At 42.1% G+C, this 143,751-nt stretch overlaps 1 protein-coding gene across 8 annotated transcripts; it reads left to right on the forward strand.

Moving 5' to 3' along the window:
* Positions 1–9,573: 9,573 nt before the first annotated feature.
* On the forward strand, positions 9,574–117,008 carry ARNT2 (aryl hydrocarbon receptor nuclear translocator 2). Of its 8 annotated transcripts, none has more exons than XM_083851288.1 (20): positions 9,574–9,829; positions 34,517–34,628; positions 40,778–40,825; positions 43,981–44,025; positions 46,373–46,586; positions 48,834–49,047; positions 68,233–68,335; positions 70,998–71,063; positions 71,517–71,602; positions 80,394–80,470; positions 82,546–82,680; positions 83,554–83,628; positions 89,831–89,982; positions 97,807–97,879; positions 98,039–98,162; positions 102,157–102,256; positions 104,798–104,936; positions 107,073–107,238; positions 109,865–110,001; positions 112,421–117,008. In XM_083851288.1, the coding sequence occupies exons 1-20, from the start codon at positions 9,799–9,801 to the stop codon at positions 112,517–112,519; spliced, it is 2,196 nt and encodes a 731-aa protein (XP_083707414.1). In that variant the 5' UTR covers positions 9,574–9,798; the 3' UTR covers positions 112,520–117,008. The 8 variants fall into 8 exon arrangements, with proteins under 8 accessions (XP_083707414.1, XP_083707417.1, XP_083707413.1 ...); XM_083851287.1 differs by having other exon boundaries at positions 9,596–9,829; positions 102,160–102,256; XM_083851290.1 differs by lacking the exon at positions 9,574–9,829 and adding an exon at positions 28,562–28,710.
* The last annotated feature ends 26,743 nt before the right edge of the window (positions 117,009–143,751 follow it).

Here is a 143,751-nt window from a genome sequence, read left to right on the forward strand (position 1 = left end):
GGTTCATCGGGCAGTTTAGTGAATACAAAAACTAACACATTTTTTTTCCTCCTTATAATCTTTGAAGGCCTAGAGCTACATTTTTTAAAGGGAAATTCATTTTGGAAAGCACTTGGACTGTGGAACCATAGGATGTATGTGGCATCAGGCCAAGTGCTTGGTATTAGCTGTTAATTGGAACTCAAATTCTTACTCCTCTTTGCAGGCGTGTGTGCCTGAAAAGTGATAAAACCAGAGCAGTTCTATGCAGCACTGTATGCTACAGAAATTCCTTAAAACCTTTCTTATAAACTGCCTTACCTTACTAGCAAGAGGTCTACTTACGAATCCTGGTAGACTAGAAACTTAAGAGTTCATTTATCTTAGACTGTCCTAGGTATTAAGAGAAAGCCCAGCTGCCTAGAAAATGTGCTCCCATGCTCTTCTGCACAAAAAGATGACGCCGATGAGCTATGCAATTGATGTCAGATGATCTGAGAGTGAAGCTCTAACTCCATGTGATCCAGTGGCGAGGAGAAGTCATGAATTTACCGAGCATTATTTCTTCTGCCTGGCAGCGAAGACAGGAATAAATGAGCAATTACCACTGAGTTCCTCTCCTCTATTTTAATCCTGAGACATGCCCTGCAGCATCACACTTAAGAATTTGAAAACATTGAATCACAATATTTAATTGTGGTTGCTTAAACCTCCATTTGATTGTGGTAGAGTTTTGATTCTGAAGACACAATGCAAAAAACAAAGAAACATTAAAAAGAGTTAATCTATACTTATAATTGTGGGGTAAATATTGTGTGAACTCCAAGAACAAACAAACAAAATCATTAGTAATTTAAGAAATGGCTTTTCTTCCCTGTTACTGCCATTCTGTTGTAACACAACCTGGTGGAGTGGGTTTTGCATGTGGCTGTGTGTTTCCAAGGGATGGTTAGATGATTAGTAATTCAACATGACCCTGAATGCTATCACCCACAAGCTGGTAATCACACAGCTTATGTCTATTTTGCTATTGCTTTGAACAGGGGAAGATGGAAGGATTTCCCTTCTTCATGAATATTTTAGCAGCAGGGCTAATCTGATTCCATATGGTATTAATAGAAGTTCACTTTTTTATTTTTAATTCAAATAATGTCTGGGAACAGCATTTGATATTAGTCATGATAGCATGAAAATATTGTGTCAATATGTTGTCCATGAAAAATATTGCAAGAAAAGATGTATTTTGTGGATGCTGGTCTCCAAGACACATCCCTACTGTTCTGTCACTGCTGCTCCTGTGGTAAGGCACTGTCTTGTACATCAGATACCCCAAACACATGCCAAAGGTTGTGTTCACAGGAAATGAGAAGAAGAGGATGTTCTTAATTGGGAACATAATTTTTAATGACCACCTTTCATTCCAGGCCGAGATTCTCAAAGTCCTGATTTGCTCGCGCCTTTTGAAGATCCTAAATTCAGTGACGTAGCTGAGGGTAAATGGAAGGATTCAGCGTTTATCCAATTCTCATTTTGGCATGGGACAGTGTCAAAACTGTGCACACATTTCTCCCTACCAGGCATTGACTACTGAAGCGGTGAATCCACCTACGTGTCTCTACAAACATTCAGCAGCTTTTGGGCAGCCAGACCCTGATTTGGAAGTCTGTCTATTTGCTATGGAAATCATCTGTTTCGGGCAACAGGGACAGCAGAGGAAACACTAGTCAGATGCTGAGTTTGATTAAAGGCAAATTTAGACCAGGATCAGCTGTGTCAAGCACCATTCCAGGAAGCACTGGGAGCAGTGCTTTCCTGTGATCCCGTATTATAACCGACGCTCTGGCTAATCACATTTCACATGGCTCCCTCCTGCACTTGCTCGGTGTTCTGGTCTGTCTTCATCATGCACGGTCAGTGCCAGAGACGCTGGTGATGTAATTGCAACACGGGGAACACGTGTAGTCCCGTCCAGATGGACACAGCTGTGTGACCTTAATATCCTCCCTAGCTGGGTCTGGAAATTAGCATCATCTCTGCGGTCCTCAATAGCTCTAATGCACCAAGGGCATTTCTTGAAAGTTCTTTTCTCTGATTTTGCTTTCCATCACCATACAATACTCTAATTGATGGATTGTAACTTTGAAGAACAGCGTGCCTAGAATGGAAAATCCCTAAAAAAATCTGGAAACATCACATTGTGAAATGATAGCTCAGGCTCTGAAGAATGTCACCAATCCATCATTCTTCTTCTGATCTCTCTGTCTTTATCTGTCCTTCTGCCTCACACCCATGGACATGATAAAGCACATCACGGAAGAGGCAGTATGAAAAAACAGTGATTTGCTTACATCCCATTGACAAAGTTTAAAAGGCACCTCCTTTCCAAGTTTTTTGCCAGGATGCTGCCTTGGAGTGAATTTCATGCACACCGAGGGAGAAATGCTGCTCTGGAGTGGGTCTTCCAGAAGTCTGAATTGATCTTCTTGCCAAACAGGACAAGTCCAAAGTAGCATCCCAGCCCTCATCACATTGTATTCCACAATACGGTGATTGAATTGTGAAAAAGCCAACTACTCGATCTTTTTTTTCTTCTTCTTCTTTTCTTTTTTTTTTCTTAAACAGAGATGCGTGGGAAAAGGAAGAGGCTTATATTTCCACTTTCAACACCCCCAAACACATTTACTTACTATTGTCCAGGAGGCTTATCTTCAACAAGCCTCTATGGATGTGAGTCAGGCATAGTGAATACACATGGAATGAACCCAGGAAATGCATTTCAACCTCAGGATACCAGGATATTTTGCGATAGATTTCCCTACTCTTTTGTCCAGTTCACAGGACACACCTCAGGCATTACTATTCCACAATCTTTTTCTTATAAGCGTTTATCTCAGTGTGCCTTTCAGTGCTATTTGCACCGTATCGTTTCCTCTTACACCAAAAGATGCAGCTATGAAACAGCAATCTGTGTGCCAACTCTATCACTCCACTGTTTAAAATCCTGATACTGAGCCTCCTATTTCAGGGGATCAATGCACAACACAGCCCAGGTGGGTGGAAATTAATTGATGTGACATTTTACAATTAATTCAGAACACTGGGCTAATGTTAAGAGGGGTTTTAATTATGCAGATGAAACCTCTAAGGTTTCAGAGTATGGCAGACACAAGTATAACTCAGTATTTGCCTTGTCTTTGCCCTTTCTTCTCAGGCATTGCAGAGTTAGTGGACATTGTCAGAAACAAAATGCTTGGGCAGGTGGAGCTTTGCTCTGATTAGTTCTTGTATATTGACAACTTTTTTCAACGTAAGTATTTTAATGCACCTTTATTTTTACATGTTAGCAGGTACAGTAAAAGAATTAGATTATATTTGAAGTGACCTAGAAGGGCTGAGAAGAAAGAAAAATGTTCTGTGGCTATATATCCAGCCATTAAAATATTCAAGATGGTTGTTCCTTCTTTGTAAATGCAAATGCAAGAACCATAAAGCATATGGTAAGGGATGCTCCGTCACTCTTAAAGCACACTTTTGCTAATGTAGAAATGAATTATGTCGCATCCCATAATTCAGGGATAAGATTTTTGAACATAATTAAGAATGTACTGTCTGGTCTTTGAGACACAGGTGCACGTATTCACTTTGTCTATTTCAGAAATAAAATCAAGTGGGAAGCTACCAAAAATATTTTGCGCAAGCTTTTAAATGCAAGGGTCTGCAGAGAATTTGCATAATATCTTACTTATGAAATGTAAAACCTGTCATAAATCATAATTCAATTTATAACACAATTAAATGCATGTGGTTCTGTTCTCTTTTATGGTTCTTGGAAATTGTTATCTTGCATAGCTGAAGAAAGGGGAGCCGCAGAAAGCAGAGAATGAGCATATTAGAATAGAGGGCAACTATCAGACAGCCATTTCCTTACATATTTGGGTTTTGTTGTTGTTGCTGTTGTTTTTCCAGCTGTCCACTCTGGACTCTGAAATAGTGCTGCATATTTCAGATTCCTCCTAATTTCTTATTTTATTTAGGACACAGAGTGCCATTTGTATCTTGTGGAACTCAGGCTGTTTTGCTGCAATTATTTCTGAGAAATTTTCTGCCTTTTTAGTCTTTTTGCAGCTTATGATCCTCAGCAAATCTCTCTGGTAAGATAAAGCAATTCTTATCCTCTGTAAAAGGGATAAGATGATGTTTATAAAATTTACCAAAATACCCTTCATAAATTCTCATTTCAAACCAGGCGAAGGCCTCAATTAAGTTGGCAGTAGTATTTTTCTAATACACTGTGTTTTTAAAGTATACTTTTAAAAATGCATTGCCAAAAATGTAAACTTGTTCTAGTCCTACCATTAGTTTTATTGTTATGACAGAACGCATTAGCCTTTTGTGGATTATAGAAAGATCAGTTCTACAAATATTGTTGATACCTAGAAAACCTGAACTGAGAAATGAAAATACTTTTGTCAAAATGTGGATGTTACATTACTTGAATCTTTACATTTTATTGCATTCATGAACTTTGCTATTGAGCAGATGGGGCAGCAGGAATCTGGGAAAATGGTAGTTTGCTCCTACCCTAAGCACTGAATGTGAAAAAGGCCCTTTTTCCATGCAAAAGACAACCTCTGGCTTTACTGATCATTTTTATTAAACTGACTAAGGTAGTTTTTTAATCCAACTAGTATTTTAGAACTAGTGAGCTGGAGGGTTGTCACACAGAGGCAGAATTGCTAATGAAAGCCTTCATCTTGCTGTGCAAATTGGTTTCAGCAGAATTTAGCTTAGGCTCTTATTTCTGAAGGTGGAAAGGGATAAAAGATGTTGAGGAGGATCTAGTGATGTGGAAGTCCACTTCTGTGACTCAAACCCAGAAGGTCTCACTTCATGTTTTAAATCACAGTGTTCTAACTACAATATATCACACACACAAACAAAATCCCTTAAAATGGATAAACTTTTATTGTATTCCAAAGTAAGACGTGGCATTTTGGTGAAAAGGGCGTTACTTCCATAGTTCTGATCTCTGCGTCATTTTGCTGATTCAGATCCCGGTGTTATTTCTGGGATCTATCCTGTTGTTTGTGTCTTGGCATTTTGGTGAGGAGAACAGTACTGTTTATTCCTTTTTGGTTTTTTGCCCAGTTGCTTCACAGAAAGGTTTCAGGGACGTAATTAAGTATGCAACATGGAAACTATATTCCTGTATGCTCTGTGGTCTGTTCTGCCCGAGGTAACCAGCAGCAGCCTCTATCACCCTAAGGATGCCACTTGTTGGCAGTGCTTCTGTCAGTAAGTCATGTTAACGTTAGGAAAGAAAAGTATAATCAGCTTAGTAAACCTTGTACAGCAAACAAGTGGTCTGTTAATGTGTTTGTGCCAGCTACTGCTCTCTTAGGCTTGATAATCATCAAGTTTCATCATTCGAATTTTGGTTGTTGTTTAATATGTGGTTAAATTTGCATAGACTTCCATAGACTTGGGATATGTAGAATGTTAGAGCTGATGATATGAAATGAAGGACACCTGTGTGCTTGGTTCCTAGTACACACTAGCACAGGAATATTTATGTGATCTCAGTTACATTTCTTAGGTAAGGGGAATTCTGCCACAGACATTTCACCTTTAGGAGGATTTCTCCAATACTCAGTGTCATTTTCCCTAAAGGAAAAGCACCATAGAATTTAACAGCACTAACTAGAGAACATCATAGAAATTGCATTTCTATACCTCCAGGACTGAATAGAGATTAATGTATCTTCTACATTCTTATCGAGGTATTTCATTGCATTTTATAGGAATAATAAAATTTTCTCTTAGATTATATGGGATAGTTTAAAGAACAAGGTTGTAATTTCCTTAACAAATGCTTTTAAGACCTTCCTATGATTGTTCATTTAAAAAATTTCATTATTTTCTCTATAGCTTATTTAGGCAAGTGTGGTCATCCATATGTGACGAAACAAATTTAAAAAGGGCACTTTATGTTCCAGTTGCCAACAGTTGGGTGGATGGGGTTGCTTAATATCCAAGACTTTTGGATGAATTACGAGCAATATATTAACACAATTACAATGGTAACACAGATCAAAGAATGTAGCTGGGAGGTCTTATTAAAGTATGAGACTTTATTAAAATGTCCTGGTTTTGATTATATTAGATTAAAATATCTGAAATATCACCTAGTTTCTTCATGTCCCTGGAAAAGTAAATTCTGCTGGGGAACTGAATCTTCAAGGTTTCATACCTTGACTTTTAATTCTTTTAAAGTGGAATTGTCATAAATTAGAATAGCCATATGACCTTTTTTTTTAATCTATTTTTTGACATTCAACACATTCTCATTCACTTTAAATTATTACCTTCTTCTTTTGTTTCTGGACTTTATTGATTCAGATGGAGTAAACCAGCTTGGAAAGACCTAATTTCTTCAAAGGAAATAATTTAACAAACAAACAAACAAAATAACTTTCCACTATTTTTAAATAAATAAATATTTAGAAATTATTAGTGCATTGCATGGAATGAAAACACATGGGAAGACGCAAGTTCAAGTTTTCCATCTCACAGGTCAGTGTGCTGTAGTGCTTATCTATTTCTAGTTCTTGTGCCAAGATGCAGAAAATACATCTATGCTGAACACTAGTATCAGTGATAATAGGCCTCTAAATTGGAAACAGTCACTGTAAAGACAACTAACAGAGTCTTCCTCTGGTACATAATAACTGGATTGAGATAAAAATCACTTTTCGTAGTTCATTCACTTTCTGTTGCTACACATCGTGCCAACGTTTGTAATCATGTTAATATGGTAAGTAAAGCATCCTGTTGTGCCACACAAACAGTATATATTTTTTTAATATTGCTGTATTGCTTACATATTACATTTTGTAGTTGGTATTGATAGAGTGCTGTTTAATCTCTCAGCAAGTGTACGGGTAGAGACTGGCACTGCCCTTGCTTTTGCTGAGGAACCCCATTCCCTATGAATTTTGCTTTCAAATTGCACATCTAGGCGTAAGCTTGGGGAAACAGCAACTAATTTATTTCATGCTGTACTGTATACCTGTTCTTTGTATTGCAGCAAAAGTAAACACACACCGTGTATTTCCACAATTACTAGAACATACTTTTAATAGCAGTGGTGATTTCTTTCTTCAGTTACCGGCGTTACAGATCTCGCCACAGATATGGAAAGGCTCAGAATGAGATAGCAAGGAAGTAGTTTATTACAGACAAATAGAGGTCAGTTTCATTCACCTATGGATTGTTTCTGGGATTCTGAAAACCCTGGTAAAACTACCTAATAAGACAGAGAAAATGGGAAGGAGGGAAAATCAATCTCATTTCTCAGTCTATCTAAGCGAACAAAGAATTGCATGTGAAACAGAACACCGTGAGTCAACAAAGCTCACACTGAACCAAAAAGAAAAAAAAAGCCTTACTTTGCATAATTATGTCTGAATTACAGTAGATTTGACAGAACATGTTCCATTCTAAGCTCTAAGGTCTTATTTAGATGGAGCACGATATCAAATGTACTGGCTGCAATGTGCTCTTTCTGGGCTAATCTAAAGTCTCATGGGATATCATGCATGGAGACAGCACACAGTGTTGTATGGCTTCGTTGGTTTATACTCGGCTGTTTGGCTTATTCGATACATGTGTTGAAAGCTGGGATAGCGCACTGTCAGATCTCTGTAGGCTTGTTTCTTCCGGGGTGGCTTCCCTATCTCTAAAATAGAAATGAAATAGAAATTATTAATGCTATTCTGATAAGAGAGGGATAAGGCTTAACCCCTGAATACTTGAAAATTGCTTCAGAGGACACTTCAAAAGTGCCTAATGCTATAAATCATGTTTTTATCAAATGGTATTTTATCAACATTATTTTGTTAGGGGTTTGGCTGTTTCACCTTTATGCACGTATTGAACTTGATGCCACGTGGCTCACGGCAAGGCTTTCATGAGCAGCATTACCTGTACAATTTGAATAAGGGACTTTATAGGAACCTAAAGGAACTGAGCTATGCCCTATTTCCTGCTGCAGGGTAAGCTACTCGGAACATGGCTTTTCCTCACGAAAGGTAAGAATCTAGAAATACTGTGACCAAGGTTCTCTACAATCACAGTAACACAGTTTTATCTGAATGAAAATAAGTTATATTTACAAAATTGCTGATGCTAACAAAGTCTTCTAGTATTATCAGCATATGTGCCTTAAACCACAGGAATTAGAATGACTGTAGAATATCCCAAACTCCACAGCATCAGGAGGCACTACGGCAGTAAGATGCTTAGAAAAACAGCTCAACATCTCACAGGCAAAAGCACAATAAATCAAAGATAAAGTAAACTTTCTAGATAAGCAAGAGCATTTTAACGCCATGCTGATTAAACTTATCTACAGGAAATGAGTAAACACAGCCTCCATGCTTTCTCGGTCTTTCTGCCAATTTACATCTTAATGGCGAAACTGGTGCAGGTTACTTATTCAGCAGAGCAAGGGACTGATTTGCAACTTTTTGCTCTGAGTGCTGCCCTTAAAGTCTGCAGGACTGTTCAGGGCAACTGCGCACGGCGAATGGAGCCGCTTAACGATTAACAGGCCTTCGCAGCGTTACGGGGGCACGACAGAGGCATTGCAAGACAGGCATGCTTTTTTAGTGTTATACATCATGTGTCTGCTGCAGTTATCACACTGAGGGCTTTCAACGAGTCTTGAAGTTTGTTAATTCTGTGATACTGGTTTATATTAGAGCCCTGAGGTATGAGATTACGAGAAAAATCTCTGATTTCATTAAAAAGCATACATTTATGGTCCTTGTGTTTGTACCAGAAAGCCTTAAAATGCCAACTGAGTAATAAAGATCAGTTGTTCAGCTATACTTATGCTTGAATGTGAACACAGAGTAAGGCAAACTGTTGATTTTTAAAAGGACGCAACACAACTATAATCTGTATAGATCCCATGAGGAGCGGAGTGGCCCGTCTGAATTCTTTGTGTTTGTCATCTTTTTCATACTGAGGAACTCCATCAGTTACTACATTTTGATTAGTAATACGTGAAAATCATATTATTAATAATGGACCGAGAAGTTTCTGTATACTATGATCCGTTTGAAGCCCCAGATCTTCCATCTTGAGCCCAGACACAGGCGAGGCACACCACCACGCCTCAAAACCTCTGGGGCATGCTTCACACCTGACCCACACCCGACTTCACACCCGACCCACCCCAAGGCCACCCCCGTGCCCAGGGCTGCATTTTTGGCTGGGACCCCCAGAAACAGCGCTGCCAAGCGGAGAAAGCCCCCGCGGCATGGCGCTGCCGGCGCCCCCTCAGCGGCGCCCACACGGCCGCGCCTCATCGCCCGCGCGCGGGCCTGGGCTCGAGACCTCTCCCTCAAGGGGCTGCGCGCCGGGCGAGGAGCCGCTCCCGGGGCCGCGGGTTCGAGTCCCGAGCGGGGCCGCTGCTCCGGGACCGGCGACGGGCGTTCGCCCGCCGCTCTTCCCGGGGGGCGGCGGCCGGGGGTCCCGCTCGGGCGCGGTCCCAGCGCACATGTGCGGCCGCCCGGCACATGCTCACTGAGCGCGGCGCATGAGCAGACGCGGCGCGGGGCCGTCGGACATCTTGGGCCGCCCCGCACGGAGCGGGGAGCGCCGCCGCCGCCGGGTCCCCGGGGCGGGAGCAGCCGCGGCGCCCCTCTCGCCTCGCCTCGCCCCGGCTGCCTCTCCCTCCCCCGCCTCCCCCGGGCTGCTCAGAGCATCCCTCCTCCCCTCTATGCATTTGTCTTAATCCTTCTCAGAGACAAGATGGCAACGCCGGCGGCTGTAAACCCTCCCGGTGAGTAGCTGCCGTTGCCCCCCTGCGCCGCAGGGTCTCCGTCTCGCCCCACGTTGGCCCCGCCGCACCACACGCCCCCGGCCCGCCGTAGGCACACACCGCCCGTGGCGACCGGGACCGGGACCGGGACGGGGACAGCCCCGCGGCTCTCCCCGCTCCCCCGCGGCTCGGAGCGGGCTCGCCCCGGGACCGGCGGCGGCCGTCGGCAGCCGGGAGGAGCGGGCGGGCGGGCGGCCTCGCACCGAGCCCGGGGGAGACCTCGGGAGCCCGGAGGAGTTGTGCATAAGCACCTGGGGGCAGAGGGGAGCGGGGAGAGGCTGAAGGCCGGGGTCTGCTGTCAGTGTATGGTGCCCTACGCCCAGTCTCTGGTGCCCTATGCCAGGTCCTTGGTGCCCTGCGCCCGGTCTGTGGTGCTCTGTGCCCGGTCTCTGGTGCCCTACGCCCGGTTTTTGGTGCCCGGCTGCTGTCCCAGCCACGCTATCTGAAGGGAAAGCAACACGTCGAAACCCAAGGAAAGCACCTCAGGGCTGGCAGGTTCTTTGGTGTGCTCCCGTTTCCCTGCCAAAAGATGCCATAAATCAATTTTCCAATAATAATTTATTAGCAGAAGGAACTCACTAAAGTTTTCTCTTCAAATTCTTTGTGGGGCTAAGACGTTCCCTGAGGCGACGTGTTTCTGTGAGGCGCAATGTCTGGTTTGTTAAGTGTGTGGTGGAGTAGAGTGGGCTCATGTGATGCGCCGTAGTACGTGTTTCGGTAAGGTACTTTGGTCAATGAAGTGTTGTATCGTCGAGTATCTAACATTAAACACAAATGGAACAGCGGATTTTGCGCTGGGCACAATACGAATGAGGAACACTTTCATCAAAAGTGGATTCCAGTCCTATTTGTTTTGATGCTGGGTTGCTTTGCCATTTTTCGGTCAGTTTCAGTTCTGACTGTTAAGGGCTTCCTGGAGGAAATGTCAACAGTCCTTCAAATGTTCTTGTAGCTTTCACGCTGAAGGTAAACCTTTTGGCGTACACAGTTTGTTTGTTTCAGTAAGTGTCAATAAAGTAAGCAGGAACAACAAACCTTTGCCAATCAGATTGAGTTTTCATTTCAGAATTCTACGTATTAAATGAAAATCAATATTTAATGACAGGTTATTAAACGAGTGTTATTTAGCTTCCAGGCTACCATGTCATGCATGATAACGGAGAATTTCTGTGCGTGCACATGTAGCTAGAATCAGTGAGCGGTTTTGCAGGCACGGGCGGATACAAACAACTTTTTTGGGGGAAAAGTTTGGTTTGCCTTCATCCAGTCTGCTCCTCCAAGCTCTGCACAGAAGGAACAGCACTGATCGCTTAGAGGTCTGTGCAGAAACTGCTGAGAATTTGTAGAGCCTGGCGGCCCTTTGGCACCACCCTTTTCCACCTCTTTTTCTACCTACCTGCAGCTGGAGTCACCAAAAACGTGGTTGCAGGAGTTTGGGTACACACGCACTGCAGGGTAGCCTTGGAGCAGGGCTTCCCGGTCGTTCCCCTGTGCCCCAGGGAGCGCTTGTGTTGTGAACTCAGGGAGAGCAATGGGAAACATACTGAATGTGAGCGCCAAGCGTGCTGGCAGTGCAGTGATCCAGCACAACGAGGCTGGCTTGCCGTGCGGTCGTCAAGCGCTTCCAAGCACAGATTGCCGTCCTCCGGAAGGATGAGGAAGCGTGTTGGTTTCCTGGCACGAGCCTACACGTGCGTCCGCGAGGCTGAGGTTGCAGAGCGTCTTCTCACTCCTCGTCTAGGCAGCTGGAGCAGATCTGGGCTGACAGACAATTCACCAGCGATTAACGACCCTCCCATGTTATCTGCGCATGAGCATTGCTGTCAGACAAACGTAGCTGTGCATGGGCAAAGTCAAAATGAGGAGACTTTGAGCTGTGAAGAGGTGAGAACAGTAGACTTCACTCTGCAGTGCAGTGCTACGTTTGCTCTACCACGGACAGCAGAAGATAGAGCTGTGTGCGTGACATATCTTGACTTGTATTGTTTTTAACATGATAATCTGTTTCTTTTGTTATTCTATTTTTAGATTAACCACAAAGCAGTATAGAGAAGCAGAATCAAAAGCTTTACTGGGAGGATTTTAAGGCTGCTTTTTTCTTTTGGGGCCGGATCCTCAGCTGGTGTAGAACAAAAGTAGCCCTATTAGTATTGGTGAAGCTGTGCTGCCTTACGCCAGCTGACTTTCTGATCCACGATGTTAGGGGAGCACAATAGAGAGATTAACTTGTTAAGCATCTTTAATGATGATTAGAAATTACAATATGATTAAATTTTTATTAAGCAATTGTCTGGGGTTCTAATAACATTTGATAATTTAGGCAGGACATTAACCTACAGCTACCACAATACAAATACATGGGGCATTAGTCATATTCTAGGTAGTGGAATGGGGATTATCAGACACAGAAAAGCTGGGTATTCTGTAATTCTGGACGTGGAAATCTTTCCCTGTGGTATCTCCTGGTACAGAATTGTGCACTGCTCTGTGATGTTCTGTTCTCTCCCACGTTAGATGCAGATTTATCCATTTCCCTGCTCTTTTTGCAACAGGGTGGGAGCAGTTTGCAGCCTGTCCATGTTAGGGCTCGCAGGAGCTGCAGTGTCAGGACCGGATTGTGACAGGGATACGGCCACATCTGCTGACAGGTCTTTGTGGTGAAGGTGCTCGTCCATTCTGCAATGAGACATTGCTCTGAGAACTGGGGGCTCTGTAAGATAATCTCTTTTCTTGCTCTTCCTGCACGCTTAACCTCAGGAATAGGATCTGGTTAGAAGTACTTTGTTCGTTTGTCGTAATCTGGATGACTAACCGAAGTGTGAAACACAATACAAGTGTGTGGGAAGCTCATCTGCATTGGCACAAAGCATCAGAGTTAATTTATTTCCTCCTGAAATAAGATTGGCATATTAAATGGGTTTTAAGAACAAAAAAATTGTGGAGGTGTAACAAGCATTTCATAAATTACTGCTTGCAGCAAAGTAACTTAGTGCCACGTCTGTTTTAAATACATATATTTTTGGAATGCAAACTTGTCCGTAACTGTTGCTACTTCGGGGTCAAATTTTGCTTAACTTGTGATGAAGTATGTGATGTGGTGGTTCTTGTAGGAGCCCAATTGGGATGAAAACGTGAAATTCTTAATGAAATCAACATTTTCTTTTCCTGAGACTTTATGTGGCCTTGGGTGACTACGTTGGCTCAGTCTTACGGATGGTGCCAGAGCAGCAACTTTGTTGTGCTTAGGAGATGGGAAATGGGCTGGCTTTACCGCTTCAGCTCTTCCCCAGGTGGAAGGGGCAACCTGGGTAGTACCCACAGATACACTGCCAAATGCCACACACTCATACACCGAATCTGTAGAAATATTGAGATTAAACACTCAGAGCTTATCCAGAGTTACACCAGAGGGCAGTTCCCTTAGGGTGGTTTTGGCCATCTTTGAAGCTTTTGTGAATCTTTAGGATTGTATTCTTATATTTAATTGAAAAAACAATACCAAACAGTAGCTGAGTTGTTCACATAGTCACTAAAGCTCCTGTAATGATTTCTTTTTCAGCAGAGCGCCCAAGGTCTGACAGTATGTACAGCAACCTACCTGGCTCGCAAGGGCATCCGTCAGAGCTGGGTTGAGATTGAGAGAGGTGCTGGGCAGCGGCAGAAGTGTGCTGCTGGGGCTTAAAGCCTCCCTCTCACAACCACAGCAGCTGACTGCACATCCTTCTAGCCGATGGCTAATGCAGGATTTAAAAAAAAACAAACGCCTGAGGTTGATCCTCAAGGAAAGACAATTAAATGAGCACTTTCCACTTGCAGTTTGTAACGAGTTAGCAGCAAACTTCATGTTGTATGAATGAACACGTGTAACTCAGCCCTGCATCTGGCTTCTTGTCTTAGGCAAGTGCGTGGGTTCTGGGAGCTGGTTTGGTCGGTGTCCATTCGCTTCTCGTGGGAGTTCAAGGTGGAGATAAATCATTCTCCCGTTCCAGCTGGTCCCTCTGGGAATGAAGTGGGTTGTTAGCCCGCCTTGCATTGCACTCAGGGTGCTAAGATGTTAGAAAATGTGGAAGGGGTTTATTGCTGCCACGTTCCATGTTCCCACAAAGGAATTGGCTTTGACAGCCTGGCAATTCTTTTTATTTTTTTAGCTTTGGTAGGGCTTAAAAATTGATGATTAAAAAATCTAATTTGGTGTTTTAGATTTCAAAAGTGTCTATTCAATGCTGAGCCCCAAATTTGTTGTGTTTTATTGCTACGGTAGTAACAGCTTTGCCCATCATTACAATATAGACTATCCAGTAAACTCCAAAATCAATTTGACAGCATCCTGGGGAGTAAATGGAGTGTTCTACTGATGGGGATTATAATGGGCCCTAATGTTTCTGGGATGCAAAAACGTAGTCTTGTTTCTAGGATAATGCTGAAACTCAAAAGCTGAACACTCATTAGCTAATGGGATCCTTAAACTACAGATCTTTTCCTTCTGTTTTCATTTCTTTCTTTCTGCAGAACTTGTCCTTACTTCAGTCAAACAGTGGGGTGAGGTGATAATGCCTATTGAACTGTTCTGTGATAATGTTTTGACCGTCAGGACTGTGTACAGAACAGTAACTTGCATTGAAGAAATGTAATTTTTTGGTGTTTCTAATCTACAGGGATTCCAAAGCATTATATTTTAAAGTATCTCTTCTATCACAGAATATTTATTTAAAATTTGCATATGCAGCTTGTGGTTAGTTTCAAATATTTTTTTCAAATAGAATAATGTTTCCCCGTTCCTCTTAATAAAAATGCAAAACAAAACAGATATTGCTGATTCCTGTGATACCAGATGGTACTGCTGTTTTTTCTTTCCAGTAAGAAAAATTGCTGTAGAGATTAGGTAGGAAAGGAAAAAACAGCCATTTCAAAACAATCAAGGCAAAATAACACCTTTGAGTTAGTGATTATTGCTATTAAGAGGACAGAAATGGGGCTGTCATTATGAAGATGAATTCAGAGATTATGCTTAAATGGCTTGTGAAGATCAGATGTGTGTATAGTTTAGGGTAATTTTTTTAGACTTACTGCTTCATAACTGACAAGTAAGAATGGAAATGCGTTAATTCAGTGCTAACTGAAGAAAGTATAATGCTATTAACATTTTGCAATAGAAGGGGGAAAGAGGGGCCTTGAGTTTAGGACGTGGGGATGTAGATCTCAGTTCTTGTAGGTCTTCTGCAGATTTTGCAGTCCGCCTTGTGGAAGCATCCCTTTGGGTGGCCAGCAGCATTCAGAGGTGGATGAGGATGGGGCTGCTCTGCCTGGCCAGCACCACGGATCCCTGCACACCAGCCCAAACTAGGTTCTGCTGCTGACTGAAGAGCAGGCTCAATAACAGCCATGGGGGAAAGAAATCTGAAGATACAAAGGTGCTCCTTCACCCATTTGCTAAGATAGTTTGTGCAAGAAAACAGATGCGTTGGACCAAAGAGGCAGAAATTCTGAAATTTCGGAGAACTTGGGTGGCCGCTCAGTATATAAACAATTGGTACTTGTTTATTCTTGCCGACAATGTTTCCTTTGTTCGAATGCAAAGCATTTCCTGCCGCCCCACGTGTAGCCTGCATTCTGTGTAACAAGGAAGAGAAAAATTGCGTAAGGCTGTTGCCCTACGTTTTAGCTTTTGGTTATAATCCAAAGTGGATGCACATTGTAACCAAAGAAAAAGAATGCTAAAAGTGAATCATTCTTCATCTTCTATTGTAAAAGTAAAAAAACAAAAACAAAAACAAAACCACCACAATATCAAATTAGATAACTGCTTATCCAAATTAATTTGAGTATGGAAGGAATACTTTTGGTTGATGAAATAAAAACAATTGACCTATTTAGTCAGAGCATGCTCTTGGAAGATCTTCGAACTGGTAGATCTGATGCTCTCATACCTGTCTTTGGTTTTCTTGCTTTTTCAGTCATTGTTGTTTATATCAAGTTAGTAGTGAAAAGGAATTGGTTGGATAAACTCACGTGGACCAAATTCCCCCTTCTTGCCTACTTCTGAAGGAGTATTTTTGTCACAAAGTGTTGCAGGATTTCAGCAAATACTGGCCTTTTAGATGAGTAAGTTGCGTGGTTTGGAGCTTCAGTACCGGGCATAGACTACCATGTTTTTCAGAAGAGGTGATTGCAACTTTACCTTGAGTAGTCAGCATTTCAAATGGATTTATGTTGAAAAAGGCAACATTAATAAACTATCCTTCATCTGTCTTGGGTTTATCGTTTACGTGAATTAATGACCATAGTCATGCAATGGGTAATGAATTAGAAGCTGCTTTCAGGATAGATGTAATTTCCTTTTTTTGTACCCGAAGCATGCTAGTCCTCCTTGGGCAATGCCATCTGCACGTGGAGAAAGAGAAATGCTTTCTTTTGGATGTTCTGCATTTTCACGAATGTTTCTAAATTTTCTGCTTCCTCCTGTCTTCTGTCAGTTTTTATTTCCATTCTGCCGATCTACCTCCCACATTTCTGTCCCCCGGTTTTGATTCTGCGTTCCACTTGCGTGCCCCTGCCTCTCGGACGACTCCTGTGACTGCCACAGTTTGACTGTGGTGCTGAGCTGAGCTGTGCATTGGCTTCTCAGTTACTCTTGTCTAAATGTAAATGAGTCCTGGCATTGTACTGCTGCTTCTCTCAAATCTTTCAACAGTTTATAAGTTGTCTCCATTCCATTGATAGCAACTCCTTAAAGAAAAGTCCGTCTTCTTCCGAGTAGCAACTGTGAAGCCTTTTATGTAATGAAGCAGCTACTACAAGGTATAATCAATTGGCTCAAATTAGGACTATCTATTAGTTTACATATTCTCTACATGTATATATGTTGCTGTTTTGTTCTAGGACAGCTCATAACATTAATTTTAAATGTTTAGATTTGGGCTGCTGCTGTTTTTCTCATCTAAATGTCAACTGCATGTGACAAATAGAATAATATAAAATAATTACATATTTTTTCTCCAATCGAGGAAAAGGGGTGTTGAATTGTTTAATTACTGGCTTTGCCAGCATACAGATGGGAAGGCTTTTCAGGTAAGTTGCTCATACAGAATGCCTGAAATGGGTAGTAATTAACAACTGGCTCTTCATTGGTATGTTAATTATGCTGCCATTTGTCCTGGTGCCTGTCCTTGTTTTAAATGTTCAGTTACACTGAACTGAAGCGTTCACTTCCTGGCAAACACAGAATGTATCAGAACAGTTCGACTCTCAGATATATGCAAATATTTTATGGGAAGAGGCATGCCAGTAAATCACTGAGCTGCAAAGGACAAAAACACTGCATATTTGTATTCCTCAGAGGTAAAAGCAAAATCTGTTTCTATGGAATACACAGGCCTGGTTTTGAAAAATGTTCTCCAGTGCTTTCCCAGTAATAATCCAGAACACAATTTCATGCAGGTAAATAACCTGAGGGACTGGTTGCTGCTGGCTCTCTCCATTAGGAAGGGTAGGTGGACATCTGGGTGCTGTGACATGTTCTTGCAATGCATGTATTTTTAAAACTGCATTGCCTATAATGTCTGGATGGAAAATCAAGCAGAGCTGGAAACAATTTTAAAATTTGAGGTAAAACAGGCTATTTTGAATGCAAAGAGAATTAAAGTAACATCTCGTGTATAGATCACGTCAGTAGTTTCAAATCGTATTTAATTTACAGTTCAGTTCTTTTGAGAATGCAGGTTGTCCTCTGTTACTTGGGTGGTGCTTTGCCCAGCGCATCCCCAATCTCCACATATTACCACGACAGGTAAAAACAGACTGCATCCAGCATGAATCTTTAAGTTATTCAGCGATGTCCTGAAGAGGGCCGGGGTGGTAGTTCGGTGGCTGACCAGCATGTCAGAATGAGACCAGTGTTTGAACTTGCTGAGCCTCTGTCACTTGGAAGGTGGTTCGTCTTCCTAAAGCCCTGTGACCCTCGTCGTCACAGGGCAAGTCAGACACCTGAAATTAGGTGCTGGTTTTGTAACAGGAGCTGTAGGAAGAGGATTCTAGTCATAAAATTAGCTATAAAATGGCACTAGCTACTGTGTGTCACTGCCCTCTGAGTCATGTTTGAGCTGTTTATTGACCAAAAAAATGTGGTGCTGTTGGTACTGCAGAGCCTGTATGGCTCCAGAAGAGCTGGAGATCCCTTGTTCCGTGTCCAGCAGGCAAAGCTGCTAGCTCCGTTTGGAGTCCAGCTTCAGAGCCTGGAATTATTGTCAGCTAGAAAAGCTTGGTTTTGAGATGTTGAATTCCTGTGTTCACAGCCACGGAGAGGCAGCTCATCTAGTAGAGGCCTGCGGAGGCTCAGAGAAACAGGGGTCGGTCTGACTGCCCCCATGAGTCCTGTTCATGTCACAGTATATGGGGACACCGGTGGTTTCTGACAATTTATTTTTTTAGGGCATCTTAAGAGATTGACTGGTTGTCTGTGCATAGCTGTGTCACCTTGCTCTGCACTTTCTGTAATAAGAAGTGATTTGACCAGTAGAAAACAAGGCTGCATAATGAAAACTTCCCTTTATTTTTCGGGATTTTCAGCAGCCATAGGAATACAAAGGTAAATTATTGGAAGTATGTAAAGGTTTCGGTGTTCCTGGGATAAATATTCTTTTACTAATTCATCTTGTTGATGTTTTCATGGAAAAAAAGGTGAAATTTAATTTGCTGGGAGATCAGGTTTGTGGGAGCAGCAATTGCATCTTAGCTGCATTGTATTTTTACTTACCAGTGAAGGTTTGAAGTATGCACATTCATTGTTGAAATTAAAGTAAATGAACCATCACTGAGAAAAACACGGGAGCGTTTTCAAGCTCTTTTACGAAGACTGGAAAATAAGAATAGCTTCTGAATGTGTGGGCACGTTTAAAAGGTGGGCTGAAGTCCTAGTAATTATTCTTCAGCTCCTTTCTTGTAGAAATTTTATCAAGCCAAATAAGTTTCCCGTAAAAAATAGTCGTGGAGGGGGTATTGAGACCTTCTCTGGCCGTGAGGCACAGTTTGGCTGGAAGAGGTCGGTCTGTGCCTGCCCCACAGGAGGATGGATGGCTTCCCTCCTGCCCGGCTCTTGGAGGTGCCCGGCCGTGGTGCTGAGTGGGCTGGAGGTGCTGTGCTCCCCCTCCACTGCACCACTGCCCCCGTGTAAGCTAAAGGCTCATGGGGCAGGCTTGGGCGACGTCTGTCTCTGAGCACCGACTATTCGCAGTCGGTGTGTTGAGGGCATCTTCTGTTCTCTCATCATGGCGGTGGTTTCCAGCAAAGAGGACAGTGGACTGTGGGATTAAGGGTGTTTCAAATAAACATGAATATCTTCCCCAAAAGTCACGTGTTGAAGTCTGCAGAATCCAAATCTTACACTTGTGCTCAGGTGCTGAAAAATGTGGAAGGTCTCTGCAGGTTCTCTACCAGAAGTTGTCCATGCTATGAGTTAAGAAGAGAAATGTTCTCCTGTTACGCAGGTGAGGCTCAGCTGGATTTTCACTACCAACAAAACACGGCAGATCAGACTTGTGCTACATGGAACCCCTGTCCAAAATTTTGTCTTGTCACAAACATTTAAGAGTAAAGTGTAACACTTCCATTATGGATACTTACGGATTAAGACTGCAACAGAGAATTTTCTACCTTCTTTGTAGGTGATGGGCGTTGTGAAGTACGTAGGTTTATAAGAGTCTTTTGTTCCTCTTGTAGGTTATTTAAGCTTGAGAGTTGGTTCTTGAATGATAGCCGTTGTTAGTTTTATTTCTTCTAACAGAAATCAAGTACTCCTCTACTTGGCATAGTCTGTGATGTCTTCCTGATATAACAAATGAACCCGTGCTCTCTGAGATGTAGTAGTAAATCAAATAAATTTTGCTACTCTTCTGCTCAGCAAACAACTTACCATCCTGAGTTTCCAAAGTATTTGCTGGCTCAAGACTTACTTTTTTTATTTTATTTTTTTATTTTTTAAATGGTGTCCTCCTTCAGCTACTTTAGCCCTTTGGTTCTCAACAGTAAATGGAATTAAGGCTTAAGATTTCAACATTTTAGTGAAAGCTGCCAATCTGAATTTCTTTTGCCGTATTCCGATGACCTTGAGATAGGCATTCTAGCCACACATACTGTAAGCATACCAGCCAGATTTCTCCAGAGTTTTCCCTTTTGCTGTTTGTATTTCTCCCTCCAGGTTCCACGTGTGTTTTAAAAAAGGAGACCATGGAAATATCTAAGTAGTTTTTGAGGTGAGGCAGCTGTAGGAAGGTGCTGTAAAATAAAATCTTAATGCTGGGGTACAATAACCAAATTAAGGGATAGGTGGTTTTACTTGTTGGCATTTTGGTTGGATAGAATCAGTTGGAGATCTGTGGGTGGGTGGAAAGAACATTTACGTGAAGTTCATGCTGAATTATGTTTTGCTTGAGGAAAACTATTCATTACTCGCATAGCTGGCACATGCTTTCCTACTCCTCCTCTAAAGCGCTACCTGACTGCTTTGATGAAAAGGTTGAGATGTCATTAAGGAAGCGGCTCTGCCTCACCAACTGATGCTGTAAAAAACCTTTCCTGCCCTTGGTGTAACCAAGTAGGACGCAGGCAGAACCAGTCCTGGCTTTGCTCAAGGAGGACCGTACATGTGGTGAAGGTTTTGGGGTGTGTGGGGTCACGGCTCCATCTCTTGGGATGGAGTGTGTGGCTGTTCATAATGCACCAAAGCTCACTGCAGCTCCACCTGTACCCCCTTCTTGGGATTGGTTTTCCAAGATGATCTTCAGGACAAAATGTTCTTTCATCGTTGCTCAATTCAAAGCGACTGTGGTAATTATGAATAAGAGATTTGGAGACCAATAAATTCTCACAGTGCAGGAGAATTCTTGGCTGTTACAAGCTGCCTGCATTTTTCAGTTTTATTGCTGGCTGGCTACCTCCTGTCTGAGAAGTGACCGGGGAAAGAAGACAGACTTGTGATACAGTCACTAGCCAGGGTTCAAACTGATTTCAGACTTCTACTTAACCTCTGACAAGTCAAGTAATATCCGCGTGCCAGAGTTACCAGTCATTTGATTTTTGTTTCAGTTCTCTTATTTCCAATTTGCCTGTCCTGCTTATAAGTCTGTGTATTCTGGGATGGTTTTTTTATGTGCATCTGTGAAATCAGTTCAGTTACAATGGGTTATAAAATAACATATCTGTAGGACAGTGTGGAGTGCCTGAATATATATATTTTTTCATTGTTATGTAATTAATAATATTTTAATAACAGACCTGTATTATGTTGGTCTACCGAAGAATATTTCCCTCTCATTGGGAAGAAGGGGAGATAAAAAGCAAAATATACATTTTCTTTTGCCTTGGAAACAACAAATATTATTTATTCTAGGCACACTAATAACCATTAATTTGTATTTTCTTTATATGGTAGCTATGATGTTGGGATAACATGTTTTCTTAGTGTCTTTGGAAAGTATACCCACAAGCACAGATGGATAGCTATTTCATTGCTGAACTACCAATCATCGACCTGGCTATAAAATCTTAATATAGGCTTTACAACTCATTCCTTGCTCTCTTGACTTATGGTCACTCAATCTGCATTTGAAAATTGTTGGTTTGTTCTCAGCCAGGTACAGTTTGAATTAAGGTTGAGAGCAAAATATTGATTGCGTTGTGCACACGCACAAATTAAAAAACTGTATGAAAAATAGAGTGAATGAGTAATTTTTCAAGTGTAACATGTTTGAGAGCTGAATCCAAAAAGTAGGAAAATGCATTATAGGGGGTATTTGGTTGGTATGTTAACTCAAACTGTTCTTTCAGAGAAACTTGATTTCAAGTAAATACGTTTTCAGAAATCAAATCATGATTTGTCCTAATGTTGAAATGTAACAGTAAGGTATTTGTGGTGATTTTTTTTTTTGTTGGTTAATGCCTTGGGCTGCTAACAGTTGTTTGCTTTGTTCTGTAGAGTTCCAGTAGTAGCTGGGACACAGTTGCCACGTTTGGCATTCGGAGTAATTGTATATGTCCTTTGTACTCGTCTGTGCTGCTCTTCCATCAGCAAATATGAAAGTTAAAAATTGAATTTGATCAATATTTATAGACAAATACTCAGCTTGTTTTTTGACAAACATCCGATTTGTTTGTAGTGAGTTTTTTTCAGTGTCATTCTTCGCTCCCGTATTTGGTGTATCCACAGAACCGTCTGTATAGTTTTGTGAACAAGAGGCTTGTAACGGATGTCAGTCAGATCATATTTAACGTGAACATGAGGCCGTGAACATCCAGTAAATTCTTGAGCTTTGTAATTTTGAAAAAGCAACAAGAGTATCGCTTTTACAGCAGAACGCTTCTTGAAAGCCCAGCAGAGCTTACTTGGAACCATAATTGTTTTTGTTTTAAAATCGGTAATTCTGACAAAAGCAAAGTATAAGATTCAGTATTCATTCAATAAATGTAACACCAAGGAACCTTCTGCAGCAGAGCATAGCAGTATTTTGTATTTACTATATGCCTATCAAGATTTCCCTGACTCCATATTGTTGGGGTGTTCTCTTTGGGGCATGTGTGGGAATGAAACACTCTAGAAAGTAAAGCAAAAAAATGCAAATGCAGGTACTGTTGAATTTCCAAAAGCCTGTGGGCTTCTATTATATTTTTATTTGCAGACATGAAAGATGTAATGCTTGAAATTACCTAGAAGGCAGACTGTTCTAAACAGTGTAATTAATGATCCTGGGGCAGTGCTGGGTAGAAAAATCATTAAGACCTTTGTTTGTAGCCTTTTTGGAAGGTAGAAAAAATCAGCTTTTGGAGAAACTCTTCTTCAAAGACATGGGCTACTGCTAATACAGGTTGGTATGTCAGAGCGGTGGGAGTTTCAGAAGATGTTCCTAAGGCTGTCCTCTGCCGGAGGTTAAACTGAACACATCCAGGGCCCTGAACGGTGCAGTCTGTAGGCTGGAGGTAGACTGGTGGATACTTTTCAGGCATCTTTTTGAGGTCCAGTCAGATTTGAATCTGGAATTTCCCTGTCCACAGACCTTTTCCGTGATCTAAAGGCTGGACTACAGAGCTTCATAAATTGTGCCTGGAGTTTAGAAAAAGAATGGCTTGAAATAATGGATCACGACCAGTCTATTCACTTATGCATCTTGTTCAAGTGGTATGAAATTTTTGATCCTCGTCTCTGCTATGGGAAAGTGAAGATAGGTGTTTTTTCCCACCTCTAGAAAGAAAAATTAAAAGAGATGTCAGTCAGAAAACCTTTTTACTTGCAGGAATTTCAGTGAGGGATAAAATGAACATGGTATTTAATACTCAAGGCTCAGGCTGGGTTTTTAAAATGGAGCTAAGTGTGGTTTTTTTCCTCACCAATTTTTTCGCAGAGAACCTTGCTTAAGAAATTTTGAGGAAAAAGGAGAAACAGGAAGTCATACTATTTTTAGAACATATTTTGTGATGCATACTGATATTCTTTTTAGGGTATTTCACACAAATATTCTTACTTGTAGTAATAAATAGGGATGTGGAAACACCTGAAAGGCCAATTAATTATCGTAATATCAAATAGGCATCATTTGCTTGTTGATCGAGCAGAACTGAAGTCATTAGTGCTATCAATAAAATATTGTTTAATGGAAACAACAGAATTGTGATTACCCAACAGTGCCTAAGGACACTGTAAATACACTGATAATTAAGTATTTGGTAACAGGAGTAGTTGTTCTGAATAGAATTTAGAATTAACATACTCTTCTGAGGCAAACTTAAAAAAATCTTTGTAATAAATAATAATAAATTAATAAATAATAAAGGCATTTGAAGGATATGAGTAAGTGATTTACAACTAATAATTTAAATTGGAGTGGTCTAAATTTTGTATCTTTGTAGTTGGACTGTGTTGTTCCTGAGCTTTCTACACGCAGTGGGACTGGATTCCCTGTGTGTGGGCGCATCCAGAAGGCTCAGGTCTCTGACCCCATCTTAGTGGCTTGCAGGACAGCTCGTGGTCCACTGCCACAGCAGCGGTGGTCAGTTCAGTCTTACATTGTTGGACAGACATTGCTTCCTCAAAGGTACTTCGTTCAGATCTTTCATCGTCTTCCTTAGCATCCCTTGATGACTTGGCTCAGTGAACTGACCACCAGTGGTGGTTTCTCTGGGTGTTTGACCTGTGCTCTGTTGTAGTGGGCAGTTAAGGCACGAGACACCGCTTCTTGGTCTGGCTCTCAGAGTTGCAGTTTTAAGTTTAGGATAAATAATGTAAATACTTGTACCTGTGAGCTTAGACCATGCTTACTGTGCCTGTCCACCTCAATGAAAATGGATTAAAAGAATATTTATGTGAAACAGCTAAGAGGGGACCACACATGAATTCATTCACAAGAAAGTCTCTGCTCAATGTTTAAGAAAAGTCTTGTTAAAGTTCTTCCAAGTCAAATCAAAAACTATATGCATAAATACTGCCTTGCATGCTCATGAAATCTGAGAGCTGATTTACCATAGATAGCTTTACAGAAAATATGGACAAGAATCAAGTGATGTTGATTCTCAAGTCACGTAATCTGACTTTCATGTGCATTTCTGGGTCAGGATGAAAAGTGAAATAGTCAAGAGAAGGCTTTGGATTCCTAGGAAGGCTAGGCTACCCCAGTCTGCATTTCGTTAAGGTCAATCTTGTAGGCAGATTTATTACCCATTACCTTTATTTCATTGCATATTTACAGCTATTCGGTATGTTTTTATGAGGTCGATAGGAGCTCAGAGGAGGCTACCTCTGTGAAAGGAGAGCACTGTTGTATTGTTGATGTGAACTCCAGGGAACCATAGTGAGGCTTTTCTTGCTTGTACCATTATAATTACCTTAATGGTAATTTCAAAACAATTTTTGCAAATTGACATTTGAACTCAAATTGATTTTGTTCATGTGCAACCACTGAACTTTGGCCAAAATCTAAACCAGGTTCTGTTGCTGGAAAAAAAATGGCTAGACAGACAGCAAGAAGCCAGACTTCTTGACAGAAGTGAACTGTTGTTTTTATTCACTCATCTTCAGATTACTTATTTAATAGTGAAGTCACAAATGATGGCATAGTAACTGCTCAGTAGTTTATCTACACATATTGCTATTATTTATTTCTCATAAAACAGTTGCATAGGAATTTATTAAAGCATGTTAGCTTGTAAATATCTTTGGACAATTATCTTGCAGAACAGGAAAATGAAACAAGATGAAGAGCTTGAGGAAGGACAAATAGCAATGTCTATATAAAACAAGTAATCGGTCATCAAGAGTAAGGACGTGCTATGGCAAATAACTTAATTTGATTATTTATGAAATAAATTGGGAGTTGGCTAATTTCTTACCTCTGGAGAAGAAGCAAGCTTGAGAAACATGGTGTGCCCTGCTCATCATGTACAACCTGGCTGTTCTGTCCCAGACAAAAGGTTCATCCAGCTCAGCATGCCTTTTTCCAGCATTGGCCACAGCAGATGCTTGAAGGAGTATAAAATCAGAGCAAGCATGTGTGGTGCTCCCCTGGGTACGTTCCCACCCCTCAGCCATGCGTGACTCAGAGCCTTCCTGAGCCAGGCATGACATTTGTACTGAACACCTCTCAGCATGTTTCCTTTCCACTGTTTTGGGCAGGCTCGTACAGCCTTCTAGCATCCGCAGCTTCCTGTTGCAGGGAGCTTGGAGCATCCAGAGATGGTCATGGCTGGTCAGGATGGCACGGAAAGAAGTAAAAATGGTGCAGGGAGATTTAAAAGAAAAAAAAAAATTAAAAGGGACAATTTGTAGGACAGTTTGACTCAAATGGTTTCCCTTTGCACTTGATGAGTGGACAGGCTCGGGGCGGTTCCCAAGAGGGGACTGGCAGTGCAAGGAACCTCGATTCAGCTGTTCGGTTTGAGGCACAGTCACGGGGACATCCGGCACGTGGAGCAGTGCAGGAAATAAGGGGTGGTTGCATGAGAGCGTTTTGCTTTCTGTGCAGAAAGAATTCAAGTCTTAGTGCGGAGGCAGATGCAACAGAATTTAGACATAATCGGAATCCCGGTAGAGCTAATGGTGCAGTGACGCGTGTTGTTTGTTGGTGGTGGTTTTGTTTGTTTGGTTTTGTTATTTTAGCTTGTACTGGAACAAATTGAGAGCAACCCAGTTGGCTCTTTGCTTTCCTGCTGAGCCACAAAATGTCAGAGCCTTACCAAGCCCTTTTAACTAATAACGAGTGAGGATATTCTGGTGCAGCTCCACGTGCAGGTGTTTTGCCTAGGTCCGTGTTACCGTGCCTGGCTTCAGCGTAGCTCTGGCTTGTCTTGCAGCTTCCGCTTTCCCTCCTGGTGTTTACTGGTTGAAATACAGCAAGTGTTCTGTTTTAAAAAGGAAAAAAAAATATTCCTGTGCATGAATTTCTAATTGAATGCCAACCCAAACAAGCTAAATGAAACAGACTTGTTAAATGATGAGTTAATGGACTGAGCGTGATCTGTCTCTGAGAAACTTGAAGGAAAGTCATTGCACGTTATTATTTTTCATCTTGTTTGTTTGCCCAGGCTGGGCGTATGCTTCAATTTTTGTGAGTTCATAAATGGGTTAGCCTTGGCCCATTTTGCATAAAAGAATAGCCATAGATTGTATTTGCTAGTTCTGACACAGTAAGTAAAAAATATGGAAAATAACTTTGAATGTTACCTTCTGTTTCTTGCACACAACTTATAATTATGCAGTTATTTTTGGCAAATACAAAATGTCAGAGGAGGAGGGAGGATCACCATTCATTTTAAATGGAAATGATGCATTGTGTGGGAAGCCTAATTTTTTTGTAATGCAGAATCGTTTAATTAGTACTTTTGCCACGTGTCACTAATATCAACTGAAATAATATCAATAAAGCCAGAACAAATTAAGGCAGAAAAAATGAGGAATACGTGTTATCAGTGCATGATCGTGTATGCAATGGCCTAAGACCAGACAGGGTCAGATTCAAACGGTATAAACCATCCTGGCTGCAGTCTTACCATGACCCTTCGCGTAGGCTAAGCTTCTGCCTCCTTTGTTTTAATTAATGTTCCCTCCACCCTGAAACAGCCTTTCGAAGCCGGATTTTCATCCTCTCTGCAAACTGTCCTTTTACAGTGACTACCCTACTTCCCTGCTCGGTTTGCACCTACACTTTCCCACTTGCGACTATTTATACCCGAGAGTCTGTTGCCGTGTGGTTGAGGCTGAGGTTGGGTTTTCACTCCAAGGCTGGTCCGGGTCTTTGGATATGCTTCTGACCTGATTTTTGGTGCGCTTAACAGACCTTGGATGCGAGAAGCACTCCTTCCAGTGAGTCAGTCCATCGTAACATGTGGTGAAGTCCTAAGCGGTGTCCTGCTGGAGTTAAATCCACTGCGTATGCAGTGACAAAGCTTTACGGACGTTCAGAGGCAAGCCAGGTGCTCAGGTTCGGGTGACAGTCTTCAAAGCTCGTTCCGCAGTGAAGGTACAAGCCTTCTTCTAATACTGAGGGGTTTATTATTTTCTGAGACTAGAGACAAGCTTTTAGAACAGGAGCCACTGACGCCTCTCTTTAAGTGTTTCCTCCATATTTTGAATTCCATCAACCTCTCATTATGTGGTGGGGAGGGAGGGGGTTGAAGTGTACCATGACTTGTCAGCAAAGTTGGATTTGTTAGCTTGTTCCATGGAGTACAAGGAATAGTTCATCTGAGCCAGATACTGAATAGGCCAAGAAGAGATAGCAAAGAATTATGAATGAGAAATTGAAAAGCAGCTAGGGAAAAATACATAGGAATATGTGAGAAGGTGAATTGGTGTCATGCAGTTTGTCAGGAAGATGGGAGGAGTGAAGAAGCAGGTATCCATCCAGTCCTTCCCCAACTAGTTGGGCACTTAAAGGAAGAATTCCCATAAAGTAGACCAAAACTGTATCAGTTAAAATGAAAAGTAGAGCCCAAAAGTAAGGTTTTTGGACCCTACCTCCTTTTGCACATCCCCGTGATGGACTACAAGGCATGCAGAAGGCATGGTTAGTACTGAGATGCCAGGACTTCTGTAACTGCCCTTGGGACACAGCAGTGAGATGTGGAGGCACCACGCAGGATTTCAGCTCTTCGGATACGATAAATATCTCCTGGATTGGTTTCATTGTCCTAACAGCTGTTGGTGTCTCCTCCGGAGTCACAGCAAAGGCAGTGGGCACAAGATAGCTGGATTTGGCCTCCAGACCACCAGTTAGGGCATCTCTTAAAAGGTCTGTGACTGTCTCTGCCGTGTCCCAAAACGATGAGCTTAATCACATTGTTCCCCCCCCCCCCCCTTTCATGTATGCTTAGCGTTCATCTGTGATGCTGAAGGGTGATAAATCCCTGATATTAATTTTTTAAAAGGGAGCATTTCTCCAGTAACTACTCAAAATGTGCCCTAATTTTTCTTTGAGATTGTGAGAGACACCCCCCCCTCCCCAAAGTACAGGGCATTTTGATTTTGGTGGTGGAGAAATTTTAAAATTAAGTAGAATTTATATATTATTCATAAAAGCCCTCCCTTTCTTAGTAGCTGTTTCCAGAACCTAAATGGTTAAAGTAGAAAATGTTAGTAATTTTGCTGCAAATAAATTGATCAGTATGCAAGACGGTTGTCACTGGCTGAATCATGGTCCACAGTTAAGGTAAACAGATCTGTGATGACATTTTCTGAGCAGAATACCAATGCTGCTACATTTCTTCCCAGAGGTTTCTGACACTTCTTATATGCGGATAAAATTTCTCTCCAAGAAGGTTTTGTTCACAGGAAAGAAATAGCATCTTTGAAAGAGTCTTCTTTAAAGGTGGGATTTATTATATTTCCTGATTTATTTGCTATGATAATTGTGTTAGAGAGCATAGAAAAGGATATTTTTGCTTTTCTGCATATCCTCTCTGTACAGTAGATCTTTCTGATGTGGAGTCTATTTAAAGTATCTGGCAGTGAGCTGCAAAAAAACAGTATTGAACAGAGTTAACGGGAACAATGAAATGTTTTAATTCCAATATTCTCTGAAAGTCATCTCTTGTTTTATAATCTCCACAGATAACATGCAAAAGCAATGACTGAATATGCAGCTTTGTTTTAGCATAGGTGTTTCTGTGAAATATTTTTGGCTACATGATGGCTTCATACGTTCAGTGGCATATTCTAAAGTAAAGAGATGCAATTTAGTTTATTCCTACATGTCTCCGTGCTAGGCAGAAACCCTCCTTTGCAAATGACTGCAATCAGAACCTGTTTGCTGAGATGCATCTAACCCCTGAATGACTTCAGGGTATGGAAAGATGCAGTTTCCAAAGAACTTTGTGAAATCTGCTCTCTCGGAACACTTAAAATGTCTGTGGATGTTGCTGTTTGAGGGAGAGGGAACGTTCGTATTTCTGTATTTAGCCTGAGATCCATGTTTACTTGGAGGTGATTGACATCTCGGTCATTCTATGGATTAGCGGTCAGAAATCTGTTACATTTCTCCTTATATAAGGAGAATCCTGTTAGTCTAATCAGATGCTGGTATCTGACTTTAATCCCATCAATTACAGTAAGTGCTGAAGGATAAGAGAGCCTTGCTGAGAGCATGCTCCGTGATACCTGACATGTCATAGCAGACCTGGAGCTGGTCATTAAACTTGACGTCAGAGATTCAGAGCCCATTGAAGTCGGTGAGAGCATTTCTGTCACCTCCTGTAGGCTGTGGGTTTAATCCTGGCATGTGTAGTTGAGAAGAGCGCGGCTTGGCATGCTGGAAATAACGTGGCTAACAGCTCCTTCGGTAAGGTGGACTTGCAGAGCCTTGCTCCTCGGACGGGTGTCTGAGCCCGTGAGCAAGCCAGGAGGAGCTAGAGCTGGATTTCACTCTGTGGATTTTGGGCTTGAGATCTGGTGCTTGGGTTTAAGAGCTGTGGTTTAATAATTCCCGAACTCAAGAGGAAAGCCCAGATTCATCCAGGTGTGTTGTCCCATCCAGCGATTCTTGTGACTGCGGTTCACATGTGCTTTCAAGCAACATTTTCATGCAACATTTAGCTTGCTTTCTGTCTTCAGCTTTGTAATCCCTCTAGCTATTTTTGTACAGATCTCTGCAACAGTTTGAGATTAACTTGGAACTTACTGGGAGGAAATCCCTGTATTTTATCTGTATATCTTATGTACATTTGCAGATTATTTAAATTATTTTAAAATCCTTAAATATATCTGGTGTATATATCTGTATATAAATATATCTGGTATATACAGCACTGGAGAAAAGTTCGAGCAGAGCTTGATGTGTTCAGCAGTAAATTTAACTCTGGACAGAAGCGTAGGGATCAATTCTGCTGCTTTTACGATGCGCAGTGCTGTTGTCCCAGGATTAGCACAGCTCCTCGGGGGTCCCTGCGGTGACCGTGAGGATTATGGCAGGGTCAGGCCTGCGCCCAGGCATGGCAGTGATAAGACAAGGCCTCTTAGGTCATCTGGTCCGTAACTGGAAGAATATCCACTACAAATGTGAGTGTTGTGCTGAGTTTTATGTTAATAGCATTTCCGTGTTCTTTGGCTGATCTCTAGGTCACTTTCTAACCTTGAAATTAAATCCTGTGTGCAATTTTCAATAGAAGAGCGATTTCCATTTGGCACTAAGGAAGTTCTTTTAAACAAGTTATTTTTCAGAGCACTGCCACGAAGGTTATAGATGATTTTCTTGAACGTTCAGCTTGACATTGTTTTGCTTTCTGAACATTATACCTTTACACTTATGTTTTAATTTTGGGTACAGTGAGCAATGTTTGTCTTATTTCTGTTGGCAGAAGGAAAGTCTTCTCGAGAAGTCCAATCTCAGAAAGAGAACAGTTCGTTACCTATTGTTCGTTGCTGCTGAAACCCTCCTGTGAGCATCAGTATTAACATCTGTGTGGATGTGGGCCTTGAAATGTCATCTTTGATTGTTGACCACATCTTTTATTTTACATTATTTTATTTTTGGGGTAACTAACTTGACACCTGCTTCTGCATTGATGGGCTTTGGTACTAGTTTATGCTACAGCAGAATAGCTTCATTTACTTTAGGGGGCTGCCCAAAATGTGTTTTCATTAAACTTCAGACAATAGCATCTTCCTCTTATGATGATGATTGTTATTAGGTCTTGGACCAATACACACATTTTTTATTTTTATTTTTTTTTAAGGAAATAAGCTCCCTGGAGTACCCATCTACGACAATATTTCTGTCAGAGATTGTGATCTGTGGGTGGTTGCTTGTCCCCTGTCTTTCCTTCTGGAGCATGGACATACAGTTAGCTTCTCTGATCTCCAGTGCTTAGTCAGAGAAGAATCTGGCTGTTCTGTCGGGTTCTTATTCTGACTCTTCCACACTGGCCTTTGCTTTCTGAGATAACTCTTTCATCCGTTTCTTACCAGCCCGTTTTGTAGTTATCCCATCCTGTCTATAAAACCCTCTTTTACAAATGTGAATAACATCAAAGATCTGTTGCTTTTAGATGCTTGCTGATGAACAGAGATGGAACTAATTTGGGAAGCAACTCAAACCTCTTCCATCATCTCCCCAGACGTTCTTGCAACTTGGAGGGGAAGGCTGGGAGCAGCTCGGTTTGTGAGCAGAGTTTTTACAACCACAATCCAGTGCTCCCATTTCTAGAGCAGCTGTCCAGCCTGGGTGATGCTCAGCTGGGTGCTGGCAGCTGCAGTGGGGTCACTGGGTGATCCAAAGTACTGAGTACTGAATTGCTTTCCTCGTTGTGTTCCTTACGTGGCTTGGGGAGACCCAGCCCACCCTCTGGTTTCACCCTCTTCAGAACTCAGAAAAAATATTTGATGGCAGGAAAGAAAGCTTGGAAAGCTGACTGCTTTTATTAGCAGGGTGCAGCTACCCCCTGGGGTTTTGTGAAAGCTGTAATAGGTGACGCAGTGGCTGGTGGCGCCTTGGCATGGCGGGCTCGGGAGTGGAAAGGTAAATTGGGTGTCTTATGTGTGGTTGTGCGTGCAGGGCTGTCACACCTGGCTGTCCCTTAAGGGAAATCCTTCTGATTTTAAGGGCCTGAAACTATAGGCACTCTTAGCTGAGCTTTAATGTGTGTGGAGCCCCTGATTTTATTTTCCTGTGCGTGTATCTTGGAAATGGAAATTTTTGAATACATCCTTCTAGGGCAGTCAGCTCAATCAACTTAATTTTGTTCTCCCAGGACTGTGAAGACGTGTTTAAAGGCTATTTTGTGTAAGAAGTTGATTTCTTCATTTTGTTTTTATTGATGCATCATTCTGGAGATTGAAGATACCTACACAGTAACTCTTCATTTGTCTGTCAGGGTATAATCTGATTATTTGCTTCAAAATGTTTTCTTTCAGGTGTTTTTGGACACTGGTATGATTGAGTCTGTGGTTTGGTCATTCCTCTAGCCACTGCCTGTGTTTTTCTTTTTTTCCTTTTTAAAAACATGCAGTTCCTGTTTTACCATCCTATTTGAAATTCCCTAACTGCCCTTTCTTCTCATGCCTCCACATGTTAAAGGCTGAACATAGGAGCAGAAACCCAACTCATTTTCCCTAGCCACAACCACCTAAATTGGACGTCTGATTAGAACTATATGAGTCTGCCTGAGTAGTCAGTGACAAGAGCAAGGGCCCTACAAAAAGAGGGCTACTCAGCCTAACTCAGATACATCCCTAAGCACAGAATGCGTAGTAATGCAAGGATGGTGTTTCATTTCTATTTCTATCTATAAAGTTAACTTAAAAAATCTCTTTTACTTCTAGACTTTGAGAAGGAGATGAATCCAACCCTTGGCATGGTTTTCTTCAATTTTCTTTTACCCTTGAGGAAAATGAGACTACAAGAATTTCTTATTACAAATACAGCATTACGTTCAGTCTCTTCAAAATACCACTCAATTGATTTGAAATTGTTTTATGATTACTGATTAAAAAAAGCAAAAACTGATCTCCCAAATGATTTACACTGAAATGTGTTTCTGAGTGATGGGGACACTTTGCAGGTAGATTTATGGTTTTCACCATCTGTTTTAACAAATGAGTCAGCAGAGCATTTCAAAATAACCTTCGGTTATACCCATGAAATGTGAGTTTGAATGTTCCAAGTGAATTACCGGCATGAGAGTGCTAAAAGTACTTTTTCTGGAAATAGTGTTTTACCAGTTGTTTAGATGCTCTTGCTTTTATTTGTGTGGAAGTACACCAATATACATTCATGTAGTGATTCCACATACCAGAAGCTTTAGACACAGCAGGGCTTTTCATAGTATGGTAATGTAGGCAGAGGTCTTGTTGGTTGTCCTTGCACACTTTTTTGAAAAATATCGGATGAGTATTTTGCTCTGTTGCTTTTTGCTTGAAAAGGAGTTAATGAAAGTAAATGCACCAGAAGAAATTCATGGAATCAGTGAACAGATAAAATGTTACTATTTGAAATGCATAATGCTGCATAATGGATTTATATAAAGTGTGGCAGAGATGAAGTGCTGTACAGACATAATGAAAGAAACATGGATTCCTGCTTCCATAATTGAAGTTCTTTTGTATTGATCTGTTGGGAAAGAATAGCAGGATTTTTGAACAGATTTGCTTCCCATTAGTAAATATATTTATTTGTAGCTCCAGATACTCAGCCAAGTTTGAAAAAAGAAAAGTTGGAAGGAGGATGCATTTTCTTTCATGATAATTAAATGTTATGACTGTAGATTTTTACCTCCAGAGTAAGTAAAGTTTATCTGCATTTAAAAAGTTTTAATTACTCGCATACTTTACAGGAATCGCACAGAGACAAAACGTGCTTAACCTGTGAAGTAGGAAAAAATGATATAAATACGTTATATTCCATTTTTCTTTTTTAGAGTGTAACAGACTGTTACTGATAGCTTGTAGAAGTACTTGCCGGTAGTGGTCTGAAGGCAGTTGCACTGTTTTTGTTCCTCAGGTCAAGGATTTGAGATTTGGAGATCTCACTAAGCCTGGAGCACTGGCAGAGGGATGAGTGCCAGCCTGCGTTTCAGGCTCAGGTCAGCTCTGCAAGGTGCCACGCAGAAATGCAGGAAGACTTGGAGCTCTGCTAAGTTCAGTCTGGTCTACTGAGTGCTACCAAAATGTAAATAATAAAAAAACAGTGTTGCCCAATAATTAATTCGTGCTCTAAACTCTTGACCTCTTTGGCGAACTGGGAAGTCCTTGAAGTTTTATTTTCCTCAGTTCGTACAGCTTCATTTCTCTTGGGAATTCAGCCCCGCATATCTCTATGGGGCAATGTAACTACTGTTAAAGGTTGCTGGCCTTCCTCTGCCAGCCCCTCTGAGAAGCAGAACCGTGACGATCCCATAGGTAACCGTTAGTGCAGAGGCACCTACAGTATGCTGTGTTCTCTCAGCCATCTCCCAAGGCACACATAATGGTTATTTACAAACCTGCACTTGTTTTAAAGGAGCTGACAGCTTGCTAGGCTTTGATGGGAGAGCTTTACTTTTTCTTAGAAATAAAAAGGAAAGCTTTTCCCTGTTTATGTTTGAAAGGGCCTTTCCGTAATTTTGTCATCACTGGTTTCTCCTTGGAGGTAATGGATTAAAAGATCTTTTTCCCCTCCCTCTTTCCCTACTTCTGTATTACAGAAATGGCATCTGACATTCCTGGCTCGGTGGCCTTGCCGGTGGCACCAATGGCAAGTGGACAGGTGAGAATGGCAGGATCCATGCCTTCCAGAGGAGGAAAGCGCCGCTCTGGGTAAGCCATTTCCTTTTTTTCAGTGCTGAATGGAAACTATTTTTATTGAAAAACTGGAAATACATATTTGTATCTTTATTATATAACGTTTATATAGGTAAACCGTGTTATGGTATTAGTTGCTGGTGTTTTGCTTTGCTTTTCAATGTATCTGCTCTTACTGCAAGATCAAACTTGCTGATAGGGGTGGTGTTTGTTGTTTTGCACACTTCAAAGGACTTTGGGATTTGGCAAAGCATCCAGAAACAGAGTTTGGGTCCCATGGCTGTTTTTTGTGTAATGATTGTGTGTTGCCTACGTCTGTTTAATCTCAAAAGCGTTTATCATTTGAATAAAGGTAATAAGATGTGTTCTTACTTGTACATGCTGACTTATCCAGCTTCATCTGAAAATTGGACCTGGAATCTCTCAAATAAATGCCTTCTGTTAATAATGTGTTTTTTTTTTTTTTATAGTCCCAGGTACAGAAATAGCACAAGTAGTTTCTCTGTTCAGAGTTTGTGGTGTATGATATCCTAAACTTCATGGGAAATGTTGCATAGTCTCCCCACTTCTGGGAGAAAGGGCCTGAATCGAGTTCCTAACCTAGATGAAGGTTCTGCTAAAGAAGAGGATTTGTTTTATCCAAATATAAAGGTTGGCATGGTGTAGCCATAGCTTTTCCACATCACGTTGTTCTGTGGCAGCTGATAGTAATCTTCTGTATTAGAAGAAATACATATCAAGAGATGCAGAAGAGCAGAAAACCACTCTCTAATACTATCAGAAATACCAAAAATACCTTTCTTTTTTTTTTTTTTTTCCCTTAACAAATGGTTGATCACGAGTAATGGTGATTCTTTCCCAGAGATATCTCTGGTACAAGTGTGCCTGCAGAAGAGATTGGTTAGTATTATACTTAGCCCTAAATATTACAATGGTAGGACTTAACGGGATCGATAGTGTGAATAAAATCTTCACTGATAGGCACCTGGTGAGAAGACCTAATTCCCCGTGAGTGCTGCCCTAGGGATCGCTGGCCGAGACATGCTGCCTGTTCTGGGTGTCTGCCCAAGTACCGGTGCTGGAGTCTCATTCCTGGAACGAGTTGGGAGGAGAACGTGGACCTTGCCTTGGATGCAGAACTGAGCTGGTGTGAGCTGAGCACTTGGGGTGTTTGCTCTGAGGGAGGTTCCTTTGGGCAGGACAGTTTGGAGGTTGTTCCTCTTGGAGTGTGCTTCCGTATGCTGAGCTAACTGTATAGAACTGCTCTGAGAAATCCCTGAAATCCGTTTTTAACAGGCATCCCATTTTTAATTTGAAACTGTTCAGTGAAAAAGCCTTTTCAAAGTTGCCCTCAGAAGAGAAAACAAAGCATTAACATATTTTTATTGCTACATGGCTTGTATAACCTTCTGTGCTTTTGAGTTGCAGGATAGTTGATCTCTTTTTTTTGATCATAAACCATGTCAACTATGAATACAAGTTTGCAAATTACTGTTACCAAGGGTTGATGCTGCTGACTGTGAAATCTTCTGATTATATTAAATCCTGACTTGATATTAATTGAAAGCTCTGCTTTAAATGTTGCATTTTAAATATCGTCAACCTATTTCCAAGGAAGTGGAGTGGGGGAGGATAGGAAGAACGTAAAACCAAATGATTTGAAATGTATTTGATATGCAAATTCAGTGAATAAGATAGTACAGATTTGCTGTTATATCCATACTGTGGTACTTTATCTGTGCACCATAGCTCTAAACTAATAACCCTTCTTCAAGTCTGAGCCAAGGGTGCGTTTTTTTTGTTCAGTGTGTACATATTCAGGCCTGGAGGGAAAGAATGCCTGCTGTGTCTAATTCCTTGAAGCTTCTCTTTGAACAAAGTTGCAGCTAACACTTGGTCCTTTCATTACTGTCCTGGCGATATATCTTTGTACACCTAAATCCTTGGGCATTTTAGAAATGAATGCTTTGTGTCAGACATAAAGGAATATAGCTCATGAACACAGTCGCCTTTTCTAGCTCCAGTTATCTCTGAAAATTGTTTCTTTTCTCATAATTGCTGAGGCAAGCTGGCAGAATAATTGCTGTATGGACTTGAATGTAGATCAGTTTAAACTCATTGGCTATCCAGGAGGTGTTCTGCGGTGCAGGCATTCAGCTTCATTGACAGCTCAGAAAAATATTTTTCCTTTCTATAAATTATACCAAGCACTTCATAGAAAAAAGTGACAGCCTAGTAGTGCATAAGAGAAAACATCACTGTGATCAGTAACTACCGAATGTAAAGTGAAGTCTTTAGGTTTAAAGTAGTTTTAGAGGGTAAAGGGGCTTTTTTGCCCTCCTTGGTTATCTGTACTTGGAGAGGAAGGGCTGTTTTTTTTGTTTGCTTTTACAGATGCATTGGTTTTGTTTCGGTTCAGCACATGGTTTTGTTTCTCAGGCGCAGAACAGGGAGATTTGGGGAGGAAGAGACCGCAGCCAGCAATCTCTCTCCCCGGGTGCCCCCATCTCGCACCGAACAAAGGGCTGTAGTGCAGATCCTCATCCTCCTCTCAGCAGCTCTGCCCCATCATTCCTACCTGCACCTTCCTATACCGAATAATCGTGGCAAGCCATCTTTTGACACTGCTTGGGAGTTTTACATAATTATTTTGTTGTGTTCAAATCCTCTCCCATCTCATTTTTTAACCTGTGCAGAACCACCTTGTGTTGTGAATTGTTGTTTTTTTTTTGTATGAAAATGTTTCTAATTAAAAATCAGTAATAAAAATATTTTTGTCACATTACTTATGTTACCCACACATCTTTTGATGAAAATGTTTTACTAAGTACCTCGTACATCAGATCTTTTCACGATTGACATGAACAGTATGAAAGAGGAAAACAAGACTTATGCTCTTTTCTCAAAACAAAAGAGCACAGTGCAGCTCTTTTTTAGTCTCTTTTTAATGGGAAATTTAAATGAAGATAAGATACTCTTTCTGGAACTTCTGAAATGATGTCATTTGTCTTCTTCAAGGTTGCTTCAGCTGCTTTGGTACTGTGCAATATATTCTATCTGAACAGAAGATCTTATCTGCCAGGGTATGAAGGGTTTGTTGGAATATTATTTTTGTGTGTTCTGCTGTGTTCAGCTAAAGGTTGCAGCTGATTCCTTACCTTTCACTTTGCCTTACTACAAAGCAGATGGAGTGGTTCTGGCAGGAAGTTAGAATCACTGACTTTAAACCTGAGGGTTTTTTTCAGATTTTTAGAGGATTTTTTTTTTCATTTTGCACAGTGAAATGTGAAATTAGGGAACTTATTTATTAACAAAGAGGGGACAGATACATTTGCATTTTTGCAAGTATTGACATTTTCATGAACTACACGTTCAATTTCTTATTTTTTTATCTTACTGCATTTGGAAAGAAGTCAAGATTTTTTGGTAGTTGAAAAAGGAAAGGTGTTATTTAGAGATTTAGTATGCTGCAGTCTGGCATTGCACCCTAGGCAACGAGTTTCTGCAGTGATGAGCCTGTTGTACATGTGGTAGGGGTTACCTATGGGTATTAACCCATCAAGATCTTATGAGATGAGGAGCTGATAGCCAGCCATTTGGAAAAGTAGGGAGTAAGTGGGACTAGGCATTGAGCATGGGCAGCAGGATCGAGCCTTAAACTGTCATCAGGCTCTCTGTAATTCTCGGTATTATATTCTGGCAATAATAAAACTTAGTCTAAAGTGCAGCAGAGACAATCTTGATTTTTGAGGGGAAGATCCATTTCTTAGCACTCAGCTAGAGTATTTGGCTGGAAGCTAAGAAAATCTACCACAGTATGGAATCCTAGTGTATTGGAGAGGAGGAAAAGGGAATTAAAAAATGAATGCATCCCAAATTTAAGGAGTGTCTTACTAAATCTCTGGGGGAAAGTCTTTTCCCTGTAGTATGGCTATGTATTTTTTTTTCTGTCCGTGTTCCATACACTGGAAACTCCAGCTTTATCTCAGTTGTGTTTCAGTTGCTGGTGAAACCAGGGAAGGATACGCCTAACATGATGATTTTGCAAGTTGTTCTAGCTGCAGCCAGCCCAGTGCCTGCCTGAGTGTGTACTTTGCTTGAAATGAAACAGCTCTCACCTAACATTGACTTTCACATTTTTGGCGTAAGCACAAACACTGCGATTGATATAACCCCAAAGTGGGTTCTGGGCTGTTGTATATAGGTACATTATTATGTGGGGAAGAAGCAGGTAGGTAAGAGGACAGCTTCAACAAGATGATAATGCACAAATGTTAATATACAACGAGTGTTGCAGCATATCTGAGGAAATTCAGGCTGTGGATGCCAGCACCGAAGGCCACGTTTGGGGGTAGCAGCACATCGCAGGGTCCTCCTGGCGTAGTACTTCTGCATGGGAGATGTCGCTGGCCGCTGGAGGTCGGTGTTGTTCTGCACAATGCAGCTGAGAGGTCACTGGCAAGGGAAGTGATTTAGAAACTGGGTTTGGTGATAATTAGGTGAGCAAGAATGTAATTTGTAGTGAAAATGATGATTGCATCAAACAACCAAATTAAATGTGCATCTCTTCTTAAGACTCTTTTGGGAAAATGGTTTTCTCCTTGCTTCCTTTAGAAATGAATAATCTCTATTGCCATCTGGAAAATATTACTCTGTCTTTTTCTAATGCCATTTTCAATTCCTGTGCTTATTTGCTGCTCACGTCCTGATTGTACGTAGATTGCTGTGAGTCAAATGCATCTTGTATAGACCAGTCTGTCTTTGATATCAAAATTAGGAAGCAAGGCTGTATTGTCTAACTGGAGCACATTCTGCTGTATGTTCATGCAATTTTAAAGAGTGTTTTTACACCACTGATCCCACACTCTGAATGTATAAATCTTAATTTTTAATTGGAAAGTTTTTTTTTTAATACTGAGTTAAATATTGCCACTTTTCAGGGGTTTTGCCTTTAATATGACATATATCTATTGGTAACATGAAGTAGTAGAGGCATTGAATTTGTAATTATATAAATTATATTATATTACACTGAAATGCTAGAAAGCTTCGAGTGTGAAGAAACCCAATAAAATCATTTGCAAAAAACCCTGTGATTTCCTTTCTACATGAATTACATTTGTGACTGCTCAAGTCTCTGTCATACTAACATAGCTTCTTATTAAAATAAATACACTAACACGGTAATTGTATATGATAATTTTATATCAGATCGGTTCTTAGTCTGGCATGATGCCAGAGTCGCCCCCTTGTAATTGGGATATCTATTTGTCTACCTCTTCTTAGGGATACAAACATGTAAAAAATACTTTTTACAGAGCTTTGTAGTGACAATATCAACAGGAAGGAGGTAATCGTGCTGCGTAGTGTAGGAAAGTAATTTAGGTGACTAATTTAGGAGGTTAATCTTCCTAGTGTCTCTGTGTGATAAGTGAAGAAAGAGGTTCTTGCTTTTTGTGGCTCCCTAGAGCATCCTAACTGGAGGGCTAGGATTTGGCCCAAGGAAGAGCTCGTCTCTTTTACTTAAGAAGGTCTGGGATACGAAGCAGGTAAGTTAGGTGCACAGTAGATCCACAGGTCATTTTAGTATGGCCTAGGTAAGGAACACCACAAAGTAATTGCTGCCTACAGCCAGGTAATTGCTACCTACAGCCTGGTTGGTAATTCATGTGAAATTATTGGGAGATACAGGACAGGTCTAAGAGTGTGCCATGGTTACGATCAATAGAGGTGAAATACGTAATCTTTTTGGCAAAGAGGCTGGGAGTCGATAACTGCTCTACCTTTAATTTCTGTAGACTTCTATCAGGCCTTAGAGATAGCACTTCTGGCTGTTTCACAAGAATTGCATTTGTTTAATATTTCCTTTTATTTGTTGATTTTAGCAGTGTGGATTTTTGTGGAGCAGAACAGCGTGTTTTTTTGTTTGTTTCGTGGTGGTGGTGGTTGTTGTTTGTTTGTTTTTTAACTTTTGTTCTTTGTATTCCTGGCAGCTAATAAGCTACTTTTAGGGGGTCTGGAGAGTATGAGCAAGACTGGAATCTACAGCCCTCACTACCCCCAGTCAAAATATAAATCAAACAAGATTGAGAACTGTTGACTTGAATGTTCATGTCACCATTGCCAACTTCATGATTACATATTTGGAAATCTTGCTTTTACAGAATGGATTTCGATGATGAAGATGGGGAAGGACCCAGCAAATTTTCAAGGTGAGCCTTTATGAAGAGTTGACCAAATTTCTTACTTTTTCAGTGGAGAAAGACAGCTGTCTCACTACTGCTGTTTTATAGTCTCTGTGGATATGGGCTGAAGAAATTGCCAACAGCTTGACCTAAATTGTAGTTACAGTTTACCAGCTTCCTCTGCAAATTAGGCACACTGACAAAAATCTGCTTAATGTAGTTATTGCCTTACAAAGTTGTCAGAATATTTGTGTCATAATTTCACTCTGCAGCTAAAAATCACAATTTTTCTCATTTGACATAGCTTAGTATTTCAACTGCTGTAAATGAATTTTGATAATTTGACATTGCTGAAGTTGTCTTTTTGCCACTGAAAAATAATTTTACTTTGAACTTAGTTCAGATACTAACTACTTGTTAAGACAATATGACAGATCCTAGAGGCATGGGTTGTTTTTTTAAGATCCAAGGTCATTATGTACCATTAGGTGTAACTGAATAGTAAGAATTGCCAAAATAAATGTTACAGTTAATGTGGAATATTCTATGCTAGAAACAAAAACAAACATCAAAGCATCATTGCCATTTTTCACTTTTCCTTTTGTTCCAGTCACACTGTTTGCATTTTTTCATTAGAAACCAAGTGCCTGCGCTGAGAATAGGTGCTTTGAGGCCTACTGATAACTGCCGATCATTCAAATTGTAATTGCAGCTATATAGTAGCAGCCATGTTCAAGCACAGCTGTCACTATAGGGTTTTAACAGGATGTGTTGCAACACCATAACATAACCTCCTGGACAGGACCAGCAGCACACAAGGTTAACTGGCGTCTTTTACAGAAAGAATATTCCAGTCTATGGCATTAAAACACCTGGTCTGAGGGCTACTCTAATGTTTGGTAGATGATGTGTGTTAAGGGTTCAAGATTTATAATTAATATGATCTGATTTTTGTCTGCATAAGCATCAGGGTTTCTAGGTACAGTTGTGCACATGAGTTGGTCTGTCTCCAGCCTGGCTTTAGCCATGGGTAGTGAGGAAAGCAAATATTTCCATTATTTTTATTGGAGAAGTATGGTGTACAGTGCGTAGACTCTCTGATTTTAGATGCCAGATCAAAATGTGATATTTAAATCTTAAATGATGTAAAAACAAACAAACAAACAAAACAGATTGTTCTGCTTTTAGAGAGAGTACAGAAAAACAACGTGGAGATGCCCAGGGCTATGTGCAGACATCCTCTTCTGGCCACGGTTGACCTCTCAAGGAAATGTTATTTCTAGTTGTCCTCCTTTTAGGTCTTTTTCCCTTCTCCAAATTGCTCACATAACTGATTCCTAGCTTGTGTTGGCCAAAATTAGTTGTTTAGCAAAGAATTGCTTTTTAAAAGTTTAAGCTAACCCAGCTTGTCTTGACTGAAGTACCTCAATAATGCACTCGTAGAGGTCAGCTGGGAGACTGGAAGGGAGAAAAGAGTAGCTAGAGGCAACAGCATATTCAGCCCAGCCAACCAGACAAGAATGAGTAGACAGTCCCTAAGCTAGCAGCAGCACTAGAAGTAGTGCTGTTAGCATGGTGCTCCACGTGAGTTAACACACATTGCTTCTCAGGGAGTTCCAAGGCAGCTCAGCTACCTGCATGGCTTCTCACTGTCACCTGGAGACACATGCATGTACTTCTTGCCTAACAGCATGTGGACATTCCTCATTGAATCTGTATTTTTGTTTAAAACTGTTCAGGCACAGTATGTTCTCAGGGCAGAGTCAAGTGGAAGAAAGTGACATTTTTCACTTGAATGTTTTGAGGGTGTTAGTGCTAAAACAATATAGAAAGGAATGCGCCTCAAGTCTCACTTAAGCTTTGTCATGAGAGTTCGAATCAGACTTAGTGAGGAAGGAAAATATGAAGCCTCATAGAGGAACTTGCACATTTGTGGTACTTAACGTTACTTTTAACTCATTTCAGAGGAGAAGTTGTTAATTATTAGTTTTTAGAAGAGAAAAGATGCTTAGTTATGCTGTGTTTCCTTATCAAGTAATAAGTGAAAGCTTCATAGGCTCTCTGTAGTAATAAATTACATTGTTTTGGAAAGACAGAATTCTAATGCAAAATCTCACTGGTCTATTCTTAACCAGTAATGCTCTTCACTTGTAGAAAACCCATTAGCCTCTTAACCTTTTTTTTTTTATTATTTTTAATTTTTTTTTTTATTTTCAAAAACGTACTTTTTCTGTTTTGGAAAAAAGCGTTTGTGGTTTCTCCAAAAGTAAGATTTTTTTTTTTCAAGATGCAAAAAATGCATCTTTTTGTAACTACTTTAGCAAAATCTAATTTTGAAGGATTAGTATGTTTTTAGGAAAGGGAAAGGAGCATGTCATTTTTTAGTAAAACATCACATTGGTGCCTGTCTCTGGGACAGCACTTCAGAAGCAGTGAAACTTCAATCCTGTGGGGCTAAAGTCCCATTGATCTGGATTTCCTCCATAAAATTGACAGTGATACACCACGAGTATCTGTTCGGGCATCTAACTTCTGTTGATTTGGGAGGGAATGAGATAACTGTTTACTTCTAGATATTTATGACAGTTTTAATTTCACTTTTATTTACCTAGCAGTTTCATCTGCCTGCCTGACTTTAGCCAGTCTTACCAACAGACGGTACATCATAGATACCTACCTGAGCTTTTTTCTGAAGGCATCCCTACGTATTGCATTGCACTTAAGTGTGTGTCTGTGCCCTCCCGTGTTATCTGTAGACCATCAGTGCCCTCTACTGAAAGGAGCGAGTTGTGGTTGCAATCTGGGAAAGATACAGCTCATTCACTTCCAACACAACAATGAATATTTCATGGGCTGCTGCCGATAGAAGCTCAGTGGTGTTTTCTGTAATGGTGCTGGTTGTTAAGTTTCCCAAGCAATAAGTGTACGTCAGAGTGTCTGCATAAATCCACTGAAATATGTCTTCAACTTGTTTTAAATGTACAAATGAAGTTTTTGAATCGGCATGGCTTGGAAGTTTCATTACACTCCACATTTTCTTTGCTTTATTATTTTCATGCCCTCATTTTTCTTGCTGTTATTTGTAATAGTGTGCAGTTGTGAACCTCTTTGCTTTCTGCTGTGTGTTGACTTTAGTACAATGTATAACCCTTGTGAATTTACTTGCTATCTTTTGTTTATAGGTATGATGGTGATCAAATCTCTGGTGATAAGGAAAAGTTTGCAAGGTAGGCGTGTTCCGTAGAGGTCCTCTGCTGAGAGAAAAGAGGGGAATGGTCATATCCAAAACATCTCAGTATTTGTGCATTAGCTTAGAGAGCTGGTTATTTTGTTTCTAGATGGGAAGATGATCAAAGTACTGCTGACACAGAAAGGATGGCCAGGTATGAGAAAGGAAAATCAAAAATGGTTTGCCCCCATTTTTATTTTATATGATGCAGTTCTGACTGTCAGGAGGGTTGACTGATCCAAAAATGCTTGAAGTCAGAAACACTAATGCTGGACCAAAGTGGGTTTGGATCAGCTCCCACAATCTCCCAAAATGTAATGTGCCTCCAAAACATCCACGCAAAAACAAAGCTAGAATTGAAAGAATTAGGACATCATCCTGCACATGTTTATGAATGCCAGGGTTCCCTGGGCAGGCCCTTTTGGAAAAGGAGCACAGCCCATTTTTTTCTTTTAAGAGTTTAAATTTGAACTAGTTTCAGTAAAGTTTCAGGGTTTTGTTTGGTTGAACCTTTTCATGGCCAGTTGGTTAACAGACTATTACTTTTTAGTTTTTACGATCATAAATGAAATGGACTATTGGATATTCTTCTCTTTCTTCTCAGGAAGTCCTGCAGTCTGTTTACTCCTTATAATGGTTGTTTATAATGATCAGTAGTATCAAAATACTTCAGTGGCAGACAGTGGAATATGTATTTATGAATGTAAAATGTGTGTTGAATATGTGTTCTTTGTCTCTCTTGTCTCTCAGCCACCATTTCTGTGAAAATGCTGAACTTAGACCAAGCTTTCATCGTGTAAAAATGCATTTTTCTTCCCCTTGTCCGTATTTATCTTCATGTATAAAGACTTGAACACACATGCTCTTACGTACATGCACACTGTCACACAAGATGTTCTGCTTGTGTGTGTGTATATGGTCTGACTCCCACAGGCAGTGTTCTCTCCCACATCTGTGCAGACCCACACAAAGACTGTGTATCAGCCATTTGAGATGGAAAAGTTTATTATTAAGTTGTAAAGTAGTTGAAGAGTGTGCCAAGCCTTTCATGATCACTCTTCATAACATTCAGTTCCAAAGAATGTTGCAGTTTCTTTTAAATTTGTGTTTCTGTACTGATCAATGCTGGTGGACTCTCCATGCGATCACCTTTCACATCTTGTTGGATCAGCCAGCGATCCCACAAGAAAATGCCATGCACAGCTCATTGAAATCAGTGGAAGATGCTGCTTTGACATCTGAAGCATCACATACCTGTTGTGTACTTGTATTTAGCTGCCACCTGACAGGTACAGTATCTGAAATATAAGTACTAGACAGAGAAGTATTCTAGGTCCCTTTGGACTGCCTCTCACTTCTGTATTTATTGGTGAAATTCCTTGATAGCAATCAAGCAGTGGTGATTTACAGTAAGGGAGAACTGAACTCCCAGATCTTCAGCTCTGGCAGAATTTGGTGACTGTCAATTTTGAGAATTCTCAGATTTGGCTCACCAGCGCAGTCATATGTTTTCTATAAAAGATGAGAACGCTGGAGCTCGGCCTGAAGCGGGGCAGCATCAAGTACTGTCATTGTTACTTCCCTGCTGTGTTAGATTGTTCTTGTACATAAATTCTGATCTTTGTCTGACAAGCCAGATGTTTACTTGCTGTCTTTTGTATTCAATTTATTTATTTATTTATTTATTTGGTATGTACTTTTATACCATATATGGTCCCAGTCCTGTCTGATCCTGTAGGCCTGTAGCGTCTCCCTGCAGGCCTGTGGCTTTGTACTGGGATGTGGGACTTTCCACAAAGCATTACAGGACTGGAGACCTATGTTGTCCTTAAGTGGGTGGTTGTGGGTGTGTTGTGTTTTTTTTTTAGCTGTCAGTCAGAACTGACTCTCACTCCTGACATGATCCAGTTGTTAGCGAGAGCTTTCCTCTGAAGGAGGCCTCTTACAAGCAGAGCCAACACCTTGGGCAAGGACTGGAAGCTGTGAGATGCATGACATCTGTAGCAAATTTGGGAGTTTGGCAGGAGTTGACAGGTGTCAGTACCTCATATTTTTCTACTTCCATTATTAGTCCTTCAACAAAGGGTACTAAACCGCTTAAGAGATTAAGGTCAGAAACAAATAGGCTAGAAATATGGGTTCTTTTCACATTTAACCTTCTGTGGCCTGGATTTTCTGTCTATAAACTGAGAGATAATAGTGCTTAGCTTTGTAAAGTACTTTGCTCTCCTGGAGGGAAAGCTGCAAAACAAGTGTGAAGTATTATGATTTATTACCTCTGATTGAAATTCTTACATTGATCCTGTCTGCTTTTCTGTTGGTTTGGTGTTTCTCTAAACAATCAGGGAGAATCACAGTGAAATTGAGAGGCGCCGAAGAAATAAGATGACACAGTACATCACCGAACTGTCTGATATGGTACCCACTTGTAGTGCGTTGGCTCGGAAACCTGACAAGCTGACGATTCTTCGGATGGCTGTTTCACACATGAAATCAATGAGGGGCACTGGAAATAAATCTACTGATGGAGCTTACAAGCCTTCGTTTCTTACAGAGCAGGTAGATTTTTTTTCACAAATATCTGTTTTCTCTGGTTTGTGGTCTTCAGTGGTGTGAGGAAGTGCTGAGAGGAGTATGGTCTCAGTTTGACCCTTCAGTGTTGAGTAGTAACTGGTACAAGCTAAATATCCAAGACGTAAATGCACACAGGTTTCTTGTGACTTTTTGGACTTTATCATAACTATATGACAGATCCCTTGCTCTAAAGCTGCAGAATGGACATTCTTGTCCATTTTCGCAGCATAGAGTACTTAACATTGAGGTCTGTCCTTCTGAAAAGCAAATCACAGGCTGTCCATTGCCATTGGAGATGACTATTCATCTCTAGGACTGGGTTCCTCCTATCCTAACACAGATTCTCTAAAAAAGATAGAAAGAAATCTGCAAAAATCTGCCTCTCCATCCTTAGTTTAAAGGAAGATTAAAAAAATTGTTTAGTTTCAATGCATAAGTTCTAGACAACTGAACTGGGCTGAGATGAATCTCATCTGTAACAGCTGAGGGACTTTGGTTACATTTTTGATGGAGGAGGAGGGAACATGCACCCAGTTTTCAAAGAAAACCTGTGCTTAACAGAGTGCACTGGAAATTCCTACCACCTTCATTGTTTTTGAAGTCCAATGGGTGTAATGTGCATTTTTGTGGTTTGAACAATTTAAGTACTTACACATGTAAGTTATGGCTAGAGGTACTACTTCTTTCTGTTAGAGAAACAGCAGCTGTTGCTGACCTCTGAGTGTTCACATCTCTGCTTATTCTGGCTTTCCTGAAGTGTGCTTCTAGAGGGACTGCCATTCAACTGGTTTTTGGTAGGGCATCTTGCTCACTTGTCCTTCCAACTTGGCTTTTGAACTTTGCAGGATGACAGAGCTTATCTTTTGTTAATTATATATTCAAAACTGTTAATTATATATTCCTTATCCTCTGTATAGTGCAGCCAGCTTGCAGTGAGTTGGTTTTTTTTCATTTACTAAGGGGTTCAGAATTGATGTGCTTTCTCTACAGTAAAGAAGTTGAAGCCAGCAGAAATCTTCGGTCTGTTTAGTGTTTCTCCAGATGTGTTATCCATTTCTTTTGGGCTTTAGTAGAATTAATCAGATTTTGATCCTCACCTTATCAGGTAGTATCTGCCACTTGCACACCAGCCATGCTGTGCTGTCTGACCTGAAATGGGGCTCAGAAAGCTCCCTATCTGAGTTTCAGATGCAGTAACTCACTGCTGTATCCTAGCAAGCCCTGGTACTTGCTGAAGCCACCAGGCAAGGGCTGTGCAAGCTTGTTTTCCATGAACTGGGGAGACAGTTGTCTTCTTTTCACATCAGAAGTTTTCAAGCTCTGTTAACCAAAGGCAGTGTTTTCATGTGACGCATGCAAAGAGCTATTTGCATATGCAATTCAAGATATTGGGTGTCTAGACCGAATGTCTGAAAGTGAGGGACAGAACTGCCTTGATTTAAAGGTCTGTGGCCCCCAGCTTCAGATCCCAAGGTGGAGTGGAGGCTCTGGGTGCTATGTCTCAGGCAGATGGGTGAGTATCTCAGAGCAGAAGTGCTCAGGACAATGAGCAGGGGACCACATAAAGAAAGGCAAAGGGCAAGGGTGTCGGAGTCATCTTGGCTCTCAGAAGCTTTGTGTTCACAGGTTGGAAAAGGAAAGCAATAAATGGTATAAGTTTTGTGTGTGATGGCTTGGGCATCCTAATAGGAGAGGAGGCCGAGGATTCCTGTCCTTGCCCCATCACAGTTTCTGTCTTTTATCCACCGACTGTTTAATATACAAACAGAACTTGTCCAGAGGGGGAGAAAAAAAAGAAAACAAACAAACAAAAAGTCTCGTTGTTTTCTTTCCAATTAAATTATCCAGGACATTTAATTAAGGGATGGGTCTGCCATATGAGTTCTAGCCCTTCATTTCCTCTGTTTGTACTCCTAAATAACTTTATAAAAAAAAAATTAGATATCTATCATGTACCAGGCAGTGAGTTTTAGTTCATTTTCTTAAAGTGCATTGAGATCACCAGATAAAAGGCAATAAAGGAAAACAATATTGTTTGTTACTAAGGTCAGCAATTTATATTCTGCTGCTAATTTGGATGTGTTGTTTTTTCAATACTACAATAAAAATTTCTCCTCTAACGTTGTGTTCATCTACTAAAATCAGAAGAAAAAAATATTCTTTGGCAGTGATGTATGTGTTATTTAGTTCCCTTTTCTTGCTGGCCTTCTAATCAAATCCTTTCTTTGAAAGGAACTGAAACATCTTATCCTGGAGGCTGCAGATGGGTTCCTGTTCGTAGTTGCAGCTGAGACCGGAAGAGTCATCTACGTATCCGATTCTGTGACTCCTGTGCTGAACCAGCCTCAGTCCGAATGGTTTGGCAGCACTTTGTATGAGCAGGTTCACCCAGATGATGTGGAAAAGCTACGGGAGCAGCTGTGTACATCTGAAAACTCTATGACAGGTCAGATATATCTGATGTATGGATCCCTGCAGAGTTTTTCTGACATTCAAATGCCTGTTGTTACAAGTCTGGTAAAAATGGAGTTCTGCAAGATTAGGGTTCTTTTTTTCTTGCAGGCACTGCAGTAATTTAAGTCATCTTTTGCATCACTACATTTTGTTGCCTATTTATTCGACTTCAGTCAAACCCCCTTCAGGTAGCTCTACCTTTCAGACTTCTGGCTTGGGTAGGTTTGGAAGCTGAATTGTTTTCAGGCACGGTCTGGAAGTCTGGATTGTTTTCTTTTCGTCCTCAATGAACTTGTGACTTCTTTACAAATGTCTTGCTTTATGGCAATGTTTATTTTGAAGGCAAAATCATACTTCAGACTTTTCCATTTTCATAAAAGTTCCTTGTGGTTTGTTAACGGGAATCCTGGAAAAAAAATTTAGTGTTTGGCAGCTGAAAATCTAGTGTGGATTTTAAACAAGAGGCTTGCCCCTGTAGCAATGTGGTAAGTTAGCTACAGCTGACTATGTATCATTTGACACACAAAACTAAATAATATTCACAGTATAACTCTGGCTTTTACAATTTTTCATGCTCAAGACTTGCCAATAGGAAACTATCATGTCTTTAATAGAATCTGTGTATCAGAGCTCTGAGAACGCTAAATCCTATTTTAACTCAGAATTGGAAAGGAGGAAACCCAGCTTCTCATTTTATTCTTCCATGTAATACATTTATAGCTAAAGGGAAAAAAAAAAAAAAAGGAAAATTATTTATAACAAAATCCTGATCGAGGCAAAAGTCATATAATTTCTCCTTGCTTTAATAATTCAGAATTCTGACCTGGCTTGCTGGAAGTTTTGTTGTGTTTCATAACTCAAAGGACAGTGATCCAGTTTAGAGTGAACCTGCACACTGTTTACAGCTTCCATGTCAAAACAGTGCCAATTTCATGGTTTCCTGTGGTTTGAATGTGATGTGGTTTTGGCAGAGCTTTCCCGTATTCATATTGGAAACTCAAAGCAAGATTCTGTGGTAAAAAATCCAGATGGATCAAACCCAAGCGAACAGTTAGGGGAACCTGTGCAGAGCAAAACAGCAGAGTTTCATACCACTTTAAAATGTATGTGTGAGATTTGCAAAAGAGCACAACGACTGGTTTTTATTACATAGTATGCAATACACTTTAATGCACGTACCATCTTCCTCTAAGAAGCAATTACTCCAGAACCTCAACGAATGGTCACACTTAGACTTTCTAAAGTGCTCATTTGGTGAGTGGGCTTAACCTGCTCAAACTGGAGCACGACTAGACAAACACAGAGCACTTCTGAAAGTCCAACTCTGTATTTCTTTCAGCTTTAACTGTATGCTTTCCTTTTACACTTCATCCATCTTTAGCCAGTGGAAAGAGAAGTTCAAATACTAGTACTTGGAGGGCTAAATCTTTTTTCTTGTCTGACTCTTTTAGACTCGTCAGATTGCTACAGAAGGCTCTTAAAACTGTCATACATGGGCAGCTGAAAGTTTTCCTGGCGTGAGGCAAACAGCAGCCTGTTTAGAGCCAGGGTACTGAGCTGCACACTTTAAGGTGTGCATATAGGCTGGATGTAGAAAGACGCTTTTTAGGGACTGGAGAGTGTGTGTAACTACAGCCATTTCAAGCAAGTGCAAATAACAGTGCATAATTGGTCCTAACTGTATAGGATACCTTGTGCAAGTTTTCCTTTGCAAACCTGTTGTGGTTACTTGTATGGTGCAATTTTTTTGGCTGCCTAAACATCTCACAAGCCGTAAACACAATAATCAGTCTGCTTCTGAATCAAGCATAGACCTATAGTTGTATGTATCTCATGTCCTGTAAGATCATAATAGAAAGAACAAGTTTTTGAGGTGCCTACTGAATTTTTCTAGCTTTTTAATAAAAAAGTGTGAACCGGTTTACATCATCATATAATCCTTCTCTTTGAGTAGTTTTGTTTTAAAGATGTGACTGATGAAGTACATTTTTTATTTTATTTTTTTAGAATAACAGTAGTTCTGTCAGTCTGTGGAGCATATAAATAAAACTAAAAGCTGTTTCAATTTGTTGTATTAAACTTGTATTTCCTTGACTTTGCAAAGTACCATTAAATAAGAGAAGCAGTCCTCTTTAAGGACTGTCAGCCAAGCATCAAATTGCTTATAAGCAGTATACAGTCGGACTTCAGGAGCATCACTCATGAGCCTGTGCAACCAATTCCACTTCCCTTCCTGTAACACAAGCTATATTCAGAGTGGCAGCATTGTAACAGGTAGGAGTAACTGGTAGTGAACAGAAATAATGAGTGCCATAGTGACATTAAAAAAAAAAAAGTCATGTAGGCAAATGCAGTTCTTTTAAGTCAGTGTTTACCTAACCATTTGGGCAGCCTCAAGTCTCTCTAGGCTTTCGAAAGTTACGTTTCATGCAAAACAAAGGTCAATGCAGAGCTTGAAGGAGCAGCAAAGTGCAAGCCAGCCAGCTGTGCATTTGATTTTTTTTTTAATTTTATTTTATTACTCAAAGTGAAGGTCACCCTGAACAGCAGGAAAACCCCTATTGTTTAGCGGCCTCTGGCTGTTGAGCACTGGGACTACTTAGAGAGAAGGGATTTTCAGGTGAAAGCGTAATGAATCTTACAATTCTAAATTTTGCTTTCCTCCTCACCTTCTTGGGGTCTGTTTCTCAATCCTATAGCCTCCTCCTTCAGCCCTTGACCTGAGGAAACAAAGACAGCATCTTGACAAAGATCCTTCACTTGCTTTGCGCTGGATCGGAGCACTATCCTCTGTGTGTGTTTGTTATTAACGGTGATCGTTATCACTGCATTGCTGTGTTGTTTTTTTCCCCAGCACCTCTTAGCAATCCTGTCATACAGAAAAGATGTTTCAGACCCCGAGAACTTGTGAGGCTACCATTGCCGGAGAGAAGTGACAGAATGAGCTGGTGGAGAAAGCAGTCTCCCTCTCACATTTCTGCCCCCAGGAATAAGACTGGGTCTGTGGTTGCATGAGCGTTTCTTTGGCAGTCGTACCAGCTTATGCAATCCTCACCTCGTTTCACCCTCTATTACTTTGGCATTTACAGCGTGAGTCACATTAAGGGGGCTGGTCCAGCCGAGAGCTAACCTAAGCAAAAAAAAAATCCCTTGGTTTTAGTAGAGATAGCTCTCTTTGGCCCACCTTATCATAGGGCTACTTGAACTCTGTGCTAGTGCAAAGGAGAAGCAGGGAATAGTTATGGATAAGGAGAAGACAGGACTTCAGGAGCAATAAAAGCATATGCCAAGCTGAAGTGGCTTTTTAACTGCGGCCTAAAAAACATGATTTGTTTGCAGAGTTAATTGCTTGCTCTATTTTTAACTCTCAGGATATGGGGAAGGATGGATATTTCTATTTCATTTTATACCCTTGGAGATTTTATTTTTCCCTGGAAATGGAACAATTGTCCGCTTGTTTATTGTACATTAATTGCAAACACATTGCAGCAACGGGAAAGCTGAACTGTATGTATGGTTTGAAATGCTCTAGAAAAGACAGCAGCTGAGACTTGATAGCAACAAATGGTGCTCCCAAGAAGGGTTTGCATGTGTCATGGGCATGATTAATTAGAATGGGTCAGATATTCAGAGTAATAATGTATTTTCCCTTTTTGTTCTTGGAAATCTGCAGATGGGAAAAACAAATCACTTTAAATATGCATGAGATCAGATCCCACAGTAGGATCCATTTGCAAAGACCTCTTTGTTCTTAGGATGCACTGATGAAACTTGATGGATGTTGGGGTTCAGATGCAGGTTCGGGGTTGGAGGTTGTGAAGTGGTTGAATAACGCAGAGCAGAGTGGGACCCTAATGCAAGTGAGAGCCTCTAAACAGCTACAAACAAAAAATCTCTGATGGCCCAGAAGATAGATAGAATTTAGAAAGAGTTAAGTACAAAGAAAAACAGCTTTTGAAGAATACCTCCACTGTGTTTACACTGGAGTGTATGATATTCAGCTTGGAGCTCCAGGCAGCACAGCACATTGTAATCCATATATAACGTCTTCCTTCTGCTTCCTTATAGCTAAGGTGAGATGAGGAACAGGATAAAGAGTCCCATCCATGCACAAAGCCTGCTTGAGACCCTCATGTTGAGAAGAAGTCTTTGCAAACTGTTTTAGCTGAGTAGATGAAGGATGCTGAAACTGTGGTCCTGTGACTGGAAGGAAGTGATGAAAACCAGAACCTCCAAAGCTTTCATTTTCAAGTGATTTAAAAATGACTAAGTCAATTTAGTTGCTAGCTGAAAAAGATTAATTGAGGTTACTTCTGGACAGGACTTGTATTCCAAGTTTAGTCTTGGCACAATATTTTATTGCCATATTTTATAAGTACAAAAAAAGTAGAACTTTATGATGGAAATGGTGACTGACCACAGCAAAAGTTAAGCTGATAAGTACCTTTTTAGAAGAAAAGACCATTGTGCTGCAATTTTCAGTGGTTCTTGAGTACTGTGGAAATATCACTCCATATTAGTTGAACAGAGGTTTGGATTGGGGAACCTGTCTCTCAGAACCTTCAAGTAATGTGTTGTCTGGTGGCGACGGTTTCATCATATGCAGTTTTCTATGCAGCTGCAAAACTTGCTGTTACCAAGCGCAGTTTGTACACACAGACAAAATGTAGATGCTGTAGATAGAGTCAAATTGTCTGTAGAAATGAGAAAAAAGAGTGTTAAATTCAAAAGAGGGCAATGTCAGAGACCAGTGGAGAAGCAAAGCAAAGCTTTCCATAGCACTGAACAGATGGAAAATGCTCAACAAACTGTAAACAACCATGTGAGAGACAAGATTAGGAGTAACTTCCCTTTGCAACAGATGCTCTTCCTGAAATTCAGCACAGGGTTTTTGTGCTGAGAGCTGTCTTATACCTCCACATCAATTCTTCAACTCTGATTTCTGCATGAGCTTTCTTAGAAGAAAGGGGCTTCTTCTCACACACACTGCCAGCCTGTGAGTGCAGATGTGACTCTTAGGCATGGTCAGCATTTTGAACTCCAACTTGAATTTACGTTTCAGGAGAGGATCCAACTGATACGAAGAAGAGTTGGATGAAATTCTTCCTTGGCTTCATGTGCAAAATTCTCCGAAGAGATTCAAAGACCGACTTGAGGCATGCCCAGAAACTCAGCTCTGGCAAATCGAGTGCCGCTACGCTTTAAATATCATCATCAGTAGCAGTAAAACTCATGATTAATAAAAAAGTAGTGTATTATCAAAACATTTAATTAATGGGATGACTTCTGCAATATATTAGCAAACCAGGGAGCTTTTCCTAATCTATTTGAAAATTGGGTCAGCCTGTTAATAATAATAATAAAAAATCTATTCAAGTTATCGGTGCCTGAAATTTTATACCAAAAAAAAAGTTCAGAAACGTCTTCTGACAGAATCTGTCTTTGTTCTGTTTTGCGGTGATTAAGATACTTGCCGAAGATAGATGTTTTTCTACCCAGAGCTGTTCAAATTCCTTGAAAAAGAAAAATTCTCTTTTGTTCATGTAAGCATGTCCTTGTCAAGACAGTTGACAAAACGAAGAGTGGTAGTAAAGCTTGTTTCAGAATTTATTCCTTGGCCTTTGGTTCTGAAGAGCACATTTATCAGAGTTTTATGCATCAGGAAGGTACTGTGCATGTGTAGGGCTGTTTCAACTGGCAGCGTTTTATTTCTTTATTTTTTCTTCTTACTTCTGTGAACTCTTTTGAGTGCATGAACTCTAAACAACCATCTGCCTCTGAAACATGCCCAGCCCAGCAGCTTAGGAAGTCAGAGTACAGAGAATTAAAACCAGATCTCAATACTTCAGATTTTAATGTCTTAGCACAGGATGACTGACCTAGTAAGACCATTAGCCTCTGGACAGGTAGGGAACAAGTTGTATTATTTTTATTTTTATAGAGAGAATTAATAGCTACATGTGTCTTTTATTCGGGGATAAAACAGCGGTTCATCATCCACCATTTTCATTGAATGTCCATGAAACTTAACAACCTCTAGGATGAAGAGAAGCAGTCATCCCGTAAACAACATACGGTACCAGCAGGCAGGTGGAAGAGGAGGAGATGAAGTTTCCATATACATGATATGAGACGTCCTGAAGTCTTCTAAGTCTCTGCAGAACTGTCTGAACCTTGACTCTTAATGTTTTATGGGATTTTCCACCCAACCACACCCCGCTTTATTCCATGGAAGGGTGGAAGCCTGGGACAGCTGTGCCAGGATTATTGCACCTGCAGGGGAAGGGAACAGAAATTTTTGAAAACAGAAGCATTGAGTTTGTCCCTGCTTTTTCAAGATGTGAGTTCACGGTCTTGTGTAGAACGTACAAGTGGTTCATGTGAACTGGGTATTTCAGGATTCAGTCTGGTTTTATGGTGGAAAAAGCTAATTCTGGCAAGGCATCTTCTCATATTTAAATCCTGGAAAATATGCAGCTAATTTCTGACAAATACCAAATCACCACGTGTTACCTGTTTTTCAGCAAAGGTATGTGGTCCCACCGGCATTGCAGAGAATGAAGAGGATGTTTCAGATGTAAGGCTTTCCAAACCCGCCAGCCCATTTCTGTGCCATTGTTCCAAAGAACAAAAATCTGCCCACAGCTTTGTGGACTGTTTGTTCTGGTAGCAAGGTCACAGTACCAGCCAGAGATGGCATTTGAACTTGGGCAATGCCATGCAAAGGAATTAGTGTTTTTCTGCTGTAGACTGTTCAACTTGTTTTTACATGTCAGATGAAGGAAATGAGTGTTTTGCTTCCCCCAACCCTGTTCTGTTTGCAAGGAAATGAATTAGTACAGTAGATGCTTAGGAGCATGAAACAAGAAAGCTGTGCCGCTATGGCACGTACATCTTGGATCTCCCACTAATGTGCTTAGAAGTTATGCCCAAAGCCTCTGTGTTTCCCACTTCTCTTCTGTTGATGTTTGATTTGATATACTGTGGTTTGCCAACTCTGTCTGACAAAATAAAAAGCTTGGTGGGTGAATGAGGTTTGTCTGAATCTGTGAATGTACTGAGATCCAGAAGGAAGACAAGGAAACTTTTAAACATTCTGCGCATTAAATTACATGTATGGGACTTGAGGTTTCCTTTACAAGTGAAACACACAGTTTTTCGGTTGAAGTGGATGGAACAAATCATTCATTTGTGACTGTGTGAGCAGTGAATGTGGTTGCATGGTCTTACAGGGGCAAAGAGGAGCATGGAATTTAGCTTTTTGTGTTGTTCGTGCGAGGAAGAGGACTTAGGTTATTTCTGCCCTTTGACACACTGGACAATATCACAGAAATAGAAGAATGTAGTTTCCTCTCAAAAAAATAGGTACTTTCAAATGATCATATTTTAAATGTATGGTACATTTAATCTCTTTAACTTATTCCAAGAGAATTTTGTTTTGCTTTGGTCTCAAGGGTTGTTTCTGGGGAAAAAAAAAATCCCAAATGTTGGGAGAAGTCAGCTGTGCATAAAACAGTTCATAAAGTAACTCCTACACAAACACACAGATCCAGTGGTCTCCCTGCTGCTAAGGCACTTGGTATGGGTGGATAGTACTGGAAGGAAAACCAGTGATAATAAATTCAACTTTTAACGTGACTTTACTAATTATAATGGTTGTTTAAAGAGGTTAGTACATGTTTTTACAAAAATAAGGAAGCAGCTTTAGCCTAGTACTCTAAGACAGACTTATAACACCTGAATAGCATTAGGGAATGCTTTTAGGGTGGATTTTCAGGTGCTTGGGCATGCATGTGCAAGTGGGTTTTGTGGTTGTTATTTCTCTTTAGTCTTCATCGTGAGTTTCTCACTTGGAAAGTGCCATGTACTTAGGTCTGTTATCACAGATGTTTGACTGGATCATTTTCAATTGCTGGATTTTTTTTTCTGTTGTTGTTTTAATGTTCAATATTTATTCAACCTGCTCTGTTTTGTTATACTGTGTTCATACATGATGAAATATATGGAGTTAGCAATTTTTCCCCTTTTGAAAAAGATTAGCGTTTCACAAATACCTTACAAAAATGTTCAACTTTTTTGGTTAGCACGTTGCCAGTAAAGCAGTCCAAGTGTGCCTCGTGGAGCCTTTTGGCACTGGCCCTGCTTGCAGCCCACTGTAAATCTCGGATGGTTCAACGGAAACTCCTCAGATGCTGGGAGGGTGCAGTATTAGCTTTAACATCTGCCCTGTGGGGAAGCAGCTTTTCCTTCAGTCACATTAGACTCCTGTGCTGTCTCAATTAAGTTAATACAATACAATACAATATTTTACTGTTGTGTGATGAGTTGTAGGAGCAGGAGGAGTGGTGCCGTGGAGTGATAGTCTTCCACCCCAAGCATCTGCTTTCTTCAAGTGGGGGATAACTGGCTTAACCCATGCTGCTGGCATCTTTTCCTCCTTAGCTCAAGCTCTTCTATTTCATAGTAGAGGGACAGCAGAGGCTTCACTTCCACATTCTTTTTCTATTCCCTGCCAGCTTGCTGGGACTGTGGCACCCACCTGCCCTGCCCTGGTCCTGCACAGAGCCATGTGGAGGGAAATGCTTCCCGTATGTCAGGACACTGCTAGCGTGGTAATGTGGCCTATCACCAGTTTTCTGTGATGTGATCACAGAATCATAGAATATCCTGAGTTGGTAAGGGACCCACAAGGACCACTGAGCGCAACTCCTGGGTCTGCATAGATCCACTAAAAATCAAACTGTGTCTGAGAGCATTGTCCAAACGCTTCTGGAACTCTGGCAGGCTCAGTGCTGTGATCACTGCCCTGGGGAGTCTGTTCCAGTGCCTGACAACCCTCTCGGTGAAGAACCTTTTCCTAACACCCAGCCTAACCTTCCCCTATACCAGCTCCATGACATCCCTCGGGTCCTGTCGCTGTCCCCAGAGAGCAGAGCTCAGCGCCTGCCCCTCCGCTCCCCTCGTGAGGGAGCTGCAGGCCGCCATGAGGCCTCCCCTCGGCCTGCTCTGCTCTGAACAAACCAAGGGACCTCAGCCGCTCCTCATGTCTTCCCCTCTAGGCCCTTCACCATCTTCATAGCCCTCCTTTGGACACTCTGTCTGTTTTATTGTAGTGCCTTAGATCTGAAGTTAAGTCACCAAGCATATTCTTCTTTCTGTTTTTATAGTGTGGAGACTTCTGCGTGTAATGCATAAATGTCTTGAGTCTTCAAAAAGAGAATTAAAACCTGTTACGATGTTTTGCCACATATACCGTATCTTCATTGAACTAAAGGAGTAGAGGAGTAGCCTATGTCAAGCAACCAGCTTCCCTGGGCATTTTGTTTTCTTCCTGCTTTCTTACCCTTCTTTTGTTTAAATTTAGTTCTGTCCACAGCAAAATATCTCAAAAAGTCATCCAGCATTCATTACTTATTTTCTCTAATGGGCTGTTCCATTGTGTGTCACTGGCTCGTGGAACAGACCACAGCCTAATTTCAGAACCAGATGATACTAATATTTACTAATAAAACATATATTCCAGTTATTTGAGTTTGATAATGAAATACAAATAATTCAGAACGCAAGAATTTGAAGCTTTTTTGGCAGAAGTGTTTTTCAGTAAAGCTTCCTGCTGAGCATTCAAGTGGAACAAATAGTTTAAATTAAAAGCTACTTACAAGCTTTATGTATTTATTTATTAAGCAGCTGTGAATGGTAAAAGAATAAATTGCATCTTAGAGTTAGTTTGGATGGCTTTCCTGTGGTGGGAGTTTCTGCTAATGGTACTTTGGAGTTTTCTGGGGTTTTAGATCCTTTTTCTAGCTGTAGAAAGTCTGCTTTGTCTTTGAGGAGTTTTGTATCTTGGGTCTTTGGCAGGCCTTAGTGTGATAATTTTCTTCTGCTCCTTCAAATACATCTGATAGTTGTTACAGAATTGCTGCCACAACTGTGCCCAGTTCATGGAGACATGAACTCAGTGGTATTTATTGGTTTAGAAGTACCTGTGGAGGTCAGAATAGGTCTTTCAGGCCTTACGCAGCATTTTAGCACGATAAAGCTGCTGCACAAGTTTAAATGGTCAATGCAAAGATGGAAAAAGAGAGGATCACCATCCCACTTTACAGGTGGGGAACTGGAAATAGAGAGAGAGTGCTGTTGTATTTTTGTATAAGGAGAGCTCAGGTGTATGACCTTGCAGAAACTACTTTAGTTAGCACGGTGAATATTTCCCATACGTAAGATAACTTGTTAAGAGTTCCAAATACTTTTAGTCCTCCTTTTTTTTTTTTTTTTGGCGTTATAACTTAACTTTTATGATATGCTTTGAATTATTTGCTTGGGATTTTTTTGGTCCATTTTTTCCAGGTCCATCAGCGCAGAAAATTGCTTGTGATCTGTAATACTATCCATTCAGATAGTCCCTTAAAGTTAATTCAACAGCGTGTCTTAAAAGCCCACATAGTTTCATTTTTAATTTAATTAAAAGGATGCATATTTGCCCAACACTGTGGAGAATTACATGATGCAGTCTGGCTACTCAAACATGAAGGCAGTCAGAGCAGAGACCTTTTGGCCTCATGAGCTTTTATAAGAACAAGTTGTATTAGGCTAACAGCTATGTAATGTGAGGGGGTTCTTATTAAAAAAACAAGGGGGGATGGGGAGGAGGTTTTTCAATTCCCCCTTTGCTGGTTAGTGTCTCCAGTTGGTAAGCAGGGGACAGACAGATTTTAAAAATAGCTACATTTCAATTGCATTACTTCGTCTCTTTTGAAAAAAAAAATACGTTGCTGTTGATTGGATCGGCTCTTCATTCTATTATAAGAATGTCATAACTTGACTCTAACGCTTATACAACGCCTTTTGCAATTAGATGATGTAAACCTTAATATCACTAGAGAGGGTCAAATAGTCCCCCTGAGGAGCTAGACCAGTGAGAAAAATGAGCTTTGATGGCTTATATTTATAAATGGAACATTATCCATCATTAAGGATAGGTAGTTCAGGAATTTTTTCATGAGTGCAAAAGGAAAAATGAGCAACAGAAAGCATTTTGTGGTTCTAAGTAGCATCATGAACGTGGGGTATTCAATTTAAGTGCAGTTTATTTTCCTCATTTGGGCTAATTCATTTCAGGTTTTATACTGGTACACCAAGAGCTTATCACTGGATTTAAAGACAGATAAATCAGCCACCCAGTCTTTAGTCTTTTTTTGGAAGTGTAGTCGTACATTTCACGTATAAGCTGATTATGCCCCCATAAGCACAAAGTTGCCATGAGACTTTATGGACTTTCTGAGAATCACTGTAGATTATGTTACTGAGAATTACTGTCTACATCTACAGTGTGTGATAACTGGTATTGCTTTTGTGAACTCAGGCCCTGATCCTGACGGCACCTCCTGCTTCTGGCTGACCAAGTGAAAATAATTCTCTTTTGCTTCAGTTTTTTCATCTCTAAAATAGGAATAAGGGTATGGATCTGCTTTGAATGTTACTTTAACGTCTGCTAACAAGAAGTACATGCTTGCAGCTAGTTATTTGTTTTGTATACTGATGTATTTGCTTATTGATATATTAGTGATGCTTTGTAAAGTGGGATACAGTGCTGCTTATTGCTATGTGATAAAACAAGTGCACAAGAGCAGAGAAGCCTTATGCCTGTGAGAGCTAAAGCAGTTTCATAACATTTGTGTGGAAGGCACTCATCTTCAGAGCAAGAGCAACCGCATTTTATCCATGCCATCCCATGATCTTCTTGGTTGATGTGAGTGCAGAATAATGACAGCTGGGAAGCCCTTTGTGGTCCCTGATTTTGTTCCTGGCTGTGTAAGGCTGACTGATTTAACATTTGCGTGATATTCTCAAGGGATGTTGGCATATCATCATCCCTATGGCTTCATTCTTCTGGATGCCTGGGGTTATTCTGCATGGCGTGGTTACTCTGCACAACACACACTGTTGAGCAGTCGAGCAACATCCCGACTCGATGCTAGAAGACCTGCATACATGCAGTCTGTCAATATGTCCAGTTTTCCTTGTGAAATGGCAAGTGGGACATGGGACAAAGGCAGGGAAGAGCTATGACTTGTTCCTCTAGGTCCCTAGCTACGAGATTCCACATGCACCTTCTCTGCATAGCTGAGAATTATTGAATGCTGGAAGCACTGCTGTGTCAGTGGCGTTTGTGCCCCATTTGGCTTTGCGTGTTGTCACCCAGCAGAGTCTTGTCCCATGCTCCTGGCCCTGCTATGCCCTGTTCCACCCAGGTGCCACCTCCAACCCTCCCAGTCCCACAGGGGGCATGGGGTGACACTGGAAGCAGCATTTATTTCCTTTGCCCACCTCTGCGTGCTGCTGTCACTATCCTTTTTGGTAAAGCCTAAGGATTAAAGCTGCTTTGTATTGAGCCTCTTGGATGCCTGAAGATCCCAGGAGGGGTTGGACCATGACATGGAATCCTATACGGCAGCAGAGAGAGGTATAAATGGTGTATTGCTGTACAGCCTTGGAGGTAGGGTGAAGTCTCTGGTGGGAAAGTCACATCATCTCTGCAGCCAAACCAGCTGGGAAGCAAGGGCAGGAGGTGTGCATGGGGTTGTGATTGTTTTCCATGCAAAATCCAAGGACTCCTGCACCCAGAGGGGAGACAGCCTGGAGAACAGCCCCCAACAGCACCCAGACCCTCAACCACTTTCCACGCGTGAATTAAACCTATGTGTACACTCTCAACAACGCAGCTCCGATACTTCACATAAATCTGACACGTGAAAGAGAAGAGCCTCCCGTCTGGTAGGAACCCATCTGTTCTGCATCCTTCCAAGTCCTGGCAGCTGTCCCGCGTGGCGGTGCTGCGTCTGATTCAGGAGAAAGTGAGTGTGTTAAGGAACGCCAGTGCCAGCGTGCTGGGGTTGCTCATGGCAGGGCGATCTGGTGAATGAGTTAAGCATCACGAGGTAGCAAATGTGTTTTGTAAAAACAACCTCATCAGGCGCTTTATTTCAAGAACTGTGTGTTCCTTGTGACTTCTTTGTGTATTTTAAGTGCTATTAAGAATTGGTGTTTTTGTGGTAGGTTTAAAAGACCGTTATGAAGTAGTGGTGTTAAAATAAACAACAGATTAGCAGGTACTGCCTGTGAGATCTGCACTGCAGCCTCTGAGGGGAGTGAGAGGAATGCTGTAAAATCAGTGTTGGCTTTTGGGTGCACGCTGTAACTGGTGCCAGTCAGGTGGTTCTGTCCCTGGTTTGTAATACGAAGTTTTGATGGTCATAAGTGCACCTATTTTTGAAATATTTAGGCTATTCTTCTTGCTCGTGTTTGTGCTCCCCTTTCAATGAGGGGCCAAAGAGGCATTTTTCGTGGGTACGGTTTTACTAGGATTGTGTTGTTCAGCGTGTTCACTCCATGTAGTTCCTATTTTGGTGTTGAGATGCTGAAGGAATGCTCTCTTTTTGGAAGGTACTTGGATGGCCAGCAGCATATTTCCGGGCTGTGGCAGTTTCTTCTCAATCTGAGTGCATATTGTTTTATTTGTATATTGCAAGCGGCCTCTGGTTTTTATGAACATGATTTCCTGGAGGGAGAACACCCATATTGTGTTCGTATTTCTATTTTGATTCTTAGCATATTTGTAGATCATCTGTAATTTTTTTTATATTGGGATCCACAGGGTGGAAGTTTATTTATTAAACTTAATAAAGCTTAAAACACTTGCTGAGATGCATTAAACATGAGACATAACTGCATCTCTTACTATTATAATGGTATCCATTTTTAAATTGTCTTTTTTTCTTTTAATTGTTGATTTAATGCAAAATAATTACTTTGCTCTGGCATGAGTTTAGCAAGAGTAATTTAAAATAAATTGATGAATTGTAGGCTATCTAAGCTTATTGACAGTATTTTGTTTATGTATTCATAATGCATCTATTGTTTTCAAGAACAATTCTGTCAGCTGGTGTAAAGCTGAATTTTCAGCAGTAGTTGGTGGATATGTGCAGACTGGTAATGGAGAGGGGGCGAAAAAAAAGCGTTAGTTTTCTGGAACTTGGTTGTTTGTCCCAAGCAGTGGACAAGTGGACAACATCTTGTACCTGCTGGGCTGTTGTTGGAGAATCAGCCTTCCAACCACCGCTGCTGCCTTCACATCTTCACATCCTTCCTATACCAAAATACAGTAACAGAGACCACTCTGTGATGCTGGCTCTCCTGGATGACCAAGTCTTTTCTATGCTTCCTCCCTACAAAATCATAAATGATAAGTAGTTCATTTGCAGGGTTGCGCTTCTGTGTGATGGGCTGGCAGCTAGTAGTTGAGAGTCCATATCACTGCTGCTGCTTTCTGAAGGCTTCTCATACGAGCAGGGAGCATCAACACAGAATAAGGCTTTTGTTTTCTGACATTTCAGTTTGCGGGTCAGCTTACGTTTGTATCTGTATCCAGAAGTTTCAGTACCTTGACCATCACTTCTATTTTATTTTCATTATTTCCTCTTGTTTTCCTGCATCCCTGTCTTGCTTTTTCTGTTTTTGTAGTAAGATAAAGATGTTTATAGTTTTCATAAAAATTTTTTGGTGCAGTATTCCTGCGTTCTGTTTTTCTTCCCTGAGTAGCCTGTGGAGTGTTTTTGATGAACACAGAGTCATCTTTTGTTATCTTGTCCAAACCAAACTTAGTTTCACCTTCATTTTATTTTGCCTGGAAAGAAGTGTGTAGACAATCCAGTGGCAGAGAATAATTATGAAATATCCGGCTTGTTCTTTCTAAGGCAAGAGACTATCCTCTACAGCATGAAGTTTGCTGGGTTGCTGAAGGTTATTGTTTTGAAGGCAATGTGAGACTCCTTCTATTAGTTCAGACTGTTTCCTTATCAACTCCAAGATTCTGTGCAGGACAGCAGGTGATCTACTCATGAGCTGGAGGAAGATGGAAAGTTGTATCATGAGCTTTGCCAACAGTATTCTGGTGTGCATGAGGCCAAAACAAACCTATTCTGAACCAAGAAAGCAAGTAGAAGTAGCCTTTGGATGCAAAAGAAGGATATTTCCATGCTGCAAACTCCAGTCCTGGGTCTGGGTACCATATGATAGTTTTTGAAACAGACAAAGCAACTTGCATGGAATTTTTTTCAGAAGAATACACTCATGTAACGGGCTGTAACGGGCCCTTCTTTCTAATTACAGACTGGGGGATTCTTAGGAACTGGAAATCCAGCAGAGAAAGCATTTATGATAGAGTTAGGTGTAGATGCCTATGGAGTTTTGGATCCACCAAAAAAAAATAGAACTGAAAAACTAACAAAGAACAGGCTGTGTTTGATAATCGGACTATAAACCCTAGCACGCAGTGCTTATATGTGGAGGAACAAATTTTCTGGCAGGCTGGTGCTATTGTGTAAAGATGGATTTGAGCCAGACTTCCAGATTTGAAACCCCATGAATGCCGGTAGGCTCAGGCCAGGCTTTGGCTTGGGTTCATCTCAAGCATTGCAAGCACAGAAAAGGTATTTGAACATTCACAGTAGCAATTGGAGGTCCAAAAGGGGAAGGTATCTGCATAATCCGTTCACTGCTTGCACATACAAGGGGCTTATTACTGCCAATTTGAACCTTTGTCTCCTTGATTGTTACGAGAACATTTTTAGAGCATCTTTGAAAACACGCTGCAGCATAACACAAAGGGAGCGCTCCTGGCATGCATCCTCGCTATTTGAATTGGTTGCTTAACTATTCTCTTCAGTGGGAAGAGCTTTATTTAGCTTCTCTAATTTTACCCAAATAATAAGTCTCTTGCACATTGTCCTCAACTATGTGGTCCCCTCTGACAGCCCTTTCCTGTAGCAACAGCTGAGATCGGGTTCCTGAATTGCGTGGTGGATTCAGAGGACAACGGGTACATTACAGTTTAAGCAATGCTGCTGTCCGAAAGTGGACTCTAATGGGTAGATTTCAATAAATTATCAATTATATCCAGACCAACTGGAGTGATTTATGTGTTGGTTTTAATAAGCCTTGCGGTCATGTATTCACTTTCACTTTTGCAGCAGAGTAAACTCTGGTTTCCTCTGAATTGTGCAGCTGCTGTAAATGGTAACAAGGCACCAGTGTCAGTCACAGACATGCATCCTGTGCTTGCTGTGTCTGAGGGTTGTGTCTGAAGCTGGAGAGGGGAAAAGTTTCACGTGAAAGTGAACTACATGCAATTACCAATTTATGTGGAAGCTCATGGGGGATTCAGCTGGGGGTGGCACTGAATGGTGTTTCCCTGTTGAAATTGTTCTGCTTAAGAAACTAGAAGAAGAAAGGGAAAAAAATGCACGTACGCACTGTTCAGTTAGAGGAAGTTGTCAGAGCATCCTAAAATATTTCCTATTAATGAGAATATAATTGCCAACTTTTACATCAGATGTACTTTATGCAGGTTTCCCGTGGAGAAACCTAAATGAGCATTTATCACTACAGAGGCATTACTAGTGTAGAAGACACAGGAACACACAGAAATACGAATATTTTATGGTTCTGTGACAGAGCTATCACCAGAATGTACCATCTCCTTGAACTGAGCTGCACGTGTGGCACGAGGTTGTGATGTATGTTAGATTGCTTGCCTGCAGAGTGGGACCCACTGAGGTCCATCATGTGAGCAGCTGCAGTGAGTTGCAGATGATATTAAAGCAGGTAGCAGATGATTTTGCAACTCCGTGCTGGCAGGAGTGGAGTCCCCTTCCCAGAGTCAGGCGTGGAGTGGCAAAGAGCCCGGGGAGGAGACACGGCTGTGACTCCTGCCTTGAGCCCAGGTGAGGTCGTGTTGTTGCAGCTGCAGATTTTCACAGCAGTAAGAAGTTGTCACGAATATTTCCCTGCGCAGCATGGCCACACTCGTTGTGTGTAAATCTCATAGCAGGTTGTTTCTCAGTTTGCTCTACCAGACACGCTGCACACCTGATACCACCGGTACTATGAATTTAAAAGCTCCAACTTTATTGAGAGCCCTGTTATGCCATGTTTTAAGAAATCCCTCTTATTCCAGGGATGCACTGGCAGACTGGTTTGAGCTAAACTGAAAATTTTATCCTTGGTCTACTCAACTATAATTCTTTACCCTTTTAATACAATTTGTTCATAAACTTCTAGCAATATGTAAGACAAATTGCATGTTCTTTATCAAAATTGGTGATATATTGTTACAGCACACATGGCAGGCTGTTGAAACAAACTGCTGAGAGAGCTGTGTCATAATATCTATGTATCAAATATTTCTGACTCACCCCCACCCCCTGCAGTTATTTTGTAAGTCAGGGCAAAATTTAGACCGCTGTTTTTTATCTGGTACATACTTCTAAGGCATTGCTAAACAAAAAGTTAATCTTAAAAACTATGACTTCTTGTTGGGGGTTCCAGGCTTGCCAAAGGAACTTGTGTCAGCAATTTTAAGCTTAGCAGCCACGTAGCTCTGAAGTATATTTATAGATGCTCTTTCCTGACAAAAACTGCGAAATTTCCAGTGGCTGTTTGAGTTACGTTTATAGTCACAGCTTTTTGTTCACTAACATCACTTTAAGAATTCGTATAGAAATGAAGAAAAAACTGAAGTGCACAACAAAAAACTCTTCTTTTATTTACATGTATGGCAAAGTGATTGGATTCAAAGAGAAAAACACTTTTAATGGTTTGACTGAGCACGCATGCTCATGTGGACAGCTGTGGGGTCCTGCACATATGCGCATCTTTAACCTGTTTTGTACCGATTTTATTCCCATTCTTGGTTGGAGGTAAATACTTAAAGTTAAAGCAATTTTGAAATGCATATGGTTGGCAGTAGAGTTGTTTCAGAACTTAATTTTTGGACAGAGACTTTTGAGTAAGTCTGGTGAGGGAGACTTTGAATATATTCTGTATTTCTCCAATTTAGTACAGGCAGAGTAGGTTATATTTCTATAAATTTGGATACTGTCGTATCACAGTAAAGGCTTTAAAGTCATAGGCTTGTATCATTTCAATAATTGAAAGGTACTGTACCCACCATAAACATGTGGGTTTGCTCATGGCCTGTGTCATCAGCACTGGTGGCTGTAATTTAGTTGTCTAGCAGCTGTTCCACTGCATTTCTCTTGGCCACTGTCACTTCAGTGGTGTGTGGAGCCCTGAAGCGTTGTGGAGCTGGGCCAGTGATTCATTGCTAGTCCATTTTTGTAATAAACAACATTTTATATTCATCTGTTAATGACTGAGCTGTAGATGCAAAATAGAGGTTTGTCAGTTCTTTGATAAGCAGTAGGAGCCTAGATGATACCCTTACCCTGCTATTACTGATCTGAAGCTTTTTGTAGTACTCAATGCCTTCTGCTTTGTCTTAGGAGTGTGGAAAGATTAAGTTATGCTACTGCTTTGCTACCTTTGTGTTGTTTTTTTCCTGAAGACCTCCCCCAGTTTACTGTAGGAGCATCGGCTCAATTCTGCGTCCGTTTGTCCTCTTCTCATTGCTGTGTTTATGGAGCAAGGGGCTGAGCTTCATGGTCAGCTCACACAGATAAGCAGGGTCCGGCCATGGACCTTGCACAGAGTCGTGGTGAGTCAATTATCTCACGGATCCAGCTGAAATTTAACTTCAAAAAATACTGATGTGTCAGTTTTTGATCAACTCTGAAATGGCCGTACCACAGGTGCTGCTGTGACATATTTTGTGTCTCATCACCAAGGAGAAAAACTTGGTGTTACATGTTTCTTATCGTCGTTATAAGCCTGTATGTGTGAGGTGTTGTTACGATGGGGATTCTGGAGAGACAAACGAGCACAGGGAATGAGAAGCAGCCACCAGAGAAATGATGCCTGTTGCTTTATCCACACTTCTGGTAAGGAGCAGAGTAAGCAGATCAAGTCAATAAGCCATTCTTGCTGTAATTGCCTGCCCTGCTTCCAGACATTTGACCCTGGCTTGGAAGCTGGTCTAGGGCCAGTCAAGAAAAGAGCCATCACTCTTGTGACTCAGAGTCAGCTTTGCTGAAATCGTTAGTTAAGCATATAACCAATGTGAGACCAGGATCAAGCTGTTTTGTTGTTTGTTTGTTTGTTTTTTCTTTTTTTTTCCCCCACAGCGACTAATGACATTTAGTTTATGAGCTTATTGTCATTTTATAGTAAATGGGATTCAATTTATGTATTAAATGTTAGTTGCTCTCCCTGGCTTTTCTAGGACGAATCCTGGACTTGAAGACTGGAACGGTAAAGAAAGAGGGTCAGCAGTCCTCAATGAGAATGTGCATGGGATCGAGACGCTCTTTCATTTGCAGGATGAGGTATGTATACACTCCATGTTCCTGTTACAGTCCCTTCTCAAATTATAGGCTCCAGACATTGTGTTGCACTTATTTGACCTTGTTTAAAAGCTGAAGCTGTAATGACACATTCCTATTAAGAATTTCCAGAATGCTTACTTTTGTAACTGTAGTAAAACTGAAACTTGTTTTCCTTCATGATGAATGACAAAGCAGTACCTCATTTGTGTTGCAGTTATTTTTATCAGTATGGGGTGTTGTATGCTTTCCCCAGAGAACTGCATGACAACTTCATCCCTGGAATGTAAGCCATTGTCTCTTCTGGTCAAATTATTCGAATCAATACTTTGGGAACTGAGCTTTCGCAAGTGTAATGAAAGCCCAACTCTGTGTATTTTTCCAACAAACCAATAATATTAGAAGAATCTTGAAGACAAACAGGAATTCAGCTGCAAACTTGCCCGCTATGGAAGAATTAACCTAAGCCTGGTATGAATTAACCAGATGTCAGCTGGTTGATTCTAGATAAATGAGTAATTGTTGGAGGATTTTTATTTTGCAATTTTCCAGCTTCTCCTGTATTGCTTGGGCTTCCTAAGAGGTCTGCCTGCCCAGTGGTTCTGACTAGAGCTTTGTGGACACTTTTATTGTAGTGCAAACTGGATAAAATGTCTATTGCTGTTGCAATAACTTCCTCTCTGTGTGGTTGGGGGGGAAGTATGTAATTGCATCTGCAACCTATATCCAATATGTACTCTGAGAACAGATGATGTAGAATTTGTTATGGAATGGAACACACAAACCAAAATACTTGACACGTTACAACAGATCCATGTGCTTCTGTTAACTGTGGTGGATATTCTTCCAGTCATGCAAGGAGTCAGTATATATGGCTGTTAGGTGCCTTTGTAAGGGGCTTGTGTACTTCATGCCTGCAACGTCAGACTTGAAAGCTGTAGCTCCTTTTATGCCTTGGCATCCTCGGTCCATGCAAAGAGTCCCTGTGCTTTAGACTTCACTCTTTTTTGTAGTGATATATGCAGGGTAATGGCCATAATTTAAACAAATAACGAGTGTTGGAGGATGCAGTAAGAAATGTGTATTTCAACAGTAGCGTTCATCAGACAAGGAGAACACTTCAAAACTGAAGGATGAGGGCTATGCTCTGAAGACCGGTTCTCCTACTTTTTTTCTCAGTGCTCTGCAATATATGAGGTTGCTGCTCCTGCTGATTTTAACTGTATTTGGCCTTTGAAATTCTGAACCCAGTATTCTGAAATTCTGAATCCAGTATCCACGCATCCTCTCAAGTAACGTTAATTGTAGTTTTCTCTATTGTAGCTTGTTAGGAAACAAAATACGGTGGCTTCAGACAAAGATTTCTTTAGAGACGTTAAGTCTGATATTTGCTATTTGGTAAGCATCTTTTCTTCTCTAACAAGGAGACAGCAACCCACAGCCAGTGCCAAGGATGGTTAGAGCTGACTAGTTAGGCTTTTGGATGTTATTTAGCAAGACTGATACAGGGTGAGGAGCCAGGAGATGTCTTGAGATACATTTCTGGGCGTAGCAGCTGTGGTTGGCCAGCATGGGCAAGATGCTGCTGGTTGGCAGCGCCTTGTCTCTTTTGAAAGACAGCAGCCTGAATCCTGTGGTGTTACTACATTTAACTGCTAATTTCACGGGGAAAAGAAATACAGCCTGGCAGAGAGACACTTGGAACACTGCTTTGCCTTCCTCCAAGCTGCACATAATAGTCATGTGAGGAGGACTTTTTTGTGCAAAGAAGGCCTAATGTCCTGTTTACTGTTTTTCCCCAGCTTTTAAAACGATTCAAATTGCAGTTATTTTTTAACACTGATTCTGGAAACTCCAGTGCATGAAAGTAGTTTTAGACATTCCAATAGTCCCATTGTTTTTGTAATTCTAAATCTTACTTTAATTGTTCATTCATTCTCATTGGCAGTGAGTGGTAAAAATAAATAAATAAAAACCTTGTTAGAAGAATGATCCTCAAATAATGTGAACTTTCCTTGGGATTACTTCTTTCATTGTTATTGTTCTTTTTGTCAACTGCAAATGAACTGTTTCAATCCTTCAAACTATTTACTTAGCTTCAAACGGACTGTTAAAATTATGCAGTTACACATAGAAATGCCACAAAATATACAGGAACAAGTGTTAAACAAAATTACTTGTCAGTAATAAATAGTCCATTCTTGCAAAGATTAGTTTAATATCTAACAATGTTATAGCTGGTGTGTGGCAGTTGTAATGCTCTGTCCAAGAAAGCTACTAATACACTGAGATTTTTTTGTGTCGGTGTGTGGGGACCTGACTTATATTCTTGTCTAGTCTTCACCCTTTTTGTAATTTATATCTTGAAGTGTATCTATTCTTAAGCCACTCTTGGAATTTCTGTTTCAAATAGTCCTTAGGTTTGGGGGGTTGGAAGGGAATCTTTATTTTTCTTTATAACATAGAGAAAATATTTGTAGTATACCCAAAAAGCTTGAGCTGTGAAACTCGCAAGTTCTAAGAAAACATGTATCTGGGACTTCCTGTCAGAAATAAATATCCATTATGGTCTATTTATGCATACTAATAGAAATCTTAAAATGCATTTTCATCTCAGGTATTTATGTTCATTTTTGAGCCCTTTCAAATATGAATTTACTTTTAGGTGTGGAAATGCTCCTCTGGATCATTTACCTCTGAACAGAATAACCACCATGAGAAAAAGATACAGGTACTATTACTTAATTTACTGCAACAGTCAGTTGCCATAAGCACTCTCATTTTTCCACTGGTCTGATGCTCAGCTGAAGAGTACTACCTGGACAAACATCTGTGTTAGCATACAGTGTGAAGTAGCCCTGGGTCACAGGGGAGGAGAGCTTGCCACTCAGCTCAGCCATGGCAGAGTCACTGGATCTTTTTGCAAGCTGTTAGCAAGTCACTCAATTTATTTGTCTTAACCAGCACCATATCTGAAATAGGTTTCATTATATTTCTCTGAGAAGTATTGTGGAAAACAGGTAAGGTTTGAATAGCATTATAATAGAGCCGATGTTGTACAAAACTCTAGGTTGGCTGTTTCTAATATAACTTAAAGTTAACGATAAATCATTAGTAGTTTTAAAATGTAAAGCTATAATGCATGTCAATCAATGTGATGTTTTTGTGTTTCCTTTTCATTTAGGAATGGCCTTGGCCCAGTAAAAGAAGGCGAAGCACAGTATGCTGTTGTCCATTGCACTGGCTATATCAAGGCATGGCCACCAGCAGGTGCGTACCTTGTATGTGGCATGCAGCGCACTGTCTGCAAAGGGAGTTGGAAACATGGCTCAGGATCCATTTGCTGGTAGAGAGCCAGTTTCTATCTGATCTTGAGAAGCTTTTGATATCAAGCAATCAGCAGTTGTTACACTCTCAGAATCTCCCCATTGTTCCCTGTGAAACCCTTCTCAAGTTTATTGCCATGGAGTGCTGTAGGAGTTGTCATTAACGTGGGACCACAGCAATTGAAACCAAAAGTTTTCAGTCTGATAGCCCACATAAAAATGGCCAGATTTTAAGCAGGTGAACACAGAGTGCTTGTACCTCTATAAAACACCAACTAGTGCTTTTATGTTTAAGTACCAAGTTGCAAGAACCCACATATGAAAATGTGTAATTTCAATTTCGGTGCATAGGTCTTCACTTCAAAGTGGTGGTGGAAGTGAAGAACGTTCAGCGTTTGTGATAAGTTCTCTATTAAGGCTGTTTTTCTGAGAAACAAGTCTTGATGTGTTTCTTTGAACTGCAGAGAAAACGTTTACCTTCTGTAGCTTAGTGTTGCACATGGGAATATTTACATTGGAAAAATTCAAAGAGGAGACAATGGAGTTCATCCAGACATCATCATGAACTGGGCTGGCTGACCTTGGCATTTGCAGTAGTTAGAGAGCGCTGTTTGCAATATGACAGCACCTGGCATGAATCAAGCCGTGAGTTGTCCTGCCCTTTTGCGGTTGTATACCACAAGCATAAATCACATTTATGCAGGGATGAATGCTAAAAGTAGTTTGCACCGAGTCTGTACACTGGTGTGCAGATTACAGGCGTAAACCTCTTGTTGATTTCCTGCTGAACTGTAGTTCAGAAGTTATATAATAGTTCAGTTACCAGTGATTTTCGTCTTGCACACAAGTACACGCAAACAAATATACATGTTTAAAATAGTACAGAACTGAAGCTTGTGACATTGTCTGTAACTTTTGCAGCCAAGAACAGGGCTAATTTATATCACACGTGATCTGTGCTGGTTCAGACCACAATGCAGACAGTGAAAACCTCTGCTCTTATTGCTAACAGGATTTAATACACTTCAGCGTGATGTAGAAGTCAAAATGTCCCAATTTCATTTCAATCCCAGAAGAGTGAACAGAACAGTGTATGTAAATTGCTCTATGAAAATGAAACATTTTTGTTTGCTTCCACAAAGAGGTCAACCTTTCTGTTGGTATTCCCAAGCATAAGTAAATTTAGCTGTGATATATCGGATGTCTCTTCAGAAAGGTGCAGGTCAAATGAGATTTCTTGGAGATCCTCGCTCATTTCAAATGAAAAGCTTCCTGTACAGTATTGGAACCTTAGAGTCCTAATGCTTCAGGGCTGTGAGGTGTTTTCCCCTACTCCAGCTCCTCCAGAACCACACAGTTGTCCCATGCTTAGCATCCTCTCCAGTCTCATCTTCAATAGTTTATGGGAAGATTATGCCAGTGTGTATTCTTGGACTATATTTCACATAAGATCAAACAGGAGTTTTCTTGTCTCTGTCTCCAGTGTTCTGGTGCACTTCGAGAAGGAATTCATATCCTGTCAGCTTTTACTTTGCTCGGTTAAACCATCCCACTTCTAATCTCCACTCTTACTATGTACTCTTTTCTTTGCACTTACTCACATTTTAACTTCACTCTTCAAAATGTGGGTCACCAGAGCTATAGAGTCTTGTTCCAGATGATACTGCAGTGATATATAATGAAAAGGGTATTTCCTGTCCTGACTGGCAGTATATGATATGGTCTGTTTCTCTTTTATATGGTGCATCCTGTTGGCATCTTAAGTCACCTAATATATATACCAGACTGTCTTTTCCTCAGTTGTTGTCACTCAAGATCTTCCAGTTTATAACAAAAATAGCTGTGAATTGTGTGATCTTCTGATTTCGTAATACGAAGTTTCATCCAGTTTCTATTGCTGTCTGTGGCAGTTATTGGTCCCCAAGTGCATGCTTATGCATTTAGCAATGTTGAATTTCATCCCATTTCTATTACTCCTCTCCTCAAAATCCCGTGGTGCTTCCCCTATGATATCCCAGTGCTCCTCCACAATGTTAATGCCTCCAAACTGTAGCACAGTCCTAAGGGATGTTCTAGTCTTTTTAAGAGCCATATGTGGAATTTCAGTGTTCTTTTATGTTACCATCCAGATTGTTACTCGTCACAGTCATGCCTCAGTGCCTTTTTCAGGGCATATAGTACAGAATCGAGACATCTTTCATGACTGTTTATTTGCCCTCACCCCCAAGTCTTACCCAGTTTGTATTGGTGATTATCATGTATACGGTGTCTTTAGGAGCTGAACGGGAATATCTAAAGGCTGAATTGGCTTCCAGTATATTTGGGTAAATCAGTGGCAACATTACTACATTTGTTCTCATTTCCAGCGGTAATTCAACCATAATGTGCAAAGCAAATGAAATAACTGCACAAGTAATCGAATTTGCTAAAGCTTTTCCACCCTGTAATAAAATTACTTTTTTTCAAGTCAGGTAGCAATTAACAAGCCCCTGGCCTTTTCATCATCTCTGCATTCACGGGAATAAATGTGTTTGTGCCAAATGTCAGCAGTTTTAAAAATTAGCTGTAGAAAGTATCATTTTCACTTATTTTTCAATTGCCAAGTGGACACTCCAATATAAACTCTGTATCTTCTTCTTTCACAGTATGCAATGTGGCATGTGCGTTATGCAACTAAGACATAAGGCATACTTCATAAAGAAAGTAGCAAATATTTAGCAAATTTACCTAATCTGCACTTCATTAAATTTGTTTAGCACCCAGTATTTTCTCTTTCTGGGTTGTATTGCAATGTCCGTCGCCAATGTGTTAATTCTTTTTCAGTCCCACACAAGCAGTAGTGATGCAGAAATGCCAAGACAAGAACTGCTGCACCATCAGTGTTAATGTGATAGACCAGCTGGTCAAAGGTTTGACAGTTGCTGCTATGAGTAATCTATGCTAAATCGCTCAGGTAATTTGAATATTTTAAACATGAAAACAAATGAACTATAAACAGCTGTCATCAGTGTGGTGGCATGTTTTAAGGATCGGGCTTGTTTTTTCAGAGTTCTAAAACAGAAAGCAAATTCTGTTTTGTCTCATGTCTGTGGTCAGTGTGAGATCACTTCTGCCCGTCTAGCCTTTTTTTCTTTTTTTTCTCACCTTTATGGAGCAGCAAGGCTCACTTACTTATTGGCAGGCTGCCCGTAGTGCCTTTTTCACTGTATGATGGATGGAAGAGAAAACAGAGGAAGCATCATACCTCATCCTCCTCTCAGAAGTGCGCAGAGAGCAGGCAGGACCCGTGGGCAGCACCTGCCTCCTTCCTAGCAGAGCAGACCAAGGAGAGCTGCGGGCTGTGCTCCCTGTGCATTCCCCTGCAGAAGGTGCTCTTTGGCTGTTCCCTTAATCCCGTGGGGTTTGCCTTTGGTTGAGTGAACCACAGAGGGAAGACAGCTGCTTGGAGGGGTGGCTCTGCTCAGGCTGCGTGTTTTCCTGGTCTGTTCATTGTCCTTTGTGTCTGCAGCAGAAGGGTAAAGCTTTAAGTGCACGTACAAACCCTGGCGTATGACACCTGCACACCCATACGCTCACAAATTTTAAGTTGACCTCAGATAGACTCTGCATCGGGATAAGTTTTGTGTGGAAGTGAGGGGATTCAGATCTTCCAGATCAACATTACAACCTGTTATGGTGTTCATTTCTTACATGGAGTGTATGTTAGAATAAGTAACGACAGTGCAGTGTTGCATTATTTTGAATGAGATGAAAAGCCCCCTTGTTTGAAACTGGCTGTGTACCAACTCCAGGCTTTGTCCCCCTGTTTCCCATGAGGCAGCCCAGCTAGAAGACCGTGTGATTCTTAGCCCAGAGAATGCTTCAAGCTCATAACCAGTCACGAAACTGAGAAGTGCTGACCCTTTCCTGGTTGTTCGGTTTTAAACTTAAGCAAGTACTTACTTTACAAATTTTTCCTCCCAGAGCATCTTATTCCTGAAAGGAAATTAATCTTATGTAGTCCATATGATATTTTCCTAATAGTTTATTTTCATGCCGTAACAATTGATGGAAAATATTTGGTGGAGAGAGAAGATACAGTCTGTCAAGATGTTGTTAGTTTTCTGTAAATCAAAAACAGGACCTGCAGAAGAAAACATTGTGAAGAAAAGGCTTAGATAGATCCTTATTTCAAAAGCTTCAAATAAAAAGTCCCAGAATAATGTTGAATTCAAATAATGTTGAAATCTTCCTCTTTTTTCCTCCTTAGTTTTTTATCTTAAAAAAGAAACAGTTTGGTCTTCCAAGTCAGACTTACGGTAACGTCTTAACCACAGCATGCCAAAGCTGTTAGGTTATTTTAAAATTTTGGCTGGAATCTGGACGTTTGTGTAGAGTACTCCCTCTTCCAATACAAAACAAAATAGTTGCTTGAATATTCTTTGCACTGCTGTCATTTTAAAGTTCTGGGTTTTGCTTTGTTTTTTAAAAAACGAACCTCAGCTTTTAGTGGGATTTTCACAATCATTTTCTTTGGTATGCTGTAAATATCCACAGTTTCCACTGTTGTGTATGAGAAATAATCTCATGCAGTGCAGTTTCACGCACAGGCGTATAACTCTATCAGTAATGGTTCTGATGGAGATAGGCATTTATAGGGGATTGCTAGAGATCACTGGGCACTCACTTACATCTTTCTAAATACTCATAAATGATTTATTTTTGAGTGTAGTGAAGTGAAACCACAAATCCACTAACACAGTTCTGTGTCTCGCAGAAAGTATGGGGCAGAAGGACAGAGAAAGAAGGCAGAAAATGAAGTTTTTTTCTGTTGTTAGAGCCAACTGGAAGCTCAATGGGAAAACTAAAAAGTTCCTTATGTCCACATAAACACATGCCATTACCCTGTGGGAAACTGTTTGCTGGCACACAGGACACTTGGAAATTAAATATAACCTCTAACAGCACAGTGTTCTATTTGTGATGCTCAGTTGCAGGCTTAGCTTTGTAAAATGTTGATATTAACTTGAACAAGCATCACACTATATTTATTATTCGAGGGGAGCATATACTTGGTGTTGAGAAATAAAGCCTCTGTCAGGGTTACATGTAAAGAATGTGAATAACTGATGTATGTTTATTTTGTTCATGTCTTCTAAAGGTCAGCAGCATGGCCGCTCTCCTGCATGCTTTTGGAACTTTTCTGGTGGTGCTGATGGTGCTTGATGAACTTAAAGAGCAATGTTACATTTTGTTAAGAGCTGCACAAACCTGTCGTAACAAAGTCTGTCTTAAGACAATAACTTCCATCTGTGGAGTGCTATCAGTAACAGCCCCTACACTGCAGACAAGTGGACAGTCATTTTGGCATATTTTTGCCCTGGGCACTTCTAGAGAAATGCCAGTACTTTACTGGGTCGTGTATTGATTAATTCCAGCCAGGTTGTTTTTTATTCATAGTGTGTCTTGTGGGATAAACCAACTAATAACTTTTCCAGTGTGTTATGGAGACCAAATATACTCCATCTTGAAAAAAAGAAAAAGAAAAAAAAAAAACACTAACAAAAGGTGAAGTTTAGATCAACACCTTCCCTTGCCAGCACTGAGATCCATCAGAAATGGTGTTTCTTAGCTTGGTTTAATTTTGGAGATTGTTTATGTTGCTTTGAGTTTATTTGGGCAGTAGCAAGCCTGTACAAAGTTCCTAAAAAGGAAAGTGCTGTTGAAAGCTGCAGAAAAAGGATTGTGCAAAGTGGAAGCCGTCCAGCTGGGTGTCCTTGCTGTCATTTCAATGCACTGTGCCACTAAGGAAGTGACTGAAACTGCTGTTGGACACAGGAACATACTTCAAAATCGTCCTCTCCAAATGGAAAACTCCATTTAAAAGAGATTTTTTGGTTAAGATTCTCCAATCAGGAGGTCTAAAATTTCTTCCTTAAGAACACGCTTCTCTGTGTTTAAGTGGCCTACTTCTCAGAAGTCCCAAGCATCCCCCAGGAAAATCCTCTGGAGGTGGCAGGATCTCGAGTCACCCACCATCAGTGAAATCAGACCTCTGCTACCGAGCTGTCTGAGCGTAACCGCCGTTACTTCAGGCGCTGGCTTTTAGGATGTTTGGGTTTTTGGCTGACAGTTGAACTTACGGATTTTCCCTGGTGTGGAGCTCAGGGCTGAGCGATGTCCCCAGAGGCGTGCAGTCCCTGCTGCAGTCTTCCAGCCAAAGTGTTACAGCCCTCTCCTGTTTCTCCAATTTTTTTTCTTTGTGTGGTTGTTTTGTACGCTGCTGCATTCCTTTCACATCAAAGTCAGCATCCTCGTGTTCCTTCTGCCACATCATTTAATTTGTCATGCTCTCGGTTCACCCCTCCACTCACAGCTCTGTAGGATGAAACAGAGTCGGATTCCCTTTGCAAACTGCGTTATACAATCCTCAGTTAACCATTTTACACCTATTTAAAAAGAAAATTGGTCACGTGGAGGAGTCTGCGTTTAGGTTCAGCAGCTCAGCCTTCCCTACCCACCACATGTATGTGATCAAGCAGCCATGTGTCTGCCAAAATCCTGTCTTAAGTGGACAGGATTTTTAGTTGCTGTGTTTGATGCTGCTTTTTCAGGACAATCTTCTCTTCTTTTTTCTTAAGAGGCAGCCAAATTCAGTTCTTTTGCATATTGGAGCTGTCATTAGTTAATTACTAGGCCTTGTGTTGAAGAAATAACTCTGTAAACACAGCAAGGAAGAAAAACAAAATAATTCTGTAATCCGACTCTCTTAGCTGTGGTTTCACGTCGGTGGTTTGTGCACTTGGTGATACGCTACTCCCTCAGAGCGTGGGGCTTATGTTTGGAGGCTTTTTCATGGTTTGCCTTGTGGGTGAAGAAAGAGAGACTGGAATAGCGGTGTGTGAAACGTCAAAGCAATGCTTTGTGATTTAGCTGCCCGAAGGACCCGATTAAGGACCCGATAAACTGCGGGCAGCACAGCGCAGTCCCGCAGGAGGTGTCTGTGCAGCCTGTCTTCGCTTCAAGGATGTTTTACATGGCCCCAGTCAGGTGAAGCCGTGGTTCAGTGGAGGTACTTGGTCAGAAGCACAAAATTGAAAAATAATAGGATTCTGCCCGGTGTTACTTTTAACTGCTGTGTTTAGTGACTGATTTCTTGAAGTGTATTCCTGAGGTCAAATATTGCCATCTTGATCTTTTTGCACAACTCCTAAGAAAATATTTCAAAGCAAGTTCCCTAACTTTTGTTGAGGGATATTGCGTAGGTTTAGAAGCTAAATTTAGGGCCAAATTTTTATCTATGGATAGTAATATCATTGGGTAAAAGACAAAGGATTTCTGCCTTTTTTTCAGTTCTCTTCTGTGACATTGAAATTTCTTACTGTGCTTCAATTTCCCACTTGTTAGAAGGGACAATAGTGCGTTTCCTTTGTAAGCCTCTTGAGATCCCTTTTGGAAGTATCGTAGTTAGCTGTTGGTGGCTGCAAATGAGGTCAGCCCCCAAAACTGTGAATTTTGTTGCAAATAAAGTTTGTGATCATGATAAATATATATGCAAAAACATGTTTTCATCCATACTTTCCATATTTTGTTTTGTTGTATAGCACAGTAAGAACTGAAAAATACCTGTAGAATGATATTTAGAAATTGATAGATAGGGTTGAATTCTTTTGATACAAAATACATCATTCAGAAACTCCTTCATTCAGTTCCTTTACTAGCATTTATTGCCATTTTTCAGAGGCATCATTTTAAACAGTTGTATGCCATCATCCTCTGCATGGTCCAAAGATTAACCTATGTGGGGAATTATAAATTTTGAGAATAAGGTGGCTGTTGTTTCATAATTGGTAACTGCTTTGCAATTGATTTCATCGATGAATCTCATTAAAGCCAAAAATGCATCTTAAATGATTCACTGCCTGTTGTGACTGAATTCCTTGAAAAGTCTTGTGAAAGAGCTTGCAAATCACATAAAGTAAGTCATCAGTGTCATTATGGGGAGATGTTTTTTTCAAATCCTTCATAGGAAACTGGTATCTCAAAACTTGAGTTGGGAAATAGCCTTACTAAAAGTTTAGCCAGCTAGTGAGCAAACAGAGCTAATCTGAGTGTTCCTATTTGTGAAACACTGAGATGGAAAACAGTACACATGTATGTTTTGAAATTATTCCTGTGTTTATAGTAGTTACTCCTGTTACACAACTGAGGCATGCACTGTTAGCTAAGCATCCGCATTTTTTCAGTCTTTCAACGTAACGACCCAGATTTAGTCCATTATAGAAAAAAGTAAAACCGGCTGTTAAATGTGAGCACGAAGGTCATGAATAATCTAGGCTGTGCCTTGTTTTTAAGGCTGTTGATAAAAGATTATTCACAAAGAAAACGGAATGCAGTGTGCGGTGACTGACCATATTAAATGACAACATGGTTCCAGTAACATGCTGCGGAGCAGTACTCATGGAAATGTTGTTGCCCATCTCAGTGCGGCATGGAGTTTTTGGTACCTGCTTTCTCTTCAGCAGCTGAAATATTGCTGCAGTATTTGCTGTATTTGCATTTGAGATGTGTAGGATCGAGCACAACTGAGAAGGATCATCTGATCTGAACCCAGAGATAATGTCTGAATCCTAGAGAAGGTGATAAGGTCACTTGGTATGATTCAGAGCATCTAGAATAGCACAGAACCAGGCCAGCAGCATCTCTGCTCATCCCAGTTTCCTAATTATAACAGTATTTGTTATTTTTTACTTTAGGAATGACAATACCAGAAGAAGACGCTGATGTGGGACAAGGTAGTAAATACTGCCTCGTGGCAATAGGAAGGCTTCAGGTAATGCCAGTCTTTCCTTATGTAAACTACTTCTGAACACTTAATCAGTGTTGTGGTTTAGGTGTAAAGGATTTTCACAAAGTTCTGGTTCTTGACGATAGCTTTTAATATGCTTCCAAAGCATAAAGTGCCTTGATGTCTGTGTGCAGTCCGTGGCTTGCTTAGAATACATCGACAGAGCAGTGACAACGTGATTTTGGTAAACGTATGTTTAACCCAACAACAGCAACAAAGATGCTCCAGGAACATGAGCACATGTAGACCTGCTGTTCTGTAGGGTGCGTGGGGCTGCAATGCTGTGGGTGATGAGAACCATGGGAGTACAGGTGCTGCAGATGGTAGGTTTAAGTGGCTCCCAAAAACAGCAGTCTGCTCCCTGCTGTTCTCTCACCTGCCCTCTCTTTCTGGTTAATCAATTACTTGAAGGAAGGTAATTGCAGGAGTTATTTTGAGAATGGTAAAGATAAGGCAGTCAAGAAGCACTTAACATCTAATGGCTTTTTTTCTCAACATCTGTTGTATTTTGCATTCAGAGGTGATGCCAGCTGAGGGAACTGTGAGAATAAAGTTTTACTGCCTTTTTGTCCTGACTGTTGCAACCGATGTGTTATATTTTCTTCCTTTGCCCATTGCTGGTGAGAGTTCTGAGCTGGATCTGGAGCAGTTGCAGTGAATCTCCTTCACCATAGCAGGAAAGCTAGTTTTTAGCTTTGCAGCGTGGGAATTCTGCCATGAGCGAATGTGTTTGAGCCTCCTGCATGATCCCTTGTTGGCCTGCACTCGTTGCCATATGCTAGGATGGCATCACTCCTCCTTGCAGGGTAGAAGGGACCCTTTCGTAGAGCACAGGTGCCAAGCCTGCCTTAGTCGAGGCGCACAGCCTCCACGTTACTGGCAACGTCAGCACTTCAGCAGAGTGTGTCTCTGTTGTGATGGCAGACCTACAAAAGTATTGCACGATGTTTTTGAAGTTAATCATACTTTTATAATCAGGGGTAATATATTCCACTAATGGAGAGAAGGAAGTTATGGGGATTCGTATGTTAGAGCTGCCAAAGAAAAACTATTTCCGAGAAAATTGCATTAGTAACATGTGGAGTGTCAAAACATCTGTTAGATTACAGAAGCCAGCAGGGCTATGGGAGGGAGGGCAAGAGGAGGCTCCGGGGATGGGTTTAATCGCAAAGGAGTTAAGGTGAATGAAAAGCTGTGCTCTGTAACAGTAAATTGAAATCTTGCATACAGTTAACTGGCAAGTCTGCAACAAGACGGCAAAAAATGAGATTTTGTTCCTTGTGCGTTGGCACCTTGTTAGCCTCGTTGGCTCTGGAAGTTATAAGAAAAACAATAGTCTCATTTGTAGCCCCAGCAGGAACAAATGGAAACGAAGTGGCCTGATTGCACAGGTTTCAGGCAGAGAGCTGGAAGTGCTTCATTCTGTCTGATGAGCTTTGGGGAGCGTTTACAGGAGAACTGTGTCTCTCCATTGCTAGCAGCCCCTTGCTGGTCTAACAGCATAACCTACAGCAGCCTGTGGAAAACTTGGTCAGGTTGTCTGGGAGTTTCAGGTGAGGCTCATCTCACCTGACTGCGGTTATCTGAAAGTTGAATGCTTAGTCTGAGCTAGTCTTAGATCCATTTACAGATAATGAGTTGGCCTCTTCTAAAGAGTGACCTTCCCATCCTAAAATGGCTGGCTTGACTTGTCCTTGGGGAGGATCTCGTTCTTGGTCGGCAAGCGCAGGAACCAAGATGCCTAACTTCAGTGTGGTCCCACACAGTGAGATGAATCCATTCGTATTCTATCCTTACTGTTTCCTTCCTTATTGGGAACTTCTGATGTATTTGTTTTCCTGCTGTGCTCTTAAGCCTAGGAAAGTGCCGTGGGGTGAGATAATTGCACTGCAAAGTAGCATAAAGGCAGTTCTATGTCATACACCCATGCTGTTGTTTTATATATGACTTTCTCAGTAGTTAGTAGTCTGCCAACAGATTTTGTTTTTTAGCTTTGTTATCAAATTTGAGTTCAGGTTGCTGTTCTGTGAACTAAATGCTGTGGACTTGGTTGGTCGTAGGTAACCAGCTCTCCGGTGTGCATGGACATGAATGGCATGTCGGTCCCAACTGAGTTTTTGTCGAGGCACAACTCTGATGGAGTCATCACGTTCGTCGACCCCAGGTGCATCAGCGTCATTGGCTACCAGCCCCAGGTCAGTGAGCCGCTGTCAATGCGGAGACTGGTTAGACCTGATAAAGAGAACTCTGTTTGCACATTAAAAACGAAAGCAGCAAAACATGAAATATTTGTAGCTGACGATTCATATGTTGCGAAATAAATGATGTTCATTTTTCTTTGCTGTCTCTGCTTCTGTAAAATTTGGTTTTCCCCTTTGTATGGGGGATATCTTCTTATCCCTTTTAGATCTGATTAAAATCCAAATGGCAAGATGCTTTAAATCTTGCACGGCTAGCCAATGAAGACATGCTGTGACAGAAAGTTTAACAATGCTTGGAGAGAGTTTTAGCTCTGTAAATCTTAACTTCTGCTAGACTCTTGTAAAGTAAGAGAAGATCATTTATGGCATCTACTTTCCTTTAGGCTTACATCTGTTCCTCTGAGTAGGAAGCTAGTAATTGAACTGAGGAGAATAATAAATGAGCTTCTGACTGCCACAGCCCTCCCTCAGATAACTCAGCAGTTGCAATTTACAGGCAAAAGTCATTTCTTGCTAATTTGTTTTTCCATCTATTTTGATTTTAGGTAGCTTTATAATGACTGTTTTTACAAAAAATAGTGCCATAGAATGTATTTTTGTAGAGGATGTCAGTCTCTTCAAGACACTGTTTCACAGGTATTTAAAAAAAAATCACTTAATATATGTTTGCAAATGAATGTGTCTGTGCAGCAGGGCAAATACAATGCAGGACATGATGCCTATAAACCTTGCTTTTATGTTCATCTTTGATTAATTGAGTAGTCCCTTTGAGGATGATGGATCTAGTGGCTCTAGGGATTACTTACAGATCTGCCCATGGATTTGTGTTGTGGTTTGGGTCTTTTACACAGCTTTGTTTTATTCTAGGATCTTCTGGGGAAAGACATTTTAGAATTCTGCCATCCTGAAGATCAAAGCCATTTGAGAGAGAGTTTCCAACAGGTGCTGCATCCTGTTCATTTTCTTTTGCCATTGACTTATTTATTTATTACTATTTCATTCAGAGAAATAGCTTTTATTTTACATTTCAAGGTATTTTTCTGTTATCCAGGGGAAGAACTGGCAAGATATGAAACAGCCTGTTAATCAGTTAAGGCAGTCAGTAAAGCTGCATAAACAGTAGCTTAAGCTCAGCATCTGTTGGCTCTGTTTTCAGAAATAAATCACCTTGTTATATATTTTGTTTTCTTTTTACAAAGAGTTAACCAAGTGTTTGCTGCACAGTTAGAGCTGTCCTTTCACTTCAGAGATGCCTGTATAGATCCCCCTGTGTTAAGTGGTAACCAAAATTATTTATCTTCAACAAGGTGGGCTGTTGATTTGAAAGTAATTACATTAATTTGTAATACTGTGGATTTTTTAACAGGGGAATATAAAAGCAATGTATAGATACATACTCACAGATACAGTTTGGCATTGTTAAATTTGCTCAGCAGTGGACCTGACTCTCTTCCTCCCGAGGCTCTTCCAGCGGCTTCAGTGAGAACAGGTTTAGCTGAAACTCAATGATTTTCAAAATTAAACCTGCATATAGTTTGTGACGTAAATTCTCTGCTTGCGTAGATAATACGCTTCATATCCTTTATGGGAGTTACACCACTTTACATCAACAGAGGCATTTATTCCATTGTAACACTTGTTGTTTCAAATTGATCTGGGACGTACAGTAGGAGTGTTTTCCCCAAGACCTCTGCTCACTGCTGGTCTTTGCAGTGCCTTCCCTCCGTGCACTAGAACGAGTTGTGTATCGTGTTTAGCTGATTACTGAGATCCAGATGATGTAAGTGGTTCCAGATTTTCTGACAACAACCTATAGCTCAGCCAAAGTTTGTTGATCCATCTTGTGCTAGATGTTGTGTTTTCAGCTGTGAAGCATGGAAATGAAGTGGTTTTTAAAACGAAACTATTTACTCAGGCATGGCATGCAAAAATGGAGCATGAAAAAACTTCTCTGGGGAAGAATAACAGAATGGCGTTCCGTTTCCGTGGATTGTGAAACTCAGCTTATGGTCTTAAGTTTGGTATAGTGGAAGATACCAGTGCTCCTGAGCTATTTCTCACCATCACCACCACCCTCAACTGGACAAATGTGTGAGCACTCGGCATCCGTGTGGCCTTTGTGGCCTTTGAAAGGATCAAATTCAAACAGCAGCTAAAGGCCTTTTAACTCTAAGGTGTTGATTCACAGGCAGGAGCATCTGAGAGCTGGATGCTTGAAATATCTTACCACACCCAGTCATCTTCTCTGCCCTACCTTCACATGGATGTGATGCTGCAGCTACACCTACGTGGTGGCATCCTGTTACCAGGAGTCAGGTCCTACCACCCCTTTTCTGTCCTCCCTGACCTCCTCCCTGCCCTTCCTACTGTCCTGATACTGTCACAGATGGCCTTGCCTGGTGGGCTACCCAAAGGCCCACTCAATTTTGCGTAGGACTAGCTTTCAGATGGCTCAGCTCCCCGAGCCCGTGCCTGATGGCACCAGTGGTGCAAGAAAAGCAGCGAGAATGCGTATGCTGTTTTTCACTAAAGCCCAAATGATTGATTTCACTAATTCATGCAAGAGACAGTGACAGAATGCTGCTGGATAGTACCATGTCAGATATCTGTCTCTGAAGTGATTGTCTGAGTGCTGCCTGGGGCTCAGGAAGGCTCACTGACTAACATGCCAGTTAATGACTCGGTGCTCACTGAGTGCACTTGGGCCATAGGGCGCTGCTGCTGTTTCCCTGAAGTCAGTTGCTGGGGACTTGGCTGTCGCTGCTCAGTACTGGGCATGTCCATAAACGATTTGCTGGATCGGGGACTTCCATGATTTGCTCAAGGTCATGCAGAAAGACAGCAGGAAAAAAAAGCAAATTAGAAGTGAAAGTTCCTGTTCACTCGACCTGTGTCCAATCTATGAAAATATCGTGCTGTTTCTCTAGCAGGCGATTCCTTTTTCTGTATATTTTTGTTCAGTACAGTAGCAGTGTGATCTGGACTGTTATTTCAATCATGGAATAAAAGACTGAAGTAAACAGTTAAGCTATGCACCAGGTGGTTTTTATTTCTGAAGAATGTAAGAAAGTAAAGGTTAAACATTAGCTTTGAATCTTTTTTTGTTCTATTTTGTTTGTGTGCACTGTTTTAAGACAGTTCACGATTTTCCCACCAGTGATCTCTGTGCTTTATATATTATTACAGAATTAATGTTTGCTTTATTCAGACTTCAGAACAATAGATCATTGCCGTTTGTTTTATTATTGTTAGTTTGGCCTTACAAGACTTTTCATTAAAAAGGTAACTGTGATTTCCAGTAAACTCTTTTTTTTCCCCTCAAACCTCCTGAAAACTTGACGTGTCTAGTTTGCTGGCAGTATCAGAACCAGGTTGGTGCATAATAGAGGAGGAAAGGAGGGCGGGGTTTGCAGGTTTTGGTCAGTTGCCAGCATCCATCTCAAAGCTTTTACTTCCTTGGGAAGATAAATTCATTCATCAGGGTGGGAAAATCAGGCCAGAATGAGATATTCTCAAGGCCAAGATCAACAAATAGAGTTTAGTATCAAAGGATCCAGAATACAGCTATTTGATATCCAGTCGGATGCTATTCAGATTAGACACTTTTACACAAGTTCTGTGTTTTTTACCCTGGGTGTGGTGGTAGAAAATTGCTGATTATAGAATGTTGCTCACTGAACTCGAACTACAAAAGCATTTATTAAAAATAAAAGGCCTTTGCCTTAGTATTATTTAGAACTTTTCCAGGCATTTCTAAAAGGTTGTTGTTTTTTTTGTTGTTGTTGTCATTCTTTCCGTTTAGTCCTGTAGCTAGTTGATCAATTCGAGATGCATCGGAGCACATTTCCTAACCTGATTGCTTGTCAATAAAGACACAGGGTAAATAGTGGGTTTCTGCTGAGATAACTACTCATGGGGAATATAGTGGATAATGATTAAGAACCCACAACAAGATGTGGCATTTATTTGCAGTAGGCCTTCCCTGAGGCCCAGCTGAGGTAGCTTAGTGGAAAAGTAATAAAAAATAAACACAGATATCCCAGGTAAGTGCCAGCTGAATGACTTGAAACCATGTAAGTTTTCTTCTGACTTAAACCCAGGATTATTAGATAACACATACAATGCAGTTACAGTGCCAGTGTGCAGGTATTGTTTTGAGCATGCTTCTTAAATTCATCCATGCTTGTCAGAGAGAGAAAGATACAGGCCTCAAAGTTTGGAGTAAGTGCATTTATTTCCAGAGTTCCCAGGGACCAGAACCACGTTACTTATTTTGAGATAACTCGTTATTACATCATCTTTGGTGCCATCAAAGCCGTTGTTTTTTTTCCATCATACTGAGAGAATCGAGGTGAAATTTCTCTCTTGGTACCCAACTGTTGACTTCAATGAAACTTCAGCTACCAAGGCCAAAGTTTGAAATGGTTATTGCCAGACACTTAAATTCTGACTTAGTTATAAGCAAGTATGCTGTCCAAGCAAAGAATTGATGCTCTGTTTTCATTAATGCTATTAAAATGGATTCTCTCTGCTCTCTCCATTCAAATACTAGCTCATTCTTTCTTCTTGTGAAAGCCAAAAGTGTTTCACTTTGCCATCATAGGTTTTTTGCTATATACTCATGGATGCTCTTTCACTTGATTTATTATGTGGCGTGTTTATTTTCAAATACAGAGATACGGAATTTCCCCCAAAATTGTCTTTCCTTGCGATGTGTGAGCTCTGATTAGCTTTGTATAATTATTGAAACTATTTTAGTGAATATTTTAGTTTATTTATCAGCTTAAATTACTTCTTTTGGAATGGTCTGTTTTAACTTTAGGTATTGCAGAAGTAATCTTCAAGGTTCATTTCAGCAAAGCACCGCAACTTGTACTTAACCGTTAGTAGGTGGTAAATTCATTTATATTCAACTATGCCCCTAAGAGCAGTTTAATTTAGCACATGCTTAATTCCCACTACATTTGAAGGTTTGTGCACTGCTAATTATTTTTTGCTGGAGACAAATCATTTTTGTCTATTTTGCATCTATGATTATGCCTTTATGTATTTGTTTCCTTCCAACATAATTGCTGGCTCCTATGTATTCTTTGGGAGTTGCCATTGCCTGATCTTTACCATCCCAGCAAGGTCTTCCTGGGTCTGTTCCACATAGCAAAATTCATCTACACATCAGACAGATCAAGGGTATCTCTGCTTTTTATTCTTTTTGTCTTGCCCATCAATATTTCTCTAATTAGTTATCATTCCCTGGAAAAAAAAAAAAAAAGGTAAAATTATTTTCCCATACTTTTTCTTTCATGCCTTTAATTATGAATTATTACCCTTCTCTAACTGCTTTTCTTCATTCTTATTGCTTCTTGACAAAATGTAGAACTTGTTCTTCATCTCTTCTCCTATCTTTGTGTTATCTCGGGCAATTTAAATGCTGTTTTTAAATACTGTTACCAGTTCATTTGTTGGAAAAAATAAGGTATAAAGGGAACTTGTCAGCCTTTGGACAGGAAAGCTTATAATAAGGAAACAAGCACACAAGATAAGGATTATTTTTTTAAGGCATTTGCTATCATTAGGAAGAGGCAGTGAAAAGAAGAGATGAGATATAAGGGAGCAGATGCTTAGCAGAACCCTAGCTAGGTGCCAGACTAAAACACTGAACAGAGATTTCTGAAAAGGGACTTAAAATTTTGTAGGCTTTTTTTGGATAGTCTTTCTTAAAAATAGCCTGTGGGTCCTGCTAGCTGTGTGTCTTGAAGTCTGCGTGGTGCGTCTGTTCTTATGCTTCAAGGGCAGGGTGTATGTTAAAGCTTTCTCCGAAGTGGAGTTAAGAACAGACACTTTGAGAGAGAATCCATCTCTGAGTAACCCTGACTTAGTGCAGTGCTGTTCGAGAAGAGGAATTGTGTCAGGATGTGACATCAGGTGAGCAATGTCCTACTGCTGCTTCCTAATATGAAGACAGAGACTTATAATATGGAGAGACTTGCAGTCCGAAACATGTGCTGGTATTTCGTCTTGGCAACAGAAAACACAGCTGTCCTGAGCAGCACTTTGAGGTCTTTTGTCTTGGAGTGGTTCTGCCTTTAAGTAACGCTCAAGAAAGATGACTCATGACGTCTTCCAAGTCATGCTGGGATGGCTGAAAGGGCCCCCGAGCTGTCTGCCCGCCCCTCTGACAGAGGTTAATGCCCTGAGACCAAAAGGGCTGAATCCACAGAAATGTTTGCTGCTCAGCTACCCCTGAATTAACACCCAGAACCCGCCATCAGTTTCCATTCGTGTCAAGGAGCTGGCCCCAAAACTGTGGTGACCGAGGGCTTCTGTTGGCTTTGTGTGGCAAGACTGTCACACCCCAGGGGGGAGGAATGGTAGAGTTAAATCATGCAGGGAAATATATGTCAGAATCCCCATGGGTACAGAAGGCTTTGATAGGTAGAGGCACTCAGTAGGTAATGCTCAGAGTGTTTCAGGATCAGATATTAGTGATCTGAAGAAAGATTTAGGCACTAGGGTAAAGATTATCAGGCTTGTAATGTTTGTAGGGAAAAAAGCAAAAACAGCCATATGCAGTTTCTAAGTGTGTATATATATATATTTTATTAATTTTTTTAAAATATTGTCCTAAATTTTGATGCTACTATATAATTTGCTATGTCACACATGAATCGTATAGCCAGGTATCCAAGCAGAAAAACAGATAGCCAACCTTATAAAAAAAATTTTTGTGGACTTTTATTTCAGCTGCAATGTTTAGTTTATGATATACGCATATATACATAAATGTTTAAAAGATGCCTCTGTATGGTTTCTGTCCATCTCTCTTGATAAATGTTCTGCATTAAAACCTTCTTAAAGCTTCCCTGTTGGGATAACAGCACAACCTGTTGGTTCCTGAATCTGTGTTCTGCTTATACGCAGGCTGGAAAGGACATTTTACATAACAAAGTGTGGGGAGCTGACTCTGAAGGAGATAACTTCAAACATGAATCAGATTTGGGTTATTTTCTTTGAATTAAGAATTTTCCTGCTGTGTCCATGGGTTTCTGTAATTTAAGTTCAGAACACACCAGTTACTGCTGTTTACTATTCATCTGCACAGCAGGTAGCAGTCTCCTTTTATTAACCTTTCCAAATGGTTTTGCAGGTTGTGAAACTGAAAGGTCAAGTCCTGTCTGTGATGTATCGTTTTCGCACCAAAAACCGGGAGTGGATGCTGATCAGAACCAGCAGCTTCACGTTTCAGAATCCTTACTCTGACGAGATTGAGTACATCATCTGCACCAACACCAACGTGAAGTATGTGCCTTTCAGCTGCTCACGTACATGGTTTTGAAAGAACTGAAGCATTACTTTTTGCTGTTAGCAGTGTAAATGCACATTCAGACTCTTGTGGTAGCCTGTTTCTAGCCACGTTTTGTGACACTGTTGCAATCTGTAGTAGGGTTTTTCTGCATTATAAGATCCTGCAGCATAGCTGCTTCTCTGTGTCATTATCTTGCAATGCTTCCAGGGCCTGGCTGCACCAGGAGAGACGTCACTTATCTGTTATGTCATTCAGCAAACCCATTGATCTCAATCCAGGCTTTTTTAAACTAGCAGAGAGCTTCCAGCAGCCAACCAGCTGTCATGATATTGCCTTCATTTGTTAGCCAAAGAGAAAATTATGTCCATGTTAACAAGTAGCACACAAGTTATCAACACTCCTGCCTCTTGTTCATTGTGATCATACCCTTAGGTAGTCCTAGGTATCGTCTTACAGCCTATGAAAGCTGGTGATGTGATTTCCTAGTAGGCTAAAGTGGGAAGGGTTCCTACTATTCAGTTGAGATCTGATGGAATAGCCCCAAGTACGGGGATAGATCCAACCCCTTATATGATGAGGGGAATGAAATCATCCTGTCTTTGAATAAATACTTTCAAAAATCTGTCACTGGATCTGTTAGAAGTCTGTTGAATTACTGGGTGTTTCATTCTGCAGCTGATGGAGCTGCTTCTAAAGAAAAGTCATGCTAGGAGTGCATCAGGGGTTTGTCACGGTGTAACTGAGCAGAGAAGGTTTTGGAACCTCCTGAGTTCCAAGCCAGCAACTGCAGAAGCTGATCTGGTCTTGATAAAGCTGTTGCTCTATAGTTGTTAGGTGTGGGGGTTTTTGTGTTTTTTTTTTTTGTTTGTTTGTTTTTGTTTTGGTTTGTTTTTTTTTGTCGTTTTTTAATAAATATTTTTTTATTTCCAATATAAACTTAATCTATTGCTAAAACAAGATCTGTGTCTGGTCTGACCAGAGTTGTTTCTTGTGTTTCTTTCTTTGCCAAGTGTTTAACTTAGAGGAAATTATTGGATTTAAGATCTCAACCTGTCAGACTGAAAGTGCTGAACGAGCAGTCTACTAGTGGAGATGCACGCTGAGAGCTCCACTTGTAAAACCAGCCTCCCGGGGCTTTGGCATTTGAACTACTAGAAAGCTAGTATGTGTCTGTGTGTTCCCTGACTTGCTCCTGAAGAAAGGTGTTTGGACATGGCACCTACCTGGGCTACAAGAGCAGTGCCTTCAGTCTCTTGGAACCCATCATCAGAATCAATTTGCTTATTTTTTTGTACCCCAAAAGTTGTGTTTAAACAACCGAACAGTTTGTCGAAAACAAGCGTGTCCTGGAATCAGACAGCTAATCATCCCTGTCTGCGCTATGAATCAAAATAGATATTTCCTCGTTTTTGCTGCCCCATATTTGTTTCCAAAATGATTTATGTATGCAAAACCAGGCCTGAAAAATAAAAGGCAACTGCTGCAATCTGTCCTAGGATGGCTTAATTGTGCTTTGTTCCCAGGAGTGCACAGCTCAGAGAGCGGGACTGCAGACTATGTCGTGTTTACTCTGGGAATGTTTTTCCGAGACCCCGCTATACTGTGCAGCTTGGCATCACAGCACTCGCTGAGATGAACAGGGTTGTGCCAGCTTCTGGCTCTTGTTATATCTCTCTTGCTAGGTCTGAATAACAACCCAGCAATGTTGCCCAAATATGGGAATTGCCTGCTGCTACCCTGACGGAGGATGTTCCCTCTTTTCTGTAGTGTTGAAAATGTTCTCGTCCTATGGCAAGATAAAACCCATTAGACGTCTGCTTCTGAATAGTAGAAAGAACGCGTTATTCAGACTGTTTCTGTTTTTCTCCCTGTTCTCTCACACTCCTCAGACAGATGTCCAAAGAGGACTCACTGTAATGGAGTGCTCTTCCTGCCTGGTTCTGGATTTATTTATTGTTGGGGGTCATGTTTTGAATTTTGATTTCCTAGAGGCGTTGTTCGGCATGGTAACTGCTGATTTCTGCCTCATTCGGCTCCAGCTAGGGCTGGTTGTTCAGCCCCAGCATGCGTGGCCATCCTTGCATGTTGGTGGCTGCATCCGATGCTCCAGATCCAGCAAAATGCTTCACAGCAGCATCCGATGCTCCGGGTCCGTCAAAGTGCTTCATATGGAGACCAAGCAGAGGTGCCTTCCCCTGCGCAGCTGGAGGCAGTTCTGCACAGACAGATTTGGTTTTATCCCTGAGATAACGTAGCCAGCTCCATAAAATGCAGGTTTGAGGCAGTAAAAAAAAATTCAAGATGCAATTTTAAAAAGACAACGTACCCAATCGAGCTAGGTTTAAATCAGTTTTTGACTTAGAAGAGTTTAAAGCCACAGTGTGTACACCTGTGTGTCTGTACAGGCAATAGCTCTAACTTTGTGGTGGTCGGTGAACAGTGTTTTCCCAAACACGAGACTGTAGAGGGCAGCGATGGCTCCAGTTGTGGAGGTATTAGCTGATTTTTTTGTTTGTTTTTTCTTTTCTCTTTTTCCTGTTTTTCCCCTCTTTTCTTCTTTCTTCTGTTTTATGGATTTTCCTTTAGAGCTTTAGTCAACTTTCCAAATCTTCTTTTTGGTGCACAGGATAATGAAAGATTAGGTTCAAATGTTCAGTTAGTTCCTTGCAGAAAAAAGAGAAAAAAAACTCTCAGTTTCTCTTGGGTGCAGTCATCCAAGAGAAACTTCCTGGAGAAATGAAGCATTTAATGTTTAGCATTTGTGCTGTGTTCGGCTGAAAAGAAGAGTCACCCGTTCAACCGCATCTTCCTGTGTATTTGGGGCTGTTTGATTTCCAAAAAGAAATAATCATTTTGATTAATGTTCATTTAACAGCTACACAGGGTAGTGCTTGAATGAAATAATCTGTCATGGTGACAAATGATTTTTTTTTAAGCCTTTATATATGTAAACAAAATATATTTTTCTGACCTTTGTGGAAATCTTGATGTTTTCATTTTTGTAAACACCAAAGTCCGTGCATGTTCCACTGCATGCAGTTATGAATCCTCTGGTTGTCCTGAGCCTCAAGATTATTTTTGTCTCGGAGAGGGCTGGCGCAGGTCGCTGTTAGAGGCAGCCTGCCGGGTGAATCAGCCATGCCTGTGGGACTGATGCTTTCCGTTTCTGATTCCCATGGGCCAAAATACGAATGAGATCGACTCTTTTGATAAAATTTCAGCCTATGGTAGTGGTGCTGAAGATTTGCTTTCTCATGATTGCTGTGCATCTGTGGGCTATCTGGTCCATCAAGGCCTGTGTAAGACAGACAGTTTTGTAGTGGTGACTTTGAGATTGTAGGCTAAGAGAGAGAGACTTCAAGACTTTCTGAAAGAGGACTTTATGATGGCAGCCACAAAGCTTTTATTACTGCCTTTTTGTCCAAAACAGATCTGGGAAGTATGTGCGCTTCTATCATGTACAATAGCATGGTAAAGGTACAGTGTTGTTTCCGTATGGAGACCGTTAAACTTAAAGTTCAGATCCTTCTTTTCACTTTGATGTCTGAAAAGGAACAGGTATGTTGCAGAGCAGTGCTTACACTAGGCCAATGACTTTTTGGCTTCTCAAAAGCCTCCCTGCCGGTGAGGAGGCTGGGGGTGCCCAAGGAGCTGGGAGAGGACAGAAGAAGGACAGCTGACCCAAACTGGCCAAAGTGACGTCCCATACCATGTGGCGTCGCGCTGAGCAATTAATATGGGATGGCTGGCCAGGGTAGGGGGGGATTGCTGTTCAGGGATAGGCTAGGCATCGGTCAGTGGGTGGTGAGAAATTGCATTGTGCATCACTTGTTTTGTACACATTCTTATAACTACTAGTATCATTATCATCATTATTATTTATGTACCAGTAAACTGTTTTTATCTCAACCCACAAGCTTTTACTTTTTTTTCCCGATTCTCTCCCCCATCCCGCTGCAGGGGGCAGGGTGAGCGAAAGGCTTTGTGGTGCTTAGCTGCCGGCCGGGTTAAACCACAACATCCTCCAAATGCATTCTCCAAGGAAATTTGAATTAACTGTCAAAAAGCTTCACATTTGCTGAGAAATTTCTTGTTCAAGCAGAGGACTTTCCCAGTTTCACATTGGACTGATGGGTGAGCCAGGAATTCCTGCAGTACAGGCAGAAGCCAGTGTTGACCTAGGCAATACCTTACTTGCTACGTTGGGTAACAAGCAGAGCCAAGAAATTTTGCTTTCCCTTTTTTTTTTTTTTTTTAAGCTACAAAACCAAAATCAAAAACCAAAATCAAAACAAGGATAGTTTAGTTTGGGTTTTGTTTTTGAAGTCAGAAAGCAGTTTCAGTTTTGCCCAAACTGATACTAAGTCCCTGTTCCATATCATCTCTCAAAAACCGTGTGGCAATGAGTGTCCTGGGGGTGTTGCTCTTTCAGTCACAAGGGTTGTTTGGATGCTGGGGTCCGAAGTGACCGCAGCAGCAGCGTTCGGCTCTCCCTGGTCGGATGCTCCTTGACTTGCTGCATTTGCTTCTTCCAGGTTTCAAACACCATTTGTGCTATTTAGACAGTAGCAGCAAACAACAGCAGAAGATGCTAACCCGCCTTTGCATTTCAATCTGAATTAGGTGCAGTGTAACTAACATAGAGCTCAGGGAAGAAACACTGAAGAGTTTGATTTTTTATAGGAAGTGGATTTGCTAGGTTGTTCCCAAAGTCCAGTGCTGTTAACACAATGTGAAATTTAGATTGTATTGCATGAGTACAGTATAAATACTGAACGAGTATTAGAGACAATAGAAAAGGGCGAAGGAGTACTAAGTTAGAGAAGAGCCTACAAAACGAGTAACTAGTAAGTATGCTGTTGTGCTTGGCTCATTTATATGTATATGGCTAAATCAAGAAAACATGCTTTATACGGAACAGAAGAAACCTAATGTGCTGTTTATTGACACGCGCACCGAGTCACTGGTAATAAAAACAAATGAAACAGTGTAATTAGCTTTCACGTTAACAACAGGATTTAATGGGTGTTTATTGTCCACAGGGTAGTATTTAGAAAAACTTCCTCATAGATTTGCCATGATTAAATTACCTCCCATAGTTCTGCTGGAAGAGCATGCATTTTGTGCTTGCAGAACAAAGAATGTCTATGCATTCCAGGGGTAATTTTTTTTAGGATTTTTCTGTCGACTAAAACAATGTGAAAAATCCATGCCTCTATAATGACCTGAACGAGCAACTTTTTTGCTCGTTACTTACGGTACAAAAGTGATTCTGTGTATTATGTATTTTTAGATAGTAAGGCTAGCAAAAGGCATTTGAGCATCTGCTTTGATCTGTGTGGTGCAGGCCACAGGTTTTTTTCCAGTTTCCCGGACAATAGTAACTAGTGCCTGTGTAAAAGTATTGTCTAGAAAAGCAACAAGTCAAGATTAAAGGCATTAAGGAATGGAAAAAATAGAAAAAAAAAAGTCACTTTAGTGTCAGTAGCTTGTTCGAGTGGTCCCCCACATTCCTATCAGTTTGCGCCTAGTTTCTTGTTTGGCTTGGTCTGTATGTTTGTTTCTTAGTCGTTTGACATTTCAATCAAAATCTAGATCAAAATTTTTAAGAATGTTTGGATAAAAATCTAAAACTTAAGCCTAAATCTAAAATTATGTCCTAGTTATCCAGAGTTTTGAAATCCACAATCTTGCTCTTTTGCAACATCTCATCTACTGCAGCTGCCTGCCTGTTAGGTGATTTTTCCTTTGGAAAGAAGTCAGAAGCATGCAGAACTGCAACCCCTGTCAAGTATTATTTGCACATATCAAGCCTGTTAGTCCAACTCCAGTCTTATGCCAAAGCTCGAAGATGAGGATAACTTACAGGGTTTTATATCTCCTTTAGTATCTGAGCAAAGAGTATCATAGCTAGAGTGTGCTACTTGCACATTCTCAGGTCAGAAGTAATCTTGCCAGTTGTGACCAAGTGACAGAAAGCAGCCGTTAATGGAAGGTGCAAAGCATTCAGGTAATTTCTCTGTAGGAACAGAATTAAGTAATGGAGAGTGCAATCCTCAAAAGACAAAATATTTGATCACAAAATATTCCTGTTCCATTTTTGTGAAGCTAAAACCTTTAACTGAAGTGCTTTACAGTGATTCAGATCTTCTTCCTCAGGCAAAACCAAATAGCCAAAAGTCGAGTCTTCTGTCTTACGTTGTCTAACATTTGTAGAGCACATTTAGGTGAGCTGCTGGGAATGGGCTGGAACGACATCAGCGTGCCCGTCCTGCCCGAGCCCTGCACTGCTCTGGTTGTGTGGCTCTCACACTCTGCTGTCCCGGCTCAGCACTGGGACAAAGCTGGGTTTGTCTTTCTGCAAAGAGGCGTACAGATCTGCGCTCAGACAAGCGAGCTTCTCAATGACCTAACATGGGGATGGTGCAAGTCCAAAAAAGAAAGCATAAGTTCACGTTTTAATAGCAAAATTCTGGTATTAAAAGACTGGTAGCAATTTTGCCTTTCATTTCAAGAGGGTTGTTTTTTATATTGGATAAACTTTACTGCACAGTGGGTTCTTGTGTTGTCATTTTATTATGGTAATTTCAAAATTTCCAATAGAAACAAAATGATAGTCTCTGCTTTAAAATAAATAAAAAAATAGGAGCTTTGAATTTATCTTTTCAGAATTAAAAAAAAAATAAAGAAGAGGGTTATATTACAACTATATAAAAGATATGTATGCTTTTATAAATAGTATTTTTGCATGTAGAATATGAATATGCCTGACTTACCATAACCTGCGTACTGTCCCTACAAGTCTTCATCTATAGAAAATATCACCATTGGTTATTTATCACAACTTCCAAAGATCTTATCTGTTGACCCTGGCTAATTGTTGTAGTTAAGTAACAGTGCCTGACACTAAACACAAATCGAGTGCGTTGCAAGGACCTGCAGTTTTCAACACTGAGGTTCTTCATTCTGGCCTACAGCCTTCATATTTATTTGCTCTGGCAGTTTCTTCTGAACTGTTTTTCTGTTGCTGCTGCACATTTAATTTCTCCCAAGTTCATATAATTGGATTAAAGCTATTACTTCCAGTGATTCTTACCTCATTTAAACAACTGATTTATTTTTTTTTCAGTTCTGATTAGCATTAATATGAGACTTGTGTTTTCTGTAGCATTTCTCAAGACAAATTGATTTTAGGTAATGCCTTGATTTTAGATAGTAGTACAAGTAATTTATCTCTTGATATTCACTTCCTAAAAAGCTTCAGAAATTAGATAGAATCCGGACTTGGATCCTGAGAAGAGTAGCACCAAAGCATGTTAAATAGGTGTTACTACAAATTCGAATTTATGCAGTTCGAGCTCAACATGTTGTTGCATTCAGTCTCAAATTTGATGGCTTTTTTCTTACTGACTGGCATAATTCTGCATCATTGTTACTGGAGTTTTACTGGTTTACTTCAGCAGACTCAGGGAAGGAATCTGACATATTCATCTTAAACTTGAGGAAGATATTCTTGGAGTCTTCATAGTGAATTGTTAAATCCTGCCTAAGGAAGTTGTATTCCATCCTCCATCACTTACCCACCTATATTTCCGTGCTATCACAGGAACACCCTTCCTGTGCACTACTGTGCACCACATTCCTGTGCTGCAAGCTTTCTCAGTGAGAAACCTTAAAAATCAGATGAATCTCACTGAAAATGACTTAAATCACTTGAGAGACACATCAGTCAGAGTATAAAATAGAAGAGCATGGCTGTTCTTTTTTTTGTATCTTAACTGTTTTTTTGTAATGAAGTCATTTTGTCTCCTTTGCAGACAACTTCAGCAGCAGCAAGCAGAACTTGAAGTGCATCAAAGAGACGGGCTGTCATCCTATGACTTATCACAGGTGAAATATCTCAATAGTTTTTATTTCTGTGTCTGTGATTTTTTAAAATGTAAAGCAGTGGCAGATTTCAGCAAAATTAAAAATGCACTGTGACTGTCCCTGGATTCCTTTTTGTCAAAGTAGCTGGAGGGGCTCATCTTCCTCTGTGTATCTCAACAGGTGCCTGTTCCAAGTATACCAACTAATGTCCATGAGGGCGGAAAGTCTGTGGAAAAGCCTGATGCTATCTTCTCCCAGGAGAGAGATCCTAGATTTGCTGAGATGTTTGCTGGAATAACTGCTTGTAAGTGAATGTCTCTGGTGTTTAATTTTTAATACTGTGTTAAGTTTGGTTACATGATGTGGAGCACAGCCTTGAGAGATCGAAGAGAAAATATTACAAGCAAAGTCAATTTGCAAGGCATTTCCTAGAATTTGTCTTTAGTTGATATTTTCCCTAAAAATGATGAGGAGAAAATCTTGAGGAATGAAGAGCTGTTGTTTCACCAGAGCTGCTTATTTCTGGTTCTCTTTTCATTCCACAGGAGTACCTTAAACAGTGCTCATAGATACTAAACATACCGAGCAGAACTTGCAGTTTCTAAGAAAGTTTTTTCTTAAACAGCAGATGTGAGTTCATCTCTCTAAGTAGACACGGACTAAGAAAGCTACCAAGCAGTCTCAAGATAGGCCTGCAAATTTTATCATATCACCAGCTTTTGCATTGATGTTTTGAGGTGCCTATGCTGCCTTGAAATATAGCAATATCCTTGTTCTCTGGCAAGCTGAGGCATCTCCTGTCATGTCTGTCTGGAGTCCTTGCTCTGTTCCCCACAGTTCTTCAGCCTGTTGGCAAGTACTTGTAAGAGTGATACGAGAAACAGTAAGTTCTTCTATATTTCATGAAAATTACTGTGAGGACAGAGTCCTCACCCAGTGCCCTTGCTGAAGGATTTCGCAGCCCTGTTCCAAGAGGTAATAGCCAATTTGTCAGCTGGACAGACGTAGTCCCAAACTCGCCCCAGGTTATGCTGCCTGTTCCCTAACAGACAGAAGTCATCGAGAAGACTGGCAGCTGAAAGGGTCATCCGAAATGTATCTGTAGGAAACCAGGCTCATTACTTCCACTACTCATGGAAGAACTTGTAAATTGTTTATTGTTCTTAACTGTCCTCACTGAAAAAGAGAAGTTTTTACATTTGTTTTAAATAAATCAATGTGCAAGTGTCACGCAGCGCATGAAGGAAACAACCCACAGGGTCTGACTCCAGGGGTGCTGGGAGGTGACCTCACTGCATTGGTTTCTTATGTCTGGCTTGGCCATTTCAAATGGAGAAGGCAGTGTAATTGCAGGATAGTCTTGAGACTCTGTCCTCCTGTTGCTGAGACTTCTCTGTTATTCCTGTTCATCCTTTTCTGCCTACTCTAACAGTGAAGTCAACAGCTGAGGCCATAAAAGGGGTCCATTAGAAGGTAGCAAGATTCCAACCTCAAACATCAGAATGTGTTTTTCCGAGCAAGAACATCTTGCTTTTTGGCTGCCTTATTGGCTCTTTTTCAGGCACCTCTCAACTGTTTGCAGGGAGGGGTTAGGGTTAAGGGTGTAGCAAGCTGGGAGGTTATGTTCTTGGAAATGCCATTTCTCTTTTCATTCTTATCAATTTACAGGCTATGCTTTTTTTGGGACATTCACCCTGTCTGAATTTCTCATGGGAGCTGTGATCAAGGTCTTCTCTGAATGATAAAAAGAGATGGTTCTCAGTTGGAGATGAGATAGTCTGTCCAAAACCAATATTGACAAACCTGCATGCTGCCTGCAAGACATTTGCATTATGTTGATACCAGATCTCATGCTCTGCTATGTTCTATAAAATGACGGGTTTGACATTCAAGGATTGTTGCTGTAATCACATGCAGCAGCCACGCATAATTAAAAAACCTAAAGTGGGGGTAGGAGGGCTTCACGCATTCATGCAGGTGCCTTGAGGCACGGGGTGGTGCAGTTCTTACGGAGATGTTTATTCTACAGGCAGAAACACCGGTCCTGCTCAGATAAGTGTGTGTGTTTGACCAGTAAAGGGACTGAGTGCAGGGAAGGGGATTAGAGAGAAACAGGACTAAGGATGCAGGTAAAGCATCAAAACAAAATAGATACTTTATGTTCTACCAAAGGTGAGAGAGATGAAGTAGTGTGTAGAGACCTGAGTGGAAATAAGAGATTTTAAAGCCAGTTTAGCTGCTTGCAGCTAGTTTAGCTGTTCCCTTTGTCTCAGTCTCATCTGCAGCATGGACCCGCTAGCTGCCGTGGCAACTCCTCTCTTGAGGAATTTGAGTTCATTTAGGGCATTCTCAAGGTCGTTGTTCAGACATTTTCAAATATCTAAAGTAGCTGCAGGATTTTGGCTCAGTCTTTCCAACCCTGAGAGCTTGGTATCTTAGAAAAGGGTGGCCTTAGGAAATGGGAGATCTCAATGACATCACTGAGGGAAATAAGGCAAAATCTGTCCTTCTTCCTGATGTCCTTATCCCAACCCATTTTCATTTCTTCTCTCTTACCATATGCACAACTTTCTCTAAACCTTGTCCTCATTTCTCCCTGCTGTTTTTATATCAGAGTGTAGGTTTGCAGCCCAGACTCACAGTCTAAGCAATATGTAGCCAGTTAGGAATTTCTACTCTCTTCTGCATTAAAGAGGAAAGCAGTGCCAGCTTGCATCAGTGGCATACACAGCCCTTCTCTCATGTTCTTGTGAGGTAATTTGAGGCGACTTCTCCCTTTGGGAAGGTGAGCTTAGATACTTGTTAAGAAAATAGTGTAATAAAAAGTTAAGTAGCAGAGAAGAGCAGATGTGTGTTGGAGAATTTTTGTAAGCCAAGCTCACGGGGTCGCTAAATGCTAGAGAAAATTAAAAAATACTTGGAATACTTGTGAGTTGAGTGGGCCTCGTGTCCAGGAGAGCACCTTGTGAAACGAGTGGGTGTCTGAAAAGAGCAAAGAGGAGAATGAGGAGGCAGACTTGATTTCTAGGCCTGTCAGAGGTGCACAGCAACAGATGGCTGCAGTCATCAGTGAGTTGTGGGGCGTTTTGCACCCGAAGGTGGTAAGGGAAGATGGGGAAAGTGAGTAAAGGGGGATGGAGAGGACCTTTCAATTATTTTAACGAAAGTAGTAGTAGTGAGTTTCTCTGGCCTTTAGAATAATCCAGTGCCATAAAATTAACTTAAGGGACTAAATGGCATTGTTTGTTGTCTAATTCAATTGGAGATTGATATCCAGTTGCCACATTAAGAGTAGGCTATGAAAGTTAATGACATTTCTATGTGCATGTTATGTACTATGCTAGCCTGTCTTCCCGCACCCCTGGGATGCTTGCATCCTATTTCTTGGCTCCCTCGAGCCATGTATAGGACAGCGAAATCCACAAGAGACCAGTGTTATGCCTTGCTACAGCTCATCCGCATGAGTCTCGCTCATGCTCAGAAGCAAAGAGCCTCCAGACACCTGTGAGACAGACACAGGTGGAGGCAGCAGGATCGCCCCGGTTAGCTGGTGACCTGGGGTTTGCAGGAGTGCCCCCAGGCTGCTGGGAGGGTTGGGTACTCCACTCCTGCTGTCCCTGGAGCAAGCGGACTCTCAGCTGGTTAGGGCAGGAGCTTTCTGACACCGTTCCTTCGATCGTTTAACCCACCTGGGTGTGGGCCCTCACTACAAACACCTGTGCTGGCAGCAGTGGCACTGTGGGGGCTTCTCCTGGTGCCAGAAACAAACCCTTGCCTGAGGCCGTCCTGAGGCGGACCCCAGAGGTGCACGTGCATCAGGCTTTCTGCAGGCCTGGCTCATTTCATGCGCCATCCCTCCGTTCCTCTTCCTTTATTCCAGCAAATCCACGTTCCCCTTCCCAGGCAATAGCTGGGACTTGTGTACCCATCGCTCCCCCCTCGGCCGCTGCCTGTGGCTCCCCTCCTGCCTACATGGTCTGGAGCAGCTTCCAGCGGGCACAGCAAAGGTCTGGACTGCGTGGCCGGGGGGCATGTACCAGTGCTATGTTCCATGCAAACAATAGCATTAATGAGGTACATCCTGGAAGGGGCTGTGAAGTAGACACAAACCAGCTGTGGCTCTAGTTTCATATTGAATTGTCATATGGCCCTTTTGTGTCATTCCTAATGTATTCCACAGGGCCTTTTCATAAAGGTTTAAGAAGAGAAGAACAATCCCTGCTGTGTGTATACATAGCAATTTTCATTAAAAAAATCTCTAAGCTTTTCTCTTTCTGTGATTTGCTTTTCTTTTGTAGCAGATAAAAAAATGATGGCCTCAGCATCCACAGCAGGAAACCAGCAGCTTTACTCACAGGGAAGCCCGTTTCAGCCAGGACATTCAGGAAAGACTTTCAGGTACTGTAGTCCAGATCCTGAGCATATCAGCTGGTGACTGAGTGGGGGCTGTTCTCTTTCAGTTTGGTGGAAACTAAACTGACCGATGGTGAGAGGGCTTTCTTTACATTTATGAACTTTTCTTTGCGTATGTTTCACTCCTACACGATGTCTCAGCACTTGGGCTAGGCTTACAAGCTGCGAAGATTTGGATCTCTCTGTTAAAAATAGTGACTGGTAAGTGCAACTGGAAAAAGCTAAGAAACAGCAGCAAATCATGAAGGGAAGCAAATCTGAGAGGTGATGGGGAGCCTCAGAGATCCGTCTGAGGAACATTCACCTAACCTGGGAAAGTGCAAGGATTTGTTGTGCACTTCAGGCTGTCAGTACGTCTGCAGGCTGCCTTGAAGGGCATCGTTTTTCCATGATCCAGCCTCATGTGGACACCACTATTAAAGGGAGCAGAGGAGCGCTTCATCATTAGTTTCTGATGAAGCCTGGAACGCAGGCATGAACAGTTTCTTAAGGCACCTTCCAAACATATATTAGGTGGTGGTGTAACACTTCCTGGGGTATTTTTGAGTTATTCAGAGCGCATGTTGTTGCCTACCAGCTGGCAATACAGATTTGGCTAGTAGGAAGTTTCAGAATTTGCATGCTCTTCCATTCACTTCTTGAGAGTGTGGTAACAGTGATTATATTTACCTTATTGTCCTTCATGTCACCATTCTGCAACTGTGACACTGAAGTTTCATTCAGAGGCTGTTGATTCCAGGAACTAGAAAACATCTGCAAATTATAATTTTATATAAACCATTGTGTTCTTAGAGTTATAATTGCTAATAATCTCAGTGGGGAGAAAAATAATCCCTCTGCTTGCTTTGTCCAAGTAAAAACCAAGAGTAACTTACAATACAATACTTTTCCTGACAGTGAACTGAAATGTCTTTTAGTTGGATATTGTATATTAGTGGATGGTTGACGTGCCATCTTGGGGTTTGGCATGTGTTTTGTTCATTTCCTTTGTTCATTCCTGATGTTTAACTGTAGCTTTATTTCTCCTGTTCTATTACATCGAGTAACAACACGTAGACCAGCATTTTTACCCTTGATGAGCTGTCCTTCCTGAATGCTCTCCAGGCAGATCCATTAGGTTACTGAGCCCAGCAGCCTTTAGGCACTGTTTTTTAGACTCGTGGTTTCAAACTGTATGTTCCAGATGCTGTCCAAGCCCTTCAGACGATGTGACTTGCCAGTGTGGCTGAGAAGGTGTTGGCATTAGGGCCAGCCCTCACGAACAGCTATTGTGTGCTTCCAGAGGTCAGCCAAAGTTAGATGGACTTTCTGGTTCACATTGCCCACTTGGGAGACTCTGTGCTAGTAAAAAATAAAAATAAAAAGTAATAATAATACAGACTCTGCAAGGAATTTCTAGACACGCACTTTTAGGCAGCTGAAGACAGGATAGCAAATCCCATATTCAGATGCCTGCCACATTCTGCTTACTACTGTGGGAAGTATTTAGTCAGTCTTCTCAGAGGATTCAGATTCCCGTATCCTCTTTGCTCAGCCTGGTTTACTTCTTTTCCCAATCTGCTCCCTTCTTTATCTGTAAAATGATTGTGAAAATGGACAATAGCAATGACATAGAAGAAAGATTGAACTGTTTCATTTGATGTACAAAAGCATTTTTATATGTTGTCTTCATTTATATTTATTTAAATATTTATATAGAATATGTAAATTTGTGAATATACATATATACTCATATACAAACAGCATAAATGCATATTCACAATGTGTGGTTATATATATTCAGTTGTTCAAGTGTTAAAGTCCTTCATAATATTTTCTTTCTGATTAGAAATGTCGGGGAAAGTTCTCTGTAGCAAAATTCAGCAATTAGGAAGCACTAACATATAAACAAATTCTTTTGGAAAAGAGTTTAATTCCACATGTGTAATTTTTTAATTCCACGTTAATTTCATTTTTTCTTGATTATTGCTTTGCCTGGATATATAGCTACATATTCTTTTTTCGCATTAGTTGACAGAAATGTGAATTAAAAACTTCAATTTTTTATGTATAACACACACTTCTTCATTTGCAAGGTAGGAAACAAATAAGGACATATTTGTAATTATCTTTTTGTGCGTCTTCATTTAGGATGGCATTTCAGCAAATGCTTAAATACTGTTGACTTTTAGCACAAATTCAAACTGAAGTACCTGCTTGAATACTCTGCAATCAATTTTTTTCAGTGCATTAGATGAACTTGGATGGAGCTAAGTGTTTATGTACAGTGTGCTAGATTACATTTTTTTCTTGCAGGGGATTATAGAAGTCAAATTCAAAATAATTTTGTCGTCTGTGTCTATTTGAACCTTCATTTTAGAATGCCAATAATCCTGATAGTTTTCTAGTGGTTCTAATTATTTTTTTAATTAATACAGGATGAGCAATTACTTTTACTGAGATGATTATCAGAATTTCAGTATCTGGAATGCTATTTGTGCGTTGAGAATATATCCTACAAGCTGGGCACTGTTTCTGTTTCTTTAGTTCATCTGTGGTACATGTGCCTGGTGTGAACGACATCCAGTCTTCTTCATCAACAGGCCAAAATCTGACACAGATATCTCGCCAGCTAAATCAGAGTCAGGTGGCCTGGACAGGAAATCGCCCACCATTTCCAGGACAGGTATTGATTAAAGCTGTTCTGTTTTCACGGTCATTAGAGATTTGCAATCCCTCTTCTTTTTACAAAGGGATTAGTAAACTCCATTTATATTGTGATTAAATGTACTGTGTTTGGTTCTCAGAGGGAAATCTGTTCCTCCACTTCTGTTCCTTGACAGGTTATAATAATTTGAGACAGCAGCCCTATGTGTAACTGCATTTAGTTTGTAATAGTGTTCATAATAGCGACAGTCACTGTACTGACATAAATCCCAGTAGAGGTCTCAGTCCTGCATTTATTTGTGTGTGTGCACTGAATGAAATAAAAGAGGACAGCCGCTATGCGTTAGGATTAAGCTCACTCCTTCTTTCTTTCTTGAACCAAGGTCTAGCCCCCAGCAATACTACCCACAGTTAGCAGCATTATCTGGAAGTGGCACATACAAATCCACGCATGAATTTGGAGCAGAGGCTACTTAGTCCATTGCCCTTCCATTAACCCTGCCCGGTGCAGCTCACAGCGTGACGTGTACTGGAGGAGATGTGCTGGCACATCTTTCTATGAAATACCCCCTTCAATAACATCAGGGCTACCTTAACCCAGAAATCACCTCTTGTTCTAGGTAACAAGAAATAAATGTTTCAGAACTCCGTTAAAGACAAAGAATATAAAATTACCATGTTTGATCCATTATTTGTGCTGTTCTTAATCACTGACTTTCCTTTGTTTAATAGGCTAGAATGGCACGGTGGGATGGGCACTAAATATTTTTTGTGTAGCTGAGTTACTTCCACATTAGTCACATTGATGCTGCATAGCCCTCGGTGTGCCACGGTTATTCTGTTACACCTGCTTAACAAAATACAGTTGTAATGTTGACACTTTTTTTTTTTTTGGAACGATATGGAGGATGCTAAAAATGATGTAAAAAAATTACTCATCTCTCTTTCTGTCCAAGTCAACGGAATTTATATGTGAGCATGAGGAAATTGGAATTCATTCATCCATCCTAAATAAATAGAGTTAAGCCTTGCAGAAGTAACACATCATGCTCTCATTGTCGTTGTGGAAGCCTTTCGAAATGTACGATGTATTAGGTTTGGAACTGAGCTGAAGACTTAATAGCATCTCCATCATGTTATATGCCTGTTGGGATCTCTCGTCCTCCCCCAGGTCCCTTGCATTTGTCTAGGAGAGTAGCTTCACTTGAGCGCATTGATTGCCAATAAAAGTGCACATCATTAAAAGTATCTAGAGATGTAATCACCTTTAACTTCTATTTGTGGAACTGATTAGGCAGTGAGTTTTTCTTGGAACTGCTGGATTTGTTCACGATGCGGGAGACGGGAAAGAGTTTATAAGCAGATTTTATCTGTAGCATTATATGTTGTTTTAGCACATGATTTTGGATGAGACACTTCACCTCCCTTAGACTCAGCGTACATGTCTCAAAGCAGTCTTGCGGTGTTTAATCATTTGTATTACATTCTTGGAGATCCTATGACAATGCCATTATGTAGATGAAAATGACACCAAGTTGTTTTTTAATACCCTTGAATTAACTTGGCTGCGCAATTAGATCAAAGTTAGACTGTTTATTCCCTCCTCCCAGGACTGGTGATTCACACTCCCTCCCAAACCTTTTACAAGGCAAAATAACTTTGCTCCTTGTACTTCTTAGGCAGGGAGAGAAAGCAGCTCATGAGCTTTTGAAACTTCTTTGGCCAATTTCTCCCAAGCACTGAAGACTCTAATCACCTGAAAACAATTTATATTCTACAAGGCATTCACATAACTGATTTTACTGTGGCACTGCAAAATCAAAACATAGCAAATAAAGGTGAAGTCTTCATAGCTGTTCAGTTTGAGATTAATCCCCATGATAGAGACGAAGGAAATCATGTTTTTGCAAGTAGCTCTCTTATTGAGTACATGCAAGTTAATAAGCAGGAGAGCTGTGTTAGTTTATAGCTTTGTTGTGTTCCTTATGCAGCAATAAGTTGGCTTTGACAGAAATTAAACATGGCTGAGATGGGGATAATGTGCCTGTTTGCATCTGCAGAATTTATTAAGTCTTTGCTTTGCCTTGTTAAAACGTGAGTCTGCTGTGCTGCTCAACAATAAAACTCATTCCTTTCTTATTCCCTTATTCCTCAGCAAATTCCTTCTCAGTCTGGGAAGGCTCAGTCATCTCCCTTTGGGATTGGAACGAGTCACACCTACCCAGCTGATCCATCGTCGTACAGCCCTCTTTCCAGCCCTGCCACCTCTTCTCCAAGTGGGAATGCCTACTCTAGCTTAGCAAACCGAAGTGCAGGGTTTGGTAAGTTTTAAATGAGGTAGCACAGAAATGCACATAAAAAGGAAACTCTCTAGTACTAACGTAGTTTAAAATCCTCCAACCTTTTCTTTTGGTGAGTTGGTTGGGAAGCCCAGGATGTAAAAGGGTTCTGCTTTCTCCTTTTGAGCATGGTGGACTGAGATGACATGGTCCCTCCATGATACCTCTACTCTACTCTACATTTAGTAGACTTCAGAATGTTGTGACGTTTTGTGATATGAGGGTACTTCTTTCCCCCTGTAAATTGTGTCATGATAGATTCAAAAATTGCTTACATCACTAGGACATGTCCTCCCAAGCTGTGGCCAGGAGGCTCAGTCTCTTTTCACATTGCTTTTCATTGCTTATATGGAATGTTCAAATTTACATTCCTTCAATTTTTCAACTTCTCTGACTGCATAATATCATCATGTCCTTGTCCAGAGATGGCTTGCTAGAGTGTGGCTGGACACAGGATTTTCTGTACCTACACTGCTGCTAACCTGATCAGAGAAGGTGCCATGTTTTGAAATGGTTTTATTTGCCAATTATATCGTCATTCAGTGGCTTTCAGACTGTAATCTAGTGGACGATCCCTTCTTGAAGATTTCTGGACCCAGCAGCAGAATAATATTAAAGAGTAAAAAAATTATGGATCTATCAGTGAAAAGCACAGATGGAGTCCATGAAAGATGTTGCTGGCTGATAATAATCTGCAAAAAGCATAGGTAGCATCATGCTAATGTGTGTAATTTTCTCTTCTCTCTTGAGAATACCATGGAAGCAGCTCTGCTGCAGATCAGCCTCGCTGCGTGCAGACCTGCGCTGCATTGCTTAGAACAGTACAGTGAAATGGAGCTCTTCCCACAGAGCTTATTCATGACTCCATTTTCATTTCCACTAGGCTTTGTACATTTGTTTATGAGACAGCCTTGCATTTCAGGCCTAAGCTACTTGGCAAGAACCCTTTCACCTAATGAGAAACATTACCTGACCTACATCAGTTTGGATGCTATTAATAACACAGCCTTCAGAAAGACGAATGTCTTCAAGCTCTGGCTGGCAGTAACCATTTTGCTGAAAAGAAGCATCATTTGCCTCACTGACTTAATTTCAACGTATTCTTCTGAGAAAACAAATGTTGCAGCTTTCTTTTAAAGGGTAACTTAGATGAATTTTATTTTGGCCAATAAAGTGACTGTAGGATTTCTGAGTCAGCTGAATTATTTGTTGTAGTAATGTCAGTAAGGGAAGAACTGTAATTATCTACTTAAGATGTGATAGAAATAGGTCACTACAGCTTGTTTACTCTCCTGTAAAATGTTCGCTTTATCTGTTTTGCATGGCTTAGCTGGTAGTCAAAAAGACAGGATTAAGCATGCGTTCCTTTATTTTCTAAAGCAATGACTATGGGATAGTGATTGATTTGACATTATAGGATCTGGTTCTCAGAGATGTGACATAACGTGGTGTGTGGAAATTTGGTATAGGAAATTTGGCACCCTTGGCAGAGAGTGCTGATAATCTGGAAGAACCAGATCTACGCAGCTTGGTTCTTTGCAGTGTTGGGAAGACAGGCAAAAAATAGTAGAAATAGCTATTAAAAAAAGAGAGAAAGAGAGGGGGAAAAAATAGAGGAAAAGTGTAAGCCTGGCAGCAAGCTTTCTAAATAATTCTTAGAAGGAGATATTGTAAATAAGTAAAAGAAAATTATGCAAAAAAAAATTTAAGCTCAGGACCAACCTGTAGAAGTACAGGGTAAAATGAGTTCAGCTAAGTGTGAGCTGTGATCGTGCTCATGAAAAGTGTATGTGTAATAGGTGATTGAATTAATGTGTGTGGTATCATGTTTTTTTCTGGCATACTGTTTAGAAAAAATATCTCCCCAAAGTCATCATTTTAAGTGTATTTACCATAAAACCTTGTTGTTCTCATTACTTTCTGTGAAATTTAAATGGCCTCAGACATTTAAGAAGCCATCAGCACATGAACAGGATGATAATTTGCTATAGACTGCCTGTTAAATAAATCATTTTGCATCTGTAATATTGGTGGACATGACAGCCCAGCACAGCACTCTGCATTTAGTGCAGCAGTGTCCGCATTTAATACGGCATGTCTGTTGCCTGTTGATCTTACTGATTTTACATCTGTTCACAAAATCTGAAAGTGTGCTTCTCAGATAAACAGGTAACTGAGCACCCACTGCTACAGCAAGGATTAGCTTTAAAGAGACAACATTTGGATGCTGCAGTTTGTTTAGCTTTTAATTGAAATGGTAAATATTAATGATTAGTAATAGCCCATTTGTGCCTACAAAGCTGTAGAGGGATGCTTGAAAATTGTCTTCCATGCTTGGCTTATGGCGTCACGGTGCGTTTTGCTGTTAATAATTCATCTGCCATGTCTGTGCAGTGAGGGCAGTGAGCTTTGCTCTTGGGTTGGCACCTACCCTGCCGTCAGTGCTGAAACTGCCTTTGGCTTCCACCCAGCAGGGGCAGGGTGGCACTCAGGGTGCTTTTTCGGAGAGGCATTTCCGAACGTGGGCATCAGCGGATAAAGCTCCCAAAGCAGGTCACTGTTTTGAAGGAGCTGCTCTCTGATTTCTGCCTTTTCTCCCCTCCTCCAGCTGAAGGTGGACAGAGCAGCGGCCAGTTCCAGGGGAGACCATCCGAAGTCTGGTCCCAGTGGCAGAGCCAGCATCACAACCAGCAAAGTGGGGACCAGCATTCGCACCCGCAGCCCAGTCAGACGGAGGTGTTCCAGGTGAGGAGAGCTCAGTGAGCCCAAAGTCCCTCTAACAAGTTCTCATTGCCAGTTTGAATAACCATGGCTCTTGATGAGCTGGGGGGCTAGCAAGGCAATTACCTCTTGCTGTGTGCTGCTGTAGGTTTGCGTTGCTGGTGGCTGGTGTTAGCTACAACTGAGATAGTTCTGTTTTTTGCCAAAGAACAGCATCTTTGGTGATTTAAAATATTGCTTTCCCTTCTTTTTTCTGCCTATACTTAGAGCATAGGTATTTTGCAGAGAAGCCATAAAATAGTTCCAACTAGAGTGTCTTCCTTATCCTGGTGCTGACCTCTGAAATCCCAGTCAAGTCCAATTAGACATCAGTCTAATTCAGGATAGTTCCAGCAGGAAAGGAGTCTGATGCTGCATAGAAGAAAGCGCCCAGTAAGTTTTTGAGGCTAAATCCATTCAGATATTCAGTCTTCTTCAGCTACCTGATTTTGCAACATCAAGTATTATTTTTGGCCTTCAACAATGGATGGAGTGGTCTTTATAAGTTGGCTTATAAGGTTGCTGTCCTTGTATAACTTGTTTTTAAATTAAATGAAGACAGCTTGCAACAAAACAATGCAGATAAGTACAAAAAAAGACAGCTCAAGCCCCAAGCAAGGTTTAGAAGTGGGGCACCTCATTATCGTATTTGTCTGCAAGACTGGGCTCGTGCTCAGTTGCTCTCAGGAATGCTGCAGAAGAGGAATTAGCCTGAAAATGTTCCTTTGTGAAGCCATGGTTCATTCACACAGGAACAAATAACGTCACTGCATCTAGAATAACTACCTGTCTTCGTGCTGCACGGCCAAGGCAAGATAAATCTGTTATATCTCTCTATAAGCAAAGTATAATCACTTTGCATGTATTTTAACCCAAAAGCGTCTTCAGGATAATTCCAGTGGAGCTGATGGCAGCGTAGTTCGATTGCCCGCAGAGACACAGGGCTCCCCGCAAGCAGCATCTTGCTTTTGTGTCTAAGGCAAGTGCTGTGTCCCAGCAAATGTTTTTTGAAATTATGGGGAAGGAGTGCCAAGGATTAAATGGGAGAAAGGAAGAATTAGACTCACCTGCACAGTACTTGGAGGGGAATTTGCATTTGGAGAGATTTAGGGTAATTACTGGATGTGATGAGAAAGTTGGATGAGCTTCATTGAAAGGCCTCCAAGAAGCTGCTTGGGCTGTTTGTGCCTGAAGCCAGCCCTGGGTTAGCTGGACATGAGGAGAGAGGCAAAACTCGAAAAAGGAGCTACCCTGCCAGTCTTTACCTGAGGAGACTTTGCCTCAGAGGCCCCAGCAACAGAAATGCCTTCAAAGGGATGGAAATTTAAGCAGGCAGGGGCAAACGAAACTTCCCTTTGGCTGGGAAGGAATGTGGGGAAAGATGAAGGCTGACCCTGGCAGCTTGGAAACTGCCAGTACTGTCCACTGCCTCATTCTCTACTGCTGATGGCATGCTACGGAGACCTCAGTTGGATTTTAATCTTCCTTTATTTTGGGGCTACTGCTCAGTACACAGCTGCTCTCGGTAGTTATTCCTTCACAGAGCAGATCTGGTGAGCTTTCTCATTTGTTCTTTAGATTTTGTTTTATTGTAAGGATCCATCCATGGCAAAACTTGGCTTTGCAGTAAGGGCTTATTATTGTAAGGACTGACAGGAAAAGCAAGCGTAAACTCTGGTTTTCTCAGCAAGGGATGTCTTTTCCCTGTGGCTTCAGTCTCCGGCGGAGAGGAAAGGTTGAGTATTTTTGAAGCCTCCTGCAGGGACCTCACTTGGCTCAAGACACGTGGGAGCAATTACCATGAAATCCCATTTCTTCTGAGAAGTTCCTGCCATTTCCTCTGCCACTGCGTGTGCAGGAAGGCTGCTTGGGCAGCTTGTCAGCCAGGGTGGACATCCAGGCTTCAGTGTTCCTCAGAGGACGAAGAGCAGTAGTATGTTCACTTACAGAGTGCTACTTCCCAAACCAGTGCTGACTTAGCAGAAGCTCCTTTTGGTAGGATGCAGGAGTGTGAGAGATGTTGAATATTTCCCATGTAGTGCTGCCCTCAGTGAAGCCAGAGAGTTAGCTTCTCTCCATGTGTAACTAACTACCCACTGCACTGGGAATTGTCTCAGCCTGGGACTAGTATGGGACTAGTATGGGATGGCTCAGCTGTGGTTTACTCAGAGGAGCAATCTGAAACTTCTGCACTGCTGACATCCCACATCCAGCTCAGAAAAGCTCCAGCAAAACAGTGGCACATAAACCTTAGCCCAGTATCCTGCAGAGGTCTGGTTTTATCTTATTTATCTGACCTTTGGCCTTTCCTGGTTTTACACTGAAGAGATGAAGAGGAAATGGTTTGTGTCTGGGTAACATGTGAGAAAGTGACACTTTACTTTGATTTTTCCTTATCGTGCAGGACATGCTGCCAATGCCGGGGGATCCGACGCAGGGTACTGGCAATTACAACATTGAAGATTTTGCTGATCTGGGCATGTTTCCACCATTTTCTGAATAGCTTGTGAAGCAGAAATGGAAGCTCTTCTCCAAGGCCCTTTCAGTGTATTTTTGGCTCTGCTTTTTCTGTGTTGCATTTCTGTAGAAGCTACTAAACCAGAAGACGCATTTCTCATATTTCAGATAGTGATGTAGGGCTTGCTCTTACCTCCTTGGGGTGCGTCAGTGCCAACAGAGGAGCTCCAGGTCGTTAGTGTTCATTGACAGCTCCATTATTTTTTTTAATGTCATCTACCTCAGAGATCAAAAACTTTGCTTGATTGAAAAAAATAATCTCTGAGACTTAAATATTTGAATGTGAATGATACCCAATATTTCCTTTTGAATGGTAATTTTTAAATAGATAATGAAGTAACAAAGACTAACAGAGAAAAGGTAAGGTAATGTCTTGTTACAGTGCCTACCGCTCAATTTCGATGCCTTGCTTTAAGCTTAAGTTTCTGGAAGCAGACACAATATTCTGTTTTCTTTGATTCTTGTAGTTCTTAGGTCACTTTAAATGTGAGATTAAGCAACATAATGTAGGCCTCTCTCACCAGAAGATTCAGCTCCGCCTTTTCTAACTTAAACTTGAATGTGTGTACATTTTGGTACTTTATGTATATCTTGTGCTGTATGAAGTGATTTCCTGTACTGGTTTCTTTTGCCTTTAAATAGGGTCCATTCTGGAGCGTACTGAGAAGGCTAACAATATGTGGAGGATTTAGGTATTGGAGGAGTCTCCATCACTTCACATAGTGTTCTTACTTTTAATTCAGGTTGTTCTCTATTCAGAACAAGCATTTACTTACATAAGCTATTAGTCTGGTTTTGCACTGAATTGAGGCCTATAACTCTATACGTTTCTCACTGGCTGCTTTAATTTCTATTGTTCTTGCTTTCCCAAAAATATTGCCTCATAAAAATGACTATAAACACACCAAGATCGTAATTTCTATATTAGCTGCATTTATTTTCTGTGAAGTACTTTTTATACTGTGAAACCTCACATTTTAACAGTGCAAGGTGGTGGCCTATTACAATGAAATCATTCAAGCTCATTTGCTGCAAGCAGTGAGATGGTTTTGTAGTGTATAATTTTTTTAGAGTGAGTTGGTAATAGATACCAGTTGGACTCCTGTCCACTGCGTACACGATGATAACTTGAATTTTTGCTTGGATTCCCAAGCAATTTCTTCTGTTAAACCCTGTTAACCCTATTATGTTAAATATGGGATTTTCACCTTACCAAGTGTTTTGAGGACTCTGACTATTCTGAATGCTATATACTTTTCCACAGAGGTAAGTGAATCACCTTCCTCCTGAACTAGTCATTTACCACATACACTCATCAGAAATGTGGTAGAAAGTTCTTTATTTGTTATCTCATGTGCATGATGAGTTACAAGAGGTTGGGTTGAAAGGTCAACATTTTTATCCATTCCTTTGGGACTGGAGGAGAAGAAATGGCTCACAAAGGACAAGGAGCCCAGAGTTCCTGCGTACAGGGTTTCTGTGACATTTGAGGTTGGAAGGTGGTAGTCAGCCTTCACAGAGGGACAGGGTCAGCTTCCTAAAGCCTTTGCATGTTCAGGAGCCGTTACGGACCTCAAAATAGCAACCCCAGGGCATAGCCCCCCATCTAGAAGATCTCAAAACCCACAGCAATTCTTAGACTTCACAGCGCCCTTCCGCTGGGAAGGGCCGCGCTCGCTACTGCCGGCCATTTTGCCAGGCTGAGCAGCCAGGCCTCCGTTCTGCGGCGTGCCCGGGCCGCAGGCCTCGTGCTGAAAGGCCCTGCAGGCTGCCGGGCCACAGCCAGTGCCACACAGGGACACTGCTTTAACGCTTAGCCACGGGGTGCTTTTCCATCTGGATTTGCTTCCCCAGCCCTCGGGTAGAACAGCATGTAGTTTTCGATGTCCAGGAAGAGCCTTTCCTGCTGTTTCTCTTGGTAAACCTGGGACCAATCTCTTACTCTACGTGCAAGTGGGGTTAGGGACTCTTTTTTTAGGATTTTTTTTAATGTATCTAGATGCAGTACTGCAGAGGCCTCAGGTCTCCTGGTCTGTACTTGCCTGACCAAAACCATGCTGAAAACAAATTAAAAAAAAAAAAAATCATCTCTCTTCTCTCCCGGAGATATGGAAAATACCTTCCTAGGTAAGCAAGCCATGTGCTTATGCACTATTCATTTAAATACATGGATGTTTATTCTCTTGGAGCCTTCTCCCTTTCCGCCCATGCTGCTCAGACAAATGACTGCTCACTGAACTAGATAAACAAAGCTCTGCTGTCCTCAGAGTGAAATTCAACAATTTCTGTAAAAGGTGCATAGATGCTGTGCAGGCTGGAGGGAGATACAGTCAGCATCTGCATGATTGTATAATTAGGAGCATTCTGTAGGATCTAATCACAAGGGAGAGAGCAGTAGATGAGCAGCTTATATTTCTGTGCAGAAGACACTTGATAAATTTCAGTTCTAGATTTTTTTTAAAAACATTTGTCTATAAAGTGAGAATGAATCAAAAAATGCTGTTCCTCTGTTTCATTTAACCTGACAGACTGCTCTATTTATAATTTATTTTTGTTCCTGAATTCAATTTAAAAGTAAGATCTGTGTAATTTTCTTTTTTCTAATATCAGCAATGATAACTTCCTCAGTGTATCATGTTTTTTATACTACTGTTGAAGGCTTCTTGTGTACCGAATTTGACTGTGCAGTTACAAGTGCACTGTTAGCAGGATTTCAAGCACGTCTCCCCTTTTTTGTTTTGTTTTGTTCTTCTACATACAGTATTATTTTTTTTTTAAGCCAGTATGCCAGAGGCATCAGAGCATGGGCTGCTTCTTATCTTGTAGAGCACCCCTGCCTTCCTGGTTGGGAAAGGGGGTGGCTATTCTGTTATAGGGCAGACCGGAGAGCACCAGGTTTGGGTTTTCCTTGCAAGCCTTTTTCACCCTCGTTTCTGGTGTGCCATCCAGATCCAGAGCTTTCTTCTCATTTCCACCCTTCCTTACCTGCCAGCCCGGTCCCGGCCATCACATCCTTGTAGCACCTTGCCATGCACAGGTGGGGAGGTGTGGGGCAGCCCTTCCCGAGCCAGCGAGGAGGGAGCGCTTAACAAGCTTTAAGAGTTTGGCAGCTTCGTGCTTCTGGCCAAGTGAACAAGCGAGCTCAGCGCCTGCTGCTGCTGGGCATCCTGCGCTGCCCTGGCTGCGTGCCGCCGTCGTGTCAGTGGCTAGCTCCTCTGCAACAGCCTGGTCCAGGTTCTTGTGGCACAACGCGCCGTGTCGCCTAAGCTGTGCTGTACCTTTCTGTCACGTGTTTGGTTACTAAAGCAACTTACTTATACTATAGCTGAAGTTAGAAAGTGCATTTGGAATGCTGACGTCTTTATTACGTGCCGTTGGTGTAACTTTGCTGGCGCTTTGGCTGCCGGTTTCCAGAATTTCACAGGTGGTGGATTTCTTGTTTCTTTTGTGGTTTTTTAAGCTGGAAATAAAGCTGTGATTTCTGATCGAACTGTGTTGCAAACACAGTGTTTCTTGAAACTGAATCTTTTGATTTTTAAACTGCAAGTAATAATGGTCCGGGTGAGTTATTTCCATGAGTGGGCATGTAGACTGAGATTTTAGATACTAAAATATTTACACTCGTTTATTCAAACAAGCAATCCTGTTTAACAAGAGGGACTCCATCACATTACTTGTTACAAGTGCTACTAGCAGTACCAACGTTTATGCTTTAACCAGATAGTTCCATTTGTAGCTTTGTTGCTTTTTTTTTTTTTTGAAGTACAGTATGAAACTGTAAATACTTCTTGCAGTACTGCCTTTTTAACTCTTAATTACTTTTGGCACAGTGTTAAATAGTGTTGGATTTACCCAATTGCTATGACATATATTTTTATACATAGGTGTACTCTTTTTTCGAGAATAATACAGCCATTTTGTCATTAATGCCTTATCAGTGTCATACTGCTGTTGCTCTTTGTTTGCAAGGTATCGAGTGGACTAATTTCTAGTTCGGATATTTTCACTTTTCCTGGCAGTGCTCAAGTTTGGATTCAGGTGATTTTTTTGCCAGAGTCACATTTTTCACAGTTGTTGGCTGTGAGAAGAGGAGAATGCGGCCTTTGTTTTGTTTCTATTAATGGAGCAAAGAAAAAGCGATGGCATCTAATTGTCTGTAGAAGGTCAGTCTTTTTCTACTTGACACCGGAGTGTATTTCATGGAACTGATGACTGGGCACTGATTACTTTGTGTAGATTAATGGTCTTTAAAAAAAAAATCTCAAAAATGGGCTTCTGTCATGGTTAGGCACTTGGTTACTTATCTGTTTAAACTCTTCATATTGATGTGAAATTGTGCTGTGGATAAAGTGTATTTTGTACTTCTGAATGTTCTATATTTATGACTAACAAGTACAGAATCAGTTGTGTGTATGTATAACTAATAACTGCCTTTTTAAATTTCATTAAAATAAAAATGTCATGAGCTGTTGTTACTTCCTGTCTTTTTGTAAATAAGTAAGAGAGGCTGTTGGGAATCTTCAAGTAGGAATTAACCCTGAATGATAAGATTAATGCAAAAATCAGAAGATCAGGCACTGATCTTTTCTTTGAAATCTGCTTCTATGGTGTGTGGTCGTGCATGGGAAGGTCCCCTTTCCTTGTACAAAGGCTGTCCAGAGGGAGAGGAATGTTAGTTTGAGATCTCAAGTTTTGAAAGAAGTTCCAGAAAAGCATTAATCAACAGCCCTGTTCTGCTGGTCGTGCTGAGGTGTGTGATTTGGTATCTGTATTGTACAGTGCTTCATTAGAGCACAATTGATTTAGAATTGATTCATAGTCTGTGGCAATTTTTATTCAGTCTCTGGGGTGGCAACACAGTGGTTTCTTTGTCCACCTTTCGGTCTCGTTATTCAAAGTTGAAAAATACTTCTACCCTTCCCACAAACATTCTGGTGACCTTTCCAGACTTTCTTATGTAAAGTGCATTTGCCTTTCACAGTGCTTCTTCTTCATTGTATTTATACTGTATTTCTTTGTCTGCTTGGTATTTTGTGAGCGGGATTTACCTTGCTAATAAATCCAAAAAGCCGATGCCTTAACCACTGCAGGGAGCTGAAGATGCTGTGCTCCAGGGCATGAATTCCTCTTTCAGGGTAGGTGGTGTTTTCACAGCCCACGCTCCTTTTTAAGGGCTCTGCCTGCAGAGAAGAGGCATGAGCCCTGCTGGGGACCCAGCGGGGACACCCATGGTCAAAGCAGGGCACTGGGATGTCCTTAATCAGATGGTGGTGATGAGGACAGGTTGAAAACGTTCCATTGATACTGTTTTGCTGTGAAAACTGGGTCTTCAGCAAAGTGATATTTTTTTTCTTTGGTAGTGTCTTTGATAAATGGATATGCCCAAAGCCATAAACCCCCAGAAATGGTTCAAGCGTTTGTCATTGCAGCTGTTTGTTGCTTTTTTGTTGTGTTTTAGTAGGCTTTTATTTGCTTTTGGAAGAACATTATCCAAGTAGAAAGGAGCACACACAACGGGGCGGTGCAGCACTACCAAGCAGGGTACGGTGTGGCTGGGCTCTTCCAGGATCCCTCCTAGCGCTCCTTTTGGATTGATGGTCATTAACCTGTACTCTCACGTGCTAAATCAAGGGTGCTGCTGGGCACCGTGATGACAACTGGCCGTAGAATTGCTGGGGACTGTTACTGTTGGTGTGGAATCTGGGTTTGGAGATGCAGATATGGAAGGGAGCCGCCAGATGTTCAGTGCCAGTTGCTGTGGCACAGCGTGGTGGTGGGACAGCGTGGGAGAAATCAGGAAAGAAACACATGAAAGCTGATGCACAGGAAAGAAATGAAGTTGAGTATATCCCTACGCTTACCACCTTTGGCTCTATAAACTGGCGTTAATGACTCATAAAAATGGCTTAAGTCTTCATTAAGATGATAGAAATATATTTTTCTTAATTTTTCCGTGGGAGCTAATTCTTAGCCACATTTCCATCAATATACCATCATAGTTCAGGAAGTATTACTCATTTTCCCAGTTTCTCTCCAAGTTGGATATAACGGGGACAGATACAGATGAATTCTTTCATCCTTTTTCACCAAGTTTCTGCATATTCCTGGTTGGAAATACTTGGCAGCATCTTTCTTCAATTTTCTTGTTCTGTCCCACATAAAATGAAACAGAATCACTTGAAATGTATTACTGGATTTGGGATCAGATCCAGAGGTTGTGAGGGCATCTTTTCATTAGCTCTGGAAAAAATTATCTTCTAATTATAGACTGGCACTAAATAGTAATATACAAAATGTGTCATTTGGGACCCAGCTGAAAAAAATGTCAAGTGAAGGGTCACACATAGAAGGTGCACATGCAGCAGTGCAATTACCATGGCTCTTGCAGACAAAATTTAACAGCTGTACACACATTACTGTAATTACAAATATGCAGGCACAACTGAGGGACAGAAGAAAGCCCCAGCTGCAGCTTGGAAGTCTGCCTTAGCTCATGGGTCCTCTTCGAGGTGATTAAATTTTCCATTGCTTTGGTGCACCTCTGCTTCTTATAAATAGCAGGTTCTTAGCGAAGAAGGTGAGGTTTTAAATACTTGAAATGATTTTAAAAGCAGACTTGAAGCACTGTAAGGCTGCTTGGTGCACCCTATCATCCAAAGTATGTTTGGGGTGGCTCCTGGGGCCTTCACGCCCAGCTGCCCGTCCCTCCTCGCGGTGACCGATGGCAGCCCCAGCAGTTCTGTGTGTGGCCTGGACAGGAGGCGGCTTCGCTCTGCAAAACAAAATCACGGCAGAGTTATTTTCCTCTCAGCGCTGGAGTTACTGGCTAGGCAGTCAGACGCGTTGTCACTGAGGAGCGAGTGTTGTGGAGGCCTACGTTACTGCTTTTTTGGAGTTTGGAGACCTCCGCTTTGCTAAATACAGAGGAGAAAACACCCTCGCACACGTACACACAACCCACGCCATCTTCAGTGCACAGACCGGGGGGTGAGGACCAGATCGTAATACTTTCTGCTTAGTGGAGGAATCCGTACTGTGGGATTTCTCTCAGCTGCAGCCTCCTCTCACCCCTGGTTTCCCTCACTGCATGGAATTGCAATTTGTCCAGGCCCAAGTGTGTGTGAAGGCGCAGGGCGAGGGACACCAGGACATGACTCACAAAGGAGGTGCGAACGCTTTGGGGTTCCTCCGTGTAAAGCACACTCTCTCAACCAAATGTCGTGACTTTGTTTCTGGTTCACATCTGAGCAGAAGACGTCATGAGGCAACACTACAGTGCGAGCGACTGAAGACTAAATTATTATTTTTAAAGGGACTCTGGGTATGTCGCATCCTCCCTCCTTTACCTGCTGCCTTCTCCAGCCACCGAGAGAGCTCAGTGTGAACACTGGGGGCTGCGTGAGGTAGCCTGGGCTGGGCTGTAGGTACGAGGGAGCGATGCAGGCGGTCTGCTCACCCCACCATACTCCGTGTGCGAAGCGTGGGTGCCCATGGAGCATCCCTTCTTCAAGAAGGTAGCTAGAAAAAATAGCTCCTGACCCCGTTGCAATGTCCCTTTGGTACCAGCTTACACAGCCGGACTTGCAGTCCTCCCTGTGCCTCCGCTGCTCTGCAGTGTGTAGCCACCCAAGCCCCTGCTTCATGGTGGAACAAACTCTGCTATGTTTAAAAAAAATGAAAAGATTTTGGACATTGGTTTACATAGCATCGACTAGTCTCCCCCTTTAATACCAAGCACATGTGTCATCGTGGTTGTCTCCTGTAGGCAGGAAAAGCTCTTCTCCGATGATTTGTTCAGTGATGTAGGAAAGGATCTTTGTCATTTTAGCCATGAAGCTTAGACACTGAACATCTGCGTCTGTTGTGGTGTGGGATGGAAAAGTATCAAACCCTTTAACTGAAAAATGTCTTGATTTTATTCTGTGCAACCCTAAAACTAGAAGGTGCTACAGCTTTCTGAAGAATTTGCAGAACTGATGCTTTGTGAACTTCTAATCCTTATGTTTTCCATTGTCTTTTTTTTTTAAATGCATTTGGTGTGGTTGGAAAGAAAAAAGGCACGCTTTGAAATTCGTGAAATTCCTAGGAAACAGTTACTGAGAAACTATAAAGTGTTCAAAACAACGCAGTTCCTTTAAGTCATACTGATGCCCATTGCACAGAGGTGCTTAATCTAAAGGGGGTCCTGAATTGGATTTTATTTGGATTCTTAACATATTTTTTGTGACCTCCATGATTTAAGGTCAGAGACCTCAGCAGGGGGTCAACAGAAGTTGTCACTTTAATCATTTCAGTTCTAAAGATTCATCAAAGTTATGCGAATTGACCTAAATTTCCAGATCCTGCTGAGGGAGTGGGGTTCCGCACTAACCTACCAAGGCTGACCTGGATACATCATCTGGTAATGAGATGCCGAAGCAACCCCACTGAAGCAAGTGTCGATTATATAAATAAGGCTACTAGAAGACAAAAGTCCTAATGCAGTACATGGTAATATTCGATATTTATAGATCACTATAGATCCGAGTGACACTTCATCGCAGACCGCACACCCACTCAGCTCACCAACAGATTTCCTCTGACAGGTTTGCAACCCCCCGCTGTTCCCCCTGGTTCTTCCCATCTACAGCTGTGTCAGTAGAGGGTGGGTGAGCGCATTTTTGTACCCACGTTAATAAGGTGTCAAGACAACTTTACAAGACTCCTCTAAAATCAACCAAGACTTCAGTATTGAAAAGAGAACTTTATTAGCAGAGGTGGGAATATCGGAAAACAGATTCCTGTTTTTCCTCTTGTTTTCATGCTTTTTCCCATCAGGAGCATGTTTCACAGCCCTTTAAAACAATGGAGCTGAGCTTCCAGCAACAAGTCCATTAATAGCTCCTATTTCCAGGAGGTTCTATAATTGGGTTAAAGATACCCTGAAGGCTCAAATTTCTTTGCTGTTAAAAGTTTGCTATCCAGAAGAGAACAATCTCTTTTTTTATTTAAAAAAAAAAAAATTGTTTCTTCTCATGCAGAGAGCATGCACTAGATTCCTTGTGTTGGATTTTTAAAGTCTCTCCCCACTGCCTGTGAGGATGAGCGATGCACCAGCACTTCTCTCAGCTGCTGGCATGGTGGCCGTCTCCCTCTTCTCGTCACCGGACTCAGAGTCTGGTGGTAGTGGAGGAGAAGGTCTGACCCCTGCTCTGCGGGTCACAGCCACAGCCTGCAGCTTGGGAGGCTCCGTTTGGACACTTGGGGAAACTTCGTCACTTGGAGAGCTTGTGTGGTGTGGGAACAGGCTGCTGAAGGGTCCTGTTGTCTTCATCCTCTGCTGGACCGGGTCGTGAGGTGGGGACAGCCCTGCTTCCCCAGGAGGTGACGAGGTGGCCTCCGTGGGCCTGGTACCTCCGTTATGCCTGGGATTCAGGGAGGGCAGCTCCCACCCTCAACACAACCATGGAGAGAAGGCAGCAAGACCTTTATGTGGTCACCAGCCCTAAGCCAGCTGAAAAGTCCATCTGGCCTCCCTGGCAAGGTGGAGCAGCCGCAGGGCTGAACAGAAACAGCCACAAGACTTTCTCTGGCTGCAGCCGCCTCCAGCTCTGTCTCCATCACGCCTTGACGCATCCTTTCCCATATCCTGAAGAAGCTCTGAGAAAATGCTTTGTAACACAGATTCGGATTTTATGCCACCTAGCCCTTCCCACACCCATCCTCCTCTGCAGAAATCTGCTTTACAAAGAGCAGGCCAGTTCCCCAGAATGACTCAAGTTGTTGACAAAAATCCTCTGGAGCTGCTGACAAAACCCCAGAGATACAGTCTATCAGCAAGGCCATTCCCCGAGTTTTGCAAGCAACTTTTCCTTTTTATTACAGGCCCTGAGAAACCGGGAAAGGGAAGAAAGGAACCGGAGTGAAGAAACAAAATAGCTATTGCCTGATTTGGAACCCTTTTTTTGCTGGATGATCTCCAGTTTTCCATCAAATAAAACCTTTATTAACAGCACAGTAAAACGCAAACAGGGCAGTTACCAGACGTAACAACAGTGGGAGAAGTAAACAAGGATATTAATGGGTAAGATCACAGTTTAGCCACCAGCTAAAATATCTTCCTGTAGGATTATTTCCATCCTCATCACCCAGAAGCTATATGGACTGGTTTGTATGCGGTGTCGAGGTCAAATGTGAAGTCTGCTCAGGGATCTCAGTGCTATCACAAAAGCATCCCGGACCGAATGCCTGAGTCTGATTCCCATGGCAGGGGCGATGCTGCTAAGAAGGAAGGCTGCCCTTACAAATGGTGTCACAGTATAGGCCCTAGTTCAATATAAATTTAGGTTTTATTTGATGTTTAACCACCTGAGCTAGAATTAGAGCCAGTCGTTTCATGGCATTTACAGTCCTGTTGCTCTGCAAGCTTCCATTCAGATGTAATAGCTGACACGTTCTTCAGCTGTTTGGAAATTGATGCTTTTTAATCATTAATGTTCCTGGGCTAGAAGTCACTTGTTCACTTTTTCACTTCCCTAAGGATCCAGAAAACTGCTGCGGTCTTACCAAGAAGGCTTTTGTTCCTTTACTGCTAGGGAAAGTGAGAAACTGCTGCAGCGTGCTTACGGGTGATCTCAGCTCAGAGCAGAACGGCTTGCACCAGACCCCATCGGATGCAGCATTCCTGATTCAGAGACTGCCTAACCCGAACCAGCGAGAGGTGAAGGTAGGAGAAAGTTAAGAGCCAGTCTTTAAAGACCCCCAGTCTTTATTTGGGTGTTTTTGACCTTGTGCACCACATCAGGATCCTCGTCGTCCTCTCCCGCCCCAGGATTAATGCATTGATCCTCAACGTCAGCCTGCTGTGAGGAGGTGTCACCTTCTATTCCTTGTTAGGCGCTGGGCTGCTGACACGCGCAGGGGTTAAACGGCTCGGTCTGCACCAAAGCGAATCACTGGTGACCCAAAATTACAACGTGGGAGTTCCTGACTCCTAGGCCCATGCTCATTCCGTGAGACCACACTGCCTCCTGAGAAAATATGTTTTAATGGTATCTGGCCAGCTGTGTAAACATGTCAAGAGACAGCCATGTAATACCGAGCTGCTCCCACTATGCAAGTAATATTCTATTTTGTTTGTAATCACAAGTCCTAAATCCCTCCTCCAAAACTGCTGTTTTTGCAAACAAAAAGTTGGGAAATGAGGAAAACCAAAATCATTCTAGATGATGGTGGTGTTTGGGGCTACAGGTGACACAACCAAGTTCACTTCTCTTCAGTCACTGAGCTTCTTCCCCTCCACCGGAGGAGGAAGAGGACTCAGCCTCCCAGCCTGGATTCGTGCCCGAGAGGCAGTGCCAGGGACGGATGCGCTGATGCTGCGGCGGATGGGGAAGGCACCTCTCCTGAAATACGTTGCTGTAAGAGTCAATGCGCCAAACTCCTGAATAGCAATGAGGTCTGAGCACCCTCATTGTTCAGTTTTCTCATTTAGCTTGTGTTATAGGAAGACAAAACTTTTCCCGGAGGATGGTGTGCCCAACCACCCAACAAGAGATCTTTATTCTTTTTTTTTTTTAATTCTTTTCCTGAGCATCACAGGGTACGGAAGAACAACGAACGTGTTGTGTTCAACACTAACGTGACCCATCCTTCCAAATGCAGTTGTAGCAACATCCGATACAATGAATTTTTGCTGTTTTTCTGGCTGTGAAAAAACACAGAGGATGGGTGACCACTTACTGCCACTCCAAGGGAATCAAAAGTAGCATTCAGGATTTGAGTAAGTAAAACCAAATGCAGAGCCATTTGCCATTTCACTGTTCTGTGTGTGCTTTCCTTGCACCTTCTCATGGTTTATTTCCCTTGCTCATACCCAATATTCTTGTTCTGGGCTGGCTGTGCCTTACTGTGCTTCACACCACCGTTGTACTTATATGTACTTAGATCCTCTGTGGAGGTGCTGACTCAGTCTGAAGGGGACCTGAAGCATCTTTTGGCTGTACTTACTGCTGTGCATTAACTACCAGACAAGGGCTCGTTTCTCCTGCTGTACGTGCCTCAACCATTCCCCATTTGGGAACCACCCAAGCTGCTTTGCTTCTGTGCCCCATGAGCAGCCCAGTTTCACGGAGGTAGAGGCTGGTTAAATGCTTCAGGAAGATGGCTTCTGCAGACATCCCAGCACCTGCTGAAGCCGATTCCTCTCTGACAAAATGCTTTAGGCTTCAGTGGAGACTCACATACCTCTTAAATGAAAATACGTTCTTGCTTCCAAATTCACCACCCAGGGCCTTTCTCATGGCTGTGCTATGAGTGCGTGGCACAGCACTGCTGGGCACAGCTGCATCCAAGCACAGTGCAGTCACTTGAAGCTGTACCCTCAGGTTCTGCTGTTAATGCTGTTGCTACGTGACAGCATTTCGGTGATCCCACCACTCGTACTCTGCTCCAAAGCTGCTGAAAGCTTTATCGGCAGGAGCAGGCTGTTACAGCGTGTTTCAGTGCTCAGCTTTGCTCTTAGGCGTGCATCGTGTTGTTTCTGCAGTGTTCATCAGTGGCGTTTCTCTGTTTGTTCCTCTGCAGCAGCTCCGTGCAGAGCTGAGCTCTCCTGGGGATTTCCCCCCCATGTGGGGCTGGAGATCCATCGCGCTGCGTCTGCGCTGCTGACTGTACGTGAAGTAGAAATGTTCATCCTCTGTGTCGCTTGCGGCCTACCAGTAAGCGGCGTGGTGGGCGAGGGGGGTGTGCTGCCCTTCGCCTGGCCTCCTCCGCCAAAGGCAGCGGCAGGAAACCAAGGTGGAAGAAAGGGGTGGGGGAGCCCAACCAGGCTGGGCTGCCTCTGTTTCACACTGCAGATACGTAAATTTGGAGGCCTGGTCTCATGCAAGCCATGCCTCCGGGCTCCCGCACTGACCTCAGGCCATGGGTTCTTCCCAGTCCTGCTGATTGTCCTGCTGCAAGATGTTCCGACCCTGGTCCAGGCCGGAGAAGAAAACCAGGTCCAAGCAGAGATGCCATGGGTCCAGGAAGCACATGTGCATGGTCAGGAGGTGGGGAGAGCCCCTGCACGCCCCAGCCAGGCTCCTGGCCCCTGTCAGCCCTTGCTGCTGTCAGACCCTCACCCATGCCAGCTCCACGCAGGTCCAACGGTTGCGGTTGGCTTCTAGGTGGCAGAGTCCGGTAGACACGTGTACTGCGTTGGCATGGCAAGTCGAGCAGAGCAACCATCTCTTCATCACGTGCACTTCAGCCAAGACACGGGAGCGCGGTTCCCGCTTCCTAGCAATTAACTCAGTCTTTCCCATTCAACAGTTGGAAGTGCTGCACAGACCTGTGGATCTGCAGATTCTGGGAGCTTCGTCTTCCAGTTGGGAAATCCCAGAAAATTGCTATGACAAAACATTCTTCCTGTCATCCAAACACAAGGAAACAGGAAAATGTCAGGAATATTGCATATGTGGTCTACTTATCTCCCCTCTGTTTTCCTTCCCCTTTTCTCTCCTAAGTATAGCACAAGCCTAGCATCATCCAAACGAAGCTTTTGCACCTGCCATGTTCCAGAGATTTTGAAATTAAACCAAAGTGTGATTGGTTGTTGATGGTATCGATGGATACTGATGGATTTATATATCTATTTTTTTACCATTTTAATCATAAATGAAGTAGCAACATAAGATGTTGTTTTAGACAGAGAGATGAAATGCAGCTGAACTTCTCCTGAAAAATGAATGCTTTCTTGAAGACCCTTGTACAAGTTCAAGAGGGTATAAATGATGTAAGTATGAGGAGGAAGATCTAGTGGAACCTAAATCAAAACTCCTTTCTTTACTTTGTATTTTCCCAGGAAAGTCACTGGAGCTAGTGCCTGGATTTAATGTGATTTTTTTTTTTCAGCTTTTGAGTATGTTGCCAGGAGCCTCGCTACAGTGAAATAACTCTGCAGTGCCATCACTACCAACAAGAGGTATTTAGTGAAAAATGGAGTGAGCGGTTTCCTAAGTAGTAAAAGACTTGCTGGCTGGTAAAGCACAACAAGTGGTGTTGGCCAGCAGGCAGCACAGGCTGGATCTCAGCAGCCCTGGGCTCAGCCCTGGGCTGTGCTGCAGACCTGCACCCCGAGATACGGCCCTTCATCTCCCACCCAGCCCTGCTGGGTCTGGTTCGGTTATTTGTGGAAATCAACGGAATTACTTAAAGACAGCGAGGCTGAGCATCAAAACCATTAATCAAATGAGGAGCTATTAGGGAGGGAAAGGAGGGCTGAAGGCGACTGGATTTCCCCCAGCTTTGCTGCTGCCCTTCCAGGTACTCGGGAGCATCCTCTGTGGCCAGGGCTGGGTACATGGGACGTGGAGGAGGCTGGGCAGGATGCAGGTGCAATGGGCCCAGAAGCTCGTGGTCCCTGGGGTCCTGGCTAAATGGGAAGAGCAAAGTCCCTTAGCTGTGGGGCTGCTGGTGGGGCAGGCCCTATTTATTCACATTCTAGGTGGGTTCAATTGCGAAGTCTTTGCGGCCAGGACTGTTTTCAATCTGGTGCCTGTGCCCAGAATAACAGGAGCAGGATGTCAGTGGGAGCCTCCAGAGCTGCTGCAGCACAAATGCTCATCAGTCACTAACAGATAATGTTTCCTGTCTCCAGCTTTTAAGAGAGCCTTGTGGCCCAAGTGAATAGAAGCCTTCCTCTCTCTTTTCACTGTTGCGGTCTCCGGTTCGGGCAGGTATAACGGGAGGGCCTGCTCGCTGCTCCATCAGCTCTGGATGCTCTCTGGGAGCCATCAGGGAGACCCGGTGGCTCCCAAGAGAGAAAAATCACACACCCAGAAAGGCTCGGACGATGACCAGGTGCCCCACGCCTCGGGAGAGCAGCGCTATCCGCGGCTCTGCCCAGGGGTGCTGCCTGGACACTGGCCAGGCCTGGGCGAGATGGCCGGGCAGAGCGCGGCGAGGGAGCCGGGAGGAAGGAAATGAAGTCAGCGCCGTGACCCGCACCGGCTGCACGCTCGCACTCTGCCGCGAGCTCGTTACCCCCTGACCGCGCGGTGCCCCGAGGTGCTGCTCCAGCTGCTGGGGGGCTGCCGAGCCTGGCACGGGTCCGGCCTCTTCTCGAAGCTCCTTTCCAGTGCCAGGCAGCTCCTTCCCCAGGGCCCGGGTGGAGCGGTGGTGGCTGAATGAGTAACGCCAAAATCTTGCTGCGTGGAGACGTGCACGGATCAGTGCCATCCCTCCCGGGTCTGTGCGGCAGCCAGTGCTGAAAATGTTGGGTGAGTAGCAATCCCAGAAAATAATTGTGTTATCAGGACGTGACAAGTCGAGTGGTTTAACGGTATGTCCGAGTACAACCAGCACAACAGCCTGCTGCTGGGACAGCCAAGCCATGGCCCTGTGGTGATGACAGAATCCTAGAATGCCTCGGGTTGGAAGGGACCCTAAAGACCATCTAGTTCATCTAATTCCAACCCCCCTGCCATGGGCAGGATGCCACCCACTAGATCAGGTTGCCCAGGGCCTCATCCAACCTGGTCTTAAACACCTCCATGGATGAGGCATCCACAACCTCTCTGGACAACCTGTTCCAGTGCCTCACCACCCTCTGAGTGAAGAATTTCCTCCTAACATCTAATATAAATTTCCCCTCTCTTTTAGTTTAAAACCATTCCTTCCCCCTTGAGTTGTCATTAGGTCCTGTCCCTGCTGGCGGCGGCGCTGGGATAATCGCAACCCCGATCCTGGGGCCGTGGCTGGGGCAGGAGGAGGTGAGATCGGCCAGGCGGTGCTGCGGCTGCTGCAGACACCAGGAGATGAGGTGAAACGGATGGAGCTTGGCCTCTTCACGACTTCTAGTAGCACTGGTTTGCTCGAAAAAGTAGCAGCTGGAATGAGAGCAGCTGCAGCTGCGGGGTAGGAGGCCAAAGGAGAAAGAGGCAAGAGGAGGGAAGGCCGCTGCTAGGAGATTCACTCAGTCAAGCCAGCTGCAGATCTCTCGTGGCTTTTTTTGTTTGTTTGTTTTGTTTTTTAATTGATTTTTATACTAACAGACAAACTGATTTTTTTTTTTTAAATGTTTCTCTTATAGTGAGTCATTTCCTGGGAGTGGGAGGGAAAGAGAATTTTTCTCAAAGCTTCAAAACAGTGTTTTGGGGTTGGGGTTGAGGGGCGGAGGGTTCGTCTCTTGCTCGCTTGTTTGCTTTCACTGAAACAGCTACATTAAAACAAGCATGAAAGCAAAAGCCCGAGGCTGACAATCCCTAAACCTCTGCCAGCGTTGCTGTTTGCTCACAGAAACGGGTGGCCATATAACGGGTGGCCCACGGCAGCGCACAGGGGAAGGGATGGTACCTGCTAAAGCAGCCAGGCAGCAGGCTGACGTGTCACCACATTCGCCCGCGGACGCTGATGCTTTTTCCAGCTCCTGCACGTCACTGGTGTCAGTGCCTGTCTGCTGCACAGCGCCCTGACCTTTCATCTGGTTTACACATTGAAATGGACTGTTTTGGCAGTGGTTTCCAGTTTAGCAAGCCACATGCCTTTGGAGTGTAGTGGATGTAGGGCAAAGCTGGCTATTGTCCGCAGAGCTTACGTGTTAGTAAATGCTGTTGGTCTGGGGAAGCCTAGTGTGAAGCACTGGTGAGTCTGGATTTTTTTTTTTTTTTTTGCTGTGAAGCTCTAAGTAAAATGTGCTTGTTAGCTCTTTGACTAATAAAAGCGGTCATCTGCAATCAAGCTAATTTGCTGGAGATTAGAGCCTAATTAAAACCAAAGAAGCGAGAGGGCTGCCAGCCTCAGAGCTAAGCACACACACAGAGCAGCGAGCAATGACAACCAGGAGATGCTCTGGCTTTTCGACAAGAAGCAGCAACTAGGCACCTTGAAGGACAAGCCGCACCACCCTGGAGCTCCCACGCACCAGCTACACTCCATCCTGTCCTGCCTGTGCGCTCAGGACAGGCAAATCCCTGTCGTGGTGGAACAAACAGCAAAAACTTCCCTTGACATCAGTGGGTCCTGGACTCATCTCGTGGCCTTTTTTGTTTGTTTGTTACGCATGTCCTGTAGTGCTTGGCGTGCAGAATGTTTTACGCATAGTTTCTCAGTGGAAAAGAAGGAAAACATATGCTTTGAGAGTTACTGCTTGTACGTCACGCAGTTGGCATGAGGGGGAACGTTGGTCTTGGTTGAGCATTGGCATAATTACGCTGGAAGTCAGAGTCAGTGCAGTTATTTCAGATCTGGAGAGGCTTAGCTCAATGCAATATTCAGCCTGTTGTCATCCCTAAATGGTATGCCATTAAGCCACTGGCTTGGGGGGAAGAAAATTTTTAAAGGGTGCTCATTGACGCAATGAACACGGTAGGAAATCTCAAAAGGCGTGCAGGAAGCAAGCCTGATCCTGCCTCCTCCCATCTTCTAGTCCCTTCTTGTATGGTGCGGGTACTTGCTAGGACCCCTAGCACTGCTTGGAGTGCAGTAATACCTGGGGCTAGGGGCTAGCCCTGGGAACTCAACAGGCACATGGTCAACATCAGGCCCTGGTAAAATGCAGCTTGTCTTGTGAAAACAGCTTGACTCTTATTCACAACAGATTGTATTAACCCATGCTCAGCTAAACTGGGGAGGGGTGGTGATTTAATACTTTAAAATAAAAGGAAGCAGGAGAATACTGATGACTAATTTCCTCCAAACAACGTCACGTAGGTCACCTTCATCATTGGTTGTTTGTTTTGCTGATTAGTCTTTAGGTAGATATTCATATATCAGCTATTATTTTCCGCTGTGAATTGTGGTTTTCTGCCCAGCAGCAAGTTCAATTTCCAGGGTAATGGGGAAGCCAACTCCTTTCTAACTACGCAAAAGATGAACTGTGTTTCCTGCAACTTTAATGTCTGATGTTACTAGTTGAGTAATAGCCGGACACAGCAGTGTCTTCTGTAAGGAAATATGCCAACAGTTGTTGCTTAGAAGTGAATAAAAAGTGCTTTTTTATTTAAAAAAAAGTCTTGAATGACTTGAAGCTGCAATAACAGTCCTTTCCAGGCAAAGCTTACCCTTCCCATCAACAGGATGCATTGCTCTATTTCAGCAAGCAATAATATTGTTTTTAGTCACTACACATGCTTTGCTTCCTGTTGGGGGTATTGCACAAAAAAAAAAAAAATCTAATTTGTTGCGTATCAGATAACTAATTCATTGTGTATTTACAGATGTTATATACAGAGATGTTTTCTAATACCAGCTGCGTGTAAAGAAAATATCTTTATAATAAGCTAGTGTGATCTGTTTATTGGCTGCATGAGCTACAACAAAATTAAGGAGAGCACCCTCTAAATGAAAGACTGCACTGCTCTGTTAGTATTAGCAGAGCCATGTATATTTAGGGTCTCATTTTTCTGACTGTAAGTCAGGAGCATTTTACTGTCAGAAAACATTCATTCTGGCAGTACGAGACCTTTCCCCTACAATCTCCCAGTTGCTTAAAAGGCAATTACTGGGAGCAATGGCAAGATTTAGCCTAAGGCCTTCTGCATTTGCCCCCTGCTAATGATCTGCTGGGATCCTGTCATCTGCCAAAACATAAGCATAGCAGCAGTGACTCTGATGTCTGTCACTGCTTCCTTACTTGCATTAACAGTTTATTTCATGGCTGACTTCCCATCGTGCACTTAGTTTCTCCGTGTCAAGCTGTACTAACGAACAGAGAACAGATCCTGAGCTCTCTGTCTTGCAGGGGAAAGGCACCAGGGCTGAAAGCAGCGGAGCCGCTCGCTTTGACCCTGGCCTGAGGAGGCCCCGCATCCACCTCCAGGTGAATGCCCTGGGGCTTCTCTTGCAGCTGAGCAAGTGCTGCTTCTGACATTCTCCTAGAAAAAAATAATCTTTCAATCATCCTTGCATTACAGAAATGGGGTGTCTGTCACGGTGCTCAAGCAATACGAGTTGGTGGCAGTGTCCGGCGCTCTGTGCTGCCAGGCCGCACGGAGGCCTCATGGCAGGGAGGCCGGGGCTCCGCAGGGACATTCCCTGAGATGCTGGGGGAGGAATCCAGGCCGGAGACAACTTTTGGGCCTGCAAATGCCAATCAAGGCTGTGCTGTTGCCTCAATTTATTTATAAGTTTGTACCTATCTATCTATCCATATGTTTGAACTCCAAAGTAAGGCTGAACATGTGGTGAAGGGCCTGGAACACAAGTCCTATGAGGAGTGGCTGAGGGCACTCGGGTTGTTTAGTCTGGAGAAGAGGAGGCTCAGGGGAGACCTTATTGCTCTCTACGACCACCTGAAAGGAAGGTGTGGGGAGCTGGGGGTCAGCCTCTTCTTGCAGATACCTAGCGATAGCACTAGAGGGAATGGCCTCAAGTTACACCAGGGGAGGTTTAGGTTGGAAATGAGGAGACGTTTCTTCTCAGAAAGAGCAGTCAGGCATTGGGACGGGTTGCCCAGGGAGGTGGTGGGGTCACCGTCCCTGGGGGTGTTCAAGGACGTGGTGCTTGGGGACATGGTTTATTGGGTGACACTGGTGGTAGGGGGATGGTTGGACCAGATGACCTTGGAGGGCTTTTCCAACCTTATTGATTCTATGATTCTAGCCACCAGCACAGCCCATTTTAACGTTCTCCTGTTGGGCTGTCCCCACCCAGGAGGGGGAAGGGGGTGCTATGCCACCATCTAACCCCGAGCTTCCTTCTTCCTGTGACTCAGGAGCCTCCCTTCAGGCCGGTGGAGGCAGCAATGAACTCATGGCCAGGCTGCACCATCCTGTGACCCCACACCAGGAGCAGAGAGGGCTCCCGGGTCAAACGAAACGGTGCGTGTACAGGGAAATAAGGCCCCAGGGGAGCCTTGTCCTTGAGCCTTTATCCTCTTGCCACCTGAATGAATTCCCTGAACACTTCAGCTCAAGCCGTGCTCAGCTCCTTTATCATTTACGTCCCTTTTCCATCCTGTTTGTTCCGTCAGCCAGATCTTTCGCTGTGGGTATCTGACCCGGTTTCACTCATTTCCGTGAAGATCGGCCAAGTCTCCCAGGCTGGGGAAGCGGGTCACTGTGCATGGCGTAGGCCGAGGCTTTGGCAGCAGGAGTCCTTCCCTCTTTCCTAGCTGAGAAGCCTTCCTGCTGACACGTGGAGCTGCCTTTCCACCTCCCCGGAAGGTCGCCGGCTTCCGCAGGAGGAACGTCGGTAAGCGGTGTGAGGAACGGGAGGCTCTGGTGACTCAACAGCTGTGTGAAGCGCGCCTAAGTGAGTTCAGATAAATTTAACTCGGGGCTTGCTTTGTTTGAATAGCTTCAGACGTGAAGCAAAAGCAGCAGATTGTGGCTCCCCAGCCAGGGGGTTACTGCCAAACGGATGCGCTGCAGCAAGCGCTTACAAGAAACAAATGTATCTGAGATGGAGAAATAATCCTTCTGTTAAAAATTACTGCAAACAAAGCTGCAAATGTTGCCATCACGGTGGAAGCTTGAACTGTGACAGAGTGGATTTTCCATCCCTCAAAAAACAGCTTTTTGGCCAAAACTGGGAAGCAGAAAGCTTTCTATTCAAAAAAAAAAAAAAAAAAAAGCCACAGATCTACCCTTTCAATCCACTTTCTTTTTAGACAGTCTAAAATTATGCTTAGAGTTGTATTTATTAAGCTAAATGCTCTGCAGAGACCTAGTCCAGAAAAACAGGAAAGTAACCTAGTGTATGTGGACAGTTTTACTCATTTAATGGAACTACTGGACTGTTTCAAGTTAAGCGCCAGGATAAATACTGAATCAGTTCAGAGCCAAAATTTGTCCAATTTCTGTAAGAAAAAAAAAATCCATCCCATTTCAGTACAACTAAAGAAGTACATTGAACTTTAACTAGTTTCTTTTTGAAATATAGACAGTAATTGTAACTTGTGAAAATAGACACCTCCCAGGCTGGGTGCTTGGAAATGAACAGCAAAGTTCACGTACTGACGTTTTCTGTTAAACAAATGAGCCCCACTTCATCATAATCTACTGTGGCACTACTCCCTAGAGTAAGCGGCAAGTATTTTTCTTGGTAAAGTGTGAATGACTCAGCCCAAAAGGGTTTTTTCCTCCAGTCCCCAAGCGACCAACAGGCAGGAAGAGGAAAACAGCGTGTTTCACATGGGAAGTTTTTCAGGGTCTTCCTGAACTTGTCAGACTTTCCTCCTCTGCTTTCCAACTCTGCAGTACTTTTACTGCAAGCTGGTGTTGGCTATGTTTAGACTTGAAAGCAATGCTAAGTGGACTAGCAGATGCATAGACCTATGTACTGTTCCTGGTCTACCTATTCCACAGTGCCTTCACTAGCAGATTAACTTCAGCGTCGAGATGCCGTGAGCAAGCCCCCTGGTCTAGAAAGGAGCTCTGGCATTTAACGTGGCTGCTGAAAGCCTCGCTGATGTGAATCAGACAGCCTGTAGGAACGGGGGTGTCTCCTCTCAATAACCAGAGCACCGAGAAGACCTGTCTGCTGTGACCACTCTGAGGAGCTGTGAGCATCATCTCCTACAGCATTTGTAGAATCCAGCCTTTATTAACCACTGACAGCCACTGTGAGCACCAAACTCCCTTTTACTTATTAGTGAGACATCCATGTTCTTGTTGTGGGAGAATAAGGAATGTGTACTTAGCTGTAGTACAGCTCTCAGCAAATTGTGACCATCACAGAATTGTTCCAATTACTCTGTCATTATATATACGATTAATACGTGAAAGCCAAGGCAGTCAAACATATGCTTTGGGTTTTATCTTTTCCACAAGCCCCTAATCTTTCTTCAGGAAATTACCATATGGTTTATCTGTACCTTGGCATTAATTTTTAAAACCTCAAGATTTTAACCAGAAGGAACTGGTTGTTTACTGTTTTTCTTTCATATAAATGTAGTTGTTGTTACCTCATTAACTATTTAGGATCTGGCAGGCTATCGCAATGAGCTTAGCTTGGCAGAATCACAGGATTGTAGCCCCTGAAGGAAAATGCCATTGCTCTCCTCAAAGGAAGCAGTAACAAACCCTTAATAAGATATGTTTGGCAAGAAGTTATGAAATAACTATTAAGCTGATTTACATGTCTTTCTTTTTTCATTCATGTTGCCCTATCTAAATGCGTACTTAACGTTAATCTGCTATCACAGTAACTTGGATTATTTTGTTTCTGGGTTTAGCATCCACATCACTGTCATATAATTTCATTACCGCTACTTCACCAGTAAATAACGAGTGTCTTTTTATCTATACACCCATTCTCTTGCAGCCAAAGTGATCAGCAGCCTGTCTCTTCAAAAATACCTGTCACACAAAGCTGAAGAATGACTAAGATAGCTCCATTCATTTCTTATGTTGCCAGAGAGTTCATATACATAGAGTTTGCTAATTAGGTACAAAAGCATGTGAGATTTTAGAAGACTGGGGACAAATCTGTCGAAAGCTTTATGCACTTCCAAAATAATTTTTTTTTTCAAGTAAGCACATTTCCCCTAAAGTACCTCAGTTATAACAGCAGATGTTGCACAGCAGGTTCAGCAAAAAAGGGGGAAAAAGTTACATTTCCATCGGATGGTAAATAATATTTGTTTATTTTCTTCTGGCAATGTGAGTCAAAAAGAAGTGAAATGTTTAATCTCTTTTGGGAAATGTGAGCATTTGCTTCTGCTGGTCATTTTTCAGCATCCAGGCTTGGAGGGCTGACTCGTGGCTAGGGCTGGCATTTCACCACATAGAAGTACATTTGCTGTCCGCTCATGGCCAGCCTAAGGGGCTGTCAGAGAGACCACCTTGGTCACCCTGGCTGGCCAAAAGCCTTGGTGGTGTGTGTCACCCATAGAAAAGAAGGGGTCTGAAAATGAGAATATTAAGTGCTTCCTAAAAGGCAGGGCTGACCCAAGCGTGTCCCCTGTACTCAGCGCTGTATTTGTTTGCAACTCTGCAGGTGCCGAGTGTGTTGACTGGATTAGAAGCAGAGAAACGCAACCTGATAAGGACAACTGTGATGCTCTGCGTCTTGGTAGGAACAAGCAACAGCAAAGAAATGGGGTGAGGAGCCAACAGAGCGAGCAGCAGTAGTGCTGAGAAGGCATGGGGGTTAGCGTGGGTTGCGGGCTCACGGGGAGCCAGCAGTATCATGTAGCTCTTAACAAAAAAGGGGAAAAAAAGCCAACATCACACTGGTCAGTGAAAGTACAGTCTATAAGCTGTGAGATCATCCTACTACTCTGCGCAGCAGGAGCTAGGCCACAGCTGGGGGACCATTTCCAGCCTGGGGCTGTGCACTTGAGGACAGCTGTGGGTCACCTTCAGGGAGGCAAAGAACAGAGATAATTCAGAAACAGAAGTTACAAAGAGAAGTTGAAGGAACTGCGTTAGTCAGAAGGAATGACTGGAGAGAGAGAGAAGGATAAATACGTAAATAGCTGCTGCGAAGAGGAAAAAAGACTATTCTTAACGCTGCCTGTGGATGGGAAAGGTAGTGGTGGGTTTAAGCAATATAAACACTTAGTTCAGAAATTAAGGAAAGCATTGGCAAAGGGGAAGAATGGGGCCACAACGGAGCAGGCTGCCTAAGACTGCTTCAAGAGGTGTGTTTCAAGAACAGGTTATATAATATTTTTTTTATATTTTTGGGGACTGGTATGGGTTTGCCTTCAAGTAGGACAGGGACGCTTCCGAAAAGGCCACTCTGTTCTCCTTTTTACGCTTCTGTGTTTGGATGAAATTGTATTGCCTTTTTAGATAGGACCAAGTACAGAAGAATTTTCTAAAAAACCTCCCCTAGACTATGAACATCAGGGTTTGATCTTTTGTAAACCACACCAATGGAAAGGCCTCAGTGTAGGTAATGCCTGAGAGCTGGGCTATGTTGTTTCTAGCCTCAAAGGCATACTCCAGGTGAAAACATGTGACGTGGTTTTCAGATTTACATCCCTTTCAGGGAGTCCAGGAATGATATCAGACTAATGGCATTTTTGGTTTGTCTGATTTGAGAAAACGGGAGTTTGAGTGAAGTTGAGAGGAAAAAATTGATATACCTCCCACATGAAATAAAAAACATCCATGGCCCTTCTGTGCCTATACTTTTAAAAATGAAATTCATGCTGATTATAATAGGTTTATTCCAGTTGAATGATATGGCTTAGAGTCTGTATGTGAAGATTGTCTTCATTTGAATGACAGTTGGAAAGGTTCACATGCTTCAATAAAGCATTGCTGCTTTATTACAGACTTAAGCCTAGATGTACTTTTCTATTTCAATTACATGACCAGCACTCATGAACGGGAGCCTAAGCTTTATCTCCACTGACCTTGAAACCCCCCTGGAGGTTTATGATGAAATGAAGCATATGTTTTCTGGTGATTTCTGGAGAACGAGGAAACACAAAATACAGTGTTCTGTTTTGATTCTAGTTTTGATTTTCTCTGGAACCAATGTGATACACCATTGGAGAATTGGGAAGGTCTTTACTCTTGTTCCCTCGCCATGCACAGATGTGGCAGTGCTATGCAGATACAGAGACTGGGATCGCACACATGACAGCCTCTCCCCTGAATATTTGCACGAGCATAAACCAGGCGAACAGTAATTCTGTCTCTTGCTGATAAATCAGATCATCTTAGTAGCTGAGCTACTGTAATGAATTAAATGGATGCCTACACCTCAGTCACATTAATGACTCTGCGCTAGTGTAGACATACACAAATTAGCTTTTAATTGATAGCTTGATTACTGGTCTAGACACAGCGGCACAGAGCTCTGGCTTTGTCCATATTTTATTTGGTAGCAAGGCTTCAGTGCTTACTCCAGTTTCTGACCCAAATGAAGTGAGTGCACTAGTTACAGCTTCCATACAGAGATCCCAAAGAGTCTTTGCAGCCTGTTTGTTATAGACCTGCTGAATGCATGGATGGAAGCAGGGCACGAGTCAGCTGCTCTCAGGTTACTGTGGCCCCAGTGGGGATCCCAGACATATCAGCAGAATAAAAATTCTCACCAAGGGATAGGGTGGAAAATGGTGGGCAAGGGCATGAATGCAAACAGAAATACACCTGTGTGAATGTGCTCATCAGAAACTGATTTACCTTGCACCCCAAGTATTCAGTGACTGCAGATTAGATAGATAAAGCTGTTTTGATTTCTAAATATTTTTGTGTGTTTTCTATTGTTTTTCTCTCTCCTTTTTTTTTTCCTCTCTCTCTCATGCACTGCCTTTATGTCCATGTCTTACTGTTCTTCAAGCTTCTTTTCCCTACGGCTTTCACTACTACTTCATCTCAGTTCTTCCCATGTAGCAATGCAGATTTACAACCCCTTTCATTTCCCAAGACACTGCTTATCGTCACAGGGCAAAAATCAGTCTTTTCTTGCCAGGTTATGCAGCCATCCTTCCCAACACTCGTGAATGAGTCTAGATTGCCATTCCCTTGGGGACTAAACTAGATTGGGATTTATTAAACCCTTAGCCCCCTGTTTGAGTGATATATGGCTTCAGGCAGGAGGCACTAAGACGAATGCACACTGCTTCTTTGTAAAGGCACAGTAAACCATGCTACAGAGTGCATTGCCCCAGGCATTCCTAAACTACCTTGTCCTGTGTCAGCAAGATGCTTTAAGAACTCTCTATGGAGCTTTCACTGCTCCATTTTCCCTCCGCTCCCACCCTGTGCATTTCAGTACAGTAAGGAAAAGATTTCGCCCTTAATTGAAATTCCTTTCATCAGCCCAGATATAGCCTGAACAAAGATACTGACATGAAAAAGCAGTCAAGAACATATCTTTAAAATGTCAGTTTGCCAGTGACAAGCATAAAATGCAGTCACTGCAAATCAAGACTCTGAACCCTCCTTGTATGTCACAGTTGCCCCCCTCCCTCCCCACTTTCCCCCCTGTAAGTGTTGTTGTTTGTACATTTTTGTTTTCCTTTCCACATTCTTCTCATACTGCATTCACAGCAAATGTGAGAATAGCTGGGTCTTGATTAAACTCTTGCAAACCTTAGAGAAAGCTGTTTTAAAACCTGAATAGTGTCATTTATCTTAGACTCGTACCTCTGGAAGAAATCGATCTTTCAAGCTCTGTGGGTTTCCTCTACTATTTTTCCCTTTTTGATTCATTCTGGTAAAGTAATTGATGCACTTTTGCCCACAAAGACCTGTAAATTTAATGCTACATGGGTCTACATGGCAGGAAATTGCTACGATCTTGCTCAGCCGCAGAAAGAAAAGTAAGAAATGCAAGTTCTTTCCACTGGCACAATGTAGGGAAGACTACACCCAACAGAAAAAACATAAGCATGGGCCATCTACTGAAGGCTATATTTAGCGTGCTTACCAAGGGTGCCTAATTTAGGTGTTACATCTTAAACTCTTGGCTGTACAGAGACCAGTGTCTGGCGCCCTGGCAGCTTGAGCGACCCGAAGCATCCACCACCCTCCGAGGCTTCAAGGCTACACCAAGCGCCAGGACCAGCTCAAGCCACCCGCTGGGGAAGCTGCTGTGTTGTACTGCCAAGGGGGGATGAACAGGCACGGCCCCAGTGCCTGCTTTGTTTATGGCAGCATCTTGGAAAGCAACACAGCGTGCTGCTGCCAACAGGGAGCCTGATCTCTGTGGGTGGAGGATCCGTCGCATCCCGGGAGTTGCAGTTACTGCCCTGACTCTCCCTTCCTCCCAGCAGTGGCAAGAGGAGCAAGCCCAGCCCTTGGAGTTCACGGTCTGGCTCTCCTTCCCTGCTCCATCCCTTCCCTTCCCTCTCCTCTCCTCTTCCTCTGCAGTGGTGCTTTAGCACTAACCTGGCAGTGCTCTGCTGGGGGCAGCAACAGTAAATTTTCCTACCCAAGAAACCTGCAACTGCCTCTGTATTTCTGAAGAGCTGCTCTAAATTAGAGTTATCCACATTTGTTATTACTCCTCCTTAATTTTACAGGTCACTTTGACCTCTTTTTGACGTCATTGACAAGGCTTTCTCAGTGTGTCCTCATAACAATTTTTCTTCTCCTCAGTAGCACAAAAGTGATGTATGTCTCCAGTAAGCTCTTGATGCCACCATCTGTTGGCCAGGCACTGGCTTTTTCAAACGCACATCTTCCCACTCCATCTGCTTCAATTGTGCTTGTGAGAGTCCTCTTCCATCCCCAAAGCAAATTCATTTTTCTCCTTCAAATCCTTCCTTCACACCTCTGCCAAGAAGCTGCAAAGAAGTTGCCTGTGACTTGGCTGATGAGAACGCAGCTGAGCATGCTGATTAACAGCATTTCTTTATTTCCCCTGCCCCTCAGTTTGGTAGCCTCCAGTATGATCTTTTGCCTTATGCTTCAGCTGGGGAGACATTGCCTTTCAGCCTTGCTACTGCTTTAACAGATTCTGGAAAAGATCTACAATACACAGATACTAACTTATATAAACAGTAGGAAATAATACTTGCACTCTTCATGGAGTATTTGTCCAGGAAATCAGCAGAAATGCATTGAGGAGCTTCCTAGTCTGAGTTTGGAGTTTGCAGCTGGCCATTCAATAAGATGATGGTTGCAGGCATGCAGGTATTAGATGTGGACTATTTATGCAGCTGAAACAGTCCCACAGTTGGCAGGCAGCAGCAGGAAGCCAGGCATGGTTAATGTTTAAGATACGTAATCTTCAGTGCGCTGCTGCCAGGTGTCTTATTTGGCTTCAGCCTCACTGTCTCTGCCTATTCTTTTGTCTATCTGGTGTTCAGGAAAAGGAAGCGGGATGTGAAGTGCTCTGCCCTTGTAACAGGAATGGTGAGGCTGCAGGACACGGTGGAAATAATCAAGGCACGATGAACCGCTATGTGTTCCCTTTGTTTTATTCACCCTTTTGGTAGCTATTTGAAGATTTCCCCTGCTCATCTGAGGCACCTTGCCATGTCCATCACCGCTTAGTTAATGGCTGATGGTAAAAGTCTCACAGATATTTATTTTTCGATGGGTTACTTCCCATCTCTTAGTGGGCTTGACAATTTGTTTATTATTAAATGCTTGCATATTCTACCCTTGCAGGCCATCTATTAGCATTTAGTGAAGAAGCAGGGTACTACACTGAGTCTTGGTGTCATGTCAGTTACAAGGCACAGCAGTAGGGACATCTTTATTTACAGATCATTAAAAAGATGAGTTCTGCGGTAACAGGCAGAAATAGTTGTTTTTCTTGAGCTTTTTCACAGTATTTGGTCAAGTGAAAACTATGCAGACGCCTGCTGGCTGCAAAATGAAACGGAGAAGAAAGAGCAGAGGGAAGTATGGGGTTGAGGGAAAAGAGAGAGGACCCGAGAGAGACTGCTGGCCTGAAGCAGTAGTATCAAGGGGAACACGTGAAGGAAAGGTCCAAAATGCTCATTCTTCAAGTAGCAGTTTCAGATGTTGACCATGAGAAATGCTGGCACACTTCATGTCTGTTGCTTTTCTGTGTCCACCATAACAGAGTACCTGGACATAATGGCACAGAAAGCAGTACAGCACCTCTGTGCGTCCTGGAAACATTCTCGTCCCAGGGAGAGTGTCAGAGCCTTAGCAGAAGAGGTGGCTGAAGGAAGGAGGGAGAAACCAGTGAGGAACCAAAGCATCCCAGGACGATGGTGATGGAAGCAGCCAGTGTGAATGTCTGGTGGGCTACGGTAATTAGGAAGCTCTGAGACTTGTCTAAAATGTTAAGAGAACAAACCAAGCTCTGGGCAGTGCTAGGGGAGTGTGTGAAAGATGCACGAAGCCACCTGTGCCCAACTTTCACAGTTGGCCCTTCAGCCTCTGCCCGGCAAGGTGCTCTACAACCCCCCAGCACCACCTGGGACCTTGGAAGGTTTGAGGCGTGGCTGCCACTGAAGCGCCATACAAATGGATGGATAAAAATCCTCTTAATTTTCATTCTTTTAAGCACTCGTGCACTGCAGGTCTCTTGACAGCTCAGGATGAAGAATACACACTAAATGAGTGCTAATTTTTAAGTCCTGACTAATTTACTTTCTTGAGCTACAAACTTATTGGCACTGTGTTTTCAGCTTGCCACGTTAGCGTCAGTATTCAGGAACTGATTTTTTTCTTACTTCTCCATCCTTCTCATCTAGCATGATTTGCTTTTGCGTCACTCCCTCTTGATCCTTTCTTCATTTTGTCCTCCAAGACTTTGGCAAATGTTAGCTTTCTTGAGGAGGCACCCACAGTGCAGGAACTATTCTGTTGTATGACAGATGGACAGATTTGAGAGCATAGGAAGAGAACACTGAAGAAATTCCAATAACTAGTGAGGTCTGCACAGCCTAGTTCACTCAAGGAGCAAATTTCTTGACACTTCCCCTTGGATTCCAAGAGGACGTTTTAATCTTACTATTACAAACATGAATGAAGGAAGGACCAGGGTGGAGCCTGGGAAACATTGTCCTTTAATTGTCTACTCTTTGGAGTAGCAATCTACTTATGATATAACAGCCTTTGCTGTCTGGCTCTGGGCGAGTCATACTCTCTTTGAGAGGGTTCTGAGAAATGTTACTTTCAGTAGGTCGTACATGCCCAAATTCCAGCTCTTATCTTGGTTTCAGCGTGTGTGCAGTGAGAGGGACACGTAGCGGCAGCACTAAACAGGCTCTTCTCAGATCTCATCAGCTAAATTACTTCTCAGGGCATATCCAGGTTTTTCTCAGGGCTGTCTCAGTCTTCCAGCAGAATATCAATAGTGCCTCTCATAACAGTGTAGGTGGAGTTTGAGGCCGTTTGTGTTCTCCCAGGAATTTTGCAGGGCTCCTCATTTATATATTCTGTATTTTCTTTATCCAGATTGTTCTGTCACACTCTGCTGAGGAGGGGTCACTTCCATCATTTCATCAGATGTCCACTGGTCTGTATGCAGGGCATGTTGGCTCCGTCTCTGCCACCTGAAAGAACCCATCTCACAACGTCAGCAGGTAGGATGTGCTTCAGGACCCAGCCAGACCTCTAGGCCTCTCACCCTCCCAAGCAAGACGTGCACGGGACACGGGTTGAAAAAATGGATGTTCTCTGTCCTCTGGAGGAAACGGGCTGTCTGTGCCAGAGGCCAGGCTTTCAGGCTGTTTGGAGATACACAACTGTCACCTTCGCCCCTAACAGGCACCACAGACACAATTATGGCTGACTGAAGTTAGTTGTTTTTTAAGAATCCCATTGTCAGCAAAACTAAAGATTGATGTTGATGGGGATTGGTCTTACTTTTGACATTCCAAAGACAAAGGAATACCACACATGATTGACTCTTCTGTATACATTTTTTGAAATAACTTTCTTAGACTTGACAAACGTTAGTACCAGAAGAGAATTTAGTCTCAGGTTTGTCACTAATGAAATGACCTCAGCTCAATGCTATTGTTGAGTTTTTGAAACTTTGTTCCTCATAGGAACAGGGAAATAACAGGGAAATAATTTCCCAAATCAGGGAAATAACGCGTTAAGAGAGAGCACCATCAAGATGTGAGTGGACATGGCAAGAATTAAGTCAGGGCGGTGGTTGGATGTACATGAATACATGAATTACGTACTAAGTACCTAAGTACAGGTATCATTTTCCTTATATTTTCACTTGGGCAGCTAATGCTACCCTACAGGGTGGTTTTTTTTTTTTTTTTTTTTTCCAGCAAGTACACAGTGCTGGCTAATTAAAGGGCTTACTTATAACCCTTGTTAGTAGAAGAACATTAACATGAATACGTCCATTTGAGTTTCATCCAGTCCATGTTGTTCTCCAGAACAGTGTGTTGAGACACATTTCCCTGACCAGCGATGGGTTTTGTCATTTGCCATAAATGTTTTGGTAATTTATTCAATACGTTGTTTGGGATGTGGGATATTAGCCTATTTTTTCACCAAAATCAGGCTTATGCAGTTGCCTGCGTGTCTTATCAACTCTCTGTGGCCCCTCTTGAAGCTCTTGACCAAGTTTGGCCACATCTAACAAAGACAGGAGGCCTCTAAAGCTTTCCGCTCTGGGACATTTGGCACGCTCGGCAGTGCTCTGAAGGCTACCAGCCGAGGGGCAGCGGGGCAGCTTCGTTCGCATTCCTGTGCGACACCACGACCGATTTTCTAGGACAGAGACTCAAGGCCACAGGCTGCCCAGACACCGGGGGGCCCGTAATGCCCCGGTGTGCGGGAGGCACACGGCCCGTTCCTCAGGGCGACGGGAGCCAGGAGGCCCGAGGGGACCCCGCGCCCCGCCGCCCCTCAGGGCCGCCGCGAAATGGCCCCCGCGCCCCGCCCGCCCCTCAGCCGC

The sequence above is a fragment of the Anser anser genome (genome assembly GCF_964211835.1).
Source record: "Anser anser genome assembly, chromosome: 10".
Taxonomy (NCBI): Eukaryota; Metazoa; Chordata; class Aves; order Anseriformes; family Anatidae; genus Anser; species Anser anser.

Bases quoted from the DNA above. Each gene is read 5' to 3' on its own strand.
- ARNT2 (XM_083851288.1), top strand. From the start codon at position 9,799: ATGGCAACGCCGGCGGCTGTAAACCCTCCCG. The intron at 40,826-43,980 runs GTGAGCCTTTAT...TTTTGTTTATAG, and splicing joins GGACCCAGCAAATTTTCAAG to GTATGATGGTGATCAAATCT. The intron at 83,629-89,830 runs GTGCTGCATCCT...ATGGTTTTGCAG, and splicing joins TGAGAGAGAGTTTCCAACAG to GTTGTGAAACTGAAAGGTCA.